This window comes from Ranitomeya variabilis, chromosome 1 (genome assembly GCF_051348905.1).
Source record: "Ranitomeya variabilis isolate aRanVar5 chromosome 1, aRanVar5.hap1, whole genome shotgun sequence".
Classification (NCBI taxonomy): Eukaryota; Metazoa; Chordata; class Amphibia; order Anura; family Dendrobatidae; genus Ranitomeya; species Ranitomeya variabilis.
Window position 1 is genome coordinate 8,382,378 of NC_135232.1, and position 144,179 is coordinate 8,526,556.

At 46.5% G+C, this 144,179-nt stretch overlaps 1 protein-coding gene across 1 annotated transcript; it reads left to right on the top strand.

The window, feature by feature from the left end:
- Nucleotides 1-16,017: 16,017 nt before the first annotated feature.
- Nucleotides 16,018-114,202, top strand: LOC143802112 (uncharacterized). The gene is made up of 4 exons (XM_077281303.1): nt 16,018-16,114; nt 80,643-80,771; nt 109,286-109,375; nt 113,804-114,202. Exons 1-4 carry the CDS (start codon nt 16,045-16,047, stop codon nt 114,154-114,156), a joined length of 642 nt encoding a protein of 213 aa, XP_077137418.1. The 5' UTR covers nt 16,018-16,044; the 3' UTR covers nt 114,157-114,202.
- The last annotated feature ends 29,977 nt before the right edge of the window (nt 114,203-144,179 follow it).

Below are 144,179 nucleotides of genomic sequence, written 5' to 3' on the forward strand. Positions count from 1 at the left end.
CAATGTTATAGAAAATTGTCTTGCAGAAGTTATTGTCTTGTTACAACAGGTAGCAGAAACCGCTGGCTACAGTGAACAACGGGCCCTGCAAAAAAGAAATCAGGGCCCTGATGCATAGACAGCAGGTGGAGCTGACTGGTGGTGAAATTGGTCGTGTCACTGTGAGCGATTCAAACCCTATCGCGATACCCCCCAGGAGTGAGATGTTGATATGGTGTCGGGCAGCCATAGGCCTCAGGGGTAAGGACTACCAGGCCCTGGTAGAACCCGTATATTCAGACAATAGGCCTACTCTCCTAACAGCCAGGGGGGTGGTCGACGTCCCCCAGGGGAGGGTGCCAGTACGTGTCCTCAATTGTGGGGAGGAAGAGGTCCATCTCAACAAGTATGCCACGCTCGCCAAACTGTTCGCTGTCAATAATAGTGTGATACAGACACCTGGACCCTTGGCCCCGTCTAACCTGACGGAGGACAACGGTTCTGCAGGGCACTCGAAAGATTGTTGTCGGGAATTGCATGTGGGCACTGACTCTACCCCATCCCACCAGAAACAGGGGGCCTACAGGGTGGTCCACGAGTACAAGCGGGTATTTAGCAAACACCCCTTAGATTTCGGACAGGTGAAAGGGATCCAACATCATATCCCCACAGGAGATCATCAGCCCATAAAAGAGAGATACCGCCCTGTACCCCCAGCTCATTACCAGTGTGCCAAGGACATGTTACGAGAAATGAAGGAGGCTGGGGTGGTGAGAGACAGTTGTAGCCCCTGGGCAGCTCCCTTAGTCCTTGTTAAAAAGAAAGATGGCACAATGAGGATGTGTGTTGATTACAGGCAATTGAATCGCATTACACATAAGGATGCATACCCACTGCCCAGGATAGAGGAGTCTCTGGCTGCCTTAAAATCTGCTAACTATTTCTCTACCTTAGATCTCACCAGTGGGTACTGGCAGGTTCCCGTGGCGGAGGCGGACAAAGAGAAGACGGCCTTCACGACACCGATGGGTCTCTGCGAATTCAACTACATGCCCTTCGGATTGTGCAATGCCCCGGGGACGTTCCAGAGGATGATGGAGTGCTGTCTGGGGCACAAGAACTTTGAAACCGTACTGCTGTATTTGGATGATGTCATTGTCTTCTCTAAGACCTATGAAGACCATCTGAAGCACCTGGCTGAGGTGTTTGAAGCCCTGTCAAACTTTGGCTTAAAGGTGAAACCATCCAAATGCCATCTGCTGAAACCCAAAGTGCACTACCTGGGTCATGTGGTGAGTGCTGAAGGAGTGGCCCCAGACCCCGACAAGGTCACGGTGATCCAGGACTGGCCGAAGCCCAGCAACCTCCACGAAGTCCGGCAGTTCCTCGGGCTGGTAGGCTATTACCGAAGGTTCATTAAGGACTTCACCAAGAAGGCCGCGCCCTTGCAAGACCTGTTGGTGGGCCAATCAAAGAAGACCAAGGGGAAGAACGCCCCATTTGATTGGAACGAGGGGCTGGAAGGATCCTTCACTTGCTTGAAGTCGGCACTGACGGGAGAAGAGGTACTGGCCTACCCTGAATACGACCAACCATTTGTGCTGTATACGGATGCCAGCAATGTAGGATTGGGGGCCGTGCTGTCCCAGGTCCAGAAATGTAAGGAGAGGGTTATCGCTTACGCCAGCAGGAAGCTTCATCCCACGGAAAGGAACCCTGACAACTACAGTTCCTTTAAGCTGGAGTTCCTTGCCATCGTCTGGGCAGTGACAGAGAGGTTCAAACACTACCTGGCCTCGGTGAAATTCACCGTCTTCACGGATAACAATCCGCTGACACACTTGGATACAGCCAAACTCGGGGCCTTGGAACAGCGGTGGATGGCCCGGCTGTCCAACTACGACTTCACCATCAAGTACCGGGCAGGACGCAAGAATGCGTATGTCGATGCCTTGTCCCGGATGCCCAATTTGCCAGAAACAGGGGAGGACCCGGAGGCACTTGAAGAAGTAGAGCTGCCCGCATTCCATCGCCCCAAAGCCGCTCAGTACTCCCATCATGTGAAGAACAGGCACAAGAACCAACAGGATGCCACGCTGAATCCCCTGCCCCATCACGGATGGGCGGAGACCCAGGATGGTGACCCCGCGGTCCGTCGGGTGAAAGAGCTCTTGACGCAGGCAGGGTTGCATCCCGGCCCAGATGATCCACAGGAGGCACGACAGCTGTGGAAGGGGAGAAGCAAACTGTTTATTCACGATGGTAAGCTGTGCCGGAGGAGCACCACGTACTCATGAATTGGTATGGCAGATAGTGGTGCCAAGGCGAGATGCGCCCATGGTTCTGGGAGCTTACCACGATGGAGCCGGACACTTCGGATGGAGGAAGCTGGAGAGGCTACTCCGAGGGAGGTTCTATTGGATTGGCATGAAGAGAGCCATTGAGAAGTGGTGTCGGGAGTGCGGTCCATGTAGCCTACGCAGGAAGGACCGTGACAGCCAACGGGCCCCTTTGCAGCCCATCATCACCAAACGGCCGCTCAAACTGGTCGCGCTGGATCATGTGAAGCTGACGCCTAGCCGGTCAGGCTATATCTACGCTCTTACCATCGTAGATCACTACTCCAGATTTTTGGTGGTTGTACCTGTCAAGGATCTAACAGCCAGGACGGCTGCCAAGGCCTTCCAGCAGTACTTTTTTAGGCCCCATGGGTACCCGGAGAAGGTACTGACCGATCAGGGACCAGCATTCGAAGCAGAGGTGTTCCAAGAGTTCTGCCATCTATACGGGTGTAAGAAGATCAGAACCACACCATACCATCCCCAAACCAACGGGATGTGTGAAAAGATGAACCAAGTGGTGATCGACTTACTGAAGACCTTGCCCGTAGAGGAACGGAACCTGTGGCCAACAAAGTTGCCTGACTTGGTGGATATATACAATCACATCCCAGTAAATTCCACCAACTGCACTCCAGCGTACCTGATACGAGGAAGGTCTAGCCAGTTACCCGTTGATCTGGACATGGGGGTCCTAATCCCCGAAGATACCTCGCAGGATGCAGATTGGGATGCAGAAAGGCAGCGAAGGTACCGCAAAGTACAGGAATGTGTGGAAAGCAGTCTCGCCCAGGCTAGACAAAAACAAGAAAGAGACTACAACCAGCACGCTCCTGCGATTCCCTTGTCACCCGGTGAGCAAGTACTCAAGCGAAAGAGGAGGCTACACAAACTCGACGACCAATGGGAAGCGGAACCGTATACCATCCTGCCATCCGATTTTGACAACACGAAGGTCTGCCTCATCAGCAAAGATGGAGGAGAAACCTCAACGGCAATATCCAGAGATCACCTTAAAGTATGCCCCGATAAGTTGAGAGGGAAACAGGGCTAGGAACATCCTCACCTGTAGAAGAGAAGATGATACACACTGTTCTTGGCGATTTTCTCTGGACTCAGATAAATCAGGCCATCGTGGTACCTGTCCTAACGTTGCGTCAACCGAACCCACCAGAACTAACGGTGGTACCAGATCATCCAGGCCCGCAATCTCAGCAGATCCCGCCTGAAGATGCCATGCCAACCGTTGATCCAGCAAGTCCTCCCTCTGCTAGCGGCGAATCTGCCGTACCCACTGTTGGTAGCAGCAGCCTTGAGAGCCCCAGCATGCCAGTGCTACCCAGATTCACTAGAAGCGTAGCTAGAAGACAGTGCACTACACCAGCGGTAGCCAGCATAGCGGGCCCTGTTAGGCCAATAGCAACCCCTGCACTGCGGAGATCGACACGCAGCACCAAGAATCAAACTCCACTCCGCTACAAAACTTGGAGGTATTAATGAGGGCTGCTATTCAGTTGAAAATGTTTGTGTGCATATATTTTGTTACAGGTTTAAAAAAAAAATGGACAACGGAGTAATGGACAGTGAATTGCTCCAAAAACTTCCAAAAGGGGACCCTTTTGTTTACCCGGGGTCCCCGCTGTTTCAACCACTGGACAGGGAGTCATAAACTGTGCATGACCCAAGATTTGCATAACGTTCAAGTGTCCTCACCTCCCATAAAGGGAAGCATTGTTATATAGTTACTGGTTCATAGCATTTACTTGTTTATAGTGGTTCAAAGTTTTGTGTGTTTCCTGCTAACATGTAATGTTGTTTTTCTTTTCCCAGTCCGGGAGTACTGGATTTAACCAGAGGAGAGTGCAGCGCCCCAGAGTCCTGGTCATTGCAGTACTGTTGCTCTGCCACTAAGGGGAGTGATGGTACGTCTGATTGCACTAAAGGAGTTCACCTGACCAGGTAACACACACCCACAATACACTTCACGCTCCGGCCACCAGGGGGGGTGGTTCTATCTATTAGACCACTCCTCACACTTGGGTAAAACGGGGGGTTGGACAGGAAGTCAGGAAGAAAGGAGCTGGGAAGAGCTCGAGAGAGGACCTGTCAGAGGTGAGATCCTGGCAGAGCCCTAGTGAACAAGAAAGAACGTTACAGAGCCGTGCCTGTGCTATCAGCGGCAGTCTCCTAGGAAAGGACAAGAAGCGAGGGGTATTGTGAAGGAGTGAGAAACAGGAATACAGCGCAGAGGTGATAGGACCAGAAGGAGTCGTGCTGTAAGATCGAGGCAACATCTTTCTGAAGCGCAAAGTCGGTGGCCGGAACGCCGAGAAAGTAAGAGACTTTAAGCATTACTTCAAACCACGGCAGGACAGCCAATTATAGGTTGGCTGTCTCACTTAAACACCTAAGCAGACAACGGAGGCAGCTGTGGGAGAGGGGCGACTCTAGGGTCCCGGAAGAACTCCAGGCCTGCCCCGTCATACGGGTGCGTCCTAACCATATCATCTGGGGGATGTAGAGAACGAACATCAGAGACAGACAGAATCAGTTGTGAGGACTATCCCGGGGTGCTCAGCAGGGAAGGACTACAACACACAAGCGCTAGAAGGTAGACACTGATTCCCACCTGCTAAGGGAACTCCGGATGTGCCTTTGGACCGGCCGGTCTCAGCCAGCCCTGTTAACAGTGCTCTTGATTGAGTATCTCGAAACCTTCAGTAAAAAGGTAAAGAGACTGCAACCCTGTGTCCTCGTTATTCATCGCACCCTGCACTACACATCATCACTCTCAACTTCTACTGGATGCCCCTTAGCAGGGTCACGGACCGGGTCTAGCCACCGTGACAATCCCAGAACCGAGACAGAGAGGCCCGGTACCGGGTACCCCTCGGTCCTGCGACAGTGGGGGCGCTACAAATCATTCAGCTGCAGGGAAGAAAACTAAATCTCTGAGCACTAACAAATACTCGGAGATCACCCGAGCATGCTGGGGAAAACCCGAGCAACGAGTACACTCGCTCATCACTAGTAAGGAATTACCACACATACAAACCAAGCAACAGTCACTAATAACTCCTCCAACTCTCCTTCTCATATGTACTCCTCTCCCTTCGTTAGTCAAGCAGCAGTAAAGCTAATTCTGACAAGGTTTAGTAACAGAGACAAAGTTATAAAGTGGAAAGGAGTGGCTAACCGAGCTCAGCTGTGAGCACAGGGATTTTCAACATGGCCGATTAACCCGTTATAAAAAGAAATAAACACATTTCCTTTCTGCAGACATCTCCCCTATCATCATGGGTGACTTCAACATCCCCATTGACACTTCCCTCTCAGCTGCCACTAAACTTCTATCTCTCACTTCCTCCTTCGGCCTCAATGGTATTCTGCAGCCACTCACAAAAATGGTCACACATTGGACCTAATCTTCACCGGCCTCTGCTCCCTATCTAACCTCTCTAACTCACCTCTTCCTCTTTCTGAAAACAATCTACTCACATTCTCTTCCCTCTCCACTCTTTGTCTACAATCCCCACCCCACAAACTTGCAAACCCTCGCAGAAATCTTAAACACCTTGATCTACATTCACTCTCTGAATCCCTCCTCCCTCTCACAGACATAAGATCCCTACACAATGCGGATGACGCTGCCGCTCTGTACAACACCACAATAGCTGCAGCTTTGGAATTTCTTGCCCCTCTCACACATACCAAAGCTCGCAAAATCAACAGACAGCCCTGGCACACCAGCGTGACCAAAGAACTGAGGCGAGCTTCCAGGGCTGCTGAGCAGAGATGGAAAAGATCCCACTACAACGAGCACTTCATCGCATTCAAACAGTCCCTCACTACTTTCAAGACCACACTCACCACAGCAAACAAACCTACTTCTCATCTCTCATATCCTCCCTGTCTCACAACCCTAAACAGTAATTCAACACCTTCAACTCTCTCCTCTGTCCCCCAGCACCTCCTCCCTCCCCACTCATCTCAGCTGAAGACTTTGCCTCATTTTTCAAGCAGAAGATTGAGAACATCAGAGACAGTTTTAGTCGACAACCCCCAGAGCCCTTCCTCCCAACTACCCAGCCCTCCACCTCCAAAACCAACTTCTCCACTATTACTGAAGATCAACTCTCCACTCTACTCTCAAGATCGCATCTCACCACCTGTGCACTTGACCCGATCCCTTCCCACTTCATCCCAAACCTCACCACAGTCTTCATCCCAACCCTAACCCATGTCTTCAACCTATCACTAACAACTGGTGTTTTCCCCTCAAGCTTTAAACATGCCTCAATCACACCTATCCTCAAAACGCCCTCTCTTGACCCATCCTTTGTATCTAGCTATCGCCCTATATCACTTCTCCCCTATGCCTCAAAACTACTGGAACAACACGTCCATCTTGAACTGTCCTCCCATCTATCTTCCTGCTCCCTTTTCTACCACTTACAATCAGGCTTCCGGTCACACCACTCCACTGAAACTGCCCTAACTAAGGTCACCAATGACCTATTAACCGCCAAGAGCAAGCGACACTACTCTGTCCTCCTCCTCCTGGACCTGTCCTCTGCCATTGACACAGTGGACCATTGTTGTGAATTCCATCTGGGTTCCCTCTGGTGGCCTTTAGCGATACTGCGGGTTTGGAGCTGGGCTCAGCTGCCTCATTTCCTGCTATGCTGGTTCCTATTTAACTCCACCTGTACCTTTACTTGTTGCCTGCTGTCGTTGTATTCAGTACTGGTTCTGACCTCTCCTGGATTTTCCTGGTGACCTGCCTATTTCTGAGAAGCTAAGTCTTGCTAGTTCTTTTTGCTCATTGTTTCCTTGAATATGTTTCTCAGTATATGATGTGTTCAGCCCAGCTTGCTTATATGTGATTTTTCGCTTGCTGGTAGCTCTGGGGAGCAGAAGTGCGCCCCTCACATCGTGAGTCGGTGTGGGGGTTCTTGTACTTTCTGCGTGGATAGTTTTTGATAGTTTTTGTACCGACCGCACAGATCCCTGCTATCTTCTGTCTATTTAGTGTTAGCGGGCCTCATTTGCTTAAACCTGTTTTTCATTCCTACGTTTGTATTTTCCCCTTAACTCATCGTTATTATTTGTGGGGGGCTGTCTAAACTTTGGGGGTTATTTCTCTGAGGCAAGTGAGGCTTTGCTTTCTCTCTAGGGGTAGCTAGTTTCTCAGGCTGTGAAGAGGCGTCTAGGTTTTTAGGTAACGCTCCACGGCTGCCTTTAGTGTGTGCAGATAGGATCAGGATTGCGGTCGGTATAGTTCCCACATTCCCGGAGCTTGTCCTACTATTCAGGTTTACCTATCAGGTCAGTTTGGTGATCCTACCACCGGATCATAACAACCATTCCCTATTACTACAGACCCTTTCATCCTTTGGCATCACAGACTTGGCCCTATCCTGGATCTCATCATACCTAACAGACCGGACATTCAGCGTCTCCCACTCACACACCACCTCCTCACCTCGCCCCCTATCTGTCAGAGTCCCGCAAGGTTCAGTTCTAGGGCCCCTGCTCTTCTCCAGTTACACCTTTGGCCTGGGACAGCTCATAGAATCTCATGGCTTTCAGTATCACCTCTATGCTGATGACACACAGATCTACATCTCTGGACCAGATATCACCACCCTACTAACCAGAATCCCTCAATATCTGTCCACTATTTCATCCTTCTCCGCTAGATTTCTGAAACTTAACATGGACAGAATTCATTGTCTTTCCCCCATCTCACGCGACCCCCCCAACGAACCTATCCATTACAGTAAACGGCTGCCCACTCTCCCCAGTCCCACAAGCTTGCTGCCTCGGGGTAATCCTTGAGACTGATCTCTCCTTCAAACCGCATATCTAAGCCCTTTCCACTTCCTGCCGCCTTCAACTCAAAAATATTTCATGGATCCGTACATTCCTAAACCAAGAATCTGCAAAAACCCTAGTGCATGCCCTCATCATCTCCCGCCTCGACTACTGTAACCTCCTGCTCTGTGGCCTCCCCACGAACACTCTCGCACCCCTTCAATCTATTCTAAACTCTGCTGCCCGACTAATCCACCTGTCCCCCCGCTATTCCCCGGCCTCTTCCCTCTGTCAATCCCTTCACTGGCTCCACATTACCCAGAGACTCCAGTACAAAAGCCTAACCATGACATACAAAGCCATCCACAACCTGTCTCCTCCATACATCTGTGACCTCGTCTCCCGGTACTTTCCTGCATGCAGCCTCCGATCCTCACAAGACCTCCTTCTCTACTCCCCTCTTATCTCCTCTTCCCACAATTGCATACAAGATTTCTCCCGTGCTTTCTCCATACTCTGGAACCCTCTACCACAACATATCAGACTCTCGTCTACCATCGAAACCTTCAAAAAGAGCCTGAAGACCCACCTCTTCCGACAAGCCTACAACCTGCAGTAAACACCGATCGACCAAACCGCTGCATGACCAGCTCTATCCTCACCTACTGTATCCTCACCCATCCCTTGTAGATTGTGAGCCCTTGCGGGCAGGGTCCTCTCTCCTCCTGTATCCTCACCCATCCCTTGTAGATTGTGAGCCTTTGCGGGCAGGGTCCTCTCTCCTCCTGTATCCTCACCCATCCCTTGTAGATTGTGAGCCCTCGCGGGCAGGGTCCTCTCTCCTCCTGTACCAGTTATGACTTGTATTGTTCAAGATTATTGTACCTGTTTTTATTATGTATACCCCTCCTCACATGTAAAGCGCCATGGAATAAATGGCGCTATAATAATAAATAATAATAATAATAATAATAACATTTAAAATGAAGGAGAAGTGCTTCTTCTTAGTGCTGGAGTAGGAGCAATCAGACGTTGTAGTCTTCTGGCTCCACACTGTCACGGTAACCCTGTGACTACACCTCTCTTGGGCTTGAGGAAAATCCTCACTGCTAGCCACATGTCCCTCCTTATTCCTTGGGCACCAAGAGAATCCCCTGTAGCCTGCTTTCTTACTAGGTTCTCGACTCCAGCATTAACCCCCCTACTTCTTTAGGAATAGTGAGTGATATTGCATGTATGATTTGGGTAACTTAGGCAATAGACAACTATTAGGTAATTGGGGTTTGAATGTGTGATATTGCTTTGCTATTACTGTACAGTATTAGTGTTATAGTACCAATAAATGTATATATATATATATAATTGTCTAAGGGTTTTTCCATCTGTCAGTCTGTCTGTCTGTCTGTCTGTCTGTCTGTCCTGGAAAACCTGCGTCTCTGACCAATCAGCGACGGGCACAGCATGGCGACGATGATGTCATAAAGGTTGCCTCGACCAATCAGCGACGGGCACAGTCTGCCGCGAATTCGCCTCGACCAATCAGCGACGGGCACAGTATCGACGTAGATGTCATAATGGTTGCCATGGCGATGATGATGTCATAAAGGTTGCCTCGACCAATCAGCGACGGGCACAGTCTGCCGCGAATTCTGGAATCATCATTGTCCATATACTACAGGGACATGCATATTCTAGAATACCCGATGCGTTAGAATCGGGCCACAGTCTAGTATAATATATATATATATATATATATATATATATATATATATATATATATACAGTTGAAACTAGAAATTTCCATACAGTATATAAAAAGACACATCTGCAGGTTTTTCTCATCATTTGACACAAAATCAGAATAAACTTTTCCCGTTTTAGGCCAATTAGAATTACCATAATTATTAAAATTTGCCAAATGGCAGAATAATGAGAAAGAGAGAATGCTTTAAGGCATTTTTATTACTTACTGCAAAGTCAACAGGTTCCATACACTAAGATTACTATGCCTTTAAACAATTCAGGACTGCCCATATGATGATGTCATGTGTTTCGAAGCTTCTGATTTCTGTTTTTTTTTGCAACATCTGAGTTAATTATAGTTCGGGTACCACAGTAGTGCTGCCTTCCTCTCCGGGAGGGTAGTGCTAGGCCTGGAAACAAGAGGGATTCCTTTTGCAGGTAACCTCACACACAACACCTTTTGAATCCAGGCCAGGAGGGGGAGCTCAAAATTGGTTTTAGGGCAGCTTCCCTGAATAAAGATCCTGGTCTGGAGGAGGAGTCAGACAGTTGGTCCAGAGAGACCAGAGAGTTAAGTTCAGTCTGCAGCAGACAGGAAAGGAGCAGAGGAGAGATTGAGGGCTCAAGAAGGCGACGATTAGGCCCCTAAGAGCCAGAGTGCAGAAACCGGGCATCGGTAGCCCGAGGTTGTGGATAGCTGTAAGGTCCACAGCAGAGCTGAAGGGCATAGGACTATAAGTATACTGCCCATACCATACCTGAGGCAAAGCAGCAGATAGAGCCTGGAGTCACCGTGTCAGAGACCCCCAAGAGTACAGCTCAAGCTGCCTGCCGTGCAGGTTCTGTCCCAGGTCAGAGAGAGAAAGGAGTGCTTTGCCAGCAAACCACAGGTAGCAAGGTACTAGAAACCCAGCGCATAGAGGAAGGCACCAAACCTGACCTGTCAAGGGGACTTCTTCTTGTTTCTGGGCTGCCTGGACTCCTTCTGTACCTGTTGCCGGTACCCTGGACTGAGGCCTACTACAACTCCAGTAAACCAGGTAAAGACTGCAACCCTGTGTTTTCCATTATTTTCTGGCAACCCACCATCCCTGCCATACACCTTGGGAGCCCTGGGGACCCTGCTTCACTTGTGGGAAGCGTCACCATCTTGCTGCAACAACACCACCCCAAAATACCCCTTTAAGCAGCGTCAGTCCCCTCTGACCAAAAGCCACAGGTGGCGTCACGAATAGACTTTATTAAACCCTTAAAAGACTTTCCCCTTTTTGTTGAGTTCCAGGGCCACGGACCGGGTCGCAGCCACCATGACATCCCCTTTAAGAGCGACTGGACCCGGTACTGAGTACCCCACTGCCCTGGTAGGTGACTAAAATCTGTGGATGTATTTTAATGCACACCTGAAATGCACTGCTTCTTTGTGCAGCATCATGGGAAAGTCTCAAGAAATCAGCCAAGATATCAGGTAGAGAATTGTGGACTTGCACAAGTCTGGCTCGTCCTTGGGTACAATTTCAAGATACCTGAAGGTGCCTTGCTCATCTGTACAAACAATTATACGCAAGTACAAACAAGATGGAAATGTCCAGCCATCATACCGCTCAGGAAGGAAATGGGTTCTGTGCCCCAGAGAAGAACGTGCTTTGGTCCGACATATGCATATCAACCCAAGGACAAAAGCAAAAGACCTTGTGAATTTGATGGCGGAAGCTGGTAAGTTTGTGTCAATATCGACAGTGAAACGAGTACTGTATCAACATGGGCTGAAAGGCCGCTCTGATAGGAAGACGTCCTTACTCCAAACGAAAGCCAGATAAATGTTTGCAAATGCGCACAGGAACAAAGACCTTAATTTTTGGAGACATGTCCTGTGGTCTGATTAAACTAATATGGAACTTGTTGGGCATAATGACCATTGTTACGTTTGGAGGAAAAAGGGAGAAGCTTGGAAGCCTGAGAACACCATACCTACTGTGAAACACGGTGGTGGCAGCATCATGTCGTGGGGCTGTTTTGCTGTAGGAGGGACTGGTGCACTTCACAAAATAGATGGCATCATGAGAAAAGAAGATTATGTGGCAATACTGAAGCAACATCTCAAGACATCAGCCAGGAAGTTAAAGCTTGGGCGGAAATGGGTCTTCCAAATGGACAATGACCCAGGGCATACTGCCAAAATAGTAACAAAGTGGCTTAAGGATAACATACTTAATGTTTTGGAGTTGCCTTCACAAAGCCATGATCTTAATTCTATTTAAAATGTATGGGCAAAGCTGAAAAGCCCGGTGTGAGCAAGGCGACCTACACACCTGGATCAGCTACACCAGTTTTGTCAGGAGTAATGGGCCCAAATTCTGACCAACTATTGTGAAATCCTTGTGGAAGGAGATCCCAAACATTTGACCCAAGTCATTCAGTTTATGGGCAAATGTACCAAATGCTAATGAAATGTTGTGAGACAGTGACAGGTAATATATGCAAGAGACGCTATGTATCCCCCAGGATGCGCATAGAAGCTTATTAATGCCTCTAGAGTGCATTGCAGCCACAGGTTAAGCTGTGGTTGCAATGCAGAATAAAAGTAGGTTTGGTGTTGAGCAAGCTATTTGCCCAAGGCAGATTTAAGAGAACCCGGCATGGGCTTTTATTTTTGGAGCCAACTACAGGATGGTAGTGGGGCAGTTTGCTCCCCCCAGGTGGGTCTTAGAAGTAGCCCATGGCCACAGATTACATTTACAAACCCTGCAGTAAAGGGTTTGGGTGTGTCAGTGTATGTTTGCAAACTGCAGAGCAGTTGGCTCTGCAACAGCCGGCTTGTGTGAGGTAACACAGAGCCAAGGGAAGAGAACGTCCTGTGCACCTCAGCATCACACGGTTGTTCAGTCGCCCACAGCAACCGATCTTGGATACGGACTGTTTTAACGCTCTGGATGCAATCTGGAGGAAACCGTTTTGCCTTTGAGTTTTGAGTTTTTGGGCAATAAAGATATTTGCGTTGAACTTTACTGGGTCACTACCTCATTACCGCACGGTGTAAACACGATGTATATAAGCTTTTGACTTTGCAGAAATTAATAAAAATGCCTTAAAACATTCTCTCTGGCATTTGGCAAATATTAATAATTCTGGAAATCCTAATTGACCTTAACGGGAAAGGCTTAATCTGATTTCATGTCAGATATCGAGAAAAACTTGCAGATGTGTCTTTACATATAGTGTAGTAAATAGTATAAGGAACAGATAACGTTAAGGCATTACTAAGAGGTCACAGTTCCTTGGACAGCCAAGGAGCAGAGACTAAGGAGACACACACCAGATGCAGCAGAGGCAGGGGAACACTCTCAAATGTCTGGGACAGTTTTCTCAGACCCTCCCATCGCCCAGCCCCTGATGCACGAGGTACTCTGACAAGGAGGGAAAAGTTTTGGAAGATGCTGAAGGAGTAACTTGCCGACCGTACCAGCGTCCTCCGTGATTCCTCTGTACCTTACAACTATTGGGTATCCAAGCTGGACACGTGACATGAATTCTCTTTCTACACCCTGGAGGTCCTGGCCTGCTCTGCTGCTGGCGTTTTGTCAGAGCGGGTTTTTTAGTGCCGCCAGGGGTATTATAACTGATAGACGCAAATGTCTGTCAACTGAAAATGATGACAGGCTGACTCTTATCAAAATGACAGGGACTAGATTGGCCCAGACTTCTCAACACCACCGGATAACAGCAGCGGAACATAAACTCAAATTCTGTTTTTTGGGGGTCTTTTCCCATGCACCCCTTTCCACCCAAACATGGGTATACACTTCAGGATTTCGTCTTTTTTGTGCCTCCTCCTCCTCCATCACCCACCATCATATTGACATGGTGATCATGCTACCTTTGCTGTAAATTTTTTAAGGGTGTTCGTGATGCCCAAAGTAAAAATTTTGAGAGGCCTACCTCCAACATTCTTTGATATATATGGTAAATATTTTTCAGCTCATGCACTTAGTTCGTGCGCATTACCAGTCTAGGATACCCACTCATTAAATATTGGAAAAAAATGTTTTCTGAGGCCCTCCACTACGTCTCCTCAGAGGGGTATTGGAGCGCTATCTTCTAATTTTTGGCATCCCTTGTACTTAGTGCATATGCTTATCCAGTGTAGGAGACACATCCCTTAGTAATGGGAAGAAATGATTTTCTGAGGCTCCAGCATCTAGTTGAGGGAATATTTTTGGAAACCAAAAGAGCAGGTGGGTTCTTATTAGTATATGATCCAGTGCGTTGTTGTCATGTGGTTGTCACATACGGAGTTCTCCCACTGCATAGAGGATTTTACAGCTTGGACCGGCACTTTATACGGTAAGTACAGAAGATCTTGGTCTCCTCCATATCAGGCTGAATAGAAGCGATACGCTCCACTATATTCCCCTGCAGGCTGATGAAATAGTCATTGATGCTGCTACCTTAATTGATTGCAAATTCAGGGTTAATTCAGATAGATCCTAGTCTCTAATAATACTGATCTTTTCTGCAATTCGTCTAGGGTGACAGGCGTGGCCGCCTGTTCCACTCATTGATCACCCTCACTGTTTTCCTAATATCTAATCTGTATCTTCTCCCTTTCAGTTTCATCCCATTGCTTCTCGTGTTTCCATGTGTAGATGAGAATAGTGATGATCCCTCTACACTGTGACAGCCCCTCAGATAGTTGTAGAAGGAGCTGGCAATCTTGAGGGATCTTGTTCTGAATCTTTTCAGGGACCCCATAGTGTCAACTAGTCCTATGAGACAGTACTTCCCATAATCCCTCTCAAAATCCAAAGATGCAAAATCCAAAGCCTCTTTGTAGCATTCAGAGAAAACAAAATTAAACAGTGGTCAGAGGACTCCACCTCAACAACAGACACTGCTGAAGAGACAGCTTCTTCCTTTAAATAAAGCCTTTCTATTCTATGCGGCACATTATTTTATATGGAGTATTATGGATCACATTATACTATATGGAGGACTATGGGGTACATTGTACTATATGGAGGACTATGCAACACATTATTTTATATGGAGGACTATGGGTCACATTATACTATATGTAGGACTATGGATCACATTATACTATATGGAGGACTATGCAGCACATTATACTATATGGAGGACTATGGGGTACATTGTACTATATGGAGGACTATGTGGCACATTATACTATATAGAGGACTATGGGGCACATTATACTATATGGAGGACTATGGGGCACATTATTTTATATGGAGGACTATGGGTCACATCATACTATATGGAGGACTATGGGGCACATTGTACTATATGGAGGACTATGTGGCACATTATACTATATGGAGGACTATGGGGCACATTGTACTATATGGAGGACTATGGGGCACATTATACTATATGGAGGACTATGGGGCACATTGTACTATATGGAGGACTATGGGGCACATTGCACTATATGGAGGACTATGTGGCACATTATACTATATGGAGGACTATGGGGCACATTGTACTATATGGAGGACTATGTGGCACATTATACTATATGGAGGACTATGGGGCACATTGTACTATATGGAGGACTATGTGGCACATTATACTATATGGAGGACTATGGGGCACATTGTACTATATGGAGGACTATGGGGCACTTTGTACTATATGAAGGACTATTACTATTATTATTAGATCTAATAGTGATTGTTCTGTGCCCGTCATTCTTCCTCAGCCGGTGTAAAGAGGGCGAGAAACAAGCGTCGAATGATTTCAATATTGTTGATCACTCTCGTTTAATGGCCTGAACTCAGCGCACGTAAATACAACCAAAATGTTTCTGTGTGATGGAGCAATATGTGAACATCTGGGGCCCCTCTTTAAAGTTTTGCCCAGGGCCCCACTTTCACTAAAACTGGCCCTGTCTCTACCACCAATTACCGCTCATTATATAAAATGTTTAGAGGAACCTTCCACCACCAGTCGCCCCATACAGGTACAATATAACATACAAGACATAATTCTCAGTCTATCGGTGGAGACGTAGGCTGTATGAGTCCTGTGATCTCTGTGGGCTGTATAATATATTCATCATTATATTTATCAGCTTCCTTCCTCTTTCTTCTTCATACATTTGCTGTTACAGTAATTTCTTCTCTATTGTCCCCCGGTGATCAGGACACACATGGCTGAGGCTGTGACTTACGCTGACCTGAGATTCGCTGAGATTCCACTAAAGAAGATGGATCCTTCAGGTAACGTCCTGTCTTCTTGGGGACTGGGATGGATTTCTGTAGACTCATGGATGAGACTTGTATTAGACATTATTATAAATAGCTTTTCTACACCTTGATTCATCAAGTAGTTTTTATCACTTCTTTGGTGTAAATTTTACAACATTTTTGCTGGTTTTATGCCAGTCTCTGCAAATTTCTTAAAGAAATTGAAGTTTGCCATTCGCAAGATGAAAGTGTTCCATACACAATACATGGCCAATAGATGGAAAAAAACCATCTCAGCTGACTCCCCATAACACAGGAACGCTCGTTCGGCTAAGCGCTCCTGTGTTCTCAATGAGGAAGCTGCCGACTGATACGCCGGCCAATGGCTCACCTCAGGTTGAACAATCGGCAGTCCATAGTTGAATATGGTGCGATCAACATCCCAACCATCAGTCAGCCGGTACTCCCATACACATTGGGCCATCAGCTGGACATGTCGACATTGCAGGTTTTGGGCCAACGTAAGACTAGTCTACATGGCCAGCTTAACACTGCACAAAGGGTCATAAAACCTTAGAGCTATTTTATGTCAGGATGCCAACAGGAACTGAGGACCAAGGAGGCTACCGCTGGGACTACAGAGAGGGTTATTCCTGACACCTCGGCCTGGTGAACCTGATCTTCAAAGATTGCGCAGATGGTCCTTTGTAGCCAAGCTGGACATCCCCCATTTACCATAGTGAAGGAGGCTTGAAGAAAACACTGTACTCGTCTTCATATTAGGCCACGATGCAGTTAGAGACCTGAGATTTCCCCATAATAACACAAAACACAAATAACGTAGAGGTGCTCCTGGTGTGGATCAGTGAGACAGGAAACTTCGGTGAGTTTATTATAAAGCTGCTCCCCCGGCTTCGGTTGTGCTAGGACAGACATCTGTGAGAAAGGCCAGGATTGATTCCCTGGTGACTGGCTGCAGCGCCAACCACTGATCCCAGGTCCTGAGATTCCAGGAATAGATATGGAAATATTCGACAGAAAAAAGGAGCAGTTAATGACAGGCGCCACCAGATGAGCCACAAATGACCGATCATAAGGAGAAACTGAGGTTCTATTTCAGACAACACGTTTCAGAGCAGATCCACTGCCTTCATCAGGTCCATTTACACGGAATATTACCCTGGACCTTTATAGTGGTCACTGGTGACGCATTTCATCAAGACTTTGGCATATAATGATGACCAATTTCAAAACATTGACATCTATATCAGTCACTTGATAAAGCAATGTATCGATTGCAGATTAATATCACTATTTATCAATCACTAGGAGGAAACACTAGAATTATCTGCATGCATATAAATTATCATGGAATAACCATTGTAAACCAAACAAAAATACATATCAATAACATGATAAGTCTTAGCGCGTATTTTCACTACTTTCATCTTTCTGGTACTAGTGGCGAGAACTTAAAAATCCAAAAAGGTTATATATATTATATATTGTATATATATGCCTGCAAATAACGATCAATATTTTTATCATCATTCATGGATCATCTGGCAGCCCCCATCATTAACTGCTCCTTTTATTACTTATATATTCACATTACAATATAGGCCGTTCAGGAAACTGGATCCCAGGGCCAGGAACAAAAAAGAAGGGGTAAACCCATGGGAAGTCATCCACGTGCTGGGGGTCAGCCTGAGCGATCAGAGTGTGGTCAGAGCGATCCACAAACATTCTCAGCTCGGGTCAGCCTGAGCTCAGTGTGATCCACAAACTTTCTCCGCTCAAGTCAGCCTGAGCTCAGAGCGATCCACAAACCTTCTCCGCTCAGGTCAGCCTGAGCTCAGTGTGATCCACAAACCTTCTCCGCTCAGGTCAGCCTGAGCTCAGTGTGATCCACAAACCTTCTCTGCTCAGGTCAGCCTGAGCTCAGTGTGATCCACAAACCTTCTCCGCTCAGGTCAGCCTGAGCTCAGTGTGATCCACAAACCTTCTCCGCTCAGGTCAGCCTGAGCTCAGTGCGATCCACAAACCTTCTCTGCTCAGGTCAGCCTGAGCTCAGTGTGATCCACAAACCTTCTCCGCTCAGGTCAGCCTGAGCTCAGTGTGATCCACAAACCTTCTCCGCTCAGGTCAGCCTGAGCTCAGTGCGATCCACAAACCTTCTCTGCTCAGGTCAGCCTGAGCTCAGTGTGATCCACAAACCTTCTCCGCTCAGGTCAGCCAGAGCTCAGTGCGATCCACAGACTTTCTCAGCTCGGGTCAGCCTGAGCTCAGTGTGATCCACAAACCTTCTCTGCTCAGGTCAGCCTGAGCTCAGAGCGATCCACAAACCTTCTCCGCTTGGGTCAGCCTGAGCTCAGAGCGATCCTCAAACCTCAGCTCGGGTCAGCCTGAGCTCAGTGCGATCCACAAACCTTCTCCGCTCGGGTCAGCCTGAGCTCAGTGTGATCCACAAACCTTCTCCGCTCAGGTCAGCCAGAGCTAAGTGCGATCCACAAACCTCCGCTTGGGTCAGCCTGAGCTCAGAGCGATCCACAAACCTTCTCAGCTCGGGTCAGCCTGAGCTCAGTGTGATCCACAAACCTTCTCTGCTCAGGTCAGTCTGAGCTCAGAGCGATCCACAAACCTTCTCCGCTTGGGTCAGCCTGAGCTCAGAGCGATCCACTAACCTTCTCAGCTTGGGTCAGCCTGAGCTCAGTGTGATCCTCAAACCTTCTCCGCTTGGGTCAGCCTGAGCTCAGTGCGATCCACAAACCTTCTCAGCTCGGGTCAGCCTGGACTCAGTGTGATCCACAAACCTTCTCTGCTCAGGTCAGCCTGAGCTCAGAGCGATCCACAAACCTTCTCCGCTCGGGTCAGCCTAAGCTCAGTGTGATCCACAAACCTTCTCCGCTTGGGTCAGCCTGAACTCAGTGTGATACACGAACCTTCTCCGCTTTGGTCAGCCTGAGCTCAGAGCGATCCACAAACCTTCTCCGCTTGGGTCAGCCTGAGCTCAGTGTGATGCACGAACCTTCTCCGCTTGGGTCAGCCTGAGCTCAGAGTGATCCACAAACCTTCTCCGCTTGGGTCAGCCTGAGCTCAGTGCGATCCACAAACCTTCTCTGCTCGGGTCAGCCTGAGCTCAGTGTGATCCACAAACCTTCTCCACTTGGGTCAGCCTGAGCTCAGAGCGATCCACAAACCTTCTCCGCTCGGGTCAGCCTGAGCTCAGTGCAATCCACAAACCTTCTCCACTTGGGTCAGCCTGAGCTCAGAGCGATCCACTAACCTTCTCAGCTCGGGTCAGCCTGAACTCAGTGTGATCCACAAACCTTCTCCGCTTTGGTCAGCCTGAGCTCAAAGCGATCCACAAACCTTCTCCGCTCGGGTCAGCCTAAGCTCAGTGTGATCCACAAACCTTCTCCGCTTGGGTCAGCCTGAACTCAGTGTGATACATGAACCTTCTCCGCTTTGGTCAGCCTGAGCTCAGAGCGATCCACAAACCTTCTCCGCTTGGGTCAGCCTGAGCTCAGTGTGATGCACGAACCTTCTCCGCTTGGGTCAGCCTGAGCTCAGAGTGATCCACAAACCTTCTCCGCTTGGGTCAGCCTGAGCTCAGTGCGATCCACAAACCTTCTCTGCTCGGGTCAGCCTGAGCTCAGTGTGATCCACAAACCTTCTCCACTTGGGTCAGCCTGAGCTCAGAGCGATCCACAAACCTTCTCCGCTCGGGTCAGCCTGAGCTCAGTGCAATCCACAAACCTTCTCCACTTGGGTCAGCCTGAGCTCAGAGCGATCCACAAACCTTCTCAGCTCGGGTCAGCCTGAGCTCAGTGTGATACACGAACCTTCTCCGCTCGGGTCAGCCTGAGCTCAGTGCCATCCACAAACCTTCTCCGCTTGGGTCAGCCTGAGCTCAGTGTGATCCATAAACCTTCTCCGCTCGGGTTAGCCTGAGCTCAGTGCAATCCACAAACCTTCTCCGCTTGGGTCAGCCTGAGCTCAGAGCGATCCACAAACCTTCTCAGCTCGGGTCAGCCTGAGCTCAGTGCCATCCACAAACCTTCTCAGCTCGGGTCAGCCTGAGCTCAGTGTGATACACGAACCTTCTCCGCTTGGGTCAGCCTGAGCTCAGAGTGATCCACAAACCTTCTCCGCTTGGGTCAGCCTGAGCTCAGTGCGATCCACAAACCTTCTCCGCTCGGGTCAGCCTGAGCTCAGTGTGATCCACAAACCTTCTCTGCTCAGGTCAGCCTGAGCTCAGAGCGATCCACAAACCTTCTCTGCTCAGGTCAGCCTGAGCTCAGTGCGATCCACAAACCTTCTCCACTTGGGTCAGCCTGAGCTCAGAGCGATCCACAAACCTTCTCCGCTCAGGTCAGCCTGAGCTCAGTGTGATCCACGAACCTTCTCCGCTTGGGTCAGCCTGAGCTCAGTGTGATACACGAACCTTCTCCGCTCGGGTCAGCCTGAGCTCAGAGCGATCCACAAACCTTCTCAGCTCGGGTCAGCCTGAGCTCAGTGTGATCCTCAAACCTTCTCCGCTTGGGTCAGCCTGAGCTCAGTGTGATCCTCAAACCTTCTCCGCTTGGGTCAGCCTGAGCTCAGTGTGATCCTCAAACCTTCTCCGCTTGGGTCAGCCTGAGCTGAGAGCGATCCACAAACCTTCTCCGCTTGGGTCAGCCTGAGCTCAGTGTGATACACGAACCTTCTCCGCTCGGGTCAGCCTGAGCTCAGTGCCATCCACAAACCTTCATTACCATCAAGGAAACAATTACTACATTAGACAGAAACGTTTACATATTTCTGTTATTTTTCCTTTTTTATATTGAACTGTTTTTCTCATTTGGGTGTCGCTTTATTTTTCTCTTTTTATGCCTTTTCTTTTAAGCACTATTTTTTGCAACTTTTGATATAAAAGCTTAAAATCTTAATAACTTTGGCCCTTGTCTGCTCTAAGGAATCCACAGCCTGTCGGAGACAGTTGGGACTTTTGTCTGTTGGACATTAGTGTGTATTTCGGGGACTCATCACCCTGAGTGTTTGGTGAGTGGAGGCAGTGTGCTGTGTATCTGGGGTACGTGTAATGTGTTGTGGGGTGATTTTTGCTCACTTTACAGCCCATAATGGAAATTGAGTGAAAGATGGCCTCCCTGCACTAAAGGACTGGTATCCTTTCGAGGAGCACAGTAGATCTGCAATGTCCTGCTCAATGCTTACTTGTAAGACATACTTGCAAACAGTTTCCTCTTCCCTGTTTTTAGTTTCTATCTTTTATTTGGCAAAGATTGTTTACCGATATGGCGCCTTGTACAAGATGCAACATGGTCTTATCTAAATGAAGCAGGTTGGTAAGCTTGTACACGGATTGTCCAGAGGAAAGAGCCTGTCTCTGTCTTAAACACGTTTACATTAAACCACCTTGTCATATCCCTTGGTCCTTGAATCCTTTAATGGAAGTTGAGCAGCCTATAGATAATCCACTTTCTCCTCATTTCTTGATACTTTGCACAAGAGACAGAGAACTGAGTCTCTGATTAACCTCTGCGAGAACAGAGGAATTGAGACAGCAGACAAATTAGGAATCTGCTTATTGGTGCCTGGATGGATCAGGATTCAGAGAAATGTCCGGCGGCACCAGGACAAAGAGAAAGCCTAACTTAGGCCATGTGCACACGTTCAGTATTTTTCGCGTTTTTTTTCGCATTTTTTCGCTATAAAAACGTGATAAAAACGCGAAAAAAACGCTTACATATGCCTCCCATTATTTTCAGTGTATTCCGCATTTTTTGTGCAAATGTTCATTAAAATGCGGAATTGCAGGGGATTCCGCACACCTAGGAGTCCATTGATCTGCTTACTTCCCGCACGGGGCTGTGAACACCATGCGGGAAGTAAGCAGATTATGTGCGGTTGGTACCCAGGGTGGAGGAGAGGAGACTCTCCTCCACGGACTGGGAACCATATAATTGGTAAAAAAAGAATTAAAATAAAAAATAGTCATATACTCACCTTCGATGTCTTTCCGCCTCTTCACTGCATGCTGCCGCTTCGGTTCCTGTAGCTGGTGTGCGGTGAAGGACCTGCCGATGACGTCGCCGTCTTGTGATTGGTCGAGACCGGTCATGTGACCGCTCACGTGACTGCGACGTCATGGAAGGTCCTGCGCGCACACACCATCTATACTGAACGGACGCCGGTGAGGAGATCAGCTGTCTGCGGGTGAGTATAAGCATTTTTTTTATTTTTTTTAATTATTTTTAAACATTCTATCTTTTACTATAGATGCTGCATAAGCAGCATCTATAGTAAAAGGTTGGTCACACTTGTCAAACGCTATGTTTGACAAGTGTGACCAACCTGTCAGTCAGTTTTCCAAGCAATGCTACAGATCGCTTGGAAAACTTTAGCATTCTGCAAGCTAATTACGCTTGCAGAATGCTAAAAAAAACGCGGAAAAAACAGAAAAAAAACGCAAAAAAAAAAAAATGCGGATTTCTTGCAGAAAATTTCCGGTTTTCTTCAGGAAATTTCTGCAAGAAATCCGGACGTGTGCACATACCCTTAGGGTACCGTCACACAGTGAAATTTCAATCGCTACGACGGTACGATTCGTGACGTTCTAGCGATATCGTTACAATATCGCAGTGTCTGACACGCAGCAGCGATCAGGGACCCTGCTGAGAATCGTACGTCGTAGCAGATCGTTTGGAACTTTCTTTCGTCGCTTGATCACCCGCTGTCATCGCTGGATCGTTGTGTGTGACAGTGATCCAGCGATGTGTTCGCTTGTAACCAGGGTAAACATCGGGTAACTAAGCGCAGGGCCGCGCTTAGTAACCCGATGTTTACCCTGGTTACCAGCGTAAACGTAAAAAAAAACAAACAGTACATACTCACATTCCGGTGTCTGTCCTCCGGCGTCTCAGCTTCTCTGCACTGTGAGCGCCTGCCAGCCAGAAAGCGAGCACAGCGGTGACGTCTGACGTCACCGCTGTGCTTTCCGGCTATGGTGCTTACACAGTGCAGAGAAGCAGAACGCCGGGGACAGACACCGGAATGTAAGTATGTACTGTTTGTTTTTTTTTACGTTTACGCTGGTAACCAGGGTAAACATCGGGTTACTAAGCGCGGCCCTGCGCTTAGTTACCCGATGTTTACCCTGGTTACCCGGGGACTTCGGCATCGCTCCAGCGCCGTGATTGCAACGTGTGACCGCAGTATGGAGCGATATTCATACGACGCTGCGACGTCACGAATCGTGCCGTCGCAGCGATGGAAATTTCACTGTGTGACGGTACCCTTAGAGAAGCCAAGAAATGGACCATGTGGAGACATGGGGGAACTGGCTCCATAATACAATGCATAATTAGCATATCAGCAAACATCACCAGTCATCAAGGATAAGAGCACACTATGTGATATGAAATATCAGCTTACAAGTCACTATTACAGGCTTACACAAGCAAAAGTATAGATAACAGCATATTCTTCTTGGTTTGCTAAAAATAGTCGTCTGGGTAATTAAGATATAATCCGATTTCTTCACAGACCATGTCCCAGAAATAGCATAAAAGTCTTTACACATAAGTCTGGGAGGACCTTTGGTATGTAGATTGGCCCCTGCCACCTTGTTAATCAACTCCCAGAGGGACTGGATGCTTTTGTGATTGCATATCGTGATAATATAACTATATAGCCATTTTTAGTAATTCATGGGAGGAAAACCTGATGCACCTGTTTCAGGTACTAAGTGTCTAAGTGATGTTCAACTGTTTTATAAAAGATCTAGATAATGGGACTGAAGGTAAACTGATCAAATTTGCGGACGATGTAAAGCTAGGAAGGACAGCTAAAGCCCCCGTCACACATAGCGAAGTCGCTAGCGAGATCGCTGCTGAGTCACAAGTTTTGTGACGCAACAGCGACCTCAGTAGCGATCTCGCTATGTGTGACACGTACCAGCGATCAGGCCCCCGCTGTGAGATTGCTGGTCGTGTCGGAATGGCCTGGACCTTTTTTTGGTCGTTGAGGTCCCGCTGACATCGCTGAATCGGTGTGTGTGACACCGATCCAGCGATGTCTTCACTGGTAACCAGGGTAAACATCGGGTTGCTAAGCGCAGGGCCGCGCTTAGTAACCCGATGTTTACCCTGGTTACCAGCGTAAATGTAAAAAAAAAAAAACAGTACATACTCACCATCTGATGTCCGTCAGGTCCCTTGCCGTCCGCTCCCTGCTCTGACTGACTGCCGCCGTACAGTGAGAGCAGAGCGCAGCAGTGACGTCACCGCTGCGCTCTGCTCTCACTGTACGGCGGCTCAGTCAGAGCAGGAAGCAGACGGCAAGGGACCTGACGGACACCGAAAGGCGAGTATGTACTGTTTGTTTTTTTTGGTAACCAGGGTAAACATCGGGTTACTAAGCGCGGCCCTGCGCTTAGTAACCCGATGTTTACCCTGGTTACCCGGGTGCTGCAGGGGGACTTCGGCATCGTTGAAGACAGTTTCAACGATGCCGAAGTCGTTCCCCTGATCGTTGGTCGCTGGAGAGAGCTGTCTGTGTGACAGCTCCCCAGCGACCACACAGCGACTTACCAACGATCACGGCCAGGTCGTATCGCTGGTCGTGATCGTTGGTAAATCGCTATGTGAGACGGGGCCTTAACACTAGAGAAGACCGAGAAAAGAGGCAAAAGGATCTAGATAAGCTTGAACAATGGTCAGCGACTAATAGAATGGTATTTAACAGGGAGAAATGCAAGATTCTACATTTGGGCAAGAAAATTATATCTACAGAACGGGAGGAATAGAACTAAGCAACAGCACATGTGAAAAAGAATGAGGTATACGAATAGCTCACAGACTGCACATGAGTCAACAGTGTGATGCAGCAGCAAAAAAGGCAAACACAGTTCTATGGGATGTATTAACAGAAGCATAGAGTCTAGATCATGTGAAGTAATTATCCACCTCTACTCCTCCTTGGTCAGACCTCATCTGGATACTGTGTCCAGTTCTGGGCACTTTTTAAAAAAGACATTGAAAAAACTGGAGCAAGTTCAGAGAAGAGCGACCAGAATGGTGACCGGTCTGCAAACCATGTCCTATGAGGAACGGTTACTGGATTTGGGAATGTTTAGCTGCAAAAAAGAAGACTGAGAGGAGACTTAAAGCTGTCTACAAATATCTCAAGGGCTGTCACATTGTAGAAGGATCATCTTTATTCTCATTTGCACAAGGAAAGACTAGAAGCAATGGGATGAAACTGAACGGGAGGAGACATAGATTAGATATTAGAAAACACTTTTTGACAGTGAGGGTGATGAATGAGTGGAGCAGGCTGAGAGGTGGTGAGTTCTCCTTCAATGGAAGTTTTCAAAGGCTGGACAGACATCTGTCTGGGATGATTTAGTGGCTCCTACATTGAGCAGGGGGTTGGACACATTATCGTGGAGGTCCCTTCTGACTGTACCGCTCCAGGATTCTGTGAACTGTTAAGATCTTTGGGTCAGACATAGATATTCCTGAGACTCTGCCTCCAGAGCTTATTATAAATTACAGGGGGCATAACCAACGTGAGACAAGTAATACTGACATTATGCTCTCCTGATCTACAGATCTCACACTGGTAATGTCTCCTTTCATTTAAAATAAGCTCGAAAGTCAGATTCTTGGTGAGATCTATGTCCCGCCCACAAATCTTAACACCTCATTTATATATTAAGACAAATGTGAATTTCTCTGGAATAAGACATCGGATCACAAATATCAATGAATCATTTTTCAGCTTCTTATGACCTAGATGCCCATATAGACGTAGGGTGATCCTACTGAAAGATGCCCTTAACCGCTTTCTCACCTTGGACATCTCCATACGTCCCTGTGACCTGGTAGTTATTGACTTCGGACGTATAGATAGTTCCTGGCAATTTTGCGCACAGAGGCTGTGCTTGCATGATCGCTGCCCGGTGTCAGCTGATTCTGACAGTACCCCCTAACTGCTGCCATCAAACTTTATTGGAGCAGGGAAAGGGAAGAAAGCCAGGCTGCCCTTAGATCTGAGACCCTGACGTCATCGTAGGATCCTGATCATTGCCATGGTGACCCAAAGTCATCATGACGACATCTGGGTCACCAGAGCTGGAAACGTTGCTTGATCATGCTCAGAGCATGATCAGCAGCTTTCTCTGTCAGTGCAGCGCTGAGAGTGTACAGCACAGGTAAGAAGCTGCATCCCCACACTATACAAGCAATCAGCCTGCAAAAAATGATAGTCCCATAGTAGGACAACGTAAACAAGTAAAAAAATAAGTTAAAGAAAAGTTTTTAAAAAATTGTAAAAATATAAAAAAAAGTAAGAAAAAAAAAATCTAAATATATTGTATCCATGAATAATATTTTTATGGGAAAAAATATAAACAATAAAAGAGCACATATTTGGTATAGCCCTTTAATGAATACCATAGAAACGTAATAAAAAAGACGAACATAAAGAAACAAGGTACCAGTGAAAACGTCATCTTGTTCTGCAAAAAAAGAGCCATCATACAGCTTCATCAGCGGAAAAATAAATAAAGTTATAGGTCTCAGAATAAAGCAATGCAAAAATACATATTTTTTTATAAAATAATTTTTATTGCACAAAAGCACCAAAATATAAAGAAAAATTATAAATTGGGTATCACTGTAATTGTACTGACACAAAAAATAAAGCTGCCTTATCAATTTTAGCACACACGGATCATCATTAAAAAAACACCAAAAAAAATTCCTGAATTGCTGCTGTTTGTTCTTTCTGCCTCCCAAAAATTGAAGTAGAATGCGATCAAAATATGTCATGTATCTGAAAATGATAGAAGGAATATAAACCAGCTCACCCGTGATGCATAAGCCAAGTTTAGGTAGCACGGACCTGCTGTGTCCAGGCGTGTAGAATCCAAGAGAAGAAAATGTCCAGCTTCACCGAATCCGTGAAAAAAATCACATGACAATCATGATTAACCCCTTTCTGACATTGGAGTACTATCCCGTCGAGGTGGGGTGGGCCCGTATGACCACTGACGGGATAGTACGTCCAGCGCGATCTTCCACGCTCACGGGGGGAGAGCGGCCGATCGCGTCCGGGAGTCAGCTGACTATCGCAGCTGACATCCGGCACTATGTGCGAGGAGCGGTCACGGACCGCCCCCGGCACATTAACCCCCGGCACACTGCGATCAAACATGATCGCAGTGTACCGGCGGTATAGGGAAGCATTGCACAGGGAGGGGGCTCCCTGCGGGCTTCCCTGAGACCCTCGGAGCAACACGATGTGATCTCGTTGCTCCGAGGGTCTCTTACCTCCTCTCCCTGCAGGCCCTGGATCCAAAATTGCCGCGGCATCCGGGTCCTGCAGGGAGGGAGGTGGCTTACCGAGTGGCTGCTCAGAGCAAGCGCATGGTAAGCCTGCAGCACTGTAAGTCAGATCGCCGATCTGACAGAGTGCTGTGCAAACTATCAGATCAGCGATCTGTGATGTCCCCCCCTGGGACAAAGTAAAAATGTAAAAAAAAAAATTTCCACATGTGTAAAAAAAAAATAAAAATAAAAAAATTCCTAAATAAAAAAAATATATATATTATTCCCATAAATACATTTCTTTATCTAAATAAAAAAAAAACAATAAAAGTACACATATTTAGTATCGCCGCATCCGTAACGACCCAACCTATAAAACTGTCCCACTAGCTAACCCCTTCAGTGAACACCGGGAAAAAAAAAAAAACGAGGCAAAAAACAACGCTTTATTCTCATACTGCCGAACAAAAAGTGGAATAACACGCGATCAAAAAGACTGATATAAATGCCATACAGCGTAATCAAAGAAAAAATAAAAAAGTTATAGTCCTCAGAATAAAGCGATGCCAAAATAATTATTTATTCTATAAAATAGTTTTTATCGTATAAAAGCGCCAAAATATAAAAAAATTATATGAATGAGATATCGCTGTAATCGTACTGACCTGAAGAATAAAACTGCTTTATCAATTTTACCAAACGTGGAACGGTTTAAACGCCTCCCCCAAATGAAATTCATGAATAGCTGGTTTTTGGTCATTCTGCCTCACAAAAATCGGAATAAAAAGCGATCAAAAACTGTCAAGTGTCTGAAAATGTTACCAATAAAAACGTCAACTCGTCCCACAAAAAACAAGACCTCACATGACTCTGTGGACCAAAATATGGAAAAATTATAGGTCTCAAAATGTGGAGACGCAAAAACTTTTTTGCTATAAAAAGCGTCTTTTAGTGTGTGACAGCTGCCAATTATAAAAAATCCGATATAAAAAACGCTATAAAAGTAAATCAAACCCCCCTTCATCACCCCCTTAGTTAGGGAAAAATAATAAAATTAAAAAAGTGTATTTATTTCCATTTTCCCATTAGGGTTAGGGCAAGGGTTAGGGTTAGGGCTAGGGTTAGGGCTAGGGTTAGGATTGGGGCTGAAGTTAGGGTTTGGGCTAAAGTTAGGGTTAGGGTTTGGATTACATTTACAGTTGGGATTAGGGTTGGGATTAGGGTTAGAGGTGTGTCTGGGTTAGGGGTGTGGTTAGGGTTACCGTTGGGATTAGGGTTAGGGGTGTGTTTGGATTAGGGTTTCAGTTATAATTGGGGGGTTTCCACTGTTTAGGCACATCAGGGGCTCTCCAAACACGACATGGCATCCGATCTCAATTCCAGCCAATTCTGCATTGAAAAAGTAAAACAGTGCTCCTTCCCTTCCGAGCTTTCCCGTGCGCCCAAACAGGGGTTTACCCCAACATATGGGGCATCAGCGTACTCGGGACAAATTGGACAACAACTTTTGGGGTCCAAGTTCTCTTGTTACCCTTGGGAAAATATAAATTTGGGGGGCTAAAAATCATTTTTGTGGGAAACAAAAAGATTTTTTATTTTCACGGCTCTGCGTTGTAAACTGTAGTGAAACACTTGGGGGTTCAAAGTTCTCACAACACATCTAGATAAGTTCCTTGGGAGGTCTAGTTTCCGATATAGGGTCACTTGTGGGGGGTTTGTACTGTTTGGGTACATCAGGGGCTCTGCAAATGCAACGTGACGCCTGCAGACCAATCCATCTAAGTCCAAATGGCGCTCCTTCCCTTCCGAGCTCTGCCATGCGCCCAAACAGTGGTCCCCCCCCACATATGAGGTATCAGCATACTCAGGACAAATTGGACAACAACTTTTGGGGTCCAATTTCTTCTCTTACCCTTGGGAAAATAAAAAATTGGGGGCGAAAAGATCATTTTTGTGAAAAAATATGATTTTTTATTTTTACGGCTCTGCATTATAAACTTCTGTGAAGCACTTGGTGGGTCAAAGTGCTCACCACACATCTAGATAAGTTCCTTAGGGGGTCTACTTTCCAAAATGGTGTCACTTGTGGGGGGTTTCAATGTTTAGGCACATCAGGGGCTCTCCAAACGCAACATGGCGTCCCATCTCAATTCCAGTCAATTTTGCATTGAAAAGTCAAATGGCGCTCCTTCCCTTCCGAGCTCTGCCATGCGCCCAAACATTACCCCCACATATGGGGTATCAGCATACTCAGCATAAATTGTACAACAACTTTTGGGGTCCATTTTCTCCTGTTATTCTTGGTAAAATGAAACAAATTGGAGCTGCAATAAATTTTGTGTAAAAAAAGTTAAATGTTAATTTTTATTTAAACATTCCAAAAATTCCTGTGAAACACTTGAAGGGTTAATAAACATATTGAATGTGGTTTTGAGCACCTTGAAGGGTGCAGTTTTTAGAATGGTGTCACACTTGGGTATTTTCTATCATATAGACCCCTCAAAATGACTTCAAATGAGATGTGGTCCCTAAAAAAAAATGGTGTTGTAAAAATGAGAAATTGCTGGTCAACTTTTAACCCTTATAACTCCCTAACAAAAAAAAATTCCTAAATTGTGCTGATGTAAAGTAGACATGTGGGAAATGTTACTTATTAAGTATTTTGTGTGACATATCTCTGTGATTTAAGGGCATAAAAATTCAAAGTTGGAAAATTGTGAAATTTTCAAAATTTTCGCCAAATTTCCATTTTTTTCACAAATAAACGCAAGTAATATCAAAGAAATGTTACCACTATCATGAAGTACAATATGTCACGAGTAGTGTTGAGCGATACCGTCCGATACTTGAAAGTATCGGTATCGGAAAGTATCGGCCGATACCGTCACAGTATCGGAATCCAATCCGATACCGATACCCGATACCAATACAAGTCAATGGGACTCATGTATCGGACGGTATCCCTGATGGTTCCCAGGGTCTGAAGGAGAGGAAACTCTCCTTCAGGCCCTGGGAACCATATAAATGTGTAAAAGAAAGAATTAAAATAAAAAATATCGCTATACTCACCTGTCCGACGCAGCCGGGACTTCAGCGAGGGAACCGGCAGCGTTGTTTGTTTAAAAATCGCGCTATTACTTGGTTACGTGAATTCCCGGCTTGTGATTGGTCAGGTCGGCCATGTTGCCGGGACGCGGACCAATCACAGCAAGCCGTGACGAAATTACGTCACGGCTTGCTGTGATTGGTCCGCGTCCCGGCAATATGGCCGCCCTGACCAATCACAAGCCGGGACGTCACGGGAGGCTGGACACGCGCCCATTTCAAAATGAGCGCGTCCAGCCTCCCGGCTTGTGATTGGTTGATCGCGGCGCAACCAATCACAAGCCGTGACGTCACGGGAGGCTGGACGCGCTCATTTTGAAATGGGCGCGTGTCCAGCCTCCCGTGACGTCACGGCTTGTGATTGGTTGCGCCGCGATCAACCAATCACAAGCCGGGAGGCTGGACGCGCTCATTTTGAAATGGGCGCGTGTCCAGCCTCCCGGCTTGTGATTGGTTGACCGCGACGCAACCAATCACAAGCCGTGACGTCACGGGAGGCTGGACACGCGCCCTTTTTAAAATGAGCGCGTTTCCAGCCTCCCGTGACGTCACGGCTTGTGATTGGTTAATGGCGGCCATGTTGCCGGGACGCGGACCAATCACAGCAAGCCGTGACGTATTTTCGTCACGGCTTGCTGTGATTGGTCCGCGGCCCGGCAACATGGCCGCCCTGACCAATCACAAGCCGGGACTTCGCGTAACCATGTAAAAGCGGGAATTTTAAACAAACAACGCTGCCGGTTCCTGCGCTGAGGTCCCGGCTGCGTCGGACAGGTGAGTATAGCGATATTTTTTATTTTAATTCTCTATTTTACACATTTTAACATTAATGTTGTTCCGATACCCGATACCCGATACCACAAGAGTATCGGAATCCCGGTATCGGAATTCCGATACAGCAAGTATCGGCCGATACCCGATACTTGCAGCATCGGAATGCTCAGAATCACCAGGATACGTTGAAGCGTTCCAGAGTTATAACCTCATAAAGGGACAGTGGTCAGAATTGTAAAAATTGGCCCGGTCATTAACGTGCAAACCACCCTTGGGGTTAAGGGGTTAAGGGAGCTTAGTCTCCAGAAACGCGTTGAGATTCTTACCCATATGGTTTGTGCTGAAGTTTGTATCCTCCATGTTTAAGTTTGTGAATAAAGGAAACTTTTTTTCACGGATTCGGTGAAGTTGGACATTTTCTTCTCATCTGAAAATGGCACCAATAAATGTCAACTCATCCTGCAAAAAGCAAGCCCTCACATGACTGTTGGCCAAAATATGGAAAAATTATAGCTCTCAAAATATGGTGATGCAAAAACTAATTTTTGTAATAAAAAGCATCTTTTAGTGTGTGACAGCAGCCAAACATAAAAACCCGATATAAGTCTGGTAACTGTAATCGCAACGTTCCGAAGAATAAAGTCGCCTAATCATTTATACCGCACGAGGAATGGCGTAAAAAATAAATAAAACCAATTTTTCATCTACTGTTCATTTTTTCATCCTTCCTTCCAAAGATCGCAGTAAGGCTCGGCTCACATTTATCCTGCACTCTGCTGTTATGACCCCAATGGCGAGGGTCTCAGAGGAACGTGGAAGTCTGCAGAATACAAAAATCCAGCTCATAGGGCAGTGGTAACTGGGTTGACCATATATCTACTCCTAACGCCAACACTAGAAGTAGCCGGGGATCATTCCTACGTTGATTCTAGATGACACGCGCCAGCCGGAGAATCTAGCTACCCCTAGTAGAGGAAAACAAAGACCTTTCTTGCCTCCAGAGAAGGGGACCCCAAAGCTGGATAGAAGCCCCCCACAAATAATGACGGTGAGGTAAGAGGAAATGACAAACACAGAAATGAACCAGGTTTAGCACAGAGAGGCCCGCTTACTGATAGCAGAATAAAGAAAGGTAACTTATATGGTCAACAAAAACCCTATCAAAATCCACACTGGAAATTCAAGAACCCCCGAACCGTCTAACGGTCCGGGGGGAGAACACCAGCCCCCTAGAGCTTCCAGCAAAGGTCAGGATATAGATTTGGAACAAGCTGGACAAAAATACAAAACCAAAACAAATAGCAAAAAGCAAAAGGCAGACTTAGCTGATATAACTGGAACCAGGATCAGTAGACAAGAGCACAGCAGACTAGCTCTGATAACTACGTTGCCAGGCATTGAACTGAAGGTCCAGGGAGCTTATATAGCAACACCCCTAACTAACGACCCAGGTGCGGATAAAAGGAATGACAGAAAAACCAGAGTCAAAAAACTAGTAACCACTAGAGGGAGCAAAAAGCAAATTCACAACAGTACCCCCCCCTTAGTGAGGGGTCACCGAACCCTCACCACGACCACCAGGGCGATCAGGATGAGCGGCATGAAAGGCACGAACTAAATCGGCCGCATGAACATCAGAGGCGACCACCCAGGAATTATCCTCCTGACCATAGCCCTTCCACTTGACCAGGTACTGAAGCCTCCGCCTGGAGAGGCGAGAATCCAAGATCTTCTCCACCACGTACTCCAACTCGCCCTCAACCAACACCGGAGCAGGAGGCTCAGCAGAAGGAACTACAGGCACAATGTACCGCCGCAACAAGGACCTATGAAATACATTGTGAATAGCAAACGACACAGGAAGATCCAGACGAAAAGATACAGGATTAAGGATTTCCAATATCTTGTAAGGCCCAATAAAACGAGGTTTAAATTTGGGAGAGGAGACCTTCATAGGAACAAAGCGGGAAGAAAGCCACACCAAATCCCCAACGCGTAGTCGGGGACCCACACCGCGGCGGCGGTTGGCAAAGCGCTGAGCCTTCTCCTGTGACAACTTCAAGTTGTCCACCACATGATTCCAGATCTGCTGCAACCTATCCACCACAGAATCCACCCCAGGACAGTCAGAAGGCTCCACATGCGAATCCCAATTATCAGAAAAAACCAAAATATCATCCAGATAAACAATCAAAAATTTATCCAGATACTTCCGGAAAATGTCATGCATAAAGGACTGAAAAACTGAAGGCGCATTGGAGAGCCCAAAAGGCATCACCAAGTACTCAAAATGACCTTCGGGCGTATTGAATGCGGTTTTCCATTCATCACCTTGCTTAATGCGCACAAGGTTGTACGCACCACGAAGGTCTATCTTGGTGAACCACTTGGCACCCTTAATCCGGGCAAACAAGTCAGACAACAGCGGCAAAGGATACTGAAATTTGACAGTGATCTTATTTAAAAGCCGATAATCAATACAAGGTCTCAAAGATCCGTCCTTTTTTGCCACAAAAAAGAATCCCGCACCAAGAGGGGAAGAAGACGGACGAATATGTCCTTTTTCCAGAGACTCCTTGATATATGAACGCATAGCGGTATGTTCAGGTACCGACAGATTAAACAGTCTTCCCTTAGGAAATTTACTGCCTGGGATCAAATCTATAGCACAGTCACAGTCCCTATGAGGAGGCAGTGCACTGGACTCAGACTCACTGAAGACATCCTGATAATCAGACAAATACTCCGGAACTTCCGAAGGCGTAGAAGAAGCAATAGACACAGGCAGGGAATCCCCATGAATACCACGACAGCCCCAACTTGAGACTGACATAGCCTTCCAGTCCAGGACTGGATTATGGGTCTGTAACCATGGCAGCCCTAAAACAACCAAATCATGCATTTTATGTAAAACCAGGAAACGTATCACCTCGCGGTGTTCAGGAGTCATGCACATGGTAACCTGAGTCCAATACTGCGGTTTATTTGCTGCCAATGGCGTAGCATCAATACCCCTAAGAGGAATAGGATTTTCTAATGGTTCAAGAGTAAATCCACAGCGCTTAGCAAATGAGAGATCCATGAGACTCAGGGCAGCACCTGAATCTACAAACGCCATGACAGGATAAGATGACAGTGAGCAAATCAAAGTTACAGACAGAATAAATTTAGGTTGCAAATTACCAACGGTGACAGGACTAACAACCTTAGCTATACGTTTAGAGCATGCTGAGATAACATGTGTAGAATCACCACAGTAGTAGCACAAGCCATTCCGGCGTCTATGAATTTTCCGCTCATTTCTAGTCAGGATTCTATCACATTGCATTAAATCAGGTGTCTGTTCAGACAACACCATGAGGGAATTTGCGGTTTTTCTATCACATTGCACCGAATTAGGTGTCTGTTCAGACAACACCATGAGGGAATTTGCGGTTTTGCGCTCCCGCAACCGCCGGTCAATTTGAATAGCCAGTGCCATAGTATCATTCAGACCTGTGGGAATGGGAAAACCCACCATAACATTCTTAATGGCTTCAGAAAGGCCATTTCTAAAATTAGCGGCCAGTGCACACTCGTTCCAATGTGTCAGCACGGACCATTTCCGAAATTTTTGGCAATACACTTCAGCCTCGTCCTGCCCCTGAGACATAGACAGCAAGGCCTTTTCTGCCTGAATCTCAAGATTGGGTTCCTCATAAAGTAAACCGAGCGCCAGAAAAAACGCATCAAGATCAGCCAATGCCGGATCTCCTGGCGCCAGCGAAAAAGCCCAATCCTGAGGGTCGCCCCGTAAGAACGAAATAACAATTTTTACTTGCTGAGCAGAATCTCCTGATGAACAGGGAGGGTCTCAGGGACAAAAACAATTTACAATTATTCACGAAATTCCTAAACTTAAACCTGTCTCCGGAAAACAGTTCAGGAATCGGTATTTTAGGTTCTGACCTAGGATTTCTGATAACATAGTCTTGTATGCCCTGCACACGAGTAGCCAGCTGGTCCACACTTGTAATCAAGGTCTGGACATTCATGTCTGCAGCAAGCATAGCCACTCTGAGGTAAAGGGGAAGGAGAAAAAAAAAAAAAAAAACTCAGAATCTTCTTTCTTATAATCCCTCTTCTGCAATGCATTAAACATTTAATACTGGCCTGGCAAACTGTTATGACCCCAATGGCGAGGGTCTCAGAGGAACGTGGAAGTCTGCAGAATACAAAAATCCAGCTCATAGGGCAGTGGTAACTGGGTTGACCATATATCTACTCCTAACGCCAACACTAGAAGTAGCCGGGGATCATTCCTACGTTGATTCTAGATGACACGCGCCAGCCGGAGAATCTAGCTACCCCTAGTAGAGGAAAACAAAGACCTTTCTTGCCTCCAGAGAAGGGGACCCCAAAGCTGGATAGAAGCCCCCCACAAATAATGACGGTGAGGTAAGAGGAAATGACAAACACAGAAATGAACCAGGTTTAGCACAGAGAGGCCCGCTTACTGATAGCAGAATAAAGAAAGGTAACTTATATGGTCAACAAAAACCCTATCAAAATCCACACTGGAAATTCAAGAACCCCCGAACCGTCTAACGGTCCGGGGGGAGAACACCAGCCCCCTAGAGCTTCCAGCAAAGGTCAGGATATAGATTTGGAACAAGCTGGACAAAAATACAAAACCAAAACAAATAGCAAAAAGCAAAAGGCAGACTTAGCTGATATAACTGGAACCAGGATCAGTAGACAAGAGCACAGCAGACTAGCTCTGATAACTACGTTGCCAGGCATTGAACTGAAGGTCCAGGGAGCTTATATAGCAACACCCCTAACTAACGACCCAGGTGCGGATAAAAGGAATGACAGAAAAACCAGAGTCAAAAAACTAGTAACCACTAGAGGGAGCAAAAAGCAAATTCACAACACTCTGCGCTGAGCGCTTGCACCAGGGCTTCTGTGTAAATCTCTAAAATATGTGATTCAGACATAACCCCCAGTGGTAGATTCCTTATAATGAGGCAGATGAAGGCACTGTGGATGCAGTCTGACCTGTGACCCGGCGATGTCCATCTTTTCAGGATTGCATAAAAGTGCCATTGGCCACAGTTTTGTGCACTTCTGAAAAGAAGGACACAGCTGAACAGAGGCCAGACGGAGTCCAGAGTAATTCTGCTGAATCATTATAGTGAATGGATCCCTCGGGGGTTTCATCTGTCACGTCACTCAGAGATTTAGATGTAAACCCTGATGTAAGTGCTCAGTGTAGAGTGCAGGATAAATGTGATCTCAAACGTTATGTAAAATGTTCCCAATAAAAGCTTCAACTCAATCCACAAAAAAAAGCAAGTCCCCACTCAGGTCTGTCATCTGTAAATGGAAATATAGGGTAGTGCAAAGGCTCTGAAAAAGTGAAAAGGCTCCTTGTCTTGCAAAAGAAATCCAGCAAATTCTGTGATCACAAATCCAAATTCCACCTCCCTTCTGAGCCCCAGTGTGTCTAAATCACACATAGCGTCCACATGTTTGCCATTTTTGAAGCAATGAAACTCTGCCTAATTTAAATGTGTATGTCTCCAGACACATGAGCAGAGAATAACGTACCGGTCACTACAATGTACTGGTCACTACAACGTACTGGTCACTACAACGGCAGTTTGCAATTTTCACTCGGTAACATGCATTGCTGCTTGTTTCTGGAAAACAACCATGAAGTCAAAATCGTCACTACACCTGTAGATAAATTCTCAAAGGGTTATAATTCCAAAATGGGGTCACTCGAGGGGGGATTCTGCTTTTCTAGCACTTGGGGGCTCTGTATATGGAGTCCGCAAACTAATCTAGGAAAATCTGCGCCTCAGGAGGCAAATAGCGATCCATCCCTCCCGAGTCTATCCGTGTGGCTAAGTAGCACTGTACAGTCACATATGGGGTATAGCCACATGCAGTAGAAATTGTGGGACAAATTATGGTGCCATTTTTTACACTTCTTGTGTAAAAATGTAAAATCTGGGGTTCAAACAAAATTTTGGTGGTAAAAATGTAATTATGTTTTCTTCACTGCCCAATGGTATAAAATTCTGTGAGGCAAATGTGGTGTCAATATGATCACTGCCCCCCTAGATGAATTCATTGACAGGTGTAGTGTGTAAAATTAGCTCACATATGGAGGTTTCTGCTGCTCTGGTCCCTCAGGGGCTCTGCCAATGAGACATGGCACCGTCAAACCATAACAGTAAAATCTGAACTCCAATATGGCGCTTCTTCCCCTCTGAGCTCTGCACTGTGCCTCAAAAGTAGTATTCCCCCACATATGGGGTATTGTCGTACTTAGGAGAAATTGCACAACAAAATGTACTGTGCAATTTCTCCTGTCACCCTTCTTAAAATAAAAAATTGGGACTAAAATAATATTTTTGTGTGAAAATGTGATTTTTTTATTTTCACGGCTCAACGTTATAAACTTCTGCAAAGCACCTGGGGGTTCAAGGTGCTCACCACACATCTAAGTGCATTCTTTGAGAGGTCTAGTTTCCACAATGGGGTCACTTGTGGGGGGTTTCCACTGTTTAGGCACATCAGGGGCTCTGCAACCAGGACACGGCGTTTGCTAAAGATTCCAGGAAATGTTACATTTTAGATTCACATGATGCTCCTTCCCTTCTGAGCCCTGCTGAGTGCCCAAACAGTAGTTTGGGGTTCAATGAGCTCACCATACATCTAGATAGGTTCCCTTAGGGGGTCTAGTTTCCAAAATAGTGTCACTTGTTTGGGGCTTTCACTGTTTAGGCACATCAGGGGCTCTCCAAATTTGACATGGTGTCTGCTAATTGTTTTAGCAAGTTTTGAGCGAAAAAAATCAAATTGCGTTCCTTCCCTTCCGAGCCCTGCTGTGCGCCCAAATAGTGTTTTTCCCCCACATCTGGGGTATTGGCATGCTCAGAAGAAATAGCACAACCAATTTTGAGTCCACTTTTTCCTGTTACCCTTGTGATAATAAAAAATTGAGTCTAAATTATTATTATTATTATTATTTTTTAAGTTAAATGTTCATTTTTTTTTCCACCTCCCAAAAATTCATGTGAAGCACCTGAAGGGCTAATAAACTTCTTGGATGTGGTTTTGAGCACCTTGATGGGTGCACTTTTTAGAGTGGTGTCATTTGTGGGTATTTTCTGTCATATAGACACTTCAAATGTGATACGGTCCCTTAAAAAATGGTTTTGTAAATCTTGATAAAACCCAAATACACACTGGCGCTCACATGTAGAACTGATGCTGGAGCTCCTGGTAGACTCTGTGTGCAATCCTGTCCACGTAGCTAAGAGAAACCCATGTGTCAGGCAGCTGCCACGCTACCAGTGTAGAGCCACAAAGTGCACAGGTATAGATATAAGGTGCAAAAAAGTGAAGGGCGGCTTCTAACTGAACAACTGAATGGATAACGTAGCACCTACTGTGGGATGACTGGGAATGCTAAATGTCCTTGAAGCAGAGCTCTAGTGAGGCACGCAGTGATGGGGAGCAGCCTCCATTGCTATGTAGTCCCCTGCACTCGCACAGACACGATGTGGTGCTGAATTCCAGCCGGACGTGCCACCGTGCAGTAGAGAGGGGAGCGGGGGACGTGGTTATGGTGATGTCACCAGTCTTTTGTGATGGGCTTGTGTATGGGCCAATTACCGATGAGTCCTTCTTCCTCCTGTGTCCTCTGAAATGCGTCAGTAATTGGAACATACACAATCCCGTCGCAAAGGACTGGAGACGTCACCATAACCACGTCCCCCGCTCACCTCTCTACTGCACGGTGGCACGTCCGGCTGGAGCTCACCACCACATCGTGTCTGTGCGAGTGCAGGGGATTACCTACCAAAGGGAGGCTGCTCCCCATCACTGCGTGCCTCACTAAAGCTCTGCTTCAAGAACCGGGACAACAGGACATTTAGCATTCCCAGTCATCCCATAGTAGGTCCTACTTTATCCATTCAGTTGTGTAGTCAGAAGCCGCCCTTCACTATTTTGCAGCTTATATTTATACCTGTGCACTTTGTGGCTCTATACTGGTAGCGCGGCAGCTGCCTGCCTGACACATGGTTTTGTAAATTTTGTTGGAATATGGAGAAATTGCTGGTCAACCCTTATAACTTCCTAACAAAAAAAATGTTTAAAAAATTGTGCTGATGTAAAGTAGACATGTGGAAAATGTTATTTATTAATTATTTTGTGACATATCTCTCTGACTTAAGGTTATAAGAATTTAAAGTTTTAAAATTGCGAAATTTTCTAAATTTTTATCAAATTTAAATTTTTCTCACAAATAAACACAAGATATATTGAAGACAAATTACCACTATCATAAAGTACAATATGTCACAAAAAAATCTCAGAATCAGTGGGATATGTTGGAACGTTCCAAAGTTATAACCTCATAAAGGGACAGTGAATTGTAAAAATTGGCCTGGTCATTAATGTGCAAACCACCCTTGAGGGGTAAAGGGGTGGAAGCATGGCAGTACACTTCCCAATGTTATACAAGAGCCTGAGAGCGATGTGTCAAATGTCAGAAATGATTCCAGTGATTTGTGCCAATTGTGACTTTTCATACAAGTTATTTGATACTTTTCCTATTGTTAGACCCGACAAGAACAGGAGACAAATGTGTCAAATGTCATACAGTAAAGTATGTATTATAATCAAAAACTTGATCCAAAGCTATTACTGTGCGATACAAATAAAAACCACCCCTGTCACCTAACCTCTACTTCAAGAGAAAAGTGACCAGAAAAGCACAAGTCATGACAAGAATTTTACTCAATAAAAACTTGCAATTTTATTAATATACAATTCAATATAAGACAAAAATTGAAAAAAGCTGAAAAAAAAGAAGAAAAAGAAAATGCCTCCAATGTGAGGAACGCTATTGGCTAAGGACATCTTTAATCACACATAATGATTATGTATTACATGCCTATTTCAATCTATTTTAAATTTTTATAAATACATATATAAGATATGCATTACAAAAAAAGGTGTCTTGCGTTAATACTGAAAACAGGAAACTGTCTATACACTTCTACTGTGGCTCACCACATAAAGTGCAGAACTTCCTGCTCTATTATGTAAGACTCTTATGGCAACCCACCTAAGCAGCCATGTTACCAATACAAGGACTAAAAATAATTTTTAAACATAGATGATTAGGACTTACTATGTGTGTACTGTCCAAGCCGTGTAACTCCACCCCGACGCGCGTTTCATCCACACTTCTTCAGGGGGCGTGTCGGGGAAGAGGGACACCGGACCATATAAATCTCTCTCTGCCCAATCAGCTGTTCTAAGTTCATCACGTGTATCGTCAGCATTACCAATGAGTATAATATGGCGCACTGCAATCCTCTTCCGCAATACCGGAAGTGATCCATCATCTCCGGTCTATGGAACGCAAGCACCCAGGCATCATGGTAAGAGACGCAATGCGTGCCTGCTGTTCCAATGTTGCCAGAGACCTGACAAATCAGAAAGCAGCCAGAGGGAAACAGCGCGCACCACTCAAGTTTGGTCTGACCATAAAATCAACCTTTGATGATATGAAATGCAAGATTAACATTAAGGTGACGTATAAGAGAATTACCATAAGGAAAACTCACAATAAGTGGTAAATGTATGAGCTAATGAGCATGAAGTGCACATATTTAAAAAAACATAATAAAAATGAAAAAGTTATTTCTATTAATAATGCATAATAATACAATTAACATTAATAATCCCAATATAAAAATAAAAATACAAAAATTATAAACTTTTTACTGTGGATTTTACAATAAATAACAATTTACAATAAAATTATAATGTACTAGTGATTTTTATAATAACTTGCAACGATGATATTATGGATTTCATTGACGATTCTCCATTAATGTCCAAATATTCATGTTAAAATTCTGACAACGACGATCCATTCTATTATTAGGAACAGCATAGTAATATTGATCAGATCATGATGAACAATTATAGTCCGATACCACTGGGACGCTAAATTAATACAAAAGAAGAACACGTATAAAAACATTTACAATTATGCTTAAAATTAAGGCCCTATGAATAACCGTAATCCCCTAAAAAATGTATATATACCCATTACAAAAAAGGGCTGAAACCAAAATTTTCATTAAGCCCATGAGGGGCTATATTCCCCAGCCTAAATATCCACTTGCTTTTTAATTTAGCCAAATTTTTGGCCACATTCCCCCCCCTAGATCCCATCGGAATGACATCAATGCCTTTTATTTTCAATAAACTCGAGTCACTCTTATGATGTTCAAAAAAATGTCTCGGAATAGTTTTTTAAGTGGAAGGATCCTCCAGAGTCTGACTTTTTTCTATATCACGCCCATGTTCCCTTGTGCGGATCCTGAGTTCTTGAGTTGTAAGCCCTATATATATTTTACCGCAAGGGCATTCTGCACAGTAAATTACCCCCTTTGTCGAACAAGTGATGTAATGTCTGATTGAATATGTTTGATTACCCAATGCATTGGAAAAGGTTTGACTCATAGTCATATTCCCACATCCCTTACAATGACCACAGGGGTAAACACCTTTTAAGTTAAGCCAGGTCTTAATTCTACTCATGGCCGGTTCATAATGGCTGTGTACTAGAATGTCTTTTACATTTATTGATCTTCTTGCAGTTATCAGCGGAGAGGGCGGTAAGCATTTTTTCAAAATGGGATCGGTTAGGAGGATTTGCCGATGTTTCTGTATGATTTGACGAAATTGTGGCCATGGATTGCTATACGCAGCAATAAGACGCAACTGATTATTACAATCTTCATTGTCATTAACTTTATTTTTATATAAAAGTGAATTTCTTGTTACATTTTTAGCTATTTGATACCCTTTCCGGATTATGCTTCTACTATATCCTCTGCTTTTAAATCTTCTACTTAGATCACAGGCTTTTTGTTCAAAAACTTGTTCATCCGAACAGATTTGTTTAACCCGCAGGAACTGTCTGGTTGGTATACCCCTTATAACAGAAGAAGGATTGGATGATGTGGCATGAAGTAGTGTGCTGGTTGAAGTTGGTTTTCTGAACACCTCTGGTGTCACATTGTCACTCAATGTAGTATTAATTTTTAGATCAAGAAAATCTAAACTTCTACCAGCTGTATATGTCAATTTAATATTCAAATTGTTGTTCAAATTAGACATAAGTAATTCCAATTCCTGTCTCGAGCCTTCCCAGATGAACCACACATCATCAATATAGCGCATCCAATGACGTGTGTTCTCTATGCCCGAGACAGGATTGCTGATGAAGATTTCTCTTTCCCATGCTCCAAGAAATAAGTTGGCATATGAGGGTGCACAGAAAGCACCCATTGCGGTACCCTATTTCTGAACAAAAATCTGTTTATTAAAAATAAAGCTGTTATGGGTAAGTATGAATTCCAAAAGAACCAATAATAAGTCTATTAGTTCTGGTTCAAGATTGGTGGTTCTAAGAAACCATGAGGTAGCCGCTAATCCATCCTTATGCCTTATGGATGTATACAAGGCCTCTACATCTGCAGTAACCATCAGCATATTTTCAGACAGATGCATGTTATCAAGTCTTTTCAGGGCAGCTGTGGTATTCTTAATATAGGATGGAAGGCTCATTACCAATGGTTTTAAAAAATGTTTAAGAGTATCACAAATAATCTCACGCAAACCCTCAGTGCCAGCTACAATGGGTCTACGCGAAGGATTGACTTGTGGATTTTGGGAATCAAATAAAATGTGGGGAGTTCTGGTACTAATTTTTCCACAGTTTCCAATAATTTTTGGGGAAGAATTCCCTTTGATATAGAATCTTCCAAGATTAGGATAAGTTCACAAATTACAAGGTTGCCCCCTTATCTGTGGCCTTCAATACTGCATCATCCCATCCCTGCATTTCTTTTAAGGCTTTTTGCTGATCTCTAGTTAGATAATACTTTTTATTTTTTTCAGATGACAATTTCTCACTATCAGCCGTCACTATTTTTGTAAAAAAAAAATCTACTGCCAGACAACGTCAGGGATGAAAATTTTTTTGACTTATTATACAGTTTTAAGGGACAGCCGCTTACCTCTGGGGAATTTTCATTGTTGTCCGCTAGAGGTTCCAATACTCGCAACGCCTCTTCTTCTTCAGCTGTATCAATTTTATCCTGTGCCATAACTTTAAAATTGAGTTTTTTCAAAATTATTTTTCGGGCAAACAAATGGAAATCTTTGATGGCTAGAAACGAACCAATGGTGTTTGAAGGAGAAAAGGTTAAACCATTTTCCAAAACTTCTATTTGAGATGGAGTAAGGATATGTGAGGAAAGATTGATTACCTTGCTTTTATCTGTTTCAAAATTTCTCTCTTTTCTGTAACATTTTGGTGATTGATAGGATTTTTTCTTATTGGCATATCTAGTAACTAGTCCCAGCGTAGATGTGCTTTCCATATCACTACTGGAGCCACGAGTGCCAATAGATGAAGCCAAGGAGTGTATTGATTCACTTCTTGTAGGTAGAGTTCTCATATTCTTCTCTGGATTTTGCCATGTAAAGATCTTATTTGCCTCATAATCAGAACCATCTCTTGCAAATTTGTTCTTTTTACCCTCACTGATGTCATGTTCACATTTTTCCAAATGTTTCTCGATGTCTTTCAGATACCGTTCTAATATTTCTGCCAGTATTTCCTTCCATATGTTTTGAAGAATTCTAATTATTTCATCATCCAAAACTTTAAGGGATTGTTCATTATGTTGTATCATAATTTGGATAAATGTCCGTGAACATAAATTTGCGGCTTCAATCCATCTTTTGGTTAACGTATCATTGTCAAGATTAAAAGTAGGAAATAACTGAATATGTAATCCCCTTGGGATGATTTTTCAATCTAAGTAGTTATCAAGAGATGTCTTAGCCTAGGCTGTTAACTGGTTCATGCAGCTTTACATGAACACCCGAGCCTTACACTATGGCTGGTCCGAACAACTAAAGCAATTGTTACCATCCACCTCTCGTGTCTCCCCTTTTCCTATAGTTTGTAAGCTTGCGAGCAGCAGGACCCTCATTCCTCCTGGTATCTGTTTTGAACTGTGATTTCTGTTATGCTGTAATGTCTATTGTCTATACAAGTCCCTCTATAATGTAAAGTGCTGTGGAATATGTTGGCGCTATATACATAAAAATTATTATTATTATTATTATTAGTCCACCATAATTTGGTTTGTCGAACCAGCTAATTTTTTATTGTTTAATAAAATCTTTATGGGCAATAGTAACATCATTAAAAACACAAGAGGCATTTACTTTAAAAATACCAGATGCTTTGTTCCGCCAGATGGTTTCTCCAACCTTCATATCCATATTGGATTACTGAAATATAACTCGGATCGTCTGTCTTAAACAGAAAATACAATATAATCAAAAACTTGATCCAAAATGATTAAACTGTGTGATACTTTACACATCCAAACCACCCCTGTCACCTAACCTCTACTTCAAGAGAAAAGTGACCAGAAAAGCACAAGTCATGACAAGAATTTTACTAAATAAAACCTGCAATTTTTACGACTATCATAAAGAACAATATGTCACAAAAAAACAATCTCAAAATCAGCGGGATCCATTGAAGCTCCAGAGTTATAACCTCATAAAGGGACAGTGGTCAGAATTGTAAAAATTGGCCCGGTCTTTAACGTGCAAACCACCCTTGGGAGTAAAGGGGTGGAAGCATGGCAGTACACTTCCCAATGTTATACAAGAGCCTGAGAGCGATAAATTATTATTTATTATTTTGTGATCACTATTCCCCCAGTGACCCCCAACCCTTATATTTGATATGCGGTCTGGCCTGTTGGTTAATATTAGGTCTAGCAGTGCCCCCCTTCTTGTTGGGTCCTGAACCAGTTGTCAGAGGTAATTGTCTCTCATAGTTGTCAGACACCGATCACCTTTGCTGGAACTGCAGGTTTCTGTTCCCCAATCTATTTCAGGGTAGTTGAAGTCCCCCATAATAATGACTTCTCCTTGAGTCGCAGCTTCATCTATTTGCTTTACGAGGATATTCTCCATTGCTTCCATTAGTTCTGGAGATTTATAACAAACCCCTATCAGTAATTTATTATTTTTTCCCCCTCCCCTTATCTCCACCCACAGGGACTCTACATTTTCATTAGATTCACCTATATTATCACGCAGGATGGGTTTTAAGGAAGATTTTACATATAGACACAACCCTCCCCCTCGCTTATCTGTACGGTCATTTCTGAACAGGCTATAGCCCTGCAAGTTAACAGCCCAGTCATGGCTCTCATCCAGCCACGTCTCAGATATCCCCACCATGTCATAATTATGCTCCAACAACATTAGTTCTAATTCGTCCATGTTGTTGGCGAGGCTTCTGGCATTAGTATACATGCACTTGATGTTCCTCTCTGTACCTTTTTATTTATTATTATTTATTATTATTCATTTTTATAGCGCCATTTATTCCATGGCGCTTTACATGTGAAATACGGGGCAAATATAGACAAATACATTAAACATGAGCAAAAACAAGGCACACGGGTACATAAGGAGGGAGGACCCTGCCCGTGAGGGCTCACAGTCTACAGGGGATGGGTGAGGATACACTAGGAGAGGGTAGAGCTGGTTGTGCGGCGGTTCAGCAGGTTCAGGATCACTGCAGGCTGTAGACTTGTCGGAAGAAGTGAGTCTTCAGGTTCTTTTTGAAGGTTTCTATGGTAGGCGAGAGTCTGATGTGCTGGGGTAGAGAGTTCCAGAGTATGGGGGAAGCACGGGAGAAGTCTTGGATGCGGTTGTGGGAAGAAGAGATGAGAGAGGAGTAGAGAAGGAGGTCTTGAGAGGATCGGAGGTTGCGTGTTGGTAGGTACCGGGAGATCATGTCACAGATGTATGGAGGAGATAGGTTGTGGATGGCTTTGTAGGTCATTGTGAGGGTTTTGAACTGGAGTCTCTGGGCGATAGGAAGCCAGTGAAGGGCTTGGCATAGGGGAGAGGCTGGGGAATAGCGGGGAGACAGGTAGATTAGTCGAGCAGCAGAGTGTAGGATGGATTGGAGTGGTGCCAGAATGCCAGAGGGGAGGCCAGAGAGTAGGAGGTTGCAGTAGTCGAGGCGGGAGATGATAAGGGCATGCACTAGTGTTTTTGCGGTGTCGCGGTCAAGGAATGCGCGGATCCGGGAAATGTTTTTGAGTTTGAGGTGGCAGGAGGAGGCAAGGGCTTGGATATGTGGCTTGAAAGAGCTGTACCTCTATTCTTTCTTAAATTACTAACTGTTCTAACCCCACCCCCCATGCCACCACCACCCCCAACTTCCTTATTTGTGCCCAGGTCTCTATCTGCACTATCTTCCCCTCCTATAAAATGAATACCCTCCCCCCATTCCCTAGATTAAACACTCCTCCAACCTTCCAGCCATTTTCTCCCCCAGCACAGCTGCACCTTCCCCATTGAGGTGCAGCCCGTCCCTAGCGTAGAGCCCGTAGCCAACTGAGAAGTCGGCCCAGTTCTGCAGGAACCCAAACCCCTACTTCCTACACCAATTCTTGAGCCACTTATTAACCTCCCTAATCTCCCGTTGCCTCTCTGGCGTGGTACAGGCAGTATTTAGGAAAATACCACATTGGAGGTCCTTGCTTTCAGCTTGCAGCCTAATTCCCTGAAATCATCAATAAGGACCTTCCACCTACCTGTAACTTTGTCATTTGTGCCATTGTGCACCATGACCGCTGGGTCCTCACCAGCTCCTCCCAGTAATCTGTCCCCCGATCAGCGATGTGTCGGACTCGAGCGCCAGGTAGGCAGCACACCGTCCGACGATCCCTGTCTTTGTGACAGATTGCCCTATCTGTTCCCCTAATAATTGAGTCCCCCACTACCAGCACCTGTCTAGCCTGCCCTGATCTCCTATTTCCCCCTTACTGGAGCAGTCACTCCTCCGGCTTTCAGAGGACATGCCTGGCTGCAGCAGTGCTACCCCTGTACTGGCACCCCCCTCATCTGCCAACTTAGCAAACTTATTGGGGTGTGTCAGATCAGGACTAGCCTCCCTGGCACTCTTCCCTCTACCCCGCCTTCTATCTGTCACCCAGCTTGCTGCTTCACTGTCCTGCAGCTCAATCCTACCATCCCCCCCCTCATCTATCCCATTGAGCGTCTGCTCTGAGCAGAAGACTCCTCTCCATATTGTCTATGGATCTCAGTGTTGCCAGCTGCACATTTAGATTCAGAATCTGGGCTTCCAAATGCACAACGTGCTCACTTCTCGCACAGCAGTATGCACCCTCGACCGGCTGCTCAAGGGTTGCATACATGTGGCAAGATGTGCACTGGATGGCAGGTGATAGGAAACCACTGGAATGTGATAAAAACGTGATAACACAGTTCATTTTAGCATCATAGGATCATCGTCCTCTCCAATTGTGGTTGTGGTTTAGATACTGCAATCATGGTTGCCAGTGATGGATACTGCAGTTGTGGTTGTCAGTGATGGATGCTGCAGTCATGGTTGTCAGTGGTGACATGAATTGTAAATGTCTATTATTACTCAGAAATCCTAGCATTGTTACCTTGTGGAACTTCTGGATAGCGGCTTTTTCTTCTTGCAACTTTTAAACATCAATTGAATTTAGAAATATGAAACGTCTTTATTAATGTAACTTCAGTATCTTGATTGAAGTCTTCATTCCCTATTCTATGCCAAATCTGGTAATTTTCCTAACCTATAATATCACAGCGTACCATAGCAATCAATAATTTCCATATAATTATCAGAATATTAATATGGAATTCATATTTGGAAAAATAAAACAATAATAAATGATAATACATTATTATTAACCATATTCTTCATGTGATTGAACATTTTTATGTCATAGGACCTTTAGATGTCAGTGTCTTTTATGTAACAAGTGTTCCCATCTTTTTTACTAAAACTTTATTAATAAATTATATTTATTAAGCCAATAATATGTAAGAATGTATAATCATGAACCAAAATCAGAATATATATATATGAATGAATGAATTGTTGTATGTAACTCTGAATTGAAGCATTTCCCCTAAAAATGAAACCATATGATCACTATATTTAATGAAGCAATATTCTTGTTCTAGACATTACTTCATTAAATATTGATTTTTTCTTCTTCAGATAAAAAATAAAAATTAAGAAGTAAAATGAAATAAGAATAAAAATTAAAAATAAAAATTAGAATAAAAATAAGGCCTTTATACGTTGATGACAAATACAGAGAAAATTATGTTCTAAGTAACACATACCCTTAATATTTCCATTATTTGGATGTTTTCATATTTTTCATAACCTTGTAATACCCTTCATTAGAGTAAAAAAATAACTTTTATAATACTTATGTTATTATACCCAATAGTACCTCATTAATATTTCTTCTTTATTAAAGTGTGTGAAGAAGAGGTATTGATGAAATGAGATGATGTAATCAGGATCAAAAACACATTTCCCCCTTAATATAAAAAAAATATAATTTTATGAAAAATTAATTTATAAAAACCAAAATTAAAAATAATGAATTATTTTATAACTGTCATATCAGCTTTATGCCACATATAGTTGTCTGAAGATTTGTACCAATCTATGTAATCATTAAAAAAAACACTGAATATCATAACATTTCATTTGGAAAAAATATTCTAAATGTAGATTTCCTTAAAATTTCCTTTGATATGTGATTGCACTTATTCACTATTAACTACATCAAGAAATAATAATTACTAAAGAAATATAGAAATACATGTTGATTAGATAATATTTCATTATATCTTAATATTCTAAAGATTTAACTGATTTGCATTATTTCCCATAAACACTAGTTTGTTTTTTCCCAGCATACCATGAGTCATGAGGCCTCTCATACATACACATTCCACGTTAGTCTTATGTTACATTCTGTCAGTTACACTCCTCCGTCACTCAGACTGTGACACACACAAATTCCACATACTAAGGTATGAATCCATGTATATTAACCTAAATTATTGCATCCTAATTATCAATGCGCTTCGTAAACTATTAAATTTAATAACTTTTTTCTTATATTTCTCAAATACACATAACATAACACTTTGAAAACCATTCTGTAGATAGAAGGACTCATAAGAAAATTGGGCATGAGTTGTAAACCATATACTTAGTGCAGGGGCAGCAACTGAATCCAAACCCTGAAACTTAGACCTAAAGAATTCCTTTGACTTACAAAAGATAAAGCCTCTCAGAAGTTTTTACTCAGGCTACAAGTGTTTTAAACTAAAAGAGGGGTGTATGGTATCCTTATTATTAGCCCACATTTTAGATGTCACCTGTTGTGACTGTCACGCTATGCCATGCAGAAAATATATATATATTATTACCATGCAAACAAAAAAATCTGCATGATGTTACAAAAAATGTTAAATTGCACAAAACTAAATTTTAGATTGTTAGTTATATATTATTTCTTTTAAGTGTTTAATATATGAAATCATGCAATTATTATAATTAACCCCCTAACAACCGCTGATACGCCTTTTAACGGCGGTAGTTAAGGCTACTGAAACCACAGTGCCGTTAATTAACGGCGTTGTGGAAAAAGTGAATAGCGCCCCCAGAGTCGGATTTTCTCTGGGGTCTTGGTTGCCGAGGGTAGCCGAGACCCCAGAGAACATGATTCGGGTCGGATTTTACCGACCCCCGGGTTGCGATCGCCTGTAATTAACCGTTTACTGGCGGCCGCAAAAAAAAACAAAAACTTGATATCCCATTTAATTTCTCTGTCTTCCGATGTGATCGCACATCAGAGGACAGAGAAATGGGGTTCCCGATTGCCCCCGATACTCACCCGTCTCCCCCGGTGCTCCTTGTGGCTCCCGATGGGCGCCGCCATCTTCTTCTGGCAAGAAAATGGTGGGCGCATGCGCAGTGCGCCCGCCGGCCGGTACCTGGCAGATCTTTGGGCTCTCACCTGCTGTGGGTAGCCGAGACCCCAAAGAACATGATCGGGGTCGGTTTTTACCGACCCGTTTGGAGATCGCCGGTAATTAGCCATTTACCGGCGGTCGCAAAAAAAAAAGCAACGTGTCATTCTCTGTCCTCTGATGTGATCGCACATCAGAAGACAGAGAAATAGGGGGATTGGGGACCCTGCTATACTTACCAGTGTCCCTGGGTCCTCCTGCATCCCCTCCTGGCTGCCGGCTTCTTTCTCCGGTAAGAAAATGGCGGGCGCATGCGCAGTGCGCCCGCCGTGATCTGCCGGCCGGCGACTAGAGGAGTTGGGCTAAAGTTAGGGTTTGGGTTGGTGCTAAAGTTAGGGTTAGGGCTAGGGTTGGGGCTAAAGTTAGGGTTAGGGCTAGGATTAGGGTTGGGGCTAAAGTTAGGGTTAGGGTTGGGGCTAAAGTTAGGGTTAGGGCTAGGGTTGGGGCTAAAGTTAGGGTTAGAGTTGGGATTAGGGTTAGGGTTGGATTAGGGTTAGGGTTGGTATTAGGGTTAGGGTTGGCATTAGGGTTAGGGTTGGGACTAAAGTTAGGGCTAGGGTTGGGGCTAAAGTTAGGGTTAGAGTTGGGATTAGGGTTAGGGTTGGATTAGGGTTTGGATTAGGGTTAGGGTTGGTATTAGGGTTAGGGTTGGCATTAGGGTTAGGGTTGGGGCTAAAGTTAGGGTTAGGGTTGGGGCTAAAGTTAGGGGTAGAGTTGGGATTAGGGTTAGGGTTGGTATTAGGGTTAGGGTTGGCATTAGGGTTACTTTTGGGATTATGGTTAGGTTTGGGATTAGGGTTAAGGTTAGGGTTGGTATTATGGCTAAGGGTGTATTGGAATTAGGGTTGGGATTAGGGTTAGGTTTGAGGTTAGGGTTGACATTAGGATTAGGGGTGTGTTGGGCTTAGGGTTTTGATTAGGGTTATGCTTAGGGTTGGGATTAGGGTTAGGGGTGTTTTGGGGTTAGGGTTGTGATTTGGGTTATGGTTAGGGTTGTGATTAGGATTATGGATCGGGTTGGGATTAGGGTTAGAGGTGTGTTGGGGTTAGGGTTGGCGTTAGAATTAGGGGGTTTCCACTGTTTAGGTACATCAAACGCGATAGCCAATTTTGCGCTCAAATAGTCAAATGGTGCTCCCTCACTTCTGAGCTCTGCCGTGCTCTCAAACAGTGGTTTACCCCCACATATGGGGTATCAGCGTACTCAGGACTAATGGGACAACAACTTTTGGGGTCCAGTTTCTCCTGTTACCCTTGCAAAAATAAAAAAAAATTGGGGGCTGAAAAATGATTTTTCTGGAAAAAAATGATTTTTGATTTTCACAGCTCTGCGTCAATCTTCTGTGATGCACTTGGGCGTTGAAAATGCTCACCACATATTGTTAGGGCTGGCGGAACGCACTGAGTATATCTAGATATTATTATTGGTGCATTAGCAGCCCGGGGTGTTATGATCCTTAGTGGCTGAGGATCACAGATCTGACCAGCTAAGTAACTGAACATAGGACGAGCTCTAGGGAGGTGGTAACTGGACTGACCGCAATCCTGATCCTATCCAATACACACTAAAAGTAGCCGTGGAACGTTTCCTGAAATCCTAGACGTCTCTTCACGGCCTGAGAAACTAACTACCCCATAAAGAGAGAAAGCAAAGACCTCACTTGCCTCAGAGAAAATACCCCAAAGATATAGAAAGCCCCCCACAAATAATAACGGTGAGTTAAGGGGAAAATACAAACGTAGAAATGAAACAGATTTAGCAAATGAGGCCCGCTAATCACTAGATAGCAGAAGATAGATAGGAAACTGTGCGGTCAATAAAAAACCCTATACAAAATATCCACGCTGAGAGTTCAAGAACCCCCGCACCAACTAACGGTGTGAGGGGAGAAACTCAGCCCCCTAGAGCTACCAGCAAGCGAGGAAATCACATATTAGCAAGCTGGACAGAACTCATCATAAACAAAGAAACATATTGAACACAGATGAGCAAAAAATGAACAAACAGAAACTTAGCTTCTCTTGGAGAGACTGATAACGAATGTAGTCAGGAGAAATCAGAATAGCACTGAATACATTGACAGCCGGCAACAACTGAAAGTCCAGGTGAGCTAAATAGGGAACCAACTAGCAGATGACGAGACAGCTGATCCCAGCCACAGACCCGCAGAATGACAAAAAGAGCCACCAGAGGGAGCCCAAAGACAGCGCTCACTCAGTACCACTCGTGACCACAAGAGGGAGCACAAGAACAGAGTTCACAACAGTACCCCCCCCTTGAGGAGGGGTCACCGAACCCTCATCAAAACCCCCAGGGCGATCAGGATGAGCCACATGGAAGGCATGAACCAAATCGGCCGCATGAACATCAGAGGCGACCACACAGGAATTATCCTCCTGATCATAGCCCTTCCACTTAACCAAATACTGAAGCCTCCGTCTAGAAATACGAGAATCCAAGATCTTCTCCACCACATACTCCAATTCTCCCTCAACCAGCACCGGAGCAGGAGGCTCAACAGGAGGAACCACGGGCACCACATACCTCCGCAACAAAGACCTATGGAACACATTATGAATGGTAAACGATGCTGGGAGGTCCAAACGAAATGACACAGGGTTAAGGATTTCCAAAATCTTATAAAGACCGATGAAACGAGGCTTGAAATTAGGAGAGGAGACCTTCATAGGAACGTGACGAGAAGACAGCCACACCAAATCCCCAACACGAAGTCGGGGACCCACACAGCGACGGCGGTTGGCAAAGCGCTGAGCCTTCTCCTGTGACAACTTCAAATTGTCCACCACATGGTTCCAAATCTGCTGCAACCTATCCACCACAGAATCCACCCCAGGACAGTCAGAAGACTCCACCTGACCCGGGGAAAAACGAGGATTAAAATCAGAATTACAAAAAAAGGCGAAACCAAAGTAGCAGAACTAGCCCGATTATTAAGGGCAAATTCGGCCAATGGTAAAAAAGTAACCCAATCATCCTGATCAGCAGAAACAAAACATCTCAAATAAGTTTCCAAGGTCTGATTAGTTCGCTCAGTTTGGCCATTCGTCTGAGGGTGGAAGGCCGACGAAAAAGACAAATCAATGCCCATCTTAGCACAGAAGGTCCGCCAAAATCTGGACACAAACTGGGATCCTCTGTCAGACACAATGTTTTCCGGGATACCGTGCAAACAAACCACATTCTGAAAAAACAGAGGAACCAAATCGGAGGAGGAAGGCAACTTAGGCAAGGGCACCAAATGGACCATTTTAGAAAAACGATCACACACCACCCAGATGACAGACATTCTCTGAGAGACTGGAAGATCCGAAATAAAATCCATGGAAATGTGCGTCCAAGGCCTCTTCGGGACAGGCAAAGGCAAGAGCAATCCACTGGCACGAGAACAGCAAGGCTTAGCCCGAGCACAAATCCCACAGGACTGCACAAAGGAACGCACATCCCGCGACAAGGAAGGCCACCAGAAGGACCTAGCCACCAAATCTCTGGTACCAAAAATCCCAGGATGACCCGCTAACACTGAAGAATGAACCTCAGAAATAACTGCTGGTCCATCTATCTGGGACAAACAGTCTCTCTGGTGGACAACAGTCAGGTCTATCCGCCTGAAATTCCTGCAGCACTCGTCGCAAATCTGGGGAAATGGCTGACAAAATCACTCCCTCTCTGAGGATACCAGCCGGCTCTGAAACTCCAGGAGAGTCAGGCACAAAACTCCTAGAAAGAGCATCAGCCTTCACGTTCTTCGAACCAGGCAGGTACGAGACCACGAAATCGAAACGGGAGAAAAACAACGACCAACGAGCCTATCTAGGGTTCAGCCGCTTGGCAGACTCAAGATAAATCAGATTTTTGTGATCAGTCAAGACCACCACACGATGCTTAGCCCCCTCGAGCCAATGTCGCCACTCCTCAAATGCCCACTTCATTGCCAACAACTCCCGATTACCAACATCATAATTCCGCTCCGCAGGCGAAAACTTCCTTGAAAAGAAAGCACAAGGCTTCATCACAGAGCCATCAGAGCTTCTCTGCGACAAAACAGCCCCTGCTCCAATCTCAGAAGCATCAACCTCGACCTGAAAAGGAAGAGAGATATCTGGCTGACATAAGACTGGAGCCGAAGAAAACCGACGCTTCAGCTCCCGAAAGGCCTCCACGGCCGCAGGAGACCAATTAGTCACATCAGAACCATTCTTGGTCAAATCCGTCAAGGGCTTAACCACGCCAGAAAAATTAGCGATGAAGCGACGGTAAAAATTAGCAAAACCCAAGAACTTCTGAAGACTCTTAACAGATGAAGGCTGAGTCCAGTCATGAATAGCCTGGACCTTGACTGGGTCCATCTCAATAGTAGAAGGAGAAAAAATAAAACCCAAAAAGGAAACCTTCTGGACTCCGAAGAGACATTTTGAGCCCTTCACAAATAAGGCATTGGCACGCAGGACCTGAAATACCATCCTGACCTGCTTCACATGGGACTCCCAATCATCAGAAAAGACCAAAATGTCATCCAGAAACACAATCATAAATTTATCCAGATATTCTCGGAAGATGTCATGCATGAAGGACTGAAACACAGAAGGAGCATTAGACAGTCCAAAAGGCATCACCAAGTACTCAAAATGGCCTTCGGGCATATTAAATGCAGTTTTCCATTCGTCACCCTGCTTGATACGCACAAGGTTATACGCACCACGAAGGTCTGTCTTGGTGAACCAACTAGACCCCCTAATCCGAGCAAACAGATCAGACAATAATGGCAAAGGATACTGAAATTTGACCGTGATTTTATTTAGAAGGCGATAATCTATACAAGGTCTCAGAGAACCATCCTTCTTGGCCACAAAAAAGAATCCTGCACCAAGAGGGGAGGAGGACGGGCGAATATGTCCCTTCTCCAAAGACTCCTTTATATAACTCCGCATAGCGGCATGCTCTGGCACAGACAAATTAAAAAGTCGTCCCTTAGGGAACTTACTACCAGGAATCAAATTTACAGCACAATCACAATCCCTATGAGGAGGTAGGGCACTGGATCTGGGCTCATCAAATACATCCTGGTAGTCTGACAAAAACTCAGGGACTTCAGAAGGAGTGGAAGAAGCAATCGACACCAAAGGTGCGTCGCCATGAACTCCCTGGCAACCCCAACTTGACACAGACATAGCTTTCCAATCCAGGACTGGATTGTGAGTCTGCAACCATGGCAGACCCAACACGACAACATCATGCAAATTATGCAGCACAAGAAAGCGAATCACCTCCTGATGTACAGGAGTCATGCACATGGTCACTTGAGTCCAATACTGAGGCTTATTCTCAGCCAATGGCGTAGCATCAATTCCCCTTAGTGGAATAGGGATTTTTAAAGGCTCCAAAATAAAACCACAGCGCCTGGCAAATGACAAATCCATCAGATTCAGGGCAGCACCAGAATCCACAAAAGCCATAACCGAGTAGGATGACAGAGAGCAAATTAAAGTAACAGACAAAATGAATTTAGGCTGTATAGTACCAACGGTGACAGATTCAGCGATTTTTTTTAAGCGCTTAGAGCATGCTGAGATAACATGAGCAGAATCACCACAGTAAAAGCACAACCCATTTTGACGTCTATGATTTTGCCGTTCAATTCTGGTCAGAATTCTGTCACATTGCATAGACTCAGGTTTCTGTTCAGAAACCACCGCCAGATGGTGCGCAGGTTTGCGCTCCCGCAAACGCCGATCAATCTGAATGGCCAAAGCCATTGACTCATTCAGACCTGCAGGCATGGGGAATCCCACCATGACATTCTTAATGGTTTCAGAAAGACCTTTTCTGAAATTTGCAGCCAAAGCACACTCATTCCATTGAGTAAGCACCGACCATTTCCTAAATTTTTGACAATACACCTCTGCTTCATCCTGACCCTGAGAAAGAGCCAGTAAAGCCTTTTCTGCCTGGTTCTCAAGATTAGGTTCCTCATAAAGCACTCCAAGCGCCAGAAAAAACGCATCCACATTCAGCAATGCAGGGTCTCCTGGCGCCAGGGAGAATGCCCAATCTTGAGGGTCACCACGTAATAAGGAGATAATTATTTTAACTTGCTGAGCGGAATCACCAGAGGAATGAGGTCTCAAAGAAAGAAATAATTTACAATTATTCTTAAAATTCAGAAACCTAGATCTATCTCCAGAAAACAACTCAGGAATGGGAATTTTTGGCTCTGACATAGGACTGTGAACAACAAAATCCTGAATGCTTTGAACCCTTGCAGCAAGATGATCCACACTAGAAGACAGACTCTGAATATCCATGTCTGCAGCTGAACTCAGAGCCACCCAGAGATTAAAGGGAAGAGAGAAGCTGGACAAACTGCAGCAAAGGAAGAAAAAAAAAAAATGCACTCCGGACATCTCCTATCCCGCTTCTGCGATGCATTAAACACTTTTGGCCTGCTGTACTGTTATGATCCTTAGTGGCTGAGGATCACAGATCTGACCAGCTAAGTAACTGAACATAGGACGAGCTCTAGGGTGGTGGTAACTGGACTGACCGCAATCCTGATCCTATCCAATACACACTAAAAGTAGCCGTGAACGTTTCCTGAAATCCTAGACGTCTCTTCACGGCCTGAGAAACTAACTACCCCTAAAGAGAGAAAGCAAAGACCTCACTTGCCTCAGAGAAAATACCCCAAAGATATAGAAAGCCCCCCACAAATAATAACGGTGAGTTAAGGGGAAAATACAAACGTAGAAATGAAACAGATTTAGCAAATGAGGCCCACTAATCACTAGATAGCAGAAGATAGATAGGAAACTGTGCGGTCAATAAAAAACCCTATACAAAATATCCACGCTGAGAGTTCAAGAACCCCCGCACCAACTAACGGTGTGAGGGGAGAAACTCAGCCCCCTAGAGCTACCAGCAAGCGAGGAAATCACATATTAGCAAGCTGGACAGAACTGTTGTGAATTTGGTTTTGGGCTCCCCCGGTGGTCACTGGTGGTACTGGACTTGTCTTCACTTTCTCTGTTCACCTGTTTCCTCCAGGATATGGGAGTTTCCTATTTAACCTTGCTGCTCAGTCATTGCCTTGCCGGTCATCAATGTAACCAGAGCTTTCTGTTGCATGTTCCTGCTCCTAGTCTTCTGATCAGCTAAGTTGGACTTTGGTCCTGAGTATTATTTTGCATTTTTGTTCCAGTTCACAGTTATTGCATATTGCTGTAGCTGGAAGCTCTTGTGAGCTGAAATTACCACTCCAGTCTCATGAGTTGAGACTTGAGTTTAAAGTAATTTCAGGATGGTTTTGTAAATAGGGTTTTCAGCTGACCGTGAAGTTCCCTTTCTTATTTTCCTAAATTTTTTTTTTTTTTTTTTTTTCCTGAGCTTGCTAAATAGTTGGTAATCGGGAGCTTTTGGCTATGAAGTGGGCTTTTGAGGAGTGGCGTCATTGGCTCAAGGGGGCCAGACATCAGGTGGTGGTATTAACCGATCACAAGAATTTGATTTATCTTGAGTCTGCCAGGCGCCTGAATCCTAGACAGGCGCGCTGGTCGTTGTTTTTCTCTCGGTTTAATTTTGTGGTTTCATATCTACCGGATACTAAAAATGTGAAGGCGGATGCCCTTTCTGGGAGTTTCGAGCCTGATTCCCCTGGTGATTCTGAACCGACCGGTATTCTTAAGGATGGTGTAATATTGTCTGCTGTCTCCCCGGACCTGCGACGGGCCTTGCAGGAGTTTCAGGCGGATAAACCTGATCGATGCCCGCCTGGTAGACTGTTTGTTCCCGATGATTGGACCAATAGAGTCATCTCGGAGGTTCATTCTTCGGCGTTGGCAGGTCATCCGGGAATCTTTGGTACCAGGGATTTGGTGGCTAGGTCCTTCTGGTGGCCTTCCCTGTCTCGAGATGTACGAGTTTTTGTGCAGTCTTGTGATGTTTGTGCTCGGGCCAAGCCTTGTTGTTCTCGGGCCAGTGGATTGTTGTTGTCCTTGCCTATTCCGAAGAGGCCTTGGACCCACATCTCAATGGATTTTATTTCTGATCTCCCTGTTTCTCAGAAAATGTCTGTCATCTGGGTGGTGTGTGACCGTTTCTCTAAGATGGTTCATTTGGTTCCTTTGCCTAAATTGCCTTCCTCATCCGAGTTGGTTCCTCTATTTTTTCAGAATGTGGTTCGCTTGCATGGCATTCCGGAGAATATCGTTTCTGACAGGGGGACCCAGTTCGTGTCTAGATTTTGGCGGGCGTTCTGTGCTAGGATGGGCATTGATTTGTCGTTTTCGTCTGCGTTCCATCCCCAGACTAATGGCCAGACCGAACGAACTAATCAGACATTGGAGACTTATTTGAGGTGTTTTGTGTCTGCGGATCAGGATGACTGGGTTGCCTTTTTGCCGTTGGCGGAGTTTGCCCTCAATAATCGGGCCAGTTCTGCCACTTTGGTTTCTCCATTTTTTTGCAATTCGGGGTTTCATCCTCGTTTTTCTTCTGGTCAGGTGGAGTCTTCGGACTGTCCTGGAGTGGATGCTGTGGTGGATAGGTTGCATCAGATTTGGGGGCAGGTAATGGACAATTTGGAGTTGTCTCAGGAGAAGACTCAGCGTTTTGCCAACCGACATCGTCGTGTTGGTCCTCATCTTCGTGTTGGGGACTTGGTGTGGTTGTCTTCCCGTTTTGTCCCTATGAGGGTTTCTTCCCCTAAGTTTAAGCCTCGGTTCATCGGCCCGTATAAGATTTTGGAGATTCTTAACCCTGTGTCCTTTCGATTAGAACTCCCTGCATCTTTTTCTATTCATAATGTCTTCCATCGGTCATTATTGCGCAGGTATGAGGTACCTGTTGTGCCTTCCGTTGAGCCACCTGCTCCGGTGTTGGTTGAGGGTGAGTTGGAGTACGTCGTGGAGAAGATCTTGGACTCCCGTGTTTCCAGACGGAAACTTCAGTATTTGGTCAAGTGGAAGGGTTACGGTCAGGAGGATAATTCTTGGGTGACAGCCTCTGATGTTCATGCCTCTGATTTGGTCCGTGCCTTTCATAGGGCTCATCCTGATCGCCCTCGGGGTTCTTGTGAGGGTTCGGTGCCCCCTCCTTAAGGGGGGGGTACTGTTGTGAATTTGGTTTTGGGCTCCCCCGGTGGTCACTGGTGGTACTGGACTTGTCTTCACTTTCTCTGTTCACCTGTTTCCTCCAGGATATGGGAGTTTCCTATTTAACCTTGCTGCTCAGTCATTGCCTTGCCGGTCATCAATGTAACCAGAGCTTTCTGTTGCATGTTCCTGCTCCTAGTCTTCTGATCAGCTAAGTTGGACTTTGGTCCTGAGTATTATTTTGCATTTTTGTTCCAGTTCACAGTTATTGCATATTGCTGTAGCTGGAAGCTCTTGTGAGCTGAAATTACCACTCCAGTCTCATGAGTTGAGACTTGAGTTTAAAGTAATTTCAGGATGGTTTTGTAAATAGGGTTTTCAGCTGACCGTGAAGTTCCCTTTCTTATTTTCCTACTATCTAGTAAGTGGACCTCGCTTTGCTGAACCTGCCTTCATACTACGTATGTCTTTTCCCTCTGAACTCACCGTCAATACATGTGGGGGGCTTCTGTCTCCTTTTTGGGGGAATTTCTACTTGAGGTAAGCCAGGCCTGTTTTTCCTCTGCCAGGGTTAGTTAGTCCTCTGGCTGGCGCTGGGCGTCTAGGGACTACGTAGGCACGCTACCCGGCCACTGTTAGTTGTGCGGTAGGTTTAGCTCACGGTCAGCTCTAGCTTCCATCATCCAAGAGCTAGTCCTGATTTATGCGTTTCTGTAGTTCTCTTGTCTTTTGAGAACCATGACACAGAACTCATCATAAACAAAGAAACGTATTGAACACAGATGAGCAAAAAATGAACAAACAGAAACTTAGCTTCTCTTGGAGAGTCTGATAATGAATGTAGTCAGGAGAAATCAGAATAGCACTGAATACATTGACAGCCGGCAACAACTGAAAGTCCAGGTGAGCTAAATAGGGAACCAACTAGCAGATGACGAGACAGCTGATCCCAGCCACAGACCCGCAGAATGACAAAAAGAGCCACCAGAGGGAGCCCAAAGACAGCGCTCACTCAGTACCACTCGTGACCACAAGAGGGAGCCCAAGAACAGAGTTCACAACACCGGGGTCCACCGTGCAGGAGACAAACCTGCTGCTAGCAAATGGCGGCACAATATGGTGGTATAAGCGAACTCTGTTACTTCACAGAGTAGCAGAGAAGGGAAAGCGCTGTGCCCTGTTAGCGTCACAGGGGAACACAGCTGCCTAACAGAGCAAAAACAATCAGTGGTCAGGGAGTAGCAAGCACACAAACACCTCCTCTCCGGTGGAGCCAGAATTCTAATGGCTTTACTCCAGCCCTGAATTCACCATACAAACTCCTCACTGGAGGTGTCGGTATTCTAGTGGCTTATTTCAGCCGGACCCTGATGGCAAGCAGACAAGACCACTGAATAGCTAAAGCTCATAACATAGGCTGATCCTAGCGCATGGCCGTGCAGCAGACAGGGACCTTCTAAGTGGTCCAATGGGAGCTGCTACAGGACCTGAGCGTGTGACCCCAGACTTCCAATGGAAGGTCCTCCCTTGGGCATGCTCAGTAGGAGCCAGACTAAGTCGCCAGGAGCAAAGGTTGGAGCGGGGCGCCGATGTGCATCAGCGGAGGACCTCATTCTCTCCTTGGAGACCCGGATGGCATCCTGAGTGCGGTCCAAAATGTCCCGTGCCTCCACAGCCCAGTCTGCCACCCTGGAGTCGGCGGAAGACACGGGCATAGGCACAGGAACCCATGGATGCTGACTGTAATTAAGGAGGAATGGAGTCTGACCAGTGGAGTTGGCTACAGCGTTGTTAAGCGCAAACTCCGCCCACGGTAGCAAGGATGCCCAGTCATCCTGCTTGGCAGAAACAAAATGTCGCAGATATGTGACCAAGGTCTGGTTGGCCTTCTCTACCAACCCATTCGTCTCGGGATGATATGCTGAAGAGAGATTCAACTCAATGCTGAGTAGATGACAAAGCTCTCTCCAGAACCGAGACGCAAACTGGGGACCCCGGTCACTGACAATTTTGTCCGGCATACCGTGTAGGCGAAATATATGTTTGATAAACAATGCTGCCAGAGCCCGTGCAGAAGGTAACCGTGGAAGAGGCACCAAATGCACCATTTTGGAAAAATGGTCGGTGATCACCCAAATAATGGTGCAGCCATGGGACTTTGGTAAGCCCACCACAAAGTCCATCCCGACCATCTCCCAGGGTCTGTCTGCCACCGGGAGGGGATAAAGTAACCCAGCTGGCCGTTGTCAAGGAGACTTATTTTTGGCACTGGAGACACACGCCCGGATATAGTCTCCGACATCACGGGCCATATGCGGCCACCAGTACGTCCTCACCAGAAGCTCAGATGTCCTTTTAGTCCCAAACTGTCCACCCACCCTGGACAAGTGAGCCCAAGAGAGAACCTCCGGTCGCAAATTTGCTGGCATGAAAGTCTTGCCCGGGGCACGGACTCTAGATAAACCGGAGCCACGGTCCTCAGGCTCTCAGAAGGGACAATAAGCCGAGGTTCCTCCTCCTCCGCTGATGACACTATGAAGTGGGAGAGAGCTGGCACGAATGTTCTTCTCCCCAGAGAGAAAATGAAGGGTGAAATGGAACTGGGAGAAGAACAGGGACCATCTGGCCTGGCGAGAATTTAGCCGCTGGGCAGTCTGAATATAGACCAAATTCTTGTGGTCGGTGAAAACTTGGAAGGGAAAATGAGCCCCCTACAAGAGGTGTCTCCACTCCGAGAAGGCAACTTCACAGCTAGCAACTCCCTGTCCCCGATGGACTAATTCCTCTCCACCGGTGTTAAGGTCTTAGAGAAAAAGAAGCAGGGATGCTTCCGACCTTGAGCATCCTTTTGGAATAGGACTGCTCCAGCACCGACAGATGAGGCATCCACCTCCATTATGAATGGTTTATCTCAATCAGGGTGATGTAGAATGGGAGCGCTAGCGAAGTGGGATTTAATAGAGAGGAAGGCCTTAGAGACCTCATCCGACCACAATTTGAGATTTGCTCCCTTTTTGGTGAGGGCAACCAAAGGAGTTACCAAAGTTGAGAAGTGTGGAATGAACTGGCGATAGTAGTTAATGAACTCCATAAAGCGCTGCACCGCTTTAAGAGAATGGGGTTCCTGCCAGTCCATCACAGCCTGTAGCTTGGCAGGATCCATAGCCAATCCTTGGGCCGAGATGATATAGCCCAGGAAAGGCAAAAACTCCTGCTCAAACACACACTTCTCCAACTTGGCATAGAGGGAATTTGCCCGTAGGAGGTCGAAGACTTTGCAAACATCTCTCCGGTGCGAGTCTATATCTGGAGAGTAAATGAGAATATCATCCAGGTAGACTACAACTGAGGTGGAGAGCATATCCCGGAAGATATCATTTACAAAGTCTTGGAAAACGGCGGGGGAATTACAGAGCCCGAAGGGCATCACCAGATATTCATAGTGCCCATCCCTGGTGTTAAAAGCCGTCTTCCATTTGTCCCCCTCATGGATGCGAATCAGGTTGTAAGTGGCTCGCCCCCACGCAAGAGCAATGGGGTACTCGGCACTGGGTCCTTCGGTGCGGGGATGTCACGGTGGCCTGACCCGGTCCGTGGCCCTTTGAGGGGTGTCCAATAAAAAAGGGATAGTTTGGAATAGTGTTCGTGACGCCACCTGTGGTATTTGGTCAGGGTGACCGACGCTGCTTAGGGGTCCGCTGGGGTGATGTAATGGCAGCTAGATGGTATACCTTCCCACAGGTGAAGTGTATCCCCAGGGCTTCCCAGAAGTGTAGATAGTGGATGGTGAGAGGCGCAGTGAATAACGAGGACACAAGGTTGCAGTCTCTTTACCTTTACTGGAGGCTTCAGCATCCACAGTCCAGGGTACAGACCACAGGGTAGGCAGAGTCCGGCCGGTCTGAAGGCAAATCCAGAGTCCCCTTATCCAGGTGGAAATCAGTAGCCTTCCTCTAGCACCTGTGTGTTGTAGTACCTCCCTGCTGAGCTTCTCGGTAAGGTCCTCACAACTGTTGTAGACGTGCTAGATGTTATGTCTTCCTCTCTGTCCCCCAGATGGTATAGATAGGACAAACCCGTATGACTGATGGCCTGAGGCTTTTTACAGGGACCCTAGAGATGCCCCGACCCCCACAAGTTGCCACCGTGTCTCCTAGGTATTATGGTCGGGCAGCCAACTTGGAACTGACTGTCCTGCCGGTCTCTGGAGCAAGGCTTGGAGACGGTTGCTCCCTCGGTGTTCCGGCCACCGGCTACGCGCCTCAGAAGGAGGCAGCCTATTACAGGGCAGAACTCCTTCTGGTGTTATCTCCTTGTGCTATGACGTCGTTTCTCACCCTCTACAATACAATTGTTCGTGTCCTTTCTTAGGATGCTGCCGCACGTGGGGCAGGCGCAGCTCCGTGTCTTTCTGTCTTGCTAGGCCTCTGACAGGATCCCACCCCTGTCAGGGGCCCTCTGTCTGCAGCTCCGATGTTCCTCCTTTTCCCCTGTCTGCCTGACAGGTGTTGCCTGGGCAAAGCCCAGCCAGCTTCTCTCTAACTTTCTATCCAGCCCTCCAGTTTTACCCTTTTGTGAGGAGTGCCCTAGTAGATAGGAGCAAGGCTCCCCCTGGTGGTCTGGAGTGTGAAGTGTGGTGTATGGTTTGTGATACCTGGAAGGAAGATCTCCTTTATTGCCATCAGACGTAATATCACTCCCCCTGGTGGAAGAATGACATCACTGCAACGACCAGGACTCTGGGGCGCTGCACTAGCACCCCGCAGATTTACTTTAGTAAACACTCTTGCTGTCAAATAGCTCAGATATAAGGGGCAATGGGTACTTGTTCTTAACGGTGATGGCGTTAAGACCCCTGTAATCTATGCATGGACGTTATTCTCCGTTATTCTTCTGCACGAAGAAGAACCCAGCCCCTGCAGGTGACACTGATTCCTAATGAATCCCCTTGGCAGATTCTCCTGGATGTACTGAGACATTGCCTCCTTCTCTGGGAGAGACAATGGGTAGACTCGATGCTGGGGAGGCTCAGCACGAGGCAAGAGGTCAATAGGACAGTCATAGGGGCGGAGAGGCGGAAGGGTCTCCACAGCCCTTTTGGAGAACACGTCCGCATAGGGCCGATAATGCTTGGGGAGAGAGGAGAGATCTGCGGGTACCTCAGTAGTAGCAACCTGAACGCATTCCCTCTGGCATCTACCCCACAAGATTCACTCCATCCCAAAATCCTGCATGTGGACCACTCAATATGAGGAGAGTGGTACCGTAGCCAAGGTATCCCTAACAGGACCTCATCAATTCCCTCAGGAATGACAAGCAGAGATATTAACTCCAGATGAATGGTGACATGGATAGAGTAAATGGGGTGGTCTGGTGTGTGATTTGTGAGGGCAGTGTCGACCCATTCACCACTCGTAAGGTCACTGGTTTGGCGAGCATCACCAGAGGTATTGCGTGTCGTTAGGTGAAGGCAGAAGACATAAAATTGTCCTCCGCCCCGGAATCCACGCAAAGCTCTACCGAATGAGTGGATGGGTCGATGGTAATTGTCCCCTTAAAGGACAGTTTGGAGGCAAACGTCGCCGTATCTAGTGTACCTCCACCTATTACCACTAGAAACTGATGTTTCCCCGACCGCTGGGGACATCTGGTGGCAAGATGTCCTGCCTGCCTACAAACATGACAGTCCCTAAGTGCACGAGCGGTCCGGGACTTAGATCCCGCTCGTGACACCTCCATGGCCTCATGTGACTCGGAACCCTGGACCGGAGATTCCAAAGGTTTGGCGAAGGTGGGAACCAGCCGAAACCTCTTCCTACACTGGGCTCGCTCTAACCTCCGCTCGTTAAAACGTAGGTCAATACGAGTGGATACAGCTATAAGTTCCTCCAGTGTGGCGGGAATCTCCCTAGTGGCCAGAGCGTCCTTAACATGGTCAGCCAGCCCCCTCCAAAATATAGGGATGAGGGCTTTATCCAACCACTCCAGCTCAGATGCTAAGGTGCGGAAGTGGACAGCAAAATGTCTGACCAAGGATGAGCCCTGAGTCAACGCCAACAGTTGGAGCGCCGTATCATGGGTGACTCGAGGTCCTAAAAATACCTGTTTCAGAGTGCTCAGGAACAGCAGAGCACTCGGCACCACATGATCGCCACGCTCCCACAGTGGCGTAGCCCACTCCAACGCCCTGTCTAACAGAAGAAACATAATGAATCCCACCTTTGTCCGCTCTGTAGGGAAGTGTGCAGCCAGGAGCTCGAGGTGTATAGAGCACTGGCTCACGAAACCCCTACAAGATATGCCATCACCAGAAAAGTTTTCTGGCAGCGGGAGGTGAGACAGGGTTGGAGCAGGGGTGGCAGTGGACAAAGTTGCTGCAGCCACGCTAGCAGCCTGAACAGCTACTGCGGTAACATCCACAGCTGAGGTTGTGCACTCGAGAGCCGCCAACATGCCCTCCAGCTGCTGGATGTACCGCAAAGATTGCAGTTTGTCCACCATTGCTAGCCAGACCCTGGCGCTAAGATTATGTTATTGCTGGCGGAATGCATGAGTATATTTAGATATTATTGTTGGTGCGTTCGCAGCCCGGGGTCCACCATGCAGGAGATGAACCTGCTGCTAGCAAATGGCGGCACAATATGGCGGTATAAGCGAACTCTGTTACTTCACAGAGTTGCAGAGAAGGGAAAGCACTGTGCCCTGTTAGCGTCACAGGGGAACACAGCTGCCTAACAGAGCAAAAGCAATCAGTGGTCAGGGAGTAGCAAGCACACAAACACCTCCTCTTGGGTGGAGCCGGAATTTTAATAGCTTTACGCCAGCCCTGAATTGACCATACAAACTCCTCTCCGGAGGTGCCAGTATTCTAGTGGCTTATTTCAGCCGGACCCTGACCACAAGCAGACAAGACTACTGAATAGCTAAAGCTCATAACATAAGCTGATCCTATAGCATGGCCATGCGGCCATGCGAACCTTATATAGCTGCAGCAGACAAAGACCTTCCAACTGGTCCAATGAGAGCTACTACAGGACCTGAGCGTGTGACCCCAGACCTCCAATGGAAGGTCCTCCCTTGGGCATGCTCAGTAGGACAGCAGGACTTAGTCCCAGAAGCGGCTCCTCACCACTGACCAGTGCTGGCTATAATGGCAGAACCTGGAAGAACAGCAGTAACCAGGCGCAGCGTATCTGCCTGAGCCAGACGCTGGGACTGATGTCTCCGCTGAGCAGGCTCCACTGCAGCTGGAGAAGGATGGGAGACCACAGCGGAGATGGCTCGAGATTCCCCCTGTGCAGAGGTGGGAGCTCGACAACTAAAGGCCCCGTCTCACATAGCGATTTACCAACGATCACGACCAGCGATACGACCTGGCCGTGATCGTTGGTAAGTCGCTGTGTGGTCGCTGGGGAGCTGTCACACAGACAGCTCTCTCCAGCGACCAACGATCAGGGGAACGACTTCGGCATCGTTGAAACTGTCTTCAACGATGCTGAAGTCCCCCTGCAGCACCCGGGTAACCAGGGTAAACATCGGGTTACTAAGCGCAGGGCCGCGCTTAGTAACCCGATGTTTACCCTGGTTACCAAAAAAAACAAACAGTACATACTCGCCTTTCGGTGTCCCTTGCCGTCTGCTTCCTGCTCTGACTGAGCCGCCGTACAGTGAGAGCAGAGCGCAGCGGTGACGTCACTGTACGGTGGCACTCAGTCAGAGCAGGAAGCAGACGGCAAGGGACACCGAAAGGCGAGTATGTACTGTTTGTTTTTTTTGGTAACCAGGGTAAACATCGGGTTACTAAGCGCGGCCCTGCGCTTAGTAACCCGATGTTTACCCTGGTTACCAGTGAAGACATCGCTGGATCGGTGTCACACACACCGATTCAGCGATGTCAGCGGGACCTCAACGACCAAAAAAAGGTCCAGGCCATTCCGACACGACCAGCGATCTCGCAGCAGGGGCCTGATCGCTGGTACGTGTCACACATAGCGAGATCGCTACTGAGGTCGCTGTTGCGTCACAAAACTAGTGACTCAGCAGCGATCTCGCTATGTGAGACGGGGCCTTAACACATATCTAGATAAGTTCCTTGGGGGGTCTAGTTTCCAAAAAAGGGTCACTTGTGGGGGGTTTCTACTGTTTAGCTACATCAGGGGCTCTGAAAATGCAACATGACACCCGCAGACCATTTCATCAAAGTCTGCATTTTAAAACACCACTACTTCCCTTCCGAGCCCCGATGTGTGCCCAAACAGTGGTCCCCCCCACACATGGGGTATCAGCGTACTCAGGACAAATTGGACAACAACTTTTGGGGTCCAATTTCCCTTTTACTCTTGGGAAAATAAAAAAATTGGGGGCTAAAAAAATCATTTTTGTGGAAAAAAATATTTTTTATTTTCACGACTCTGCATTATAAACTTCTGTGAAGCACGGGCATTCAAAGTGCTCACCACACATCTACATAAGTTCCTTGGGGGGTCTAGTTTCCAAAATGGGGTAAAGTATGAGGGGTTTCTACTGTTTAAGCGCATCAGGGACTCTGCAAATGCGACATAACACCCGCAGACCATTCTATCAAAGTCTGCTTTTCAAAATGGCGCTCCTTTCCTTCCGAGCTCTCCCATGCGCCCAAACAGTGGTACTACCCCACATATGAGGTATCAGCGTACTCAGGATAAATTGCACAATAAATTTTGGGGTCCAATTTCTCCTGTTACCCTCGAAAAAGTAAAAATTTGGGGGTTAAAATATAATTTTTGTGGAAAAAATATGATTTTTTATTTTCATGTCTCTCTACATTATAAACTTCTGTGAAGCAGTTGGGGGTTCATAGTGCTCACCACACATCTAGATAAGCTCTTTGTGGGATATAGTTTCCAAAATGGGGTCACTTGTGGGCGGGTTTCTACTGTTTAGGCACATCAGGAGCTCTGTAAATTCAACGTGACGCCCGCAGACCATTCTATCAAAGTCTGCATTTTAAAACGTCACTACTTCCCTTCCGAGCCCTGACGTGCGCCAAAACAGTGGTTTACCCCCACATATGGGGTATCAGCGTACTCAGGAGAAACTGGGCAACAACTATTGGGGTCCAATTTCTCCTTTTACCCTTGAGAAAATAAAAAATTGAGGGCTAAAAATCATTTTTCAGGGAAAAAAAAGGATTTTTTATTTTCACGGCTCTACGTTGGAAATTTCTGTGAAGCAGAAAGTTCTCACAACACATCTAGATAAGTTCCTTAAGGTGTCACTTGTGGGGGGTTTCCACTGTTTAGGCACATCAGGGGCTCTGCAAATGCAACATGGTGTCCGATCTCATTTCCAGACAATTCTGCATTGAAAAAGTCAAACAGAACTCCTTCTCTTCCAAGCCCTGCCATGCGCCCAAACAGTGGTTTACCCCCACATATGGGGTATCAGAGTATTCAAGAGAAATTACACAACAAATAGTGGTTCATTTTCTCTTTTTACACTTGTGAAAATAAAAAAAATTGGTTCTGAAGTAAAATGTTTGCAAAAAAAAGTTAAATGTTCATTTTTTCCTTCCACATTGTTTCAGTTCCTGTGAAGCACGTCAAGGGTTAATAAACTTCTTGAATGTGCTTTTGAGCACCTTGAGGGGTGTAGTTTTCAGAATGGTGTCAAGTTTGGGTATTTTCTGTCATGTACACCCCTCAAAGTGACTTTAAATGTGAGATGGTCTCTAAAAAAATGGTTTTGTAAATTTTTTTGTAAAAATGAGAAATCGCTGGTCAAATTTTAACCCTTATAACTTCCTAACAAAAAAAGTTTTGTTTTCAAAATTGTGCTGATGTAAAGTAGACATGTGGGAAATGTTATTTATTAACTATTTTGTGTGACATTACTCTCTGATTTAAGGGGATAAAAAAACAAAGTTTGAAAATTGCAAAATTTTAAAAATGTTTGACATATTTCCATTTTTTTCATAAATAATCGCAAGTAATATCGAAGAAATGTTACCAATAACATGAAGTACAATATGTCACGAAAAAACAATAATCACCGGGATCCGTTAAAGCGTTCCAGAGTTATAACCTCATAAAGTGACAGTGGTCAGAATTGTAAAAATTGGTCATTAAGTACCAAATTGGATGTCAGTAAGGGGTTAAAGACTAATGATGAGCGAACGTGCTCGCCACTGCTCATTACCCACCCGAGTATCACTATGCTCGGTGTTCTCGGCGAGCAGTGAGCATTTCCGGGATTAATTGGCGGTAACTGATGTCTGCACCCAGCATTTTTGGCGGACTTTAGAGACCCAATCACAATGCAGGGATTGTCTGCCAGGCCAGGGAACGCCGCAGCCATCTTTGTTGTGGTCGTGCAGTGATTGGCTGGCCGTACAGCATCATCCCGAGTATAAGAGACCTGGCGCCGCCCTGCTCACCGCATTCTGTTCCGGATTCAGGGACAGTAGTGAAAGCTGGTGCCGAGATCGGGTCAGAATCGTGGTTTTAGAGTTAGTGTAGGTCTGCAACTCTTACATCCACAACTCCTCAGAAACCAACAGTCCTTTTTATAGCTAATTCGTGGGTCCCGATATTGCAGCGCTAGGTAGGCAGGGCACAGCATATCCACATCAGTGCAAGGTCTGCAGGCACTGTATGTGCGTCCATTGCTCCCACTGCATCCTTCCCAAAGCTCCATAACTGCCTGCTGCAGCTTATTTACTGTCTATATACCTTTTTTTTTTCTTTTTTTCAAAAAATCCCCCCCCCCCTCAAAAAAAAAAAAAAATATATATATATATACAGTCTGTTCTGTCAGACTGAGGCCTGTTGAAAAGTGATAGTTTGTCAGGCATAAGTAGCATAGTTGTGTGTGCTACCCTTGTGCCCCCTTTTTTTTGGTGTTTTAAATTCACTGAAAAAGGCATCACATATCTCTGCTCCAACTTTGGGCATTGGAGGCCGGTGTACTTTTTTTAGCTGTCTGATACTCAAATTCTATACAGCGCTATTTAGCATAAAATAAAATTGGAAGGCAATTGATTTGCCGGTGTGGTGTTTCTTTTACAGCCGTCATATATCTCTGCTCCAAGTTTTGGCATCAGAGGCCAGTGAGATACTCAAATCCTATACAGCGCTATTTTGCATAAAATAACTTTAAAAAAAAAAAATTGAATACAGTCTGTTAGGTCAGGCTGAAGCCTGCCTGGTGTTTGGGTTTGAAAAATCGCAGATTTGCAGGCATACTGATCACATATTATTTCGCTACTAATAAAGACATTTGTGTTGAGCATTTGAAATAGTGCAGTAGTCCATTTAAAATGGGCAAGACAAGGGGCAAGGGATGGGGAAGTGGGTGTGATGCTGATGGTGCATCCAGAGGACGAGGCCGTGGCCAAGGTGAAAGTGGGCCACAACACAGACCCACATCTTCTCGCTCGACCTTCCTGTCTGAGTTTCTAGGGGAATGCAGCACACCACTATTGAAGCCAGAGCAGTGTGAAACGGTTGTTGGTTGGATAGCGGATAATGCTTCCAGTCACTTAGCCACCACCTTCTCTTATACACGGTCAATCCTGAGTAGCCGTGAGTGTGGCCTGGATATTCCTCACCCTGATCCTTCTTCCTCCCACCATGCCGAGTGCCGTGAGACAATTGATCCCACACTTGGACACTCCGAAGAGCTGTTCAGTTTTCCATTTCAACATTCAGAAATCTCTGCCGGTCAACTTGAAGTGGGGAAAAATGAGATCGCATGTAAAGCTGCCCAAACCTTTGACCAGCCCCGGTCACACGAAGGTGATGGTGGGAAAGTGTCACAAGAGGTGGACGATGATGAGACACAATTGCCAGAAAGTCAGGAGGAGGAGCAGCATGCGGATGTGGAAGACGAGGTGGTGGATGACATAGTGACTGACCCAACCTGGCAGGAGGACATGTATAGCGAGGACAGCAGCACAAATGGGGAAGGAGGCGTATCCCCCCAACAGGCAGAAAGAAGCAGTGTGGTGGCCACAGACAGAAGGCATGCATCCGCTCCCAGTAACACCAACATGAGTGAATTTGCCATTCCAACTGTTAGACCTTCCCGAGTCTGGTTATTTTTTTAAAGACTCTTCCGATAAGCCCAAACAGGCCATTTGCAGCACCTGCCATGCCTGCATCACCAGGGGTAGCAAAACAACCAGCCTGACCATCACCAGCATGATCAGGCACATGTGTTGTGAACTCTGTTTTCAGGCTCCCTCTTGTGGTCACAGGTGGTATTGTGTGACTTTTGTTTTTGGGCTCCCCCTGGTGGCTTTGTTTGTTATCCTGCGGGTCTGTGGCTGGATCAGCTGCCTCGTTATTCACTGGGGAGGTTCCTATTTAGCTCTGCTTCACTTTCACTTGTTGCCGGCTGTCGATGTATTCAGTGCTATTCTGATTACTCCTGATTATCTTCGTTTTCAGTCTCTTCAGGAGAAGCTAAGTTCTGTTTGATTATTTTTTGCTCATCAGTCTGCAATATGATTTCTGTGTATGATGAGTTTAGTCCAGCTTGCTAATATGTGATTTCTTGCTGCTGGTAAGCTCTGGGGTACGGAGTTGCTTCCCCCGCACCGTTAGTTGGTGCGGGGGCTCGAGCAATCTCTGCGTGGATATTTTGAATAGGGATTTTAATTGACCGCACAGTTCCCTTCCTATTTTTTCTGCTATCTAGTGTTAGCGGGCCTCATTTGCTAAATCTATTTTCATCTCTGCGTTTGTGCTTTCCCCTTAACTCACCATTAATATTTGTGGGGGGCTATTCTATATCTTTGGGGTCATTTCACTGAGGCAAGTGAGGACTTTCTTTCCCTCTAGGAATAGTCAGTTTCTCAGGCCGTGAAGAGACGTCTAGGATTTTCAGGTAACGTTCCACGGCTACCTATAGTTGTGTGCGGATAGGATCAGGTTGCGGTCAATTCAGTTACCACTGCCCCAGAGCTAGTCGTCTGTTAGTTACTTAGCTAGTCAGACTTGCGATCCTTGCCACAAGGATCATAACACACATGGCAGCAAAGCACCTGACTTTGTGGGCCTAACCCCAGGCTCCAGGACCACTGTCTGCAGGTGACACCACTGCTTCTTCCACTGTTTTGCATAGAAGCCCATCCTCAGTCCACTGTGCATGTGAAGATGCCTCTAGCCCTGCACCTGTTGTTGCCCACATTCAAGCAGCACCATCATCAAGCCCGTCCACGTCCTTGTCCCAGCACAGCCTTCAGCCTGGAACGCAAGCGAAAATACCCAGCCAATGCCCCACAGGCCACAGTCCTAAATTCTAACATTTCTCTTCTGCTTGCGCTCGAAATGTTGCCTTTTAGGCTCGTTGAGACAGAAGCTTTCCACAACCTGGTGGCGGCGGCCGTCCCAAGGTACTCGGTCCCCAGTCGCCACTATTTCTCCCAGTGTGCCGTTCCAGCATTACACCAGCATGTGCACCACAACATTACCCATGCCCTCAACAATGCTGTTACAGGGAAAGTCCACCTAACCACAGACAAGTGGACAAGTGCTTGTGGGCAGGGACGGTACATCTCACTGACGGCACACAGGGTTAATAAAGTGGAAGCCGGGATCCAGTCGGACCTTGGGATGGAATACATCATCCCCACACCGAGGATTGCTGGCCCTACATCAATCAGGGTTACCCCCATAGTCTACAGCTCCTGCACCTCCTCCTCTTCATTCTCCATCTCTGAAATCAACACATCAGTCAGAAGCTGAAAGCACTGCAGCACTGCCTCAGCCAAGCGGCAACAGGCTGTGCTGAAGCTAATCTGCATAGGTGATAAACCGCACAATGCAGAAGAGTTGTGGAGAGCGCTGAAAGAGCAGTCAGATATTTGGATGACACCGCTGAACCTACAGCCAGGCATGGTCGTGTGTGACAATGGCCGTAATCAGGTGGCGGCTCTGAGGCAAAGTGAGCTCACACACGTACCTTGCTTGGCCCACATGCTTAACCTCGTGGTTCAACGTTTTCTGAAAAGCTACCCAGAGCTGACAGATCTGCTAGTGAAAGTACTCTGTCTGTCTGCCCATTTTAGAAAGTCAACTATAGTTCAGCCTCCCTTGCCGTGCTTCAGCAGCGTTTGCAGCTTCTGGCTTACCGACTGGTGTGTGATGCCCCCACGCGCTGGAACTATACGCTGCATATGTTGGAAAGGATTTGTGAGCAGAAGAGGGCAGTTGTTGACTACCAACATCAACAAGGCCGTTGGTATTCAGTTCAGACTCCACACATAAGACCTTAGGAGTGGACATGGATGTCAGACATCCTCCATTATCCAAAACTTTGAGCACTGCACCAAGATGGTGAGCGGCGATGACGCCATAATTAGCGTCACCATCCCGCTTCTCAGCATTCTGAAAAACTCTCTGCTCACAATTAAAGATGATGCATTGCAGGCAGAGCACGAGGACATGGAGCAAGGGACAATTCAGGGGGATCACACTCAGCCCAGCCTCATGTCTTCCAACGTGGATTGGTAGGCAATGAGGAGGAGGAAGAACAGAAGTTACTTTCATGTGCTATAGACGGTACTACAAGCACAGCTATTGTACTGTCTGTTCAGCGGGGATGGCCTGAGGACAGGGAGAAGGATGAGGAGGAGAAGGACAGCATGGTCAGCCATCCTGTTGGTGAGGACACGGAAGTCTTGCCTGTTAGCAGTCTGGCACACATGGCTGACTTTATGTTGCGCTGCATTTCAGGTGACCCTCGCATTTTAAAAATTTTGGGTGACACTCATTACTGTTTGGTGACACTTCTAGACCCACGCTACAAGGAGAACTTTCTATATCTTCTGCCAGAGGCTGAGAGGTGTACTAAAATGCTGCAGTACCAGAGGGCCCTTGTAGCAGAATTACTTAGAAAATTCCCATGTGAGAACGCTGGCAGCAGACGTCAGAGTTTGTTGTACAACCAAGGACTCCAAGCGAGTGAGACAGAAGTACAATCCAGCTCAGGCATGGGAACAATGGCAAAGTTCTGGGACAGTTTTCTCAGACACTCCCATCGTGATGGCACAGAAGCAAGGGGTGCTGCCACAAGAAGTGCAATGTTTGGGAAGATGGTGAGGAAGTACCTTGCAGATCATGCAAACGTCCTCCGTGATTCCTCTGTGCCTTTTAATTATTGTGTTTCCAAGCTGGACACGTGGCATGAACTGGCTCTCTACACCTTGGAGGTCCTGGCCTGCCCTGCTGCTAGCGTTCTGTCAGAGCTGGTTTTTAGTGCCACTGGTGGAATTATACCAGATGAGCGCATCCGCCTGTCAACTGAAAATGCTGACAGGCTGACTCATATCAAAATGAACAAGGGCTGGATTGGGAAAGACTTCTGTACACCAACAAGTGAAAACAGCAAAACATAACCTCAAATACATTCTGTGTTTTGGGGAGGTGTATTCTCGTGCACCTCTTCACAACCACACATGTGTATACGCTTCCAGATTTGTTCTGTTTGTTCTTATCCTCCTCATCATCATCTAGAACCACTAGATGACTAGGGTGAACGTGCTCTGTACTGTTATAGGCCGGTGAAGTTTGGGTAAGGGTAAGGGGGTTGTGGTGGCACTATTTTATTTATTAAAAAAGATACCCCCCACTGGGGAATTGTTTGTCAGCTCATGCCCTCCATTACAAGTCTCAGAGAACCACACCCCTACATTGGGCCTACTTCTTAACTCTGCCTCCTGCAATGTCTCTTCCTTACCTGCCACTAGATCACCAGGGTTAATGTGATCTGTACTGTTATAGGCCACTGAATTTGGGGCAAGGGGTTTGTGAAGGCACTACTTTATTTATTAAAAAAGATACCCCCCATTGGGGAATTGTTTGTCAGCTCATGCACTCTATTACAAGTCTCAGAGACCCACATTCCTACATTGGGCCTACTTGTTAACTCGGTTTCCTGCAATGTCCCCTTCTTATCTCTGACTACATGACCTGGGTGAACGTGTTCTGTACTGATATGGGCCGGTGAATGTTGGGCAAGAGGGGCTGTGATGGCAATAGTACAATAGTATATTTTTTTAAAAAGTACCCCCCATTGGGGAATTGTTTGTCAACTCATGCCCTCCATTACAACTCTCAAAGACCCTGTCAGGACTCTGAACATTTTTTATTACCTTTTTGTGCATTACTGCCCTTTTCCAAGATGGCGTCTTTGGTCTCATGTGCACTGTGTCTTCCTGCTATAAAACTCCACCCCAGCCTTCAGTCTGTGCTAGAGTATTCTGCCTTGCATCCAGCTCCTGACCTCTGGTTACTCCCTGGCTATACACCTGCTCCTGTGAACCTGTGGGGTTATCCTGCTACTCTGCTCTGAGTTCCTGCTGCATACACCAGTTCCAGTAATCCTCCTTCATCTGCTGCTAGTGTTTACTTCCATCTGCATTTGCTGGACATGTAAGCTGTTTCTGATCTGCAAGAACCTGACCTCCCTGGTTGAGCTAAGATATGATTTGAACTGCCTTATAAGCATATCTATCTGTGTCTGGACTAAGCAAGGACTTATTTGTGTCAAGTATCCTCAAGAATAACTGTGCTTCATAGACTTTCTGTGTGATTGCATTTTCCTCTGAAGTTTCCTATAGACTGCTAAGCTGCGTTTATTATTTGCACCAAGTGTTGTGGACTTGAGTTTCTCTCTGCACCTGCTTGAATCACCGTGTGATAATATAGACTTTACCACTTATAAAACTGTGTCCTGTAGTTGTCTTGTTCCACGCAAAGAGTCTCCTGAGTTATCCCCTATAATTATTACAGACCCACACCCCTATATTGGGCCTACTTCTTAACTAGATTTCCTGCAATGTCTCTTCCTTATCTCTGACAACATTACCTGGGTGAACGTGTTCTGTACTGTTATAGGCCACAGAATTTTGAGCAAGGGGGGCTGTGATGGCACTAGTCTATTTTTAAAAAAGGTACCCCACATTGGTGAAACCACATCCTTGTTGGCAAAGACTTCATAACATTTGTGTACCTTAAAGAGCTCACTTGAAAAGCTCCTTTTTGTGTTGCCTGGTTGCTCACATTGGACACAAAACACTTCATATAAATTTGAAAATGCAATGATGTTAGTTTGGCTCAGTAGTTCATTACAAATATGTCTTTGTCCACTATATTAGTTTCTCTCCTTGAGAGCGATAACTTTGGCTGCATCAAATGTACAAATGGCAAATATACAAATGGTGATTTGGAATCCAGATTAAAATACTGTACACCGAATGCATTCGGACAATTACATAGCAGCCCTTCTTGTAAAACATTTACAGATGTCAGAGACAATGCTCATAGTTAAACAATCTTGAGAAATGTTGGTTTATTCACTTCACAAATAGTTCTAAGCCTCTATATACAGTGGGGCAAAAAAGTATTTAGTCAGTCAGCAATAGTGCAAGTTCCACCACTTAAAAAGATGAGAGGCGTCTGTAATTTACATCATAGTTAGACCTCAACTATGGGAGACAAACTGAGAAAAAAAAATCCAGAAAATCACATTGTCTGTTTTTTATCATTTTATTTGCAGATTATGGTGGAAAATAAGTATTTGGTCAGAAACAAACAATCAAGATTTCTGGCTCTCACAGACCTGTAACTTCTTCTTTAAGAGTCTCCTCTGTCCTCCACTCATTACCTGTAGTAATGGCACCTGTTTAAACTTGTTATCAGTATAAAAAGACACCTGTGCACACCCTCAAACAGTCTGACTCCAAACTCCACTATGGTGAAGACCAAAGAGCTGTCAAAGGACACCAGAAACAAAATTGTAGCCCTGCACCAGGCTGGGAAGACTGAATCTGCAATAGCCAACCAGCTTGGAGTGAAGAAATCAACAGTGGGAGCAATAATTAGAAAATGGAAGACATTCAAGACCACTCATAATCTCCCTCGATCTGGGGCTCCACGCAAAATCCCACCCCGTGGGGTCAGAATGATCACAAGAACGGTGAGCAAAAATCCCAGAACCACGCGGGGGGACCTAGTGAATGAACTGCAGAGAGCTGGGACCAATGTAACAAGGCCTACCATAAGTAACACACTACGCCACCATGGACTCAAATCCTGCAGTGCCAGACGTGTCCCACTGCTTAAGCCAGTACATGTCCGGGCCCGTCTGAAGTTTGCTAGAGAGCATTTGGATGATCCAGAGGAGTTTTTGGAGAATGTCCTATGGTCTGATGAAACCAAACTGGGACTGTTTGGTAGAAACACAACTTGTCGTGTTTGGAGGAAAAAGAATACTGAGTTGCATCCATCAAACACCATACCTACTGTAAAGCATGGTGGTGGAAACATCATGCTTTGGGGCTGTTTCTCTGCAAAGGGGCCAGGACGACTGATCCGGGTACATGAAAGAATGAATGGGGCCATGTATCGTGAGATTTTGAGTGCAAACCTCCTTCTATCAGCAAGGGCATTGAAGTTGAAACGTGGCTGGGTCTTTCAACATGACAATGATCCAAAGCACACCGCCAGGGCAACGAAGGAGTGGCTTCGTAAGAAGCATTTCAAGGTCCTGGAGTGGCCTAGCTAGTCTCCAGATCTCAACCCTATAGAAAACCTTTGGAGGGAGTTGAAAGTCCGTGTTGCCAAGCGAAAAGCAAAAAACATTACTGCTCTAGAGGAGATCTGCATGGAGGAATGGGCCAAAATACCAACAACAGTGTGTGGCAACCTTGTGAAGACTTACAGAAAACATTTGACCTCTGTCATTGCCAACAAAGGATATTTTACAAAGTATTGAGATGAAATTTTGTTTCTGACCAAATACTTATTTTCCACCATAAAATGCAAATAAAATGATAAAAAAACAGACAATGTGATTTTCTGGATTTTTTTTTCTCAGTTTGTCTCCCATAGTTGAAGTCTACCTATGATGTAAATTACAGACGCCTCTCATCTTTTTAAGTGGTGGAACTTGCACTATTGCTGACTGACTAAATACTTTTTTGCCCCACTGTATTTGTGGTTTGTCATTGTAAAACATTAAGGTTTACTGAAACTCCGCCTGTGGCGGTTTGATCTAAATGCATGTGGCTTTTATATTCTAGGAGTTTATGGCTCCTCGTCTGATGACTCCATAATATCTCAGTTTCATACAACCTTGAAAGTGGCCACTTGAAGGGCTGGGTGAAACTAGAGTTACTACATAGTGTAAATCACTATATAAGACTAGAGAAAAGAGATGCAAAAACTGGGGCACCTGTACATGTACAGTGTGCTGATACCTGCATAATTGGGGACGCCCATGCAGTGTAGGTAATCTCCCAGGGGTTCTCTGTCTTGGTGTTGTTTCTCTGATATTCCCGATGGATGATGTTTAAAAGCCTCTTGGTGATGATCTAACTATACTGTATGTAGTTAATCTTCATATATATGTAATCACTATATTTATGTAATCCTTATATGTACTTAATTACCTTTGTATGTTAAGTACTTATACAAAATTGTACGCACCCATACTATTCAATCATACTATTCCTTGAATGTTGTACTTTGAAATAAAATTGCGTTGTATTGCAAGTATTAGCCTTCTTTAAAGTCGTATCTGAGCCTTAGTGTTAAAAACATGGCAAATAAAATTGCCAAATTCTCCTGTAAATAATTCTGCAAAGAGGGTACCATCATACCATTAAAAAATACGAGTGGATTTTCCTGGGCCCATCCAGTATGTGGGTTCCAAGGTCTAATGGGGTGCATATGACTGACTATGCAGCAGGACTGGCCTTGCTGCCAATGTGTAAAACAAAGGAGTATGGAACACAAAATGAATATCGTGAAGTGGATTTTCATGGGCCCATCCAGTATGTGGGTTCAAAGGCTTATTGGGGTGCATATGAATTGGCCGCAGGGCAGGCCTTGAATTCAATGCAACACATTTTCAGGAAGCCCTCCTGGACATCTTATGACAGGGGTAATGTGGTGCGTCGTAATTCTTGGCAGCTCATCCATTCACAGCGTAGACTACAACAGCTTAGGAGACCCACTGTTTAATAATGGCCCTTTAAGAAGATTAATGCCGCCTGATGCACCAATAAAAATAGGCTTTGTGACTTTAAGAGTCGCTTATTCATGAATGAAACAAGATGGGTCTGCTTATGTGTCACACACCACATGGCCAGCTAGGGGGGTCACATGTTACAATGACATTTCCCAGTGAATACATTTGTAGTGGGTGAAAGCAATATTAAAGTTGAAAACCGTTTCAAAAACGCTGCGTCTGAACTAAGCCTAAGTGGGGGAGGAAATTTTCGGTCTGGGGTTAATTTGGCCTTACAGGCAAGTCATTAACCTGCAAAGGACGTACCTTGACATATTTCCCAGCTAAATCCGTTTTGGTTTCGTTTTAGTGTGTCTTTTGTGGCACCGGGAATAATGGCATGAATCTCGGAAAAAATTGTTTAAAGCTGTGACCTAGGAGTCAAGAATGCTTCCAGGGGCGATCCCCATGAGGTCCCTGTGTCATCTGAGCAGTGTTTTCATCATTTTCAGACGTTTTTAGACCTTAAAAGGACCCCGGGGGATCGCGGTAAAAATTCTCAGGTCTCCCATAGACTTACATTGGGCTCGTTGTTCTGGCCGAGTACCCGAGTATTCCAATCTGCTCGACCCGAGCAACGAGCACCCGAGCATTTTAGTGCTCGCTCATCACTAATGAGCATGTTTGGGTGTGGTATGTTCTGGGGCAGAGTTTGGATATGCCTTATCATTGGATGAGCATGTTTGGGTGTGGTATGTTATGGGGCAGGGTTTATTGAGTGTGTCCTGTGATAGGGCAGAGTTTGGACGGACATGCCTTGTCATTGGATGAGCATGTTTGGGTGGGGTATGTTATGGGGCAGGGTTTATTGGGTGTCTCCTGTGATGGGGCAGGGATAGCTTGGGTGCAGCTTGTGATGAGATGGAGTTTGCTTGGTTGTACCTCATCTTATCAGTTTGGGCTTGACCTATCATTGGGCAGAGTTTGGTTGTGTCATAGCTTGTCCCGAGGATGAGATTTCCAGCACAGAACACAGAGAAGTGAATGGATAGTCCACATCTCTGCCACCAACTTACACTTTATATAAAGTTTCTGTAACCTCTTTTATATAGACCAAACCCAAAAAGCGTCTGACTCCTGAGCAGACGCCAATATTTAGATCACATTCCCGATTAGATTTGTACATGAGAATTTTTCCTTTTTGCTTTCAGATGACTTAGAGGAGAATGATGCGGAGTATGGGGATGTTATGTATGAGAACATCAATGGACTAAACCCACCAAAAACAAGAAGGGAACCATCAGAACAAGCGACCGGGCCGGTGGAGCGACTCAGGACAGGTATTGCAGTGCTGCAGATCAGTGTGTTAGGGCTAGCGGAACGCACTGGGTAAATATAGATGTTTATTATAATTGGTGCGTTCGCAGCCCGGGGTCTACCGTGCAGGAGGAACCTGCTGCTAGCTAATGGTGGCACTGTTTGGCGATATAGACTAGCTCTGTTACTTCACAGAGTAGCCGTGAAAGGAAAGCACTGCGCCTTGTTAGACTCACAGGAGCACAGGCTAACAGCCGAACTGATAGCAGTCAGTGGTTATGCAAACATGCAATTTCCTCCCCGGAGGTGCCGGTATTCTAGGGGCTTATTTCAGCCGGGTCCCTGAATACATTCACACATAACCACACTGGCGCAAAGCACATGTTTGGATTGATACTAGCGCATGGCCGTGCGGCCATGCGAGCCTTTTATAGCTGAAGCACGAACAAGACCTTCCTAGAAGGACCAATGAGAAGCTGCCGCAGAGTCTGAGCACCTTCAGGACCTTCCTGGAGAACCAATGGGTCTTGCTGCAGTATCTGAGCATGTGACCCTCAATCTCCAATGAGAGATCTTACTCTGGGCATGCTCAGAAGGGAAAAAGCAGGACTTAGTCCCAAAAGCGTCTGCTTGCCGCTGCCCAGCACTTGCTTCAATGGCAGAAGCAGGAAAAGCAGCAGTAACCCTTTGCACAGATTCAAACTGAGCGAGACGCTGGAACCGATGCCTCCGCTGAGCAGCCTCCACTGCGGCAGGAGAAGAATGGGAGACCACAGCGGAGATGGCCTGAGATTCCCCCTGTGCAGAGGCGGGAACTCGACCCCTAACAAGTGTTAGTTTTATAAGTGCGTGTGACTTATGTAATGAGATCAGTTTGAAAATATTTATAGACTAAAATCCACATCAGTGTCCTAAATACAATAATATATACATGCACAAGATAGGCCAGGAACACAAAGACTGCGAGAGCTGGGGAGATAGATACAATTATGGAAATGTCATTAGAAATCAATGAATGAACCTACAAGGTCACACACATAACTGGAGAGCAATAAATCCACAGAACGGACATTGCACATAATATTAACTACTGGCACCAACTGATTCATATTCTTCCATTTTCAAAGCAGAGATATGAAAGAGCCTAAAATAATGTATAAGGAAAAGCAAGAGATGAGGGAGCAATTTGCACTCGCTAGAGTACAGACACAGTGGAGGGGGAAAGTCCTCTGACTAAGCCGGATGGGAAACCTCTGTGAATGTCATGCGCAGAGTTCTCTCTCCACTCTCTTCTTTCTCTGCATCCATTTTCAATGAAGAGATATACTGTATATTACTACCACAATTTAATATTATGTGCAGTTTCTATAGGGGTGGTTTTATCGCTCACCTTCTTCTCCATTTATGTGTCTGATATTATTTGTTCATTATGGAAATTTTTATAAAAATCTAACGTTTCATTTATCTTTTCATCATTCACATTCTTCTTAAAGGCATTTCTCAATTTAAAGTATAATAAAAGTAGAAATAAAAAGTCTACACAACCTTGTTGAAATGTCAGTTTTTGTCATCTAAAACGAAATATCCTACTAAGAAGAGTAATTTCAGATCATTCCCTCTTGTAAGGTCGCACGTAATCTGTACAATGCAATAGAAAACTATACTGAAATGGTTTCAGGTGGAAGAAGAAAAACAAAGAGCTGAAACATTGCAGTTGAATAAATCTGCACAGCTTTACACTAACACGTTCCTGCAGTCCCCTGTGAATTTCTGGAAGTATTCGGGTCTATTAGCGCCACACATCTGAAATTGGCGATCTTTGCGGCTCCTCCTTACAGCAGCTTCATATCTGTCAGATTGCGGGGCCATCTTCTGTGTACAGCGCCATCTTCAGGTCGCCACAGATTGTCCGTTGGGTTCAGGTCTTGGCCATTGCACAACTTCCATCTTCTTCTGGAGAAACCATTCTTTTGATGACTTGGACGTTACTTAGGTTCATTGTCAATCAAAAGGTGAAATTTCCCTTCATCTTCAGCTTTTTAGCAAAGACTGTAAGGTTCTGATGTAAAATTGTCTGAAATTTGGTCTGTCCATAATTCCCTGCCCCTTGTCTAAACCCTAGTTCCAGGTGCTGACAAAAGGCTTTAAAGCACAATGCTGCCTCCACCTTGCCTCACTGTGGGTATAATGATCTTTCTTGATACGCTGTGTTGACTTTGCGAAAAATATTCCTTTTGGATAATAGATAGCAAGTTCCACCTTGGACTCATCAGACATTAAATCATGTCCCACATGCTTTTGGCAGATGTAATGAAGATTTGGCAACACATAGCTGGGTCTGGATGTTTCTTATATGTAACAAAGGCTTCTGTCTTGCCCCCCAACCCCACAGGCCGGACATATGAAGAATATAGGAAATTGTTATCACATGCAGGACACAACCAGGAATTTTTGAGGGACGTCCATTTTTAAGTAATGTCACTATTGTGCCACATTTCCTTCTTGATGACGTCTCCACGACATTCATGGTAGATCTGATGCCTGTGAAATGTTTTCTGTACTCTTTTCTGACTGACGACTTTCTACAATGAGATCCTTTCCTGTGTTGTCAGCTGTTTATGATCAAGAAAATATCAGGAAAATCCTCCTAGAACAGCGACACTTTCTCTGGGGTTTCTCAGAATTGCTTTACATGACAACGACTGACTACTTTGTAACATGAGGAGAAATGTAGTCAGCTGATTCTGACCACAACCACATCCCAAATATAAGATGAAGTCAGGGCCATGGTTTTAGACAAAGTGGGGCCCTGGGCAAAAGTTTAAAGTAGGGCCCTAAATACTCACATATTGCGCCATCACACAGAAACATTTTGGTTGTATTCACATGCGCTGAGTTCAGGCTGTTAAACGAGCATGATCGACAATATTGAAGTCGTTCAACGCTTGTTTCCCAGTCTCTTTACACTGGCTGAGGAACAAAGATGGGGACAGAACGATCACTAATAGATAAATCTGTCCCCATGCAGTATCATGTTATCATCAGCATATCTGCAGTTTTCTCCAGGTGATGTGCTGAGAAGAACAATGATTTTTGTTCTGGCATAAACAATCCAATCACTTGATGAATAGGCAGCATTTTGCTTGTTTACTATAATGCACCCATAGTCCTACATATTGTATAATGCACCCCATAGTCCTCCATACAGTATAAATACGCTCCCCATATTCTCCCTATAGTATAATGCACTCCCTATAGTCCTCCATACAGTATAACGCAGCCACACACAGAGTATAATGTAACCCCCACACATAGAGTACAAAGTAGCCCCGCACAGAGAATAATACAGCCATGACACACACATAGAGTTTAATGCAGTCCCACACACACAGAGCATAATGTAGCCACATGCAGAGTATAATACAGTCTCCACCACACACAGAGTATAATGCAGCCCCCACACATATAGAGCTCAATGCAGCCACACACAGAGTATAATACAGTCCCCACCACACACTGTGTATGTGGTGGGCTGCATTATACTCTGTGTGTGGGGGCTGCATTATACTCTGTGTATGACTGCATGATACTCTGTGTGTGGGGTGGATGTCATGGTTCTCAATGACAAGAGAACTACAGAAACGCATAAATCAGGACTAGCTCTTGGATGATGGAAACTAGAGCTGACCGTGAGCTAAACCTACCGCACAACTAACAGTGGCCGGGTAGCGTGCCTACGTATCCCTAGACGCCCAGCGCCAGCCGGAGGACTAACTAACCCTGGCAGAGGAAAAACAGGCCTGGCTTACCTCAAGTAGAAATTCCCCAAAAAGGTGACAGAAGCCCCCCACATGTATTGACGGTGAGTTCAGAGGGAAAAGACATACGTAGTATGAAGGCAGGTTCAGCAAAGCGAGGTCCACTTACTAGATAGTAGGAAAATAAGAAAGGGAACTTCACGGTCAGCTGAAAACCCTATTTACAAAACCATCCTGAAATTACTTTAAACTCAAGTCTCAACTCATGAGACTGGAGTGGTAATTTCAGCTCACAAGAGCTTCCAGCTACAGCAATATACCATAACTGTGAACTGGAACAAAAATGCAAAATAGAACTCAGGACAAAAGTCCAACTTAGCTGATCAGAAGACTAGAAGCAGGAACATGCAACAGAGGGCTCTGGTTACATTGATGACCGGCAAGGCAATGACTGAGCAGCAAGGTTAAATAGGAAACTCCCATATCCTGGAGGAAACAGGTGAACAGAGAAGTGAAGACAAGTCCAGTACCACCAGTGACCACCGGGGGAGCCCAAAACCAAATTCACAACAGTACCCCCCCATTAAGGAGGTGGCACCGAACCCTCACAAGAACCACCGGGGCGATCAGGATGAGCCCTATGAAAGGCACAGACCAAATCAGAGGCATGAACATCAGAGGCTGTCACCCAAGAATTATCCTCCTGACCGTAACCCTTCCACTTGACCAAATACTGAAGTATCCGTCTGGAAACACGGGAGTCCAAGATCTTCTCCACGACGTACTCCAACTCACCCTCAACCAACACCGGAGCAGGTGGCTCAACGGAAGGCACAACAGGTACCTCATACCTGCGCAATAATGACCGATGGAAGACATTATGAATAGAAAAAGATGCAGGGAGTTCTAATCGAAAGGACACAGGGTTAAGAATAATAATAATAATAATAATAATAATTTTATTTATATAGCGCCAACATATTCCGCAGCGCTTTACAACTTATAGAGGGGACTTATACAGACAATAGACATTACAGCATAACAGAAATCACAGTTCAAAACAGATACCAGTAGGAATGAGGGCCCTGCTCGCAAGCTTACAATCTATGAGGAAAAGGGGAGACACGAGAGGTGGATGGTAACAATTGCTTTAGTTATTTGGACCAGCCATAGTGTAAGGCTCGGGTGTTCATGTAAAGCTGCATGAACCAGTTAACTGCCTAAGTATGTAACAGTACAGACACAGAGGCTATTAACTGCATAAAGTGTATGAGAACATGATGGAGGAACGTGATTATGTTGTTGTTTTTTTATTAATAGGCCACACAGGGATAATTAGGTTAATGCGTTGAGGCGGTAGGCCAATCTGAACAAATGAGTTTTTAGGGCACGCTTAAAACTGTGGGGATTGGGGATTAATTGTATTAACCTAGGTAGTGCATTCCAAAGAATCGGCGCCGCACGTGTAAAGTCTTGGAGACGGGAGTGGGAGGTTCTGATTATTGAGGATGCTAACCTGAGGTCATTAGCAGAGCGGAGGGCACGGGTAGGTTGGTAGACTGAGACCAGAGAGGAGATGTAGGGTGGTGCTGAGCCATGGAGTGCTTTGTGGATGAGGGTAGTAGTTTTGTACTGGATTCTGGATTGGATGGGTAGCCAGTGTAATGACTGGCACAAGGTAGAGGCATCGGTGTAACGGTTGGCGAGGAATATGATCCTGGCAGCAGCATTCAGGACAGATTGGAGCGGGGAGAGTCTGGTAAAAGGTAGGCCAATTAGTAGAGAGTTACAATAGTCCAGACGAGAATGAATAAGTGAGACAGTAAGAGTTTTTGCAGAGTCGAAAGTAAGAAAAGGGCGAATTCTGGAAATGTTTTTGAGATGCAGATAAGAAGAGCGAGCCAGTGATCGGATGTGGGGGGTGAATGAAAGCTCGGAATCAAGGATGACTCCAAGGCAGCGGGCATGTTGCTTTGGAGTAATGGTGGAACCGCACACAGAGATGGCAATGTCGGGCAAAGGTAGGTTTGTAGAGGGAGAGAACACGAGGAGTTCAGTTTTTGACAGGTTCAGTTTCAGATAGAGGGAGGACATGATGTTAGAGACAGCGGTAAGACAATCACTGGTGTTTTCTAAAAAGGTCGGCGTGATAACAGGAGAAGAGGTATATAATTGGGTGTCGTCAGCATAGAGATGGTACTGGAAACCAAATCTACTGATTGTTTGTCCAATAGGGGCAGTATACAAAGAGAAGAGGAGGGGGCCTAGGACTGATCCTTGAGGAACCCCAACAGTAAGGGGAAGGTGAGAGGAGGAGGAACCAGCAAAACAAACAGTGAAGGATCGGCCAGAGAGATAGGAGGAGAACCAAGAGAGAACGGTGTCCTTGAGGCCGATGGAGCGGAGCATAGTGAGGAGGAGCTGATGATCCACAGTGTCGAATGCTGCGGAGAGATCCAAGAGAATTAGCATGGAATAGTGACCATTAGATTTAGCTGTTAGTAGGTCATTAGAGACTTTAGTGAGGGCAGTTTCAGTAGAGTGTAAAGAGCGGAAACCAGATTGAAGAGGGTCGAGAAGAGAATTATCTGAGAGATAGCGGGTAAGACGGGAGTGGACCAGGCGTTCCAAGAGTTTAGAGATGAAGGGAAGATTAGAGACAGGTCTATAATTAGCGGCACAATTTTGATCGAGGGAGGGCTTTTTAAGTAGTGGATGTATGATGGCATGCTTAAATGAGGAGGGAAAAATACCGGAAGTGAGGGAAAGGTTGAATATTTTTGTTAGGTGAGAGGTGACAGCCGGGGAAAGGGACTGGAGGAGATGCGACGGAATGGGGTCGCTGGTGCAAGTGGTCGGGCGAGAAGATGCAAGGAGCCTGCTTACTTCTTCTTCTGTAACTGGTTCAAAGTCAGAGAGTGAACTAGATGCAGTGGGGGAGGGAGGACAGTGCTTGGTATGAAGAGATTGGGAAATGATTTCCTGTCGAATGTGGTCAATTTTTTCTTTGAAGTAAATGGCCAGATCGTCAGCGCGGAGATCTGTGGTTGGGGCCTGCTCTCTTGGGTTGAGTAGGGACCGGAAAGTGTCAAAGAGACGTTTAGGGTTATTGGACAGCGAGGTGATGAGGGTGTTGAAATAGGTTTGTTTGGAGAGGTGAAGGGCAGAGTTGTATGTTTTTAACATGAACTTATAATGGATGAAATCTTCGGGCAGATTAGATTTTCTCCACAGACGTTCGGCGCACCTGGAGCACCGCTGCAGGAAACGTGTTTGCAGCGTGTGCCACGGTTGTCGCCGTCTGTGCCGAGTTGTTCTATGTATAGGAGGTGCAGCTTCATCCAGGGCACTTTGCAGGGTTTCATTGTAATGCTTCAGAGCAGAATTAGGACAAGAGATGGATGAGATTGGGGCCAATGAAGACTGCAAGTTCTTCATAAGTTTCTGGGTGTTAATGGCCTGTATGTTTCTATAAGTGTGGAAAGTGGGGGTGACCTGAGCGGGATGGCAGTTCTTGATAGAGAATGAAAGAAGGTTGTGGTCAGAGAGCGGGAGAGGGGAGTTTGTGAAATCATCCAGTGAGCAAAGCCGGGAGAAGACCAAATCAAGGGAGTTTCCATCATCATGTGTTGGAGAGTTAGTATGCTGCGAGAGGCCGAAAGAGGAGGTTAGAGATAAAAGGTGAGAAGCAGATGGGGAGAGGGGAGAAGCAATTGGGATATTGAAATCACCCATGATGAGGGTGGGGGTGTCATAAGAGAGAAAGTGTGGAAGCCAGGTGGCAAAATGATCCAGGAACTGGTGAGAGGGGCCGGGAGGACGATACACCACCGCCACTCGCATGGAGAAGGGGACGTAGAGTCTGACAGCATGGACCTCAAAGGAAGGGAATACAAGTGAGGGTACTTGGGGGATAACTTGGAAGGTACATTTGGGTGAAAGGAGCAGACCAACGCCTCCACCTGCTCTGTTGTCTGATCTTGGGGTATGAGAAAAGTGTAGTCCACCAAATGAGAGAGCAGCAGCAGCGGTGGTGTCTGACTGCTGGATCCAGGTTTCAGTAAGAGCCAGGAGATTAAGAGAGTTAGAAAGAAAGAATCTCCAAAATCTTATACGGGCCGATGAACCGAGGCTTAAACTTAGGGGAAGAAACCCTCATAGGGACAAAACGGGAAGACAACCACACCAAGTCCCCAACACGAAGATGAGGACCAACACGACGACGACGGTTGGCAAAACGCTGAGTCTTCTTCTGAGACAACTCCAAATTGTCCATCACCTGCCCCCAAATCCGATGCAACCTATCCACCACAGCATCCACTCCAGGACAGTCCGAAGACTCCACCTGACCAGAAGAAAAACGAGGATGAAACCCCGAATTGCAAAAAAATGGAGAAACCAAAGTGGCAGAACTGGCCCGATTATTGAGGGCGAACTCCGCCAACGGCAAAAAGGCAACCCAGTCATCCTGATCCGCAGACACAAAACACCTCAAATAAGTCTCCAATGTCTGATTAGTTCGTTCGGTCTGGCCATTAGTCTGGGGATGGAACGCAGATGAAAACGACAAATCAATGCCCATCCTAGCACAGAACGCCCGCCAAAATCTAGACACGAACTGGGTCCCCCTGTCAGAAACGATATTCTCCGGAATGCCATGCAAGCGAACCACATTCTGAAAAAACAGAGGAACCAACTCGGATGAGGAAGGCAATTTAGGCAAGGGAACCAAATGAACCATCTTAGAGAAACGGTCACATACCACCCAGATGACAGACATTTTCTGAGAAACAGGGAGATCAGAAATAAAATCCATAGAGATGTGGGTCCAAGGCCTCTTCGGAATAGGCAAGGATAACAACAATCCACTGGCCCGAGAACAACAAGGCTTGGCCCGAGCACAAACATCACAAGACTGCACAAAAACTCGTACATCTCGAGACAGGGAAGGCCACCAGAAGGACCTAGCCACCAAATCCCTGGTACCAAAGATTCCAGGATGACCTGCCAACGCCGAAGAATGAACCTCCGAGATAACTCTATTGGTCCAATCATCGGGAACAAACAGTCTACCAGGCGGGCATCGATCAGGTTTATCCGCCTGAAACTCCTGCAAGGCCCGTCGCAGGTCCGGGGAGACAGCAGACAATATTACACCATCCTTAAGAATACTGTTAGGTTCAGAATCACCAGGGGAATCAGGCTCGAAACTCCTAGAAAGGGCATCCGCCTTCACATTTTTAGTACCCGGTAGATATGAAACCACAAAATTAAACCGAGAGAAAAACAACGACCAGCGCACCTGTCTAGGATTCAGGCGCCTGGCAGACTCAAGATAAATCAAATTCTTGTGATCGGTTAATACCACCACCTGATGTCTGGCCCCCTCGAGCCAATGACGCCACTCCTCAAAAGCCCACTTCATAGCCAAAAGCTCCCGATTACCAACATCATAATTTCATTCAGCAGGCGAAAACTTTCGAGAAAAGAAAGCACAAGGTCTCATCACGGAGCAGTCGGAACTTTTCTGCGACAAAACTGCCCCCGCTCCGATCTCGGAAGCGTCAACCTCAACCTGAAAAGGAAGAGTAACATCAGGCTGACGCAACACAGGGGCAGAGGAAAAGCGGCGCTTAAGCTCCCGAAAGGCCTCCACAGCGGCAGGGGACCAATCAGCAACATCAGCACCCTTCTTGGTCAGATCAGTCAAAGGTTTAGCAACATCAGAAAAACCAGTAATAAATCGACGATAAAAATTAGCAAAGCCTAAAAATTTCTGAAGGCTTTTAAGAGAAGAAGGCTGCGTCCAATCACAAATAGCCCGAACCTTGACAGGGTCCATCTCAATGGACGAGGGGGAAAAAATGTACCCCAAAAAAGAAATTTTTTGAACCCCAAAAACACACTTAGAACCCTTCACACACAAGGAGTTAGACCGCAAAACCTGAAAAACCCTCCTGACCTGTTGGACATGAGAGTCCCAGTCATCCGAAAAAATCAAAATATCATCCAGATACACAATCATAAATTTATCCAGGTATTCACGGAAAATGTCATGCATAAAGGACTGAAAAACTGAAGGGGCATTTGAAAGACCAAAAGGCATTACTAGATACTCAAAGTGGCCCTCGGGCGTATTAAATGCGGTTTTCCACTCATCCCCCTGCTTAATTCGCACCAAATTATACGCCCCACGGAGATCAATCTTAGAGAACCACTTAGCCCCCTTTATTCAAGCAAACAGATCAGTCAGCAGTGGCAGAGGATACTGATATTTGACTGTGATTTTATTCAAGAGTCGATAATCAATACACGGCCTCAAAGAGCCATCTTTTTTAGATACAAAGAAAAAAACGGCTCCTAAGGGAGAGGAAGATGGACGAATATGTCCCTTTTCCAGGGACTCCTTAATATATTCTCGCATAGCAGCATGTTCAGGCACAGATAGATTAAATAAACGACCCTTTGGAAATTTACTGCCCGGAATCAGATCTATGGTACAATCGCAATCTCTGTGAGGAGGTAGTGAACCAAGCCCTGGGCTCCTCAAAAACATCACGATAATCAGACAAAAATTCCGGAATCTCAGAGGGAATAGATGACGAAATGGAAACCAAAGGTACGTCTCCATGAGCCCCCTGACATCCCCAGCTTAACACAGACATTGCTTTCCAGTCAAGGACTGGATTATGGGCCTGCAGCCATGGCAATCCAAGTACCAGAACATCATGTAGATTGTACAACACAAGGAAGCGAATCGTCTCCTGATGGTCCGGATTCATACGCATAGTCACTTGTGTCCAGTATTGTGGTTTATTACTAGCCAATGGCGTAGAGTCAATACCCTTCAGAGGTATAGGAACTTCCAGAGGCTCTAAATTAAACCCACAGCGCCTGGCAAAGGACCAATCCATAAGACTCAAAGCGGCGCCAGAGTCGACATAGGCGTCCGCGGTAATTGACGACAAAGAACAAATCAAGGTCACAGATAAAATAAACTTAGACTGCAAAGTGCCAATTGAAATAGACTTATCAACTTTTCTTGTACGTTTAGAGCATGCTGATATAACATGAGTTGAATCACCACAATAGAAGCACAACCCATTTTTTCGCCTAAAATTCTGCCGTTCGTTTCTGGACAGAATTCTATCACATTGCATATTCTCTGGCGCCTTCTCAGGAGACACCGCCAAATGGTGCACAGGTTTGCGCTCCCGCAAACGCCGATCAATCTGAATAGCCATTGTCATGGACTCATTCAGACCTGTAGGCACAGGGAACCCCACCATAATATCTTTAATGGCATCAGAGAGACCCTCTCTGAAATTCGCCGCCAAGGCACACTCATTCCACTGAGTAAGCACAGACCATTTGCGAAATTTTTGGCAGTATATTTCAGCTTCCTCTTGCCCTTGAGACAGGGCCATCAAGGCTTTTTCAGCCTGAATCTCTGAATTAGGTTCCTCATAAAGCAACCCCAAAGCCAGAAAAAACGCATCCACATTGAGCAACGCAGGATCCCCTGGCGCCAATGCAAATGCCCAATCCTGAGGGTCACCCCGCAGTAAGGAAATTACAATCCTGACCTGCTGTGCGGGGTCTCCAGCGGAGCGAGATCTCAAAGACAGAAACAACTTACAATTATTTTTGAAATTCTGAAAACGAGATCTATCCCCGGAGAAAAATTCAGGTAAAGGAATTCTAGGTTCCGATACAGGAGCATGAATAACAAAATCCTGTAAATTTTGAACCTTCATAGTAAGATTATTCAAACCTGTAGCTAAACTCTGAGGATCCATTAGAAGGAGAGAGAGAGACAAAGGCTGCAATTTAAGCAGAAATGCTAAAGAGCCAACTATTGAGCAAGCTCAGAAAAAAAAAAAAAAAAAAAATTTGCAGACTTCTCTTTCACTCCTTTCTTCTGCCAATAGTTTTAACACATGGCCGGTCATACTGTCATGGTTCTCAATGACAAGAGAACTACAGAAACGCATAAATCAGGACTAGCTCTTGGATGATGGAAACTAGAGCTGACCGTGAGCTAAACCTACCGCACAACTAACAGTGGCCGGGTAGCGTGCCTACGTATCCCTAGACGCCCAGCGCCAGCCGGAGGACTAACTAACCCTGGCAGAGGAAAAACAGGCCTGGCTTACCTCAAGTAGAAATTCCCCAAAAAGGTGACAGAAGCCCCCCACATGTATTGACGGTGAGTTCAGAGGGAAAAGACATACGTAGTATGAAGGCAGGTTCAGCAAAGCGAGGTCCACTTACTAGATAGTAGGAAAATAAGAAAGGGAACTTCACGGTCAGCTGAAAACCCTATTTACAAAACCATCCTGAAATTACTTTAAACTCAAGTCTCAACTCATGAGACTGGAGTGGTAATTTCAGCTCACAAGAGCTTCCAGCTACAGCAATATACCATAACTGTGAACTGGAACAAAAATGCAAAATAGAACTCAGGACAAAAGTCCAACTTAGCTGATCAGAAGACTAGAAGCAGGAACATGCAACAGAGGGCTCTGGTTACATTGATGACCGGCAAGGCAATGACTGAGCAGCAAGGTTAAATAGGAAACTCCCATATCCTGGAGGAAACAGGTGAACAGAGAAGTGAAGACAAGTCCAGTACCACCAGTGACCACCGGGGGAGCCCAAAACCAAATTCACAACAGGTGGACAAATTATACTCTGTGTGTATTGGGGCTGCATTATACTCTATGTGTGGGGGGCTGTATTATACTGTGCGTGTGGCTTCATTATACGCTAAGTGTGTGTGAGGGGCTGCATTATACTTTATGTGTGGTCGGGGCTGCATTATACTCTGTGTGTGGCTGCATTATACTCTATGTGTCTGGAGGGGGCTGTATTATACTCTGTGTGTTGGGGCTGCTTTGTACTCTGTGTGTGGAGGATGCATTAAACTCTGTGTGTGGCTGCATTATACTCTATGTGTGTGTGGTTGCATTATACTATGGGTATAATGCAGCCACACACAAAGTTTAATGCAGCCCCCCCACACACAGAGTACAAAGCAGCCCCAACACACAGAGTATAATACAGCCCCCTCCACACACATAGAGTATAATGCAGCCACACACAGAGTATAATGCAGCCCCCACACACACAGAGTACAAAGCAGCCCCAACACACAGAGTATAATACAGCCCCCTCCACACACATAGAGTATAATGCAGCCACACACAGAGTATAATGCAGCCCCGACCACACATAAATTATAATGCAGCCCCTCACACACACTTAGCGTATAATGAAGCCACACGCACAGTATAATACAGCCCCCCACACATAGAGTATAATGCAGCCCCAATACACACAGAGTATAATTTGTCCACCCCACACACAGAGTATCATGCAGTCATACACAGAGTATAATGCAGCCCCCACACACACAGAGTTTAATGCAGCCCCAACACACAAAATATAATGCAGCCCCCACACATAGACTATAATGCAGCCGCATCACACACAGAGTATAATGCAGCTGCTCACATACACAGCGTATAATGCATCCTCCTACATATAGTGTCATGCAGCCCCCTCACACACAGAGTAAAATACAGCCCCCGCATACACAGAGTATAATGCAGCCCCCTACATATAGAGTATAATGTAGCCCCCACATACACAGAGTATAATGCAGCCCCCAAACACAGAGTATATTGCAGCCCCCAACACACACATAAAGTATAATGCAGCCACACACGCAGAGTATGATGCAGCCCTACACACAGAGTTTAATGCAGCCCCAACACACATAGAATAATGCAGCCCCCAAAAAACACACAGAGTATAATGCAGCCAACTGACACACACATAGAGTATAATACAGCCCCCCCACATGTAGAGAGTAATGCAACCCCCTACATATAGAGTATCATGCAGCCCTCTCACACACACATAGAGTATAATGCAGCCCCCAAACACACATAAAGTATAATGCAGCTTCCCACACACATATAGAATAATGCAACCTGTCAGGAAATAGGAAAGTTCTGATTACTTCACTTACACATAGAGCTCTCAGCTGCAGTTTTCCCTGCCTGCTAACACAAGGCTGGAATTCTGAGCCACTCTTTCTCCCTCTGCCTGGGTGCAACCCTAAAACCCTCATTTCCCTCCTTCCTCAAGAATTTATATGGCTCCGTACTGCAGCTGGCAGGTCTCCCTACACTCCTCATTCCCCCCTCCCATTGGATACAGGCTAAAACTGATATAGAAAGCATGAGCTTCTATTGTTCATTTAAGGTTATATAAAGTGGCACCGATCAGGGCTAGAGATATAAGGATTACATATTCCAGATGTCCATCGAGGGATCTATAACTCACTGAAACCGATAGAAGCTAAACTCAACGAGGGCAAAGACCGAGTTTCTCCATAAGCGGGTCATGTAATTACACCATGTTTACACTTAAAATAATCCCCCTGATGTGGGGACATCCTGATCATTGTGTCTTTTGTATACGAGATTCATACAGCGAGATAGAGTTATGGCAACCATTTTTATGCCTAAGTAAAGGGGATGTTTCAGCTTCTAAGTGAGGTCACCACAGGGGGAGTGCCTGGGTCTTAGGCTAGGAAATAAGTGAGCGAAGCAGCAGTCTTTACGTGACTTCATCCGGGGTCTACCTGCTATTCAGATAAGTGCCATGCATCAAGATGTGTCCCCTCCTCCACAGCACACAGTCGGCCATGAGATCTGAAATTATCTGAACGAAATGTAAGTGTTCTTTTCAACTTTAATCCCATTTAATTTGTAATTGTATTGTACATACGAGACTTGTCTTCTTTATAATACTTTTTAAACTTCTGTAAACACTGCCTACCTCTTTTGAAGTAAAATATAAAATTACTAGCTTGTCTCTCCTTGCTCTATAACGTAGAGTAGTGAAGTGAATAACGCTACTAATCTGAGTTGGCTCCGGACAAGTTAATAATTAAGAAATCGGAGTTGGTGGCAGCAGATTTATCCTGTGCGGTTGGTAGTCTTTGTAGCCACTGGCGGCGTTGATAATTATTGTTCCTGCCTGAGTGGGAGTAGTTATATCGCCCTCGCTGCAGCGTGCCCAATGGCCAGTACATAGAAGGCAGCCTTTCTGGTGACTAATTATCCTAGATGCAGTACCTGGTCTGACCTGAAGGTAAGGGGGTGCCAGAGAGCTGCAAGTTCCAAACAGGAACTGGGAAGTGGGATATGGATAAATCCCCTTCAGAAAGAAGCAGGGGCAACCAAACAACCACAGTTCATGACAAATAGGTGTGAGTGGTGGGGATGATAAAGGTATCCTCCCAGTTAACCGCGACATTTAGTTGGCAGAGCAGTGGGATAATAGAGCATTAGTGATCTGGTTTGATCAATCATTCCTTTCACTAAAAATTTGTGCAGTTCTTGCGAGGACTTGGCGCAAAAAAGTTTTGGAGAACAAGCTCAGTGTTTACTAGTCCTGAGACAATTGCGTGTACTTGCGATTACTCCCTCCCTTTCTCTTTGTTTTTCTATCCTATCTTTTATTTGGCAATGATGGAGGCAAAAGGAGAAGCCTGGTACACCCAGCAGAAGAAGGACACTCTTGATGGAGCATGCACATCCCACGGCCTGGACCCCCATGGCAAAACAAAGGCTCAATTGGTCACAGAACTGGTGCAATTTGAAGCAGACCAAGCCCGGTCTCAGAGCCAAGCGGACTCAGAAGCCAGCACCAGCGAAAAATGGTTCTGCTGCCGAGTTCCAACCACTGAATGCCGACCCTACTAGCAACCAGGGTGGATTGGACCCCCACCTGCAGGCGGCCTTGGAACAACTACCCTCTGACGACCGTGAGGGACGTCTGAGGCTGATCCAGTAATACCAGCAGGAGGCCCGAGCTGAGCGGCAAGCGGAGCCGGAGCACCGGCTGGACTTAGCCCGACTCCAGGGGTTGAGGTCGTCCCAGTCCAGCGGCGAGCCCAACAGAGCTCAGACCCCTAAACCCCGACGAAGAGCACTTTCCTGTGATGGAAAAGGACAGGGACTTGGACACTTTTCTGCGGGCTTTTGAGAAAGCTTGCAGACAGTAGCGGCTGCTTGGGAACCAATGGGCCCAATACCTGACCCCAGGGCTAAAAGGCAAAGCTCTGGAGGCGTTTGCTTCTCTCCCACCAGACCAAGATGAAGATTATGAGGCCATCAAGCAGGCCCTGATAACCAAGTACCAGCTTACACCTGAGGTTTACCGTAGAAAGTTCCGGAACCTCTAACATGGCCCACACGATGGTTATAGCGATGTGGTACATGGACTCAGGACCCATTTTAACCAGTGGGTCCAAGGACTGCCAGTGACCACCTTTAAGCAGCTGGGAGACCTGATGATCAAAGACCAATTTCTATATCTGTGCCCAGCTGATGTGTGACAGTTCGTGATGGACCGAGAGCCCAAAGACGTGGGTAAAGCAGCGCAGATTGCCGATGCCTATGTGGCCAACCATAAATTGGAAGTGCAGAAGCCAGTCACTGCCAGCTGGAGAGGGGGTAAGCCTGCAAACAACGCCAGTACCTCTGCCAGCCGACACACCAGAGGCCCTGTCCCCATTGCCAACAGCACCAGACCTACCACCGACCTTCGCTAGTCATTTTTCTGCAAACAGACTGGTCATATCAGCACCTACTGTCCAGAGAAGCAGAAGAACCCCCCAGCCAAGGCCCCAGGGCCTAATGCAGCAGTTCTTATGGTAGGTGGGGGCGGTTGGGAGTGTGTATGACAATGTGCAGCACGTCACCATGGGAGGCCATGCGCTACAGGCCTCAAGGACACTGAATGAACCCTCATCCGACCCAAACTGTCAGCTCCTGAAGAGATTATTCAGGGGAAAACCCTGAATGTCACGGGGATTGGGGGCATCCACTGTCCCCTGCCAATGGCCGGATGTATATAGATTGGGGTGCCGGGAGTGGAGTGAAGGAAGTGGGGCTGTCTGATAACTTGCCCACTGATGTTTTATTGGGGACTGATTTGGAGAGGAATGGTTGCATATTATGTCCCTGACTCCCCTCCCCGATCAAATGCTGTTGATAGTGATGGGAGATTGCATTTGTTACCTGACAATGCTTTACCGGTTAATAATGTACCTTCGGCATGGAGAATGCCCCTGCCACGTTCCAGCGGATGGTCAACCACCTGCTTCAGGGACTGGAGAAGTATGCAGATGTAAGAGGGTGGTGCTGTTATGGATAATAAGAAACACGCTGTCACTTTAAGAGGCTGCATCCCCTTGTCTGATGTGATGGTATGTTCTGCTGTTCTCCCCTGCTCTTGTTTTTGCTATGAACTGGCCGGGGCTGTGTGAAGGGGTGGAGCTGAGCAGCAAGCAGGAAGAGTTTTTCTGAGGGATCTGAGAGGACGGTGTGCTGTTCTGTCTGCAAGGAAGAGTCGTTGGCTGCAAGAAAGATTACACAGCTTGAGACGAACTGCGTTTGCTAAATAGACTTTCCCGGTTACAGCGAAGGGTGGCTGTTCTGCGCTGGTTGTGAAGCCACGAAGATACTAAGAAGGAGACTTACGGTTTCCAGGAGCAAAGAGAAGGCCACGCTTTACAGAGCCGACAGGAATCCGTGCGCACCACCGTTTTGGACTTCGGGGGCCCCCTGGGACTGGACCTGTGTCCCCAACATCACCGTGAGTCTGTTCCTGTCTGGTGCACCAATTAGGGCCTAGTGCAGGCTTCACTAGTTAGAGCACGGTAGCCGTGTGGCCTGCGTAGTGGAGGCCAGGGAGGCTATATGCAGAGTAGCATTGAGATATATATGTTTTATTGTGTAAAGTTGCTTGTGAGATAGATTCTGAGTTTGCAGTTGCTTAAGCACTGTGCTATTATATAGACAAGTTGACTCATGTGCATTATCTTTTGCTATTGTAAATCCCTGTTTGCACCTTCTTTGTCCCTTCCATTCCCTGTCTCCCAATAAATCTATCCTTTGTTGTTTGCACCTCGCCTTGTGTACAGTAGTCTCCCTGCACCGTGGTGGTCCCCCGGCCATCGCTTCAAGTGGCGCTGCGAGCAGGGTACTGTCATCAAGATGGAGGCAGCAGACAGCAATGGCGGGAATGCTAACATTAATGGGGATGCTGTGGGCATTGGTGGAACCCCTGCAAGGACACTCCCTATGGGCATCATATTTAGTGTGCTCCCAAAATTTGACGGCAAGAATATGCCACTGTCCGACTGGGTGTCCCGGCTGCAATGCACCCTGAAGATTTATAACATAAGCCCAGACCTTGAAGTGGACATTGCTTTAACTGCCCTAGAGGGGGAAGCCCGCAGAAACGTCTGCTGTTGTGATCCTAGTGGCAAGGATCGCAAGTCTGACTAGCTAAGTAACTAAACAGACGACTAGCTCTGGGGAAGTGGTAACTGGATTGACCGCAACCTGATCCTATCCGCACACAACTATAGGTAGCCGTGGAACGTTACCTGAAAATCCTAGACGTCTCTTCACGGCCTGAGAAACTGACTATTCCTAGAGGGAAAGAAAGTCCTCACTTGCCTCAGTGAAATGACCCCAAAGATATAGAATAGCCCCCCACAAATATTAACGGTGAGTAAAGGGGAAAGCACAAACACAGAGATGAAAATAGATTTAGCAAATGAGGCCCGCTAACACTAGATAGCAGAAAATAGGAAGGGAACTGTGCGGTCAATAAAAAACCTTATTCAAAATATCCACGCAGAGATTGCTCGAGCCCCCGCACCAACTAACAGTGCGGGGGAAGCAACTCCGTACCCCAGAGCTTACCAGCAGCAAGAAATCACATATTAGCAAGCTGGACTAAACTCATCATACACAGAAATCATATTGCAGACTGATGAGCAAAAAATTATCAAACAGAACTTAGCTTCTCCTGAAGAGACTGAAAACGAAGATAATCAGGAGTAATCAGAATAGCACTGAATACATCGACAGCCGGCAACAAGTGGAAGTGAAGCAGAGCTAAATAGTAACCTCCCTAGTGAATAACGAGGCAGCTGATCCAGCCACAGACCCGCAGGATAACAAACAAAGCCACCAGGGGGAGCCCAAAAACAAAAGTCACACAATACCACCTGTGACCACAAGAGGGAGCCTGAAAACAGAGTTCACAACAGTCTGCCTACAACCAGAACTCACCTGCAGTACCCTGAAGGAGCTAGTGAAGTTCCTGGAAGAGATCTACGGCGAGACTGCTAGCGCGGGACATCTTCGCGCCAAATTTTTCTCTAGGCTGCAGCGGGAAGAAGAAGGAATTTCTCAGTATGCAACAGCACTGCAAGAAGTGTTCGAAGAGGTGCAGAGAAAGGAGGCAGATGGATTTGGCAGCATGGGCTCTAAAGACCGGATACTCCGGGAGCAATTCATTCTGGGACTACACAGCACATCCTTGAGGCAAGCACTGTCAGAACGGGTCCGGGCAGATCCAGCCCTTACGTTTCGTCAAGTTTTGGCGGAGACAGTGGCCCGAAGTAAAGAAGAAAGCTATGCGTCTGGAGTGATGCGTGTCCAGGGCACCAATTCCAGAGGGGACCCAAACCATCAAGAAGTGCTGGTCCAGGTAGTGCAAGACTTGCAGCGGTCCCTCGTTAACGTGCAAGAGAAACTGACCCAGATGGAGCGGAGAGTGGGGGAACTACAAGAGACTGACCCACCATACTCATGCAACCATTCTTCGGCCCGATCCACAAGGGGCCAGTGGGAACAAGCCCCCTCCCGTCAGGCATCGGCGGCACGAGGACAGGCTCGAAGTACCCCTCGGCGAGGAGGAGGCATTCAATGCTGGGAGTGTGGAGGACGGGGGCACCTTGCCAGAGACTGTCATAACTATATTCAAGGCCAGTGGAAGCCGCCATTAAACTACCAACCCCCGCGGTAGTGCGGCACTCTGCGGGGGAGGCGAGAAGAGAGGCCGCCCCATATCATAACGAACACTTGATCGCTGGGAGCCCCATCCTACGTGCTGAATTTGAAGGAGTTCTGGTGGATTGCCTGGTAGATACCGGGTCACAAGTGACAACGATGTCAGAAGCGTACTTCAAGCAGCATTTCCAGAACCTGGCCAAGCCAGAAAAAGAGACATTGATTCGCTTGTTTGCTGCCAACCAACAACCGATTCCGGTCACAGGGGTCGTGTGGATGAATATTCGAATCTGTGGGCAAGTAGTTGGAAGAAAAGGGATCCTACTAGTCCCTGAGCCTGTCAAGAAGGATGTGCCCGTAGTACTGGGAATGAATATCCTACGTGAACTCGATCAGATTATGTTTACCAAACGGGGACCTGGATATTGGAAGGAGGCTACCCCACATAAGCCTACTCGAGAAGCCCTTCAACGATTGATCCGCGTCTGTGGAATGCAGAAGAGTGTGCCATCTTATCAGACGGTAGGGGTCATCCGGGCTCCTGGGAAAGAACCTGTAATCCTACCTCCCGAGCGAGAAACTATAGTGTACCTTCCAGTGGGGACTCACCGCAACCTTGATGGGTTGGAAGTGGTTGTTCAGCCTGTGGTAGGCGGAGGAGTGGATAAAGAAGTCATGATAGCTCGTAAAGATAGCTGTGGTCCAGCGCGGACATGTCCCCATAAGAGCTCTGAATGTGAGCCCCAGGGAAGTCACCTTGCCACGAGGGACAGATCTGGCACTGCTGTACCTACATAAGGGTGAAGTGGTGAGTCATAAGGAGATGTCTTTATCACCGAAAGAAGGCGTGGGGTGGACCCTAGCAGTTGCTGCGGGAAATGAAGAGACATCATCCCCGGAGTGGAGTGGACGGGTCATCCTTGAGCAAATGGAAGTGGATGTGAAGGCTATGGGCCCTGAGCGTGTACAAGCAATAGAAGCTATGCTGTGGGAAAATCAGGCCGCATTTGCCCATCACGCCGAAGATTTCGGCTGTAGTGAAGCCATCACGCATGAGATCCCGACTGGGGAAGCTCGTCCAATTCGAGAACGATACCGGCAGATCCCGCCCAAGATGTACCAAGAGGTGAAAACATTACTGAGGCAGATGCTGGATTCAGGAGTGGTGCAGAGTAGTCAGAGCCATTGGGCAGCCCCGGTGGTGCTCGTCAAGAAAAAGGATGGGACCATCCGGTTCTGTGTAGATTACAGGAAACTCAACGCCTGCACTGTTCGAGACTCGTATCCGTTGCCCTGCATCGAGGAATCCTTGACAGCGTTGGGGAAAGCCAAGTACTTCTCCACCCTGGACCTAGCAAGCGGATATTGGCAAGTAGCCGTGGCAGAGAAAGACAGAGAGAAAACCGCCTTCATCCTCCCTATGGGACTGTTCGAGTTTAACCGAATGCCCTTCGGGCTCTCCAATGCTCCAGGCACCTTTCAACGGCTGATGGAAAAGTGTTTGGGAGATTTAAATTTCGAGGCTACCCTGATCTATCTGGATGACATCATTGTGTTTTCATCCTCTTTCGAAGACCACCTTGCCCGGCTTGGACAGGTACTCGGAAGATTGCGTGCTCATAACCTGAATTTGAAGCCAAAAAAATGCCACCTCTTCAAGAGGGAGATCGAGTATCTAGGTCACATAGTGTCACAAGATGGAGTTCTGCCCTCGGCAGAAAAAGTGGCTGCTATCCAGGGGTGGCCAGTCCCTCAAACAGTGAGAGAACTCCAGGCCTTCCTGGGACTCGCAGGGTACTACCGTCAGTTTGTTAAAGACTTCGCGAAGGTGGCCGGTCCTCTCAACGAGTTGCTGAGGGGGACCGCTGGAGTGCCGAAGACCCAGCGCATCCCCTGGGCACAGGGACAACACGAGGCCTTCCAGGCTATAAAGAATGCCCTTACTTCGGCCCCGATTTTGGCCTACGCAGACTTTGATCAACCGTTCCTGTTGTACACCGATGGTAGCCTCCATGGACTCGGTGCAGTACTTTCTCAGATACAGAATGGACATGAGAGAGTCATCGGGTATGCTATCAGGTCCCTGCGAGACAGCGAAAGAAACCCTCACAATTACAGCTCCTTCCGGTTAGAGCTCCTGGCCCTGGTGTGGGCCATGACAGAAAAGTTTGCAGGCTTCCTGACAGGTACAAAAATTCAAGTTCGAACAGACAATAATCCCCTGGCCCACCTTGAGAATGCTAAACTGGGGGCCTTAGAACAACGGTGGATGGCTCGCCTGGCCAAGTTCGACTTTACCATCCGCTATCGCTCTGCTACCGAAAACGCAAATGCGGATGGGCTGTCCAGAGTGCCTGTGGAGACTCCAGTGGGAGATATTGATGAGCAACTCGAAGAGGAGGAAACCCCAGACTTCAATAAGTTCAAGCCCCCAATGGTTGTGGCCCAGTCAAGAAGGGAGGCCTGCGCATTACCTCGGTCCCTGGGAAGAACCAATGAAGAATGGGGACACGTTCAGGATGAAGATGAAGGGCTGAGACATATGAAATGGTGGGTAACGCAAAAACGGAAGCCTGGCAAACAAGAGAGAGATAATCTGAACTCTGAAACGAGGAGTCTGTTGCACCAGTGGGATAGACTGGAAGTGCGAGAGTCAGTACTATATCGTAAGAGGCAACAGCCAAAAGATATGGAAGTAAGGTGGCAAGTGGTCATCCCAGGAGGAATGGCTCAAGAAATAGCTAAAGAAGCCCATGAATTCGGAGCGCACTTCGGCTCCACAAAGACCTACCAATGGTTGCAGCGGTATGTGTATTGCCCTTGGTTGGAGCTTGTGGTGGAAGAGGTTTGCCGGCAGTGTCGAGTATGTGACCTCATTAAGAGTACTGAACAGAGGGCACCCATCCAGACCATACAAACTAAGGAGCCGTTGGAAGTCTTGATGATCGACTATCTCCTCGTGGGACACTTGGCCCGGGGGCTGCAATATTGTTTGGTGATGACCGATCATTTTTCTAAGTTCGCAGTAGTAACTCCGACTAGAGACCAGACTGCGGAATCGGCGGCGCGAGCCATCTGTCAAGACTTCATCCGGGTGTATGGCTGCCCAAAGCGCATCCACTCCGACCAAGGCGCATGTTTCCAAGGCAAAGTGAGGGAAGAACTGTATCGCATGTATGGCATCGAGCGGTCCCGGACCACCCCTTATCATCCTCAAGGCAATGGAGCTTGCGAACGCTTTAACAGAACCTTGCTTCAGATGCTGAGAACATTGGAGGAAGATAAGAAGGTGTGTTGGCCAGACTATCTGCGAGAATTGGTCTGGGCCTACAACAATCGGGTCCACTCCACCACGGGTTATACCCCCTATCTACTGTTGTTTGGAAGAGCTGGACGAGAGATCATTGAGCTGAATCTGGAACAGCCAGAGGAGCTGATGGAGCGAAATGTCACCTCATGGGTGAAAGAGCATCGGCAACGTTTGCAAACAATACGGCGGTTGGCGGGTCAGCAACTGCAAGGAAAAGAACATACGGCCCGCAAACCGACTCAAGAGTTACCGCTCCAACCTGGAGACCGGGTATTGGTCAGAGAGAGACGCCCTAAGGGAAAACTAAGTGAGAGATGGGAAGTACAGCCGTACAAGGTTATCGAGCGAGTGTATGCTAACGGCCCTGTCTACAAGGTACAGATTGAAGATGGGGTATCCACCCCTAGAGTACTTCACAGAAATATGCTGTGGCCTTGCCGGTCTGAGGTCTGTTCTATGCCATTGTTGCCTGAAGGTGCCACCCCACTTCCTAAATCTGTCATGCCTGATGTCCAAATCGATGATGAGTGGTGGACCGTCCCTGACACAGTAGGGGGTCCTCGGCCGCCCAGAGGCGGTAATCTCATGGATGTACCAGTACCGCCATGTGAGGATGAGACCAGACAAGAGCGCACAATGTCCCCTGCAACCAGTGTTCCTCTGGAAGATAGTCAAGCCTTGCCTGACAGCCAAGAGCTGCGGAGATCCCAGAGGTCTAATGCAGGGGTTCCACCAGTCCGATATGTAGAACAGTGTGCTCTGTCTGTGTGTACACCTTTGTTGCCTCCTCCATTACACTTTTACCCTGATGCTGTGATGGCCGAGGACGACCATTATTAAGAAGGGAGGCATGTAAGAGGGTGGTGCTGTTATGGATAATAAGAAACACGTTGTCACTTTAAGAGGCTGCATCCCCTTGTCTGATGTGATGGTATGTTCTGCTGTTCTCCCCTGCTCTTGTTTTTGCTATGAACTGGCCGGGGCTGTGTGAAGGGGTGGAGCTGAGGAGCAAGCAGGAAGAGTTTCTCTGAGGGATCTGAGAGGACGGTGTGCTGTTCTGTCTGCAAGGAAGAGTCGTTGGCTGCAAGAAAGATTACACAGCTTGAGACGAACTGCGTTTGCTAAATAGACGTTCCCGGTTACAGCAAAGGGTGGCTGTTCTGCGCTGGTTGTGAAGCCACGAAGATACTAAGAAGGAGACTTACGGTTTCCAGGAGCAAAGAGAAGACGACGCTTTACAGAGCCGACAGGAATCCGTGCGCACCACCGTTTTGGACTTCGGGGGCCCCCTGGGACTGGACCTGTGTCCCCAACATCACCGTGAGTCTGTTCCTGTCTGGTGCACCAGTTAGGGCCTAGTGCAGGCTTCACTAGTTAGAGCACGGTAGCCGTGTGGCCTGCGTAGTGGAGGCCAGGGAGGCTATATGCCGAGTAGTATCGATATATGTTTTTTTGTGTAAAGTTGATTGTGAGATAGATTCTGAGTTTGCAATTGCTTAAGCACTGTGCTATCTTACAGACAAGTTGACTCATGTGCATTATCTTTTGCTATTGTAAATCCCTGTTTGCACCTTCTTTGTCCCTTCCATTCCCTGTCTCCCAATAAATCTATCCTTTGTTGTTTGCACCTCGCCTTGTGTACAGTAGTCTCCCTGCACCGTGGTGGTCCCCCGGCCATCGCTTCACGGTGGCGTATTTGGATGACATTGTCATCTTCAGTTCCTCCTGGGACGAACACCTGCAGCATCTTCATGAGGTGCTCAGGCGAATTCACCAAGCTGGTCTGACCATCAAGCCGAGAAAGTGACAGATGAGCATGAGAGAGGTCCACTACCTGGGACACCGGGTAGGCAGGAACGCCATAAAGCCAGAGCCTGGGAAAGTGGCCCGCCCCCAGGACCAAGAAATAGGTGATGTCCTTCCTGGGCACTGCAAGGTACTATAGACGCTTTGTACAGAATTATAGCAGCCTGGCAAAGCCCTTGACAGACCTCACCAGGAAGAAGCTACCCCAAACAGCTGACTGGGCAGATGGCTGTGAGGTGGCTTTCCGAGCTTTGAAAACAGCCCTGAGCAGTTCTCCTGTGCTAAAAGCTGTCGACAGCAGTCGGCCGTTCTTGGTACAGACCGACACCAGCTAGTTTGGCCTTGTTGCTGTGCTCAGACAGGTGGACTCGGGGAACCAAGAGCACCCCGTGTTGTACCTGAGCTGGAAGCTTCTGCCGAGGGAAGTGGCCTATTCCACTATAGAGAAAAAGTGCCTGGCCATGGTTTGGGTCCTGCAACGTCTGCAGCCCTACCTGTATGGATGCATCTTCACTGTGGTGACCGACCACAACTCCCTGAGCTGGCTATACACAGTGTCAGGTACCAATGGAAGGTTGCTACTCTGGAGCCTTGCCCTCCTGCAGTACGACTTTACCGTGAAACACAAAAAGTGCAGTGAGCATGCTAATGCAGATGGGTTATCCCAAGTAGCAAGAGGTCCTGCCTCCGTAGAACATTCCAAAAGGGGGAGGTGTCATGAATATGCATGCCTACACAGCTCTGCTACATCTCCTTGGCTTTGCACTAGCAGGCTCCAGCCCTGATCCCCCCTTGCAGCTTTCCCCCCTCACAGCTGCATGTGTGTGTGAGTCCACTTCTCCCTCTCCCCTGCTGTACAGATGTAATGTGAAACCAGTGTGCTAGCAGCCCTCCCTGGTTACTTTTATGGCTCTGAACTGGTTGAAAGCAGCCTACAGCCTCATGGCCATCTCGTTTTCTAGTATTGTGGCCCTCAATAGGGTTACCAAACTCCCTGATTCCAGCAGACCAGTCTTTTACACTCCGTTTACTGTCAAGGAGCATGCCTGCAGCCACTTGCCTGGTTGAGGGACAGCACTGCAGGCAGGATATGCAAAATATGAGCAGCGCCGTCCTATGCTGCAGTCCATTGTCTCGGTCATCATAGGGCAACGGGTGGCTATGTGACCTGGGGTGTGACACCTCGAACAAATTATACTATTGGACTGGGCCTTTGACTAAGATAACTCCTGGGCTCGTGAATGTGCCACCCCTTTTTGGTGTCCGTCTCCCCTTTGCGAACCCCAGTATGGAGATTGTCATGAATATGCTAGCCTACACAGCTCTGCTACATCTCCTTGGCTTTGTACTAGCAGGCTCCAGCCCTGATCCCCCTTGCAGCTTTCCCCCCTCACAGCTGCATGTGTGTGTGAGACCACTTGTCCCTCTCCCCTGCTGTACAGCTGTAATATGAAACCAGTGTGCTAGCAGCCCTCCCTGGTTAGTTTTATGGCTCTAAACTGGTTGAAAGAAGCCTGCAGCCTCATGGCCATCTCTTTGTCTAGTGCAGTGTTCATTTTAAGACCAAATATAATGGCATTGATTAAGTGAGATAGGGGGAATCTTACATTTGTGGAATGTGCATCAGTAGAGCCACCACACAGTGATTTTTCTAGGTTCCAGAACCAGAAGAATCCGAGAAATGGATTTCTACTTAACCGGGTCACACAGCTACCCCATGTTTAGACTTAAATGTAATCTAATCTCTTGAGAAGACATGTAATTCTTTTGTCATCTCTCTACGAGCTTCCCCCCAAGAGCTATGTTTAATAGAAGGTTTTTCATAATTTTGCAAGGGGGCGTATCCAGCCCCTCAGTCCTCTAAAGGAAATTACGCCACTGATTGGGTTGGCTCCTGACTTGCTATTAATCATAGAAATAGGAGCTGGTGGCAGTGAAGTGTCCTGATCTTTTGGGGAAACTGGCAGTGACAGACGGCGTTTGATAATTGTATTTCCCGCCTGAGCAGGAATAGTTATAACGCCCTCACTGCAATGTGCCCAACAGCCTGGCAGCCTTTCTGGCGACTACTTATCCTAGGTGCAGTTCCTTTACTGATCTGAGGGTAAGGGGGGCACCGGAGAGCTGCAAGTTCCAAACCAGAACTGGGAAGTGGGATATAATAAATCCCCTGCTGATGAATCGGGGCAGCCAAACACCCCCGGTTCATGACAGGGCCGCTCGGCCCCTTTCCTTCCCCAAGGAACTATCAACCGCCTGGTACCTCTCCACCAGGCTCACTAGGTCATTGGCTACACGGTGATTTTCCTGGGCAACCCAGGATTGCACCGGCTTTAGTAGGGACTGTATTAATCTGTCCATGATAACCTTCTCCACCATCTGTGCTGGGAAAGAGGATTCAGTTTGCAGCCATTTTTGGACCAGTGCACCTGTGGCACCCCTAAAGTCAGAGTCACTCTTAAGCCTGCCAAGATCTCAGAATTTAACTTGGTGTGCTCTTTTGTGTCCTGCAACGCCATGTCACAATACGCCTTTTGCAGTTCACCTGTTAAATATTGTGCCAGAACCTCCGCCTGTTGCTCCAGAGGCAATTTCTACTGCTCCGCCATACTTTCAAACATCGCCAGGAATGCCTCGACTTCATCACCTGGGGTCATCTTTTTCAATGCTCTTCTTAAAGTCTTCCTCACGCAAGAGTCATGACCTGAATTTGGGGTTAGGGCGATTGCCCTGCCAAAGATCGCCTCGGCTAGGAGTTCCATCTGCTGCCAGTGCTGCTGCTGCTGCATCTGCTGCTGCTGTTGCTACTGCTGGTGCTATATCTGTTGTTGCTAGAGATTAGTCTGCACAAGTTGCTTTATAAATTCCTCCATGTTGTCAGATTTCACCTTTGCAGCTGCTTTCACCCAGGACATGCGATATCTGTGCAGCAGTCACACTGTCCTGTGAGAATCGTGCCCACATTCTCCACCAATTGTAGAGGATTGTACTCGCTGCGTTTGAGGTAAGCACGTGACTAGTGGTAGATACCACATCCTTGTCCCTGCTTTGAATCACAGTAGCGATTCATTGCCATCTTGGCATTACCTCCCTTTGCTTTCAAGCTAGTTTGTATAACGGGGTATGTACATCCCTCTCAGCACTCTATAGTTTTTGTACAATACATTTACCTATTTCTTCCAGTACTGACTCTATGTCTTTCCAGCTCTTTCTGCCCTGACAGATTTACTGTTATTCACTATACCTCATAGTACACTACTTCAATACATTGAAGAAGGTCATCACGACCAAAACGTCTACTTTTCTATGTACTATATATTAAATTTTTCACAAGCATCTACGCGGTGTGTGCCAGGTTTTCTTACTAATTGCACAAGGTCTGGGATCCTACCTGAGCACCACTACACTTTCTGTGCTGATGGTTTTGTGTTCATTGAGGTAGGTACAGGACGCGGTATTGCTGCAATGTCCAGGCAAGTTTATTTAGAAATCATAAACTGCTCCAGATGGCAAAATGAAACAGAACCTTTTCTGTCAGAAAGTGAAAGGCCAAATAACTCTCTCGGCACTATATGTGCTGGAGTAAGCTTCCGAGCTCACATCAGCGGTGATGACACATATCTCCCCTCAAGGACTCATTCGGTGGCCATCTTACAATATATATACACATTATACACATAATATACAAACATAAGACTGAGAAGCAAATAAGACAAGTTACCTTATAGACAGCGGGCGCTGACCACTGGCACTGACTGTTCTCTCCCCATTAGGATTTCAGGCCCGGGCCCCGCTCCTGTCGCTGCTCCTGCTCCTGTTATCACTCATGCTATTGGCCTCCAGTATTGGACTTGCAGTAAAGTGTAAGTATGTAATGATATACATAAAGATGTATATGGGGTAAGGTCTAAATGTATGAGAATAACAAACACAACTTATAAAGTAATTATCCTGGAATTATTCTACAAAAGATTAAACGCAATAAAAAAGATTACAAGCGACATTTAATCTAAGGAGGATTTATCATAAACACAAATAATACTGCTGCACAAAGCTCACACAATACTGCTACAGTGGGGACGGAAAGTATTCAGACCCCTTAAAATTTCTCACTTTTTGTTTCATTGAAGCCATTTGGTAAATTCAAAACAGTTCATTTTTCTCATTAATGTACACTCTTCACCACATCTTGACTGATAAAAATACAGAAATGTAGAAATTTTAGCAAATTTAATAAAAAAGGAAAACTGAAATATCCCATGGTCATAAGTCTTCAGCCCCTTTGCTCAGACACTCATATTTAAGTCCCATGCTGTCCATTTCCTTGTGATCCACTTTGAGATGGTTCTACTCCCTCATTGTAGGTAATTATCCAAAAAAACGGGGCAAAATAAATTAACCACGCTCTGCCATTTACAATATAGTAAACCGAAGACAAATGGGCACTAGACATAATATAAACCTTTATTGTAAATATTCCAAAAACCACAATAAAAAATAGTAATAGATGCAACAGAAAAAAGTGATAGAGAACAACCTAGTACCGCATCAGAGAAACAGAAAACACAAATAGCACTGACGGAGGCCACAGGGTAATGAAATACAACTTGTACAGAAAATCAAGTAATTCAATCATAAAAAATGAATTAAAGTGGCCTGAATCATGAGGCTAATGTGCATATATACACAGGCTCAATATATCAGACAAGTAATCAAGTCATGAAAAAGTGCCAGGTGCCAAAGTGCAATACAAAATAGAGATATAGCCACAGACTCGAATTATCCTACAAATGATCTCTTCAATTTAAAGTGCATAGTGCTTAAGTGTTACAAATGATAATATAGTAACCCTTACTGGAATTTGCATTATCCCACAACTTCTTTAGCTTTAAGGAGGCACTCTTCCTACAGCTCCAGGGTACAGCCATGGGGGCGGCCTTTGTGCCATCCTACGCATGTCTGTTCCTGGGGCTGTGGGAGAGGAGAGCTTTCATCTCGGATGCTATACCACTGTCATCTAAAGTACTAATGTGGGCACGCTACATTGATGATGTTTTTGCTATCTGGCAGGGTACTGAAAGTGATCTTTTGAAATTTGTTGAACATCTCAATGACAATGAGCTTAACATTAAACTTACCTGCCATTACAGCCGTGACTATGTGGACTTTCTGGATGTGCGTGTCTGAAGAGGAGAAGATGGTTTCTTGCAAAGTGAATTGCCTAGAAAAGATAGTCAGTTAATAGCCTATTAGTTTTTCACCCAGGATCCCCAAATCCATGGGTGAAAAACTTGTATCATTCCCAAGAAGACTCATGGCTGTACTAGCTCCAAAGGAGCTTCTGCTAAATACTGAGCGAAGGGTCTGAAGACTTATTATGACTAGTGTTGAGCATTCCGATACCGCAAGTATCGGGTATCGGCCGATACTTGCTGTATCGGAATTCCGATACCGAGATCCGATACTTTCGTGGTATCGGGAATCGGAATCGGAAGTTTCCAGTGTATGGTTCCCAGGGTCTGAAGGAGAGGAAACTCTCCTTCAGGCCCTGAGATCCATATAAATGTGTAAAATAAAGAATTAAAATTAAAAATAGGGATATACTCACCTGTCCGGAGGCCCCTGGACTTTACCGCCGTAACCGGGAGCCTTCTTTGCTTAAAATGCGCGCGTTTAATGGTTTCCGTGACGTCACGGCTTCTGATTGGTCGCGTGCCGCCCATGTGACCGTGACGTGACCGATCACAACAAGCCGTGATGTAGTTTTCAGGTCCTGATGCCTAATTCTAGGCATTCAGGATTTGAAAATTACGTCACGGCTTGTGATTGGTCGCGTCGCGGTCACATGGGCGGCACGCGACCAATCACAAGCCGTGACGTAATTTTCAAATCCTGAATGCCTAGAATTAGGCATCAGGACCTGAAAACTACGTCACGGCTTGTTGTGATCGGTCGCGTCACGGTCACATGGGCGGCACGCGACCAATCAGAAGCCGTGACGTCTGTTGTGAATTTGCTTTTTGCTCCCTCTAGTGGTTACTAGTTTTTTGACTCTGGTTTTTCTGTCATTCCTTTTATCCGCACCTGGGTCGTTAGTTAGGGGTGTCGCTATATAAGCTCCCTGGACCTTCAGTTCAATGCCTGGCAACGTAGTTATCAGAGCTAGTCTGCTGTGCTCTTGTCTACTGATCCTGGTTCCAGTTATATCAGCTAAGTCTGCCTTTTGCTTTTTGCTATTTGTTTTGGTTTGGTATTTTTGTCCAGCTTGTTCCTAATCTATATCCTGACCTTTGCTGGAAGCTCTAGGGGGGCTGGTGTTCTCCCCCCGGACCGTTAGACGGTTCGGGGGTTCTTGAATTTCCAGTGTGGATTTTGATAGGGTTTTTGTTGACCATATAAGTTACCTTTCTTTATTCTGCTATCAGTAAGCGGGCCTCTCTGTGCTAAACCTGGTTCATTTCTGTGTTTGTCATTTCCTCTTACCTCACCGTCATTATTTGTGGGGGGCTTCTATCCAGCTTTGGGGTCCCCTTCTCTGGAGGCAAGAAAGGTCTTTGTTTTCCTCTACTAGGGGTAGCTAGATTCTCCGGCTGGAGCGTGTCATCTAGAATCAACGTAGGAATGATCCCCGGCTACTTCTAGTGTTGGCGTTAGGAGTAGATATATGGTCAACCCAGTTACCACTGCCCTATGAGCTGGATTTTTGTATTCTGCAGACTTCCACGTTCCTCTGAGACCCTCGCCATTGGGGTCATAACAGACGTCACGGAAACCATTAAACGCGTGCATTTTAAGCAAAGAAGGCTCCCGGTTACGGCGGTAAAGTCCAGGGGCCTCCGGACAGGTGAGTATATCCCTATTTCTTATTTTAATTCTTTCTTTTACACATTTATATGGATCCCAGGGCCTGAAGGAGAGTTTCCTCTCCTTCAGACCCTGGGAACCATCAGGGATACCGTCCGATACTTGAGTCCCATTGACTTGTATTGGTATCGGGTATCGGTATCCGATTAGATCCGATACTTTGCCGGTATCGGCCGATACTTTCCGATACCGATACTTTCAAGTATCAGACGGTATCGCTCAACACTACTTATGACATATGATATTTCAGTTTTTCTTTTTATTAAATTTGCAAAAATTTCTACATTTCTGTTTTTTTCAGTCAAGATCGGGTGCAGAGTGTACAGTAATGAGAAAGATGAACTTTTTTGAATTTACCAAATGGCTGCAATGAAACAAAAAGTGAAAAATGTAAAGGGGTCTGAATACTTTCCTTACACACTGTATATAGAGCCCACACAATACTGCCACTTACTGCACTAATAATAATTTATGCAATACTAATACATTATCGTTCTTACATATCACTTCTTCACCCATGGGTGACACATTCTCTTACTCCTCTCCAGTCTTATCATTATTACTTATCAGGTCCTCACCCGTGGGTCACACATTCTCTTAAGGTACCTTCACACGAAACGACATCGCTAGCGATCCGTGACGTTGCAGCGTCCTCGCTAGCGATATCGTTTCGTTTGACACGCAGCAGCGATCAGGATCCTGCTGTGATGTCGCTGGTCGCTGAATAAAGTCCAGAACTTTATTTGGTCGTCCGATCGCCGTGTATCGTTGTGTTTGAAAGCAAAAGCAACGATACCAGCGATGTTTTACACTGGTAACCAGGGTAAACATCGGGTTACCAAGCGCAGGGCCGCGCTTAGTAACCCGATGTTTACCCTGGTTACCAGCGTAAAAGTAAAAAAAAACAAACAGTACATGCTCACCTGCGCGTCCCCCAGCGTCTGCTTCCTGACACTTACTGAGCGCCGGCCCAAAAGTGAAAGTGAAAGCACAGCGGTGATGTCACCGCTGTGCTGTTAGGGCCGGAGCTCAGTCAGTGTCAGGAAGCAGACGCTGGGGGACGCGCAGGTGAGCATGTACTGTTTGTTTTTTTTACTTTTACGCTGGTAACCAGGGTAAACATCGGGTTACTAAGCGCGGCCCTGCGCTTAGCAACCCGATGTTTACCCTGGTTACCCGGGGACCTCGGCGTCGTTGGTCGCTGGAGAGCGGTCTGTGTGACAGCTCTCCAGCGATCAAACAGCGACGCTGCAGCAATCGGCATCGTTGTCGCTATCGCTGCAGCGTCGCTTCGTGTGAAGGTACCTTTACTCCTCTCCAGTCTTATCATTATTACATATCAGGTCCTCACCCATGGGTGACACATTCTCTTACTGCTCCCCAGTCTAATTTTTGTTATTACATATCAGTGACTTATTCATTTCCAGACATTGAATTGTGCCATCAGTTCAATAATCTTTCTGAGAGTCACGTGAGTCACATGGAGTTGAGCAGACGTCTGACTGAGATGCTTCAGAAGAAGGAGGAGGACCTGGTGGCCGCAGGGAACAGTCTGGAAAAAGGCCGGATGGAGAAGGAAGCATTAGTTTTAGGTATCCAGAACTTTAACGTGTCTTTACTGGAGTGTGAGCAGACGGCCAGGAATTCTGCAGACAATAAGGAAACGACAGAGAGACGTCTGAAAGAGGTGTTGTCCCAAAAAGAAGAGCAGGAGAAAGGTATAAGATGTACCCAGTGCACTTCATATCACATCTTATGCCCCAGTCACATCACTGCCTAAGACATGCAGCAATGTGGATGCAGCTTTTTATGTGACTGGACTATACAGTTGTGCTCAAAATTTACATACCCCGGCAGAATTTTTGCTTCCTTGTCCTTTTTTCAGAGAATATGAATGATTTATTATTATTATTATTATAGCACATTGATTCCATGGTGCTGTACATGAGACGGGGTTACATACAAGTTACAGATATCACTTACAGTAAGGAAACTAACAATGACAGACTGGTACAGAGGGGTGAGGACCCTGTCCTTGTGGGCTTACATTCTACAGGATGGTGGGGAAGGAGACAGTAGGTTGAGGGTTGTAGGAGCTCCGGTGGTGGTGAGGAGGCAGCAGGGTCAGTGCAGGCTGTAGGCTTTCCTGAAGAGATGGGTTTTCAGGTTCCATCTGAAGGATCCGAATGTGGTTGATAGTCGGACGTGTTGGGGCAAAGAATTCCAGAGGATGGGGGATATTCGGGAGAAGTCTTGGAGGCGGTTGGGTGAGGAACGAATAAGTGTGGAGGAGAGAAGGAGGTCTTGGGAGGACCGGAGATTACGTGAGGGATGATATCGGGAGATTATTTCAGAGATGTATGGAGGAGACAGGTTATGGATGGCTTTGTAGGTCAGTGTTAGTAATTTGAACTGGATACAATGAGGGAATGGGAGCCAGTGAAGAGATTTGCAGAGGGGGGAAGCGGAGGAATAGCGAGGAGAGAGATGAATTAGTCGGGCAGCAGAGTTAAGGATGGACTGGAGAGGGGCAAGGATGTTAGCAGGGAGGCCGCAGAAAAGGATGTTGCAGTAGTCAAGGCGGGAGATGATGAGGGCATGCACAAGCATTTTAGTACAGGAGTGTCAAACTGCATTCCTCGAGGGCCGCAAACAGGTCATGTTTTCAGGATTTCCTTGTGTTGCACAGGTGATAATTTAACCACCTGCACAGATAATGATTCCTGCTCCTTGTGCAATGCTAAGGAAATCTTGAAAACATGCATGGTTTGAGGCCCTCGAGGAATGCAGTTTGACACCCGTTTTAGTAGATTGACGGTTGAGGAAATGATGGATTCTGGAGATATTTTTGAGCTGGAGGCAACAGGAGGTGGAAAGAGCTTGGATGTGCAGTTCGAAGGACAGGACAGAGTTAGCGAGAGGAGAAGAAGGAGGATATGGCTGATAGACACTCCGGGATTCTGGACAGCAGAGAGGTGACGTCTGGGACAGAAAGGTAGATCTGAGTGTCATCAGCATAGAGGTGGTACTGGAATCCATGGGACTTTATGAGTTGTCCCAGGCCAAGTGTATAGATTGAGAAGAGTAGGGGTCCTAGAACAGAGCCCTGGGGGACTCCAACAGAGAGTGGGAGGGATGAGGAGGTAGTGTGGGAGTGGGAGACACTGAATGTGCGGTTGGAAAGGTACGAGGAGATCCAGGATAGGGCGAGGTCTTTGATGCCAAAGGAGGAGAGGATCTGTAGTAGGAGGCAGTGGTCAACTGTGTCAAAAGCAGAGGACAGGTCTAGAAGGAGGAGTACAGAGTATTGTCCGTTAGCTTTGGCTGTAAGTAGGTCGTTAAAAATTTTGGTCAGGGCTGTCTCAGTTGAATGATGGGGGTGGAAACCAGATTGTAGATTGTCAAAGAGCAATTTAGATGAGAGGTGGGAGGAATGATCCTCGTGGACGTGCTGCTCCAGGAGTAACACCAACCACCAAAACTTTTTCTCCACTCATGGTTAGCAGTTGGGTGAAGCCATTTATTCATTTACTGTCAGACTACTGTGTTTTCTCTTTTTAAATAATAATGATGACCAAAAACATCCAAATGACCCTGATAAAAGTTCACATACCCCATTTCTTAATACCGTGTATTACCCCCTCTAACATCAATGACAGCCTGAAGTCTTGTGTGGTAGTTGTGGATGAGGTTCTTTATTTTCTCAGATGGTAAAGCTGCCAACTGTTATTGGCAAAAAGCCTCCAGTACCAGTAAATTCCTGGGCTGTCTAGCATAAACTGGGCGCTTAAGATCTCCCCAGAGTGACTCAATGATATTGAGGTCAAGAGACTGAGATGGCCACTCCAGAACCTTCACTTTGTTCTGCTGTAGCCAATGACAGGTCAACTTGGCCTTGAGTTTTGGATCGTTGTCATGTTGGAACATCCAAGTACATCCCATGCGCAGCTTCCAGGCTGATGACTGCAAATTTACCTCCAGTATTTGCTGATAACATGCGGAGTTCATTTTTCCTTCAACTCTGACCAAGTTTCCTGTGCCTTTGTAGCTCACACATCCTGAAAACATCAATGATCCTCCTCCGTGCTTTACAGTAGGAATGGTGTTCCTTTCATCATAGACCTTGATGACCTCTCTCCAAGTGTAATGTTTATGGATGTGACCAAAAAGTTCAATTTTGGTCTCATCACTCCAAATTACCTTGTTCCAGAAGTTCTGAGGCTTGTTTCTGTGCTGTTTTGTGTATTATAGGCGAGATACCTTGTGGCATTTGCGCAGTAATGTTTTTTTCTGGCGACTCGACCATGCAACCAATTTTTCTGCAAGTGGTTCCTTATCAAAGGCGTAGCTAGGGGTTCAGCACGGGGGAGGGCAAAACATCTGAGTGGGCCCCTAAACCCTGACTACAACTACGGTGGCGCACTCTACTCATGGGTATAGGAGAACCTCAGCAGATGATCCTGCTGTAACTAAAAAACATATCCACAAAGAACAACACTGATATTACTGCCATATTGTGACCATATAGTGGAAAATACCAGTCCTATAAAGCATACAAGTGATTACAGTGCAGTTATAGATGGCAACTTACAGAGGATAATCTTTCTGATGGAGTCGTTAGTTTTCTCGTCTTTTCCATCTGACCCAGATCGACATGATGACTTCTCCAGCCACAACTCTCTGTAGAGATTACAGCACAAACACATCTGACGTCTCACTTTTCTGGCACCGTCTTCATCTATCTCCAACCTGCACAAACTCCTCATCCTGCTGATACTCCAATACTGAGCCGCTGCCGTATGTGTCCCTATTACTGCACCTTTTGTGGGGTACAATAACCGCGCTCCTCTTACTGCCCCATATAGTAATGCCACCACTGTGCTCCTTACATAGTAAAATGTCTCCTATGTGCTCTCACAGTAGTCCCAAACTCTTTACAGGCCCCCACTGTAGCTCGCACACTGCGTATAGGCCCCTACACTATATGATGGCCCCAGCATTAGCCCCCATGCTGTATAATGGAACCTGCAATAGCTCTCCCGCCTTGGACTCTGGTCACCGTCCGTCCCTTTCTGTGGGCTGATACTTAAACAGTCCTGATATATATGACGAAGAGCTAAATAGAAGAGAATAGAAACATCCAGTAAGTGCGTATAGAGGCCAACATATGGCTATAACTCCCTGAATGTATCCAGGTAACCCTTCAATACTCGTCTGGACAAGACCCCAAAGAGGGAAACGGAAAGGATGGATCCAGAAGAAAGAGAGGGAGGTAGTATATTACCAATCTAAAGAAGAAAGTGCACCCCCTGACTCTTCTGCTCCTCTCTTTTTCCCCTTCTCCCCCTTTGGGGGTCTTGTTGTCTAGACTGAGTATATGTTCAGTGGCCTGAACCCATATGTGATTTTCTGTATGGACCTATTTGCTGTTTCCGTTTGACCATTTATCATATATATTCAGCCTGAACTTTTTTTTATTTTGATAAAAGGTTTTATAATGGGGTTTTCATGTTTACCACCTTGGATTTACTGATATGAGGTCATACGGACACTGGTCTGATAGGAGCTGTATATATGGGAAAGAGACACATCCTCATCTGTGGGATCTGCAGTTGGGATCACGTCTGTCAGTGCACATAACTGAGCAGTCTTGTCAGTCTCTATCTGTGGCACCATCACATTTATGGCAGCTGCTCTGAAGTCTTTGACAGATCGGGTGATGCTTGGAGCAACTCACACTGACAGTGACCCAATTTGTTTAAAAGTTCAAGCTGCCCCCATAAAGCTACTGGGCCTCAGATAGAGACTGCAGATACAGCACAACGATCTGACCGGGGCTTATCAGGAGGAAGCTGTGTCCTGCCACCTCACTGCACAGTGGACTGCAGACACCTCCGCTGGTACCAGCAGAAGTCTGAGCTGTTACTTACAGCACCACTGTGTCCTGTCCTGCTCTTCTCTGGATGGAAGAAGCAGCGCCATGGTCCAGGAAAGGCTGTACTGGGCCCCTGGCCCTCAAGGGTGGCCAGCATGACGGGGTCACGGGGAATGGCAGAGCCTCAGGGTAGGCAAGGGCAAGTCGGGGTTAAATAGTTTCCTTGGCCTGTGTATTTTTGAATTGGACACGGGGGCGGAGTTTGGATGAGGCAGGGAGGAGCAAGCAGGTGGAGCTTTCTGAGGGGGTGATCTGGAGAAAAAACTGCCAATTTCACCTCAGCAACTGCCACGCTCACCTGCTGGTCCGGCGGTTGCTGAAATCCCCACCCACCCTCCCGTCTCTTTTTCGATTTTGTTTAATCGCGTTTATTTTTAAGGTTATGTTTTTGTTTAAGGGAAAGGAGAAATTTTTGTCATAGCAGTTAGGAGGGGGAGGGAGGTCCTCGAAGTTGGTGGAAAGAGGGGAATGGCGGATTCTAGGGGGGGGACCACTAGTGGTCCTGGACTCCCCCGGAGTGGATTGCGAGTGGATGGGGTAGATCAGCCCGTGGAGGGGCTGATTAAAGGATTTGGTAATCGGTTGGTTTGGCCGGGTTGGTCATTACCTGCCTCCGAGCTGGTGCTTAGCGGCTGGAGGCAAGGCTAAGCCTGGAGGCCAAGGTACACAATTTGAATTTATGCAAGGTTATTTTTTAGGCTTCGAGGACCACCACTCCCTGGGGGGGATATTGTTTACATGTTGTATTGTATGTTTAATAAAAGGCTGCTGTGGCCATTTAATCCAAATCTGGAGTAATGTCGTTATTCAGGAGGGGACTTTATGATAAGGCAGTTTACGATATATCGGATTCAGTAAGTAATTAAGGTTAGGCAATTTAAGTCAGTAAAGGCGGTCATGAGTCACGTGTACCCCTTACGTCATGACTAGGGATGAGTGAACTTGCTCGGGTTTCCTCTTATTTGGCAAGCTATAACGCTTGCTGAATATGCTGAAGAGGGAACCCGGCTTCCTGGATCACGCCGGCTGATCAGCTGATCGGTGCTGCAGCTGCATGTGTCGCGGCTGTGTCACTGTCACAACACATGCATGGAGAGGCTGTTTGGTGAATAAGAGGGAACTCAAGCAAGTTCGCGCATCACTTGTCATGACTGTTCTGCAGCCTGCAATGTGGGCGTGACTGGTGTTTACTGGAGGCAGCAAACAGGCACAGTACCGGCACCTAGGCTCACAGGGGGCATGTGCTCCTCTGCCTCTCCCCAGCCCCCAGTAGTGCAGAGAGATCGTGACTCCCCACTATACCATGGAGCTTACCTATATCGATGGGCTGTGCACTCTGATATAATTAATGGTAGTGTAGCTCCAGGTGGGCCCCTGTGAGCGGTGGGCCGGGGGCCACTGCACCCTTTGCCCCCCTGGTAGCTGCTCTACTGCTTATTGTGAATCTTGAGACAGCCACACCGCTAGTTTTCAGAGAGTCCTGTATTCCAGCTGATGTTATTTGTGGGTTTTTCTTTGCATCCTGAACAATTTTCTTGGCAGTTGTGGACGACATTTTTGTTGGTCTGCCTGACCGTGGTTTTGTTTGTACAGCGCCCCTGATTTTCCATTTGTTAATCACAGTCTGAACCGCTGCTGACCGGTATTATCAATTCCTTGGATATATTTTTGTATCCCTTTCCTGTTTTTTACAGTTCAACTACCTTTTCCCATAGATCTGTTGACAATTCTTTAGCTTTCCCCATGACTCACAATCCAGAAAGTCAGTGGCTGGATGAAAGATGCAAGAGTCTGTCTGGATCCCAGAAACTCACTCATCTTTTATGCACACACTGATTACAAGCAAACAGGTCACAGGTGAGGATGTTACCTTTAGTAACCATTCAAACCCATTTGTGTCAACTTCTGTGAATGTTATCAGGCCAAAAAAGTATGTGAACTTTTGATAAGGGACATTTGGATGTTTTGAGTTGTCATTATGATTTAAAAAGAAAAAACACAGTAGTCTGACAATAAATGGCTTCACCCAACCACTGACCATGAGTGGAGAAAAAGTTTTGGTGTTATCATTGATATTCTCTGAAAAAAGCCAAGAAAGCAAAAATTCTGCCGGGGTATGTAAACTTTTGAGCACAGCTGTAAGTACTAGGAGAAACTAAAAATGAATTGTAAATGTACAAGTATGATGAGGCTATCAGTGCATGGTAGCAGTAATATAAATCTGGGTGGAGACAACGCTGAAAGTACTATCAGGTGGAATCTGTACGTTTCTTTAAAAGGGTGACCCAGATCGGAAAATCATGTCTGCTTTCTTCCAGAATCGGTGCCACATCAATTCACAGGTTTTATCTGGTATTGCAGCTTAGTCATGGACCTGAGCTGCAGTGCCAGACGCTATCCATGGACTGTGTGTTTCTGATGGAAAGCAGCCATCTTTGACAACCCACCACATTTCTTACATTCTGTTCTATATAAACACTAATATGCTGATTCACATATCCGCATTTCCCTTATAAGGAGCAATGACTTATTCCAGACGTCTGTCATCTTAAAGATCAGAACACTTGTATTGACTAGAACCTCGATGGAAAGCTTCTTAATTCGAGGCCTAAGGAGAATTTCTGATCAAATTTAATTAATCCTTCCAATGTCCAGAAGAAGAGCAGCTACAAGAAGAGCATAAGATGGTGGAAGAAGTCTCATAGAAACCTAGAATGTCATCCCGGTGACCAGGTCACATCTTCAGAGATCACTGGACAGAAGACAACCATTAGAGAGGGGGACCCACATGACATCTAGAGATGGGCAATTGGGAGAAAAGCATCACTACCCAAGAACAACAATCCCAGAACACAAGATCCTGGAAGACATGTCTAAATGCCAGATTACCATCCTCTAGGTAGTTGTTACCCCCACTGGGGTCACATTGAAGAGAAGGTTCACATGACATCTACATAGGGCTGTGAAGGAACAGATGATTGGCCTCGGGGAGACCAAAACATCCAACACCGCGGAGACACCATCACGTGTTTCTCAACGCAGTGATCCAGACACTGCCCCCATCCCTTATGGGAAATATGCAAATGCATGTAGGATAGCTGCGGAGACACCATCACGTGTTTCTCAACGCAAGCAGTGAATAGCCAGACCTTTCCCGGGAAGGAACAACCACGGGAAGGGCAGCATCCAGTAAAGGAAAACATCCAATACAGGAAAACCACCTATGCCAAGCATGGTATCCATCCACAGACAGCTGTTTCGGGGTGTTTGCCCCTCATCAGTGTGGAGTAGGAATCTGGCTATTAGGAGCAGTGCCTAGTAAAAGGCTGTTGATTGGCCTCGGGGAGACCAAAACATCCAACACCGCGGAGACACCATCACTTGTTTCTCAACGCAGTGATCCAGAACACTGCCCCCATCCCTTATGGGAAATATGCAAATGCATGTAGGATAGCTGCGGAGACACCATCACGTGTTTCTCAACGCAAGCAGTGAATAGCCAGACCTTTCCCCGGGAAGGAACAACCACGGGAAGGGCAGCATCCAGTAAAGGAAAACATCCAATACAGGAAAACCACCTATGCCAAGCATGGTATCCATCCACAGACAGCTGTTTCGGGGTGTTTGCCCCTCATCAGTGTGGAGTAGGAATCTGGCTATTAGGAGCAGATGGATGGTGTCTCCACAGTGTTGGATGTTTTGGTCTCCCCGAGGCCAATCATCTGTTCCTTCACAGCCTTTTACTAGGCACTGCTCCTAATAGCCAGATTCCTACTCCACACTGATGAGGGTCAAACACCCCGAAACAGCTGTCTGTGGATGGATACCATGCTTGGCATAGGTGGTTTTCCTGTATTGGATGTTTTCCTTTACTGGATGCTGCCCTTCCCGTGGTTGTTCCTTCCCGGGGAAAGGCCTGGCTATTCACTACTTGCGTTGAGAAACACGTGATGGTGTCTCCGCAGCTATCCTACATGCATCTACATAGGGCTGACAGAGAAGACCACCACTTCCCAGAAGCAACAGTTCCAAAACACAGGACGCTGGAAGATATTTTGGAGAGACCAGAACTTCATTCTACAGGAAACCCTCACCCATAGTATGGTCACAGTGCAGGAGACCACCATTAGAGAAAGAGGTAGACAACATCTGCATAAATGAAATGTGGACGAAGGATGCCACAGACATGCTCAAAAATTAGATAATATCATATAAATATTTACTAACCAGTTTATAAAATGAAGGAAAGAATAGAAGGGAAACAGTGTATAAGGAAGAAATAAAATGACAGCGGTTACTCTCAATAACACCTAATAGGAGAATACGCAGGTGCAAACAGAATTAACAGTTATATGGAGGCAAAATATGACTCAATTAACACTTTCTATACATAAATCAATAAAATGACAGTGTTGTGACAGAACTTTAGTAATCATCTACTCGGACCACTTTTTGAAGAGACCTTTTCTCCTAATTGGACCTCTGTAATGTTTTTTTTATATGCACATTGTGACAAAACACTCCGGGATCGCCTTTGCTGGGGTCAAAGGTCACGTGGTTTGTGCATTGAACTCTGAGGCGACAGCAGGTTTCCAAGTAGACTGACCTCAGGTCAGGTTTATTAAAGTGAAAGCAAATACAGAAAACAAAACATAAAAATAAATCCTTGCCTGTCCGGCACTAACTATACAAATACGTTCCTATCTAACAACTGGGGGGCTTCTCCCACCCAGCTAACATTACACAGATCACGAGCACAGCTCTTACTCACATTTGTCTCACACAGACAGGCATTCTGTGTGCCCCAGGCTGACACCTGAAACCTCCAGCTGCTCAGCCTTTATTCCTGCACTTATTAACCCCTCGGTATCCTAAAGATACTGAGCGGCCTAATTCACATAGGACAAATACCTGGGCGAGATATACCTGCCCCCGACTACCAGACCGACATGACTCTTACATATCCCCCCCCCCTGCTCAGACCACTCAGGTCGAGCAAGAATACTCTCGAAACAGTGCACGCGGGACAGGGCATCAGCGTTCCCCATTTGCACCCCGGGGCGGTGCTCCACCGTGAAAGAGTAAGCCTGCAGGGCAAGGAACCACCGGGTTACCCGACTATTACGGTCCTTCTGGAGGTGCATCCACTTGAGAGGGGCATGGTCCGTGACCAGCCTAAACTTCCTACCTGCCAGGTAATATTTGAGGGAGTCGAGAGCCCATTTGATGGCTAGGCACTCTTTTTCAATCACGGCATACCTCTGCTCATGTACATTCAGTTTCTGACTGAGGTAGAGGACCGGGTGCTCGACTCCGTCCCTTACCTGGGAAAGTACAGCTCCGACACCAGTATCAGAAGCATCAGTTTGCACCACAAACTCGCTGCTGAAATCAGGAGTCACTAGTACGGTCTGAGAGCACAAAGCCCGTTTCAGACTGTGGAAGGCCTCTTCAGCCACTGAGGTCCATTTTACCATGATGGAATCCCTCCCTTTGGTAAGATCCGTCAAGGGGGTAGCCATGGCCGCAAAGTTGGGTATGAACCGGCAATAATAGCCGGCAATGCCCAGGAAAGCTTGAACTTGTTTCTTGTTCACTGGTTGCGGCCAGCCCTGAATTGCCTGTATTTTGTCGATCTGGGGTTTAACCACTCCTCTGCCAATCACGTAGCCCAAGTATCGGGCTTCTTCAAGGCCGATGTGACATTTCTTGGGATTCGCCGTTAAGCCTGCGTCTCTCAGGTCATCAATCACCGCCTGTACCTTCCGGAGGTGAGCTTCCCAGTCCACGCTGTAAATTATGATGTCGTCTAGGTAGGCAGAAGCGCACTGCCTGTGGGGCCTCAAGACTCGATCCATCAACCTCTGGAACGTTGCTGGGGCTCCGTGAAGTCCAAACGGCATGTAGATATACTGGAACAGCCCTTCCGGTGTAGCAAATGCCGTCTTCTCTCTGGCCGCCTCGGCCAGAGGGATCTGCCAGTACCCCTTTGTTAGATCCAGGGTCGTAATATATCGGGCTTTACCCAGCCGATCGATCAACTCATCGACCCAGGGCATAGGATAGGCATCAAATTTAGAAACCGCATTCAGTTTCCTAAAGTCATTGCAAAACCGTATAGAGCCATCCGGCTTAGGTATCAACACGATGGACTGGACCAGGCGCTGTGCGACTCTTCAATGACTCCTAAGTCCAACATTGCCTTCACCTCCCGGGAGACGGCTTCACGGCGTGCTTCCGGAATCCGGTATGGCTTCACATGAACTGTGACACCAGGCTCTGTGACAATCTCATGTTTCACTAGCCTAGTCTGGCCAGGTTTTTCCGAGAAAAACTGTTGGTTCTGTAACAAAAACTGCTTAACCTCAGATTTTTGTCGTTCAGAGAGAGTCTCGGCAATCTGCACCTCCGGTACGGTAGGTGAGCAAACCGGACGGGGCAGATCCGCTGTTAGGGCAGCGCGGTCTTTCCAGGGTTTTATCAGATTCACATGATAAATCTGTTCTGGCTTTCTCTTACCGGGCTGGTACACTTTATAGTTCACTTCTCCAACTCGTTCCATGACCTCAAAGGGGCCCTGCCATTTCGCCAGAAATTTACTATCCACCGTAGGGATTAGGATCAACACCCTATCCCCGGATGGAAACGTACGGACCTTGGCGCCTCTATCATAACTTTGCCTCTGGACTCCCTGGGCCTGTAACATATGTTCCCTAACAAGGGGCATGACAGCAGCAATCCGGTCCTGCATTTGCGTTACATGGTCTATCACCGTTTTAAAGGGAGTGACTTGACCTTCCCAGGTTTCTTTTGCGACGTCCAACAGTCCACGGGGACGACGGGCGTATAATAGCTCGAAAGGCGAGAATCCTGTGGAAGACTGGGGAACTTCCCTAATGGCAAACAGCAAATAGGGTAACAAGTAATCCCAGTTCTTCCCATCTTTGTCTATCGCCTTCCGGAGCATCTGTTTTAAGGTTTTATTGAACCGCTCAACCAGGCCATCTGTTTGAGGGTGATAGACAGACGTACGCAACTGGTCTATTTGTAAGAGCCTGCAGAGCTCCTTCATCACCCTTGACATAAAGGGAGTCCCCTGGTCGGTGAGTATCTGTTTTGGAATTCCCACCCGACTAAACACTTGTACCAACTCTTTGGCGATCGTTTTGGTAGCAGTGTTACGCAAAGGGATGGCTTCTGGGTAACGAGTGGCATAGTCCATGATGACGAGGATATGTTGATGCCCACGTGCGGACCAGGGAAGGGGCCCAACCAAATCCATCCCAATTCTCTCAAATGGGACCCCAATAATAGGGAGGGGTACCAAAGGGCTACAGAACCGAGGTTTAGGTGCCGAGATTTGGCACTCTGGACAGGACTCACAATAGTTACGCACATCATTGTGTATTCCAGGCCACACAAAACAATGCAATATCCTTTCTGTGGTTTTTGTACCCCCAGATGTCCCCCCATTATATGTCCATGGGCCAGGTCCAGTACCTTCCGCCGATAAGGTTTGGGTACCACTAACTGTTGCACAGTGTCTTCCCCTTTTTTTCTATCTGGTAGAGTAAATCATTCTCAAGAACCATGTACGGGTACGCTAGCCTAGTGTCAGGTTCTATGGGTACGCTATCTATCACTTTTACATTTTTCCTAGCCTGAGTCAGGGTAGGATCTTTCATTTGTTCGCTGTGGAAGTCATCCAACTGAACTCCCAAATCTGGTAGGCAGGGTGCTGGATGGCTGTCTGCCTCCGCCTCTCGCTGAGTTTCCTCAGTTTCCTCAGTTTCCCCCGCCATAACTGAGAAGGGGAACTGAAGGTTAGATTCAATAACCTCCCCAGCAACATCTTCCTGTGGGGTCTCGTCAAGGAACTCGGGACCTCCAGATGGCATGGGGGAAGGTTCACAGCTACCGTGAAGGAGCAACTGATTCTCCCATAACTGCCAGAAATGGGGGAAATCCCTACCCAGGATTATATCATGTAACAATGCGGGAACGAGTCTCACTTTGTGTTGCACAGACCCATAGGGAGTGGAAATCGGAATGACCGCTGTTAGGTATGAGCAAGTGTCACCATGCACACACGTTACAGAGAATTTATCAGACGAACCAGACGGAAGTGCCACCAGACTAGCTTTCACCAGAGTCACCACACTTCCAGAGTCTAGTAACGCCACAACACTTTTCCCATCAACAGATAATTCACACAGGTGTTTTGCTATATCATTTTGGCCCGCATTCACATTCACCAGCCGTGTAACCAAAGACATGCGTTTCTTAGAGTCTATAACATCGCACTGCATGGGTTCAGTGGTAACAGGACAGTTCGCAGAAACATGGCCCTTCTCACGGCAACGGAAACACCTAACAGGCCCCCTACTGAGACCACCGTCCCATACTCTCGGTCTCGGAGTGCGAGCAGTCCCGGGTTCCTCCCCCACAGTTTTTGGCGATTTTCCTTCACCCGTAGTCGCTGGAACAGTCTTACCGGTTCCACGGGGAGAAGGCACAGACCGGGTGCTAGCGGTTTCGTCGGGGAGTCCTTCTGCCACGGAATAACGCTCGACCAACTCCACAAGTTGATCCGCTGTCGTGGGATTTCCTTGGCTTACCCACCTTTTCAGCGCTGGAGGTAGCACTCTCAGATACTTGTCCAGGACAACCCGCTGGATTATTTCTGGGGTTGTCAGTACCTCGGGTTGCAGCCATTTCTTTGTCAAGTATATCAGGTCGAACATCTGAGACCGCGGCGGTTTATCTGGCTGGTATGTCCACTGGTGTACCCTCTGCGCACGGACAGCCGTCGTCACACCTAGCCGGGCCAGGATCTCAACTTTCAGCTTCTCAAAGTCCTGAGCGACTTCCGGGTCCAAGTCATGGTAAGCTTTTTGGGCCTCGCCGGAGAGAAACGGAACAATCAAATCGGCCCATCGTGCCTTCGGCCACTTCTCCCTCAGCGCCGTCCGCTCAAACGTTGTCAGGTACGCCTCAACGTCATCTTCTGCAGTCAGCTTTTGCCAGTATCGACTCACATGGATCCTTCTGGACTCTGCTTCCGGGTCCACCTCAGGCATGCTCACCAGGTGCTGCGCCACCTGTTGGAGAAGCTGGCGATCTGCAACCGTCATGTCCATTAACTCCTTCAGCTGTGCGGCCATCAAGCGATTAGCTTCATGCTGTGCGGCAGTAGCCTGCTGCTGTACGGCAGTGGACTGTACCAGGGCTTTCACCACGTCTTCCATACTGTCGCCTGTGCCACGCGATGCCCGCGTTCTCCACCACAATGTGACAAAACACTCCGGGATCGCCTTTGCTGGGGTCAAAGGTCACGTGGTTTGTGCATTGAACTCTGAGGCGACAGCAGGTTTCCAAGTAGACTGACCTCAGGTCAGGTTTATTAAAGTGAAAGCAAATACAGAAAACAAAACATAAAAATAAATCCTTGCCTGTCCAGCACTAACTATACAAATACGTTCCTATCTAACAACTGGGGGGCTTCTCCCACCCAGCTAACATTACACAGATCACGAGCACAGCTCTTACTCACATTTGTCTCACACAGACAGGCATTCTGTGTGCCCCAGGCTGACACCTGAAACCTCCAGCTGGTCAGCCTTTATTCCTGCACTTATTAACCCCTCGGTATCCTGAAGATACTGAGCGGCCTAATTCACATAGGACAAATACCTGGGCGAGATATACCTGCCCCCGACTACCAGACCGACATGACTCTTACAACATATATATTCAAATGTAAGATGGTACTGGTAAGTAGGGTTGAGCGAAATGGATCGTTCATTTTCATAAGTCGCCGACTTTTGGCAAAGTCGGCGTCTCATGAAACCGATCCGATCCCTGTGTGGGGTCGGCCATGCGGTACGCGACTTTCGCGCCAAAGTCGCGTTTCAGTGACGCTAAAAGCGCCATTTCTCAGCCAATGAAGGTGGACGCAGAGTGTGGGCAGCGTGATGACATAGATCTCAGTCCCCACCATCTTAGAGAAGGGCATTGCAGTGATTGGCTTGCTTTCTGCGGCGTCACAGGGGCTATAAAGGGGCGTTCCCGCCGACCGCCATCTTACTGCTGCTGATCTGAGTGTAGGGAGAGGTGCTGCCGCTTCTTCAGAAGCAGGGATAGAGATAGGCAGGGTACATGAAGCCACAAACCGCTTGTGCTGTAGCGATTTCCACTGTCCAACACCACCTTTTGTTTGCAGGGACAGTGGAAGCTACATTTTTTTTTCCTCAGCGCTGTCGCTCATTGGGCTGCCCTAGAAGGCTCCCTGACCCTGATAGCCGCGTTGCTGTGTGTGTACGACGCTGTGCAAACCAACTGCTTTTTTCAAAGCACAAATCCTGTTGTTCCTTCCTTTCTGCACAGCTATCTTGTGTGTTTGTCCACACTTTTGTGTGCAGCAGTCCTTTTTATAGCTGCCTGCCATACTTTTCTGAGATAACTGCAGGGAGATAAATATTGGCAAGTCTGCCTCCGTGCCAGTCCTGTGTGTGGCATCTGTCTCTCATTGTGTGCCACCGAAAACCAGTGTGTAATACTGGGCCATTTTTTTTTTTTTATAAACTCTCCCTTTTAAAAAAAAAATAATTAGTGGGAGATAAATATTGGCAAGTCTGCCTCCGTGCCAGTCCTGTGTGTGGCATCTGTCTCTCATTGTGTGCCACCGAAAACCACTGTGTAATACTTGGCCTTTTTTTTTTATATATAAATTCTCCCTTTTCAAAAAAAAATAATTAGTGGGAGATAAATATTGGCAAGTCTGCCTCCGTGCCAGTCCTGTGTGTGGCATCTGTCTCTCATTGTGTGCCACCGAAAACCAGTGTGTGATACTTGGCCATTTTTTTTTTTTATAAATTCTCCCTTTTCTAAAAAAATAATTAGTGGGAGATAAATATTGGCAAGTCTGCCTCCGTGCCAGTCCTGTGTGTGGCATCTGTCTCTCATTGTGTGCCACCGAAAACCAGTGTGTGATACTTGGCCTTTTTTTTTTTTTTATAAATTCTCCCTTTTCAAAAAAAAATAATTAGTGGGAGATAAATATTGGCAAGTCTGCCTCCGTGCCAGTCCTGTGTGTGGCATCTGTCTCTCATTGTGTGCCACCGAAAACCACTGTGTAATACTTGGCCTTTTTTTTTGGGGGGGGGTACTTTCTCTCTTTTCAAAAAAAAAATAATTAGTGGGAGATAAATATTGGCAAGTCTGCCTCCGTGCCAGTCCTGTGTGTGGCATCTGTCTCTCATTGTGTGCCACCGAAAACCTAGTGTGTAATATTGTTTTTTTTTTTGTTTGTTTGTTTTTTTTAAATTCTCCCTGAAAAAAAAATAGTGGGAGATTAAGATTGGCATTTCTGCTTGAGTGCTGGTCCTGTGTGTGCCATCTGTCTCAAATTATTGGGGCACAGAAAACCTATTGTGTAACATTGGGCCTGATTTTCCTTTCAGTGTCAGGCACCTATAAAGGTATATATAAATCCTACAGAATTTTGAGAACACCTTATAAGTTGTTTTACAGTAACAAATACCGTTACTTTGGTTACGTTTTGCAAACAATGAGGAAGTCTAGTGGAAGAGGTCGTGGCCGTGGGCGGTCATTGTCAGCTGGTAATGATGGTAGTGGTGGTGGAGCATCAGGTGGTCGTTTTAAAAGCAGTACAGCACCTAAGTCTCGAGTTGTTGAGCCAAAAACGTCGTCTGCCTACACAAGGCCTCGAACGCTACCTTTTCTGGGAGTAGGAAAAACACTTTTGAAGCCGAAGCAGGAGGAACAAGTATTGGCTTTCATTGCTGACTGCCACTAGCTCTTTCGCCTCCTCCTCGGAAAGTGCCAAATGTCAGAGCAGTGCATCGTCAGTGGATGCTCCCGGTCAGGAACAAGTCGCTTTCTTGTGTCCTTCACCCAGAACAACAGTGAAGGATGCGTCAGTCGACACAACAGGTTACTCCATGGAGCTCTTTACACATACCGTTCCTGGGTTACACAGTGAAACAGTTAACAGGCCATGCCCATTAGAAGTTGAATCGGACATGGAGTGCACAGATTACTATGCTGTTCCTTTGACTCAGACCAGAACATTGCCCTCGCAGTGTACTGAGGCAGAATCAAACCCAGCGGAGACTATGGTGCCCCGTCACGAACGCAATACCACCGGCTTACACGGTGACACAGACGAAGTTGCACACGACATAGAAGAGGAGGTCATAGATGACCCAGTTGTGGACCCCGATTGGCAGCCATTGGGGGAACAGGGTGCAGGCGGCAGTAGTTCTGAAGCGGAGGAGGAGGAGCCGCAGCAGGCATCAACATCACAACAGGTTCCATCTACCGGGCCCGTATCTTGCCAAAAACGCGTGGCAAAACCAAAACCAGTTGGAGGACAGCGTGGCCATCCGGTTAAAGAAGCTCAGTCTGCAATGCCTGAAAAGGTATCCGATAGTAGAAAGAGTGCAGTCTGGCATTTTTTTAAACAACATCCAAATGATCAGCGCAAAGTCATCTGTCAAAAATTTTCAACTTCCTTAAGCAGAGGTCAGAATCTTAAAAGTCTAAATACAAGTTGCATGCATAGACATTTATCCACCATGCATTTGCAAGCCTGGACTAACTACCAAACGTCCCTAAAGGTTGCTGCACTCTCGGCCAATGAAGCTAGTCAGCAACGCTACATCCCTTCCCTCACTGTAAACCCAACATTTCCCGCACCACCTGCAGTATCTGTGCAGCTTTCGTCGCCAGGCCAAAGCAGTCAGGGAATCACCAGGTTTGCAGTAGGAAACACTGCATGTAGGGCACTGGCAAGAATACCATCTCCAACCCTCTCTCACTCACCCATGTCCACCGGCACCACCGCTAGTTCCACGATCTCCAGCTCTCCAGTCAAACTCACCCTACATGAGACTCTTGTTAGGAAAAGGAAGTACTCATCCTCGCATCCGCGTACACAGGGTTTGAACGCACACATTGCTAGACTAATCTCATTAGAGATGATGCCCTACTGGTTAGTTGAAAGCGAAGCTTTCAAAGCGCTGATGGACTACGCTGTACCACGCTACGAGCTACCCAGTCGGCACTTCTTTTCTAGAAAAGCCATCCCAGCCCTCCAACAGCATGTTAAAGACCGCATCGTCCATGCACTCAGGCAGTCTGTGACTACAAAGGTGCACCTGACAACAGATGCATGGACCAGTAGGCATGGCCAGGGACGTTACGTGTCCATCACGGCACACTGGGTGAATGTGGTGGATGCAGGGTCCACAGGGGACAGCAATATTGGGACAGTTCTGCCTAGCCCACGGTCAAGGAAAGAGTTGGCTGTAGGCGTTCGCCCCCCTCCTCCTCTTCCTCCTCCTCATGCAGAAGCGAGAGCTCATCCACAGACCGCAGTCGCACGTCCACTCCATCCGCAGCTGCCACTGTTGCACACCAGGTGTGCCATTATGGGACAGCTAGTGGCAAGCGTCAGCAGGCTGTATTGGCAATGAAGTGTTTGGGCGACAACAGACACACCGCGGAAGTTCTGTCCGATTTCTTGCAGAATGAAACTCAGTCATGGCTGGGCACTGTACATCTTGAGGCAGGCAAGGTAGTGAGTGATAACGGAAGGAATTTCATGGCTGCCATAGCCCTTTCCCAACTGAAACACATTCCTTGCCTGGCTCACACCTTAAACCAGGTGGTGCAGTGCTTCCTGAAAAGTTACCCGGGGTTACCCGACCTGCTCCTCAAAGTGCGCAGACTTTGCTCGCATATCCGCCGTTCGCCCGTACACTCCAGCCGTATGCAGAACTATCAGCGGTATTTGAACCTTCCCCAGCATCGCCTAATCATCGACGTTGCAACAAGGTGGAACTCAACACTGCACATGCTTCAGAGACTGTGCGAACAGAGGCGTGCTGTTATGTTTTTGTGGGAGGATACACATACACGGGCAGGCAGTTGGATGGCAGACATGGAGTTGTCAGGTGTGCAGTGGTCGAAGCTACAAGACCTGTGTCAAGTCCTTCCGTGTTTTGAGGAATGCACACGGCTGGTTAGTGCAGACAACGCCATAATAAGCATGAGCATCCCCCTAATGCGTCTGCTGATGCAAAGTTTGATGCACATAAAGGAGCAGGCGTCTGCAGCCGAGGAAGAGGAAAGCCTTGATGACAGTCAGCCATTGTCTGGTCAGGGCCGTGTAGAGGACGCGGTAGCGGGCGAAGAGGAGGAGGATGACGAGGAGGATAATGGGGATGAGTACTTTTTTAATGAGGAAGCTTCTCCTGGGCCAACAGAAATTAGTGGCGTTGCAAGGCCGGGTTCTGTTTTTTTAAGGGAGACAAGTGACGTAGATTTGCCTGTAACTGCCCCTCAAACCAGCACAACCGCAGATTTGCCAACAGGAACTTTGGCCCACATGGCGGATTATGCCTTACGTATCCTCAAAAAGGACCCACGCATTATTAAAATGATGAGCGATGACGATTACTGGTTGGCCTGCATCCTTGACCCTTGCTATAAAGGCAAATTGCAAAATATTATGCCACATGAGAACCTTGAGCAAATATTAGCAACCAAACAAGCTACTCTTGTAGACCGTTTGATTCAGGCATTCCCAGCACACAGCACCGGTGATGGTTCTCACATGAGCTGCAGGGGGCTACAGGGCAGAGGTGTTAGGGGTGCACAGATCAGAAGTGGCGTTGGACAGAGGGGTTTTCTGACCAGGTTGTGGAGTGATTTCGCAATGACCGCAGACAGGACAGGTACTGCAGCATCTATTCAAAGTGACAGGAGACAACATTTGTCCAGTATGGTTACTAACTATTTTTCATCCCTTATCGATGTTCTCCCTCAACCGGGATGCACTGGGCATCCAAATTAGACACCTGGCCTGAATTAGCAGAATATGCGTTGCAGGAGCTTGCTTGCCCAGCAGCTAGTGTGCTATCAGAAAGAGTATTCAGTGCTGCTGGTTCAATATTAACCGAAAAAAGGACTCGTCTGGCTACCCAAAATGTGGATGATCTCACCTTCATTAAAATGAACCACTCCTGGATTTCAAATTATTTTGCCCCACCTTTCCCGTCTGACACCTAGCTTTCCTATAAAAAGGTCTTGATTGTGGACTGGTCTTACTGAGTGTTGCAATCTCTTAATTTGCAGCAGCTGTCTGTCCAGCATACGACATGTTTACACCTCCCCCAATGGGAAAACTACCACCACGGGGCCGTGGTCTCGCCACTTGGCGCAAGCACCCGTTACAGTGCTGTTTGTCTGAAGAGGTGGGTGTGCCCGCTTTTGGTCGACGGCACTGCCACTGGGTCCCTCATAGTACAATGAAGTGTCTCTGGCGGTGGTGGTGCGCACCCAACGTCAGACACACCGTTGTAACATGAGGGGCCCTGGGGCGGTACCGCCGGCCACAAGAGAGTTCACCCCCCCCCAGCTCAAACTGTGCTCTACCACGTGCAAAATTATCTCTCACAGCTCCACCAATGTTTAGTCTATGTGCTGACATCATTCAATGCCTGGCACTGACAATACCAATTTGTTGACATCTATGATGCTAGTTAAAGTAGTCAGGGTCAGTGTCCTATATTGACACCAGTAAATACTAATTTACTGCCAAATTACTTTGTCAGAAACTCAGCAGATGAGCCCACCCCTGTACCTAAGTATGCCACACTTTTTTTTTGGTTGTTGTTTTGCGAGACATTAACATCTATTTATTTTTTGTAAGTACTAACTGTGTCAGACACTCCTTGCAATCCTCCTCCACTGACCACAATGCTGCCTGTGTATCCATGTAACCGATGTAAAACTGCCATGAGCCTATTGTTTGTTATTTTAGGCCTTTGTTAGCCTGTCTGCGGTCCCTACTTGCAATACTCCTCCACTGCCCACAATGCTGCCTGTGTATCCATGTAACCGATGTAAAACTGCCATGAGCCTATTGTTTGTTATTTTAGGCCTTTGTTAGCCTGTCTGCGGTCCCTACTTGCAATACTCCTCCTCCGCTGCCCACAATGCTGCCTGCCTGTGTATCCATGTAACCGATGTAAAACTGCCATGAGCCTATTGTTTGTTATTTTAGGCCTTTGTTAGCCTGTCTGCGGTCCCTACTTGCAATACTCCTCCACTGCCCACAATGCTGCCTGTGTATCCATGTAGCCGATGTAAAACTGCCATGAGCCTATTGTTTGTTACTTTAGGCCTTTGTTGGCCTGTCTGCGGTCCCTACTTGCAATACTCCTCCACTGCCCACAATGCTGCCTGTGTATCCATGTAACCGATGTGAAACTGCCATGAGCCTATTGTTTGCTACTTTAGGCCTTTGTTAGCCTATCTGCGGTCCCTACTTGCAATACTCCTCCAGTGACCACACCAATGCTGCCCGTGTACCCCTGGAACCTATTTAAAAGTTCATAGAGCCTAGTTATATATTGTATTTAATATTAATAAAGCCATGATGGACTACGCTGTACCACGCTACAAGCTAACCAGTCGACACTTCTTTTGCGAGAAAAGCCATCCCAACCCTCCACCAGCATGTAAAAGACCGCATTGTCCATGCACTCTGGCAATCTGTGAGTACAAAGGTGCACCTGACAACAGACGCATGGACCAGTAGGCATGGCCAGGGACGTTACGTGTCCATCACGGCACACTGGGTGAATGTGGTGGATGCAGGGTCCACAGGGGACAGCCTACTAAGCCTGTCTGCAGTCCCTAATTCAAATTGTCCTCCACTGTCTAAATCTGAGCTTCCACCTTCTGGCTCTCATTAATGTTGTGAATTTACCTTTTGGCTCCCTCTAGTGGCTACTAGTGATTTGACTCTGGGTATGTCATTCATCCCTTGTATGCTCACCTGGGTCGTTAGGTCAGGGGTGTTGCTATATAAGCTCCCTGGACCTTCAGTTCAATGCCTGGCAACGTTGATATCAGAGCTAATCTGTAGTGCTCTTGTCTTCTTATCCTGGTTCCTGTTTGATTAAGCTAAGTCTGCTTTCTTGCTTTTTGCTATTTGTTTTTGTTTGCATTTTTGTCCAGCTTGTATATTATCTGTATCCTGACCTTGCTGGAAGCTTTAGGGTGGCTGGTGTTCTCCCCCCGGGCCGTTAGACGGTTCGGGGGTTCTTGAATCTCCAGCGTGGATTTTTGATAGGGGTTTTGTTGACCATATAAGTTATCTTACTACATTCTGCTATTAGTAAGTGGGCCTCTCTTTGCTAAACCTAGTTCATCTCTGTGTTTGTCATTTCCTCTTACCTCACCGTTATTATTTGTGGGGGGCTTGTATCCTACTTTTGGGGTCCTTTCTCTGGAGGCAAGAGAGGTCTTTGTTTTCCTCTTCTAGGGGTAGTTAGCTCTCCGGCTGGCGCGAGACATCTAGCGACCAACGTAGGCATGTTCCCCGGCTACTTCTAGTGTTGGCGTTAGGAGTAGATATATGGTTAACCCAGTTACCACTGCCCTATGAGCTGGATTTTTGTACTTCGCAGACTGGCTGATATCTCTGAGACCCTCGCCATTGGGGTCATAACAGTTTGCCAGGCCCAGTATTAAATGTTAAATGCATTGCAGAAGCGGGATTATAAGAAAGAAAGTTCTGAGTTTTTTTTTTTTTTTTTTCTTTCTCTCAGTTTTTTTTTTCTTTTCCCCTTTACCTCTGAGTGGCTTGTGATTGCTGCAGACATGAATGTCCAGACCTTGATTACAAGTGTGGACCAGCTTGCTGCTCGTGTGCAGGGCATACAAGATTATGTTACCAGAAATCCTATGTCAGAACCTAAGATACCGATTCCTGAACTGTTTTCCGGAGACCGATTTAAGTTTAGAAATTTCAGGAATAATTGTAAATTGTTTTTGTCCCTGAGACCCTGTTCCTCTGGAGACTCCACTCAGCAAGTGAAAATTGTTATTTCTTTTTTACGGGGCGACCCTCAGGATTGGGCTTTCTCGCTGGCGCCAGGAGATCCGGCATTGGCTGACATTGATGCGTTTTTTCTGGCGCTCGGTTTGCTTTATGAGGAACCCAATCTTGAGATTCAGGCAGAAAAAGCCTTGCTGGCTATGTCTCAGAGCCAGGACGAGGCTGAAGTGTATTGCCAAAAATTTCGGAAATGGTCCGTGCTGACCCAGTGGAACGAGTGTGCATTGGCTGCAAATTTTAGAAATGGCCTTTCTGAAGCCATTAAGAATGTGATGGTGGGTTTTCCCATTCCCACAGGTCTGAATGATTCCATGGCCCTGGCAATTCAAATTGACCGGCGGTTGCGGGAGCGCAAAACCGCAAATTCCCTCATGGTGTTGTCTGAACAGACACCTGATTTGATGCAATGTGATAGAATCCTGACTAGAAATGAGCGGAAAATTCATAGACGCCAGAATGGCTTGTGTTACTACTGTGGTGATTCTACACATGTTATCTCAGCATGCTCTAAGCGTCCTACTAAGGTTGTTAGTCCTGTCGCCATTGGTAATTTGCAACCTAAGTTTATTCTATCTGTAACTTTGATTTGCTCACTGTCATCGTATCCTGTCATGGCGTTTGTAGATTCAGGTGCTGCCCTGAGTCTTATGGATCTGTCATTTGCCAAGCGCTGCGGTTTTGTTCTTGAGCCATTAGAAAATCCAATCCCTCTTAGGGGTATTGATGCTACGCCATTGGCAGAAAATAAACCGCAGTTTTGGACACAGGTTACCATGTGCATGACTCCTGAACATCGGGAGGTGATACGTTTTCTTGTTCTGCATAAGATGCATGATTTGGTTGTTTTGGGGTTGCCATGGTTACAGACCCATAATCCAGTCTTGGACTGGAAGGCTATGTCAGTGTCAAGTTGGGGCTGTCATGGAATTCATGGAGATTCCCTGCCCTTGTCTATTGCTACTTCTACGCCTTCGGAAATTCCGGCGTATTTGTCTGATTATCAGGATGTCTTCAGCGAGTCTAGGTCAAGTGCATTGCCTCCTCATAGGGAATGTGACTGTGCAATAGATTTGATTCCAGGCTGTAAGTTTCCTAAGGGAAGACTGTTTAATCTGTTGGTACCTGAACATACCGCGATGCGTTCATATATCAAGGAGTCTCTGGAGAAGGGGCATATCCGTCCTTCTTCTTCCCCTCTTGGTGCGGGATTCTTTTTTGTGGCCAAAAAGGACGGATCTTTGAGGCCTTGTATTGACTATCGGCTTTTAAATAAGATCACTGTCAAATTTCAGTATCCTTTGCCGCTGTTGTCAGACTTGTTTGCCCGGATTAAAGGTGCCAAGTGGTTCACCAAGATAGACCTTCGTGGTGCGTACAACCTTGTGCGCATTAAGCAAGGAGATGAATGGAAAACCGCATTCAATACGCCCGAAGGTCATTTTGAGTACTTGGTGATGCCATTTGGGCTCTCTAATGCACCTTCAGTTTTTCAGTCCTTTATGCATGACATCTTCCGGAAGTATCTGGATAAATTTTTGATCGTTTATCTGGATGATATTCTGTTTTTTTCTGATGATTGGGACTCGCATGTGGAGCAGGTCAGGATGGTTTTCAAGATTTTGCGTGAAAATTCTTTGTTTGTTAAAGGCTCAAAGTGTCTCTTTGGTGTACAGAAGGTTCCCTTTTTAGGGTTCATTTTTTCCCCTTCTGCTGTGGAGATGGACCCAGTCAAGGTCCGAGCTATTCATGATTGGACTCAACCCTCGTCAGTTAAGAGTCTTCAGAAGTTCTTGGGTTTTGCTAACTTCTACCGTCTAGGGTTGAGCGACTTTCATTTTTTTAAGATCGAGTCTGGTTTTGTGAAACCCGATTTAGTCCAGAGTCGAGTCGAGTGAAGTCGGCCGATTATCGCTAAAAGTCGGGGATCGACCGAAACACGAAACCCAATGCAAGTCAATGGGGAAGCATAGCCGGCAGTGAGTGGAGGCCAGGAAAACACCTACAGTGCACATTTTACTGCCAAAAACATCCATTCTTGTTTTCTGAAGCTTGTCAATCTTAATTAACTTTATAATAATAGTTGGGCACTGGAAATTGGGGGTCATTTGGCAAAAGTTGTGGGGGTAGGGCTGGTTCAAGGTTTTAGTGGGCCTAGGAAACATGGACTACGTCATGGCGGTGGAGCAGGGAGAGGTAAGTATTTCAACGTTGCAAGTGCTGTGATCCTGAGCAAGCAGGGGGGGCCCACTCGTTCGCATTGGCACTGGCACAGGGCCCCTCAAAGTACGGCGGTGTGTTTGCATGGCGGGGGCGCCTCCCACCAGCAGCGACACTTTTGCGTACTCTGAGTGGCCCTGTGCCAGTGACGTCGCCAACGAGTATGCCCCCCCACCTGATGAAGGAACCTGCACTTTCATCTGCACCTTCCTCTTTGTCCCTGTGTAAGGTGGTATAATATGCGGGAAGGGGAACCTTACTTTCAGCAGGGTCAGATTCTGGCTGTGTAGAGTACAAGGGGAATGTAGTGGTCTAGGTCAATGTACCAGCAGACTCATCTAGCAGTGGCTGGGCAATGGGCAGGATGATGAGGAAACAGATATAGGGCCAAAGAATAAAGTAGGCTAAATGCAGATCAAAATTGGTAACAGGACTAAACAGGCGGCATTGCTTTGTTCAGTGGAGTAGCAAACCCAAGAGCAGCAGACACTGTTTCAAGGGCCTAACCACACTAGTAGGCCAAATGCAGTTTAATATCTGATAGTATAGGCCGAAAGCCAGAATGTGGAAGCTCAGCTTTGTTCAGTTGAGGACAACACCAGGGAGGGGCAGACACCGTTAGTAGGCCGGAACCACCAATGTGTTTAAAAACAGCAGTTAATCAGAGCCGGAAGGTAGAAGCTCAGCTTTATTCAGTTGAGGGCAACACCAGGGAGGGGCAGAAGCCGTTAGTAGGCCCTAACCACCATTTTGTTTTTTAAAAAACACTTAATGAGAGCCAGAAGGTTGAAGCTCAGCTTTATTCAGTTGAGGGCAACACCAGGCAGGGGCAGACACCGTTAGTAGGCCGGAACCACCAATGTGTTTAAAAACAGCAGTTAATCAGAGCCGGAAGGTAGAAGCTCAGCTTTATTCAGTTGAGGACAACTTGAATTAGGGACTGCATACAGACTTAGCAGGCTGTCCCCTGTGTGGACCATGCATCCAATACATTAACCCATTGAGCCACAAAGGACACGTAACCTTCCGTGGCCATGCCTACAGGTCCATGTGTCTGTTGTCAGGTGTACCTTTGTCAGTGTAGGCCTATTGGAAGGAGGGACCGCAGACAGGCTTCGAAGGCCTAACACAATAAAATGGGCTGGCTGTAGGCACTTTAAAATTGGTTCCAGGGGTACACGGGCAGCAGTGGTCTGGTCAGTGGAGGCCTAGTGGAAGGAGGGACCGCAGACAGGCTTCGAAGGCCTAAAATAACAAACAATAGGCTCATGGCAGTTTTACAGCGGTTACATGGATACACGGGCAGGCAGCTGGTGATGAGTGGAGGAGTATTTAAAGTAGGGACCGCAGACAGGCTATCAAAGGCCTAAAATAACAAACAATAGGCTCATGGAAGTTTTACAGCGGTTACATGGATACACGGGCAGGCAGCTTGGTGGTCAGTGGAGGAGTATTTAAAGTAGGGACCGCAGACAGGCTATCAAAGGCCTAAAATAACAAACAATAGGCTCATGGCAGTTTTACAGCGGTTACATGGATACACGGGCAGGCAGCTTGGTGGTGAGTGGAGGAGTATTTAAAGTAGGGACCGCAGACAGGCTATCAAAGGCCTAAAATAACAAACAATAGGCTCATGGCAGTTTTACAGCGGTTACTGTCATGATCTCCATGGCCAGAGAACTAGCATAAGCCTCAATAGGAACAAGCTCTTGGAAGATGTAACTGTACTGACCATGAACTAAACCTACCGCATCATCTAGAAGTAGCCAGGTAGCATGTCCTACTTTTTATCCCTATATGCCCAGCGCCGGCCGGAGAACTAAATAATGCTAGCAGAGGGAAATATAAGACCTGACTCACCTCTAGAGAAATGCCCAAAAAGGAGACAGAAGCCCCCCACATATATTGGCGGTGATATGAGATGAAACAACAAACGCAGCAGGAAAATAGTTTTAGCAAATTTGAGGTCCGCTTTCTAGATAGCAGAAGACAGAAAGCACACTTTCATGGTCAGTAGAAAACCCTAACAAAACACATCCAGAAATTACTTTAGGACTCTGGCATTAACTCATAATACCAGAGTGGCAATTCCTGATCAACAAGAGCTTTCCAGACACAGTAACGAAACTGCAGCTGTGAACTGGAACCAAAATACAAAAACAAAACATGGACGAATGTCCAACTTATCTAGTAGATGTCTGGGAGCAGGAACAAGCACAGAGAGGCTTCTGATAACATTGTTGACCGGCAAGCATCTAACAGAGAAGCCAGGTTATATAGCGACACCCAGATCTAATCAGAACAGGTGAACAGGGAAGATGATGTCACAAGTTAAATTCCACCAGTAGCCACCGGGGGAGCCCAGAATCCAAATTCACAACAGTACCCCCCCCTCAAGGAGGGGGCACCGAACCCTCACCAGAACCACCAGGGCGATCAGGATGGGCCCTATGAAAGGCACGAACCAGATCAGAGGCATGAACATCAGATGCAGTGACCCAAGAATTATCCTCCTGGCCGTATCCCTTCCACTTGACCAGATACTGGAGTCTCCGTCTGGAAACACGGGAGTCTAGGATTTTTTCTACAACGTACTCCAACTCACCCTCAACCAACACCGGAGCAGGAGGCTCAACGGAAGGCACAACCGGTGCCTCATACCTGCGCAATAACGACCGATGAAAAACGTTATGAATAGAAAAGGATGCAGGGAGGTCCAAACGGAAGGAAACAGGGTTAAGAATCTCCAATATTTTATACGGACCGATGAACCGAGGCTTAAACTTAGGAGATGAGACCCTCATAGGGACAAAACGAGAAGACAACCACACCAAATCTCCAACACAAAGCCGAGGACCAACACGACGGTGACGGTTGGCAAAAAGCTGAGTCTTCTCCTGGGACAACTTTAAATTGTCCATCACCTGCCCCCAGATATGATGCAATCTCTCCACCACCGCATCCACTCCAGGACAATCCGAGGATTCCATCTGACCGGAGGAAAATCGAGGGTGGAACCCCGAATTACAGAAAAACGGGGACACCAAAGTGGCAGAGCTGGCCCGATTATTGAGGGCGAACTCCGCCAATGGCAAAAAAGCAACCCAATCATCCTGGTCAGCAGACACAAAACACCTCAGATACGTCTCCAGGGTCTGATTAGTCCGCTCGGTCTGGCCATTAGTCTGAGGGTGAAAAGCAGACGAAAAAGACAAATCTATGCCCATCCTAGCACAGAATGCCCGCCAAAATCTAGACACAAATTGGGTTCCTCTGTCAGAAACGATATTCTCAGGAATACCATGCAAACGAACAACATTTTGAAAAAACAGGGGCACCAACTCGGAAGAAGAAGGCAATTTGGGCAGGGGAACCAAATGGACCATCTTAGAAAAACGGTCACACACCACCCAGATGACAGACATCTTCTGAGAAACAGGCAGATCTGAAATAAAATCCATCGAGATGTGTGTCCAAGGCCTCTTAGGAATAGGCAAGGGCAACAATAATCCACTAGCCCGAGAACAACAAGGCTTGGCCCGAGCACAAACGTCACAAGACTGCACAAAGCCTCGCACATCTCGTGACAGGGAAGGCCACCAGAAGGATCTTGCCACCAAATCCCTGGTACCAAAAATTCCAGGATGACCTGCCAATGCAGAAGAATGCACCTCAGAGATGACTCTACTGGTCCAATCATCAGGAACAAACAACCTATCAGGCGGACAACGATCCGGTCTATCCGCCTGAAACTCCTGCAAGGCCCGCCGCAGGTCTGGAGAAACGGCTGACAAGATAACTCCCTCCTTAAGAATACCTGTGGGGTCAGAGTTGCCGGGTGAATCAGGCTCAAAACTCCTAGAAAGGGCATCCGCCTTAACATTCTTAGAACCCGGTAGGTACGATACCACAAAATTAAACCGAGAGAAAAATAATGACCAGCGCGCCTGTCTAGGATTCAGGCGCCTGGCGGTCTCAAGATAGATCAAATTTTTGTGGTCAGTCAATACCACCACCTGATGTCTGGCCCCCTCGAGCCAATGGCGCCACTCCTCAAACGCCCACTTCATGGCCAAAAGCTCCCGATTCCCAACATCATAATTCCGCTCAGCGGGCGAAAATTTACGGGAAAAGAAGGCACAAGGCCTCATCACGGCGCAGTCAGAACTTTTCTGCGACAACACTGCCCCAGCCCCGATCTCAGAAGCGTCGACCTCAACCTGAAAAGGAAGAGTCACATCAGGCTGACGCAACACAGGGGCAGAAGAAAAACGGCGCTTAAGCTCCTGAAAGGCCTCCACAGCATCAGGGGACCAATTAGCAACATCAGCACCCTGTCTAGTCAAATCGGTCAATGGCTTAACGACATCCGAAAAACCAGAAATAAATCGACGATAAAAGTTGGCAAAGCCCAAAAATTTCTGAAGACTTTTAAGAGAAGAGGGCTGCGTCCAATCACAAATAGCTTGAACCTTGACAGGATCCATCTCAATGGAAGAGGGAGAAAAAATATATCCCAAAAAGGAAATTCTCTGAACCCCAAAAACGCACTTAGAACCCTTGACACACAGAGAATTAGACCGCAAAACCTGAAAAACCCTCTTAACTTGCTGGACATGAGAGTCCCAGTCATCCGAAAAAATCAGAATATCATCCAGATACACTATCATAAATTTATCCAAAAAATCGCGGAAAATATCATGCATAAAGGACTGGAAGACTGAAGGGGCATTAGAAAGACCAAAAGGCATCACCAAATACTCAAAGTGGCCCTCGGGCGTATTAAATGCGGTTTTCCACTCATCCCCCTGCCTGATCCGCACCAAATTATACGCCCCACGGAGATCAATCTTAGAGAACCACTTGGCCCCCTTTATGCGAGCAAACAAATCAGTCAGCAACGGCAATGGGTATTGATATTTAACAGTGATTTTATTCAAAAGCCGATAATCAATACATGGTCTCAAAGAGCCGTCTTTTTTTTTGACACAAAGAAAAAACCGGCTCCTAAGGGAGATGACGATGGACGAATATGTCCCTTTTCCAAGGACTCCTTTATATATTCTCGCATAGCAGTATGTTCAGGCACAGACAGATTAAATAAACGACCCTTTGGGTATTTACTACCCGGAATTAAATCTATAGCACAATCGCACTCCCGGTGCGGAGGTAATGAACCCAGCTTGGGTTCTTCAAAGACGTCACGATAATCAGACAGGAACTCAGGGATTTCAGAGGGAATAGATGATGAAATGGACACCAAAGGTACGTCCCCATGAGTCCCCTTACATCCCCAGCTCAACACAGACATAGCTCTCCAGTCAAGGACTGGGTTGTGAGACTGCAGCCATGGCAATCCCAGCACCAAATCATCATGTAGATTATACAGCACCAGAAAACGAATAGTCTCCTGGTGTTCCGGATTAATACACATAGTCACTTGTGTCCAGTATTGTGGTTTATTATTAGCCAATGGGGTGGAGTCAATCCCCTTCAGAGGAATAAGAGTCTCCAAAGGCTCTAAATCATACCCACAACGATTGGCAAAGGACCAATCCATAAGACTCAACGCGGCGCCAGAGTCGATATAGGCGTCCGTAGTAATAGATGACAAAGAGCAAATCAGGGTCACAGATAGAATAAATTTAGACTGTAAAGTGCCAATGGGAACGGATTTATCAAGCTTTTTAGTACGCTTAGAGCATGCTGATATAAC

What these genes read in the sequence shown, in the direction of transcription:
- LOC143802112 (XM_077281303.1), top strand. Translation starts at nt 16,045, where the DNA reads ATGGCTGAGGCTGTGACTTACGCTGACCTGAGATTCGCTGAGATTCCA. An exon ending in GGTGGAGCGACTCAGGACAG is followed by an intron (nt 80,772 to 109,285) that starts GTATTGCAGTGC and finishes TCTCCCCATTAG; the next exon opens with GATTTCAGGCCCGGGCCCCG. An exon ending in TATTGGACTTGCAGTAAAGT is followed by an intron (nt 109,376 to 113,803) that starts GTAAGTATGTAA and finishes ATTCATTTCCAG; the next exon opens with ACATTGAATTGTGCCATCAG.